This window comes from Amblyomma americanum, chromosome 7, assembly GCF_052857255.1.
Source record: "Amblyomma americanum isolate KBUSLIRL-KWMA chromosome 7, ASM5285725v1, whole genome shotgun sequence".
Classification (NCBI taxonomy): Eukaryota; Metazoa; Arthropoda; class Arachnida; order Ixodida; family Ixodidae; genus Amblyomma; species Amblyomma americanum.
The window spans coordinates 107,219,611-107,324,611 of NC_135503.1; the positions used below are offsets into that span (position 1 = coordinate 107,219,611).

The following is a 105,001-nucleotide window of genomic DNA, read 5'->3' on the forward strand; positions in this document are numbered from 1 at the left end:
CACTTAATGTGCCAGGTATGGAACCTAATTCATTCTAAAAGAAAACGATGACGTTTGCCTTGAAGGTGATGCCATAGACTGATATCGCTGGAATGCAAACAATTTTCGATTGCGCTTGGCTGAGCCACTGGTTCCAGACCTATCAGTGGCCTGGGATGAAAGACGTATGATAACCAAATCATTTATCCTGAATGAGGTTTCGCCCGGTGTCATATGCACAAGAGGAATTGTGCATACAACTTTCTTGAGGGGATTGCGTCAAATTAGCCCTCTCATGAAACACAAAGGCACACGAAATGCGAGGACGCCTCGAACGGGGAAACGTTAGGTACCTGAAATACACATGTGTATGCATGTGAACTAGTACTTTCCCTGATTTTTCAGGCTTTATATACAGCGTGTTTCAGCGAACACTTTGAAAAATTTCTAGAAATATGAAATATGAAATCGGAAGACTATGATTTCTGAAACAAACTGTCAGCCGAGGCGGATGTCAGTTAGTAAAAAAATAATCGTTTTAGAAACCTAATTAACTCACTATGAATGGTGGTTGCTGCCAGTTGGGAGTTCAAAGCCATGGACTTTGATGCCTGTCAGGTTTCAAAACGGAGGAAAAGATGTGCTCTGAAGCCGGGCAGCGCGAACAAATCCCACGTTCAAAGCTTCAAACTCCCCTGTGGCAGTAACCGGGAGACTGTCTAAATAACGAAGTTCGTTATTTAGTGAAATAAAGTTAATTATCCAGCTAAGGTTATTTGCATAATAAATGAGGTCATCCCCGACTATAAATAATTCCCGAAAATATTGTCACTATATTGTGGAAAATTTTGGAGAATTTTTGAAAGTGTTCGGTGCAACACCCGTTGTATGACCTCTTATACGCTATGGTGCAGACAATTTGAGCATCAACGATTTTTCCACTTCATCATAAACCTGTAAGAGAAATCGAGATGATTTCAACTGTGCTAATCAAGCTGCAGACATCTTTCGTTGGAAAAACTTTTAGTTCAGGCAGCAGTCACTGCCGTAGACGTTCTTCAAATCTTTCCTAAGATATCTGGAAGATTTGTTCTAGCAGTGGTCAGCTTTGTTCGCAATTTGTTTCCACCAGATCTTTCATCAACACAACCTTAAGAGCGCAGTAAAAACGTCGAAATGTGATAGTAAGGTAGTAAGAAGCCAGGAGACTTGAGATAATCATTTAACAAGCTTTAGCTAATTTCATTTACGAATGCGTAGCCGTTGTCAAGAGCCGTCAAACCACAGGGTTGACTATGAGGCGTGTACCTGGGCAGTTGCTACACACCCAAAGTTCCAAATCTTTGGACAGGGACAGATGAAGACTCTTGTTCTCACCCCTGCGAACTTTGCGGACCTCTGGGGTACCGCAGGTGCGCGATATAATACTTTACAAAGCAGGCCCTGTACGGATCGTTTGCAATGTTTTTACGAAATCTGCACAAATGTCGTCCAACAGTGTTTCAGGCAACTCCCAAACGTTGGCCCCTAACTTACGCATCGCTGTTCAGTGGTCCTCAGAGTACTTTAGACATTAGGATGCACTGCAAGACTGCACTAGTTTTCCAAGAAAGCTGATCTCCGACATTCTACTCATAAGCAGCCCGCCTGCAGCTCTGGGGAACACAAAAAGAGACTGCAAAAAAAGGAAGTACTAATGTATCTATCAGTCCAGAAAAAAGCGTACGTCTTTCCCGCCCATTCCCCGGACACCTTAAAAGCCACTGCGTCGTTCGTGCGAAGTAAATATATGGGCACAGCGCCCAATCATATCACTAACAGGTCAAGTCGGTACTTCCAGGACTTGCTCCGAAGACCCCATTGCGACAAATAACACGTTATGGAAATCGCAATGCGTAAGGCAAGGGCTTAAGCAGGAATTTAAGAAGCAAAGGCTCACCTTGTCTGCCGTTGCCTGTCGTGCAGTGCAGTCCTCAAGAGCTCACTGACGAAGTATATACCCATTGTCTCTACTGCGGCCAGGAATGCCTCTCTAGCCCACTACCATGTGACATTAAACGAAGATCTAACAGCACATTACATATGTCTAGCAAACTAGGATATTATCTGTTTACAGTGGGAGTTGCATGGCTGACTTCCATCTGACGACTACCTCTGAATTCTGTGTCCTCTCATAATCCAGTAAGTTCGCGGCATGCTGCGGAGCAAGATCAGGCAGCCACCATACTCATCGCACGATTTTTTCTCCTTTTCGTTTAATTTCCGAGAGTCTGCGCGAGCTCCAAGAGCAGTGCTCATTCGTGGGCCTTTGGTGTATAATATTAGCATGGCGTAAAATTTTGCTCAGGAAAAATAAAAAGAAGCACAAAACGCAGGTAGAATACGAATGAGCGTACGAAGAATAAAAGCAAAACTTTTAAAAATTTCATTGTCTTCACTGAGCCATCTTGATTTCAGTGCATCGAGCCGAAAGCTTCGATGCACTGAAGGTTCGCAACAACCGCTGTACATTATTGAAATACGACAGAAATTGTAGGCAGACTGATTTCGAGACTAATCCCATCTGTAGCTCACAAAAACCTCAATGCAACATCGGCAGCTTTGCTTCCTTCTCTGTGACACATCCTTATTCACGCCGTTTTAACCAATCCTAAGCTCACTCGTCTAGGGGGCGGCCTTAAATTGAAATCTGCCAAGTTTTGCCGCTTTTGTCGCACTGAACACCTGACTCCACCTGTTGGCATCGGGGTCAAAAAACACCCGAACGAACTGATGTAACCTTAATATTTACGTACCTTTATAAAACGATAAAATGAGGCGATCTCGACCCGCGGCAGACTGCGCGAAAGCATTGTGTCAGGATAGGCGCACCCGAGCCTGAAGACGTAGAGCGTCTCCTACTTGAGTTGCCAGCCCTAGTGGCGCATGAACATTGTGTGCCCGTGAAAGCTTACGTGACGGCATTATACACAGCTGACAAATAACTGAAAACGAATCCAAGCGTACTCTTGCATAAAGGAGTTTAGGGTCACATTCCTCACGTGTCTTTTGCGAAGAATGCGGTAGTGTCGCCTTTGTCGTATATAGTGCTTGCAGGGGTAGGTATATGCTGGAGCTAGTGAGTCAAATACTCTGTCACTACAGGGTCACGTGATCACCTTTCGACCACTAAGAATGAGGTCCTGCGATACTTACCATCATGTGATCCGTGCGGACATCAGAAGAGAGCTCGTTTGGGAAGATGAGGAAATGTCGTAAAACGATCGCCATAATTTCGCCCCGTGGGCTGCGGCACATTCGACCAGTACCTACGAGTTTTACCCTTTTTGCACGCCCGCAAGCACACTCCCTTGCGTTTTGCTCGTGATCACCGGATTAAATGGCACATGTTGCGTAGCGAGCATTCCACCTCCAATATGTGAGATATGGCCCAGCTCTAGCATCACTCTGGAGATGTTTTGACGGTGTACATTTGATCATAAGGCTACCTCAGTTCGTGTGCGTCTTTATACTCACTGGAGAGGTCTATGACAGACCGCGGGATGCTGCTCCCCAGGCGTAGTTTATATGCACGTCCTGGTTGTTCCCAATATTGGCCCATGAGGATGCCTGCACTAAACAACATCACCTCATTGTCTATCGTGATTGGCTAGATACGGCGCGGCTGCGAGCAAGTCACGAACCTACTGTCATGAGACCGGACATGCTCACGGTGAATTTCAGAGAGAGAGTTTTATTGAGGACCCTTGCCGTACCAATGGCTACTTGTCACAGGTGCACTTAATATTTCACTATTATATGTGTTACTTTATTGTCGCTAGAGTTGAGGCTCCAGCTCAGGCCAACAAAATTTTGGCAGGACTATAAAATCACCTGGCGAGTGAGAACGGTTCCTGGCTTGGACCCATTACTTCAGCAGTTGTGATAGCGCTGTTTAGGATGAAAAAAGCATCCGCCTATCAGGCATGGGTCTAACCCAAGAAATACTTGGAGACGATATAGTTCGTGCCAGCTGTGTGCTTGCCAATTCGCTACCAGTATATGAACACAGTCTGTGACGGAAATACGGAAATGTAACCGGCTCCCTTAATTTCTGGTAAAGGAGCTTGATGACGAGAATGAACGTTAATTAGTGTTTTTCTTGGCGTGGTCTTTAGACAATAAATACAAATATGTTTCGTTAACTACAGAAACTGAAAGCGTAATGCATGCCGCTTTCATCTGCTTGAACTGCTCCACTCACCGCACTTATGCCAGTCATTTTCGATGCTATGAAATTTGTTTCTAGCCTTTATCTCGTGCTTTTTTTTTTCCCGCAAGCAGGTACAAACGCAGTGAGCTGCTCGAAAGCGAATCTTGGTTTCTATCACGACGCGTTGCGTTTCAGAGGGAATAAATTCTGATTGAAGCGTCTGAGGAGGCTACAAAATTCTTCCTTGCTATTTGCTGTTCAAGAGCAGCCGCCAGATGTGTGTTGTCGAGCCTGCTCGGAGTCGACTAAGTTCTTATACATGGCAGTATTCCCGCAAGGAGAGAGAGAGTAGTGATAACTTTCGACGCCTTAAGTGTGTCACAAAGTCTGATCATTCCTTATTCCGGAAGGCTACGATTTAAAACTGGGTCGGAATACGCAAGTAAAACGGACAGGTTATTCTTAGAACTACTGGAAAAATATTTTTGGTTTGTATATATTTCACTTCCTGCGATCCACGGAACCAGCGTACCGTCACACGCGGACGCCTAGAATTCTGTTCCACTGTAATAAGCTTCCGCAAGCAGCGTATTGAGAAGTCAATATCGTCACTCGTTCTAGCAGTGCAGTGCCCGAACATGTCGGAACTGCTGTTGGCCCGTTGTACCCTTAATATTTAGCATCTTGCTCAATGTCCCGCAACCATCACTTCACCCCTGAAGCGCGTATCACGAAGTTAAGCAGAGTTCTCGCGTTTGTCAGACAAAGCAATCTATGTCCTTCTTTTGATTAACATACCCGTAAACAAACCACTCGTTTTCATCAGATAAAACATAATATGCCTTTTTTCTGTACAAAATATCAAAATATAGACCACCTGAGTCAGATTGGTGCTATAACCCGCAATGCCTTGAAAGGCTGAGTTTAGAATAAACATTTTAATTTACATGAAAAAAGGACTATTGCATAAAGCTTCCTGATTTATCATGAAAACGTAAAGAGATCGGCCGTCTGTGGTGTCACTCTTATCTACACGTGCAATTTCCGCGAGCACCTCTGAAGTCTTCTTTCTTTAAGGATATTGTCCTTTGAAGTCGTACCCCATTAGCATAAAATCAGTATTCGAATCAATAACAATGCTTGCAGACAGCAGCGACAGCAAGGCGTTGCGGCAATTTGAACAAGGAGCAGTATGAAATAACCCGCATGATGATATATTTAACCACATATACATGCACCAAAACAGAAGAACTGATACTTTTGAGCTGCGCTTTTTAAGTTTTCTTTTCAGTTGGGCAGCTACTACAGTTGAAATTCCCTACCCAAGCTAAGAGCTTATGTATAACGTGGTGCCAAGGCGACGACACCAGTAGTGAACGAGAATCTGTAGACGTAGGTGTTATAACTTACGTGTATGCATAAGGGAGAGTTTCCGAACCAGTGTTCCGTACAGCCCATCCACGAGAGAAAAATAAAAGGAACATCGCCGCACCGCCATTTATAGGTCGCGAGCAAAACACGTACACGGGCCGTATATGTTGATGTTACATGCTTCCCTTAGCCAGCAGGGTGGAACTAAACTGACGACTGCCATTCGTGCGGCAATGCGGCTAATCCCCTATTCCGAAAAAAAAAAGTATGGAGGTGGTGCGGGAATACGGCGGCGGTGCGAACTGCGCACGTCGGAAAAAAACTTCCTCTCACGCCAATAAATGCCCATTAAAAAAAATGAATGGCTCTCGAGCTGTTTCTCTCAATTCAAAAGAATTTTCCCTCCTCGGAGACGCAACACCACACACGTCTACAAATTCTCTTCTATTATCTATTCGTGATACTTTTGCGGGGAGTTCAATAACGGAGCTTCCCGTTCCGTATAACTGCGCTTTGACAAAGAGGAATAAATGTTGAAGGGCTGTGGTTGTGTAATAATATGGGCTCCTAAATTTTCCAGAAATGACATTCAGTCTGCATGAAAAGGCAGTCGCCGCGGTCAGCTGGGAAACACACTGTTGCAGAAAAAGTACAGAGACCATGAAAACAGCTTTAACGTTTTAACGTAGGGCATATTAACACTGAACCAACAAAGTGACTAGCATGAAAAGCGTAGAGTACCAAGATAAGCATCTGCCGTTAGCAAGCCGCTACTGCTTGCATGCCAGGTTTTAAGAAATAAAATTTCAAATCCACTTCTGTAGTCTTATTTACTTATCCCGCAGATAGTACGTTCTCGCGCTGGTCCAATGCGGCAGGCATTTTTGTCAATAGTTACCACATGCAAAAGCAAGGCCTTTAATGGGCGATCCGCATAACATGTGTAAAGCATTACGGGCCTACGGAACAGAACTTCTAAGACACATTGTTGTGCTCCTTGAATGCCCGGCATTTTGCTTCACTTCTGGCTCCCTGCGTAACGTCCCTGATAGTAAAATTCCCCTTAAGCCGTTTGCTTCCACGTTCGCGAAGTTACCTGAAAAGATGCGCCCATTGATGCACGCGTGGCAGACGACTCTACACGCACCCCCGTACTAAAGGAGGAATTTTTTTTTAAGTCTCATCGTAGCGGAAATGCTTATGCCCGCACCTGTCGCTATAGTTCAGCTCCCAGATGCAATCCCGAAAGCAGAGGAAAGGCTCAGCTCCAGCAAAACTTCACAACGAAATAGCTGTCTTAAGGCCTCTTGGACGCTCTCGGACAGCGCAGGAAGTTGTTCCTTATGAAGAATGTGCCAGGCACAGCCAAAAAAAAAGTAAAATAATTACAAGGGTGCTGTAGACATAGCACTTCACACTGAAGGCTATGCGTAGCAGCGTAAAAACGTTTTGTAGCGTCGTTAACCATATTCCTTGGGCTCTTTATCCTGCTGCAGAGAACACATCGTCCTCTGATTACAATTGAGTGGGTCTCGCTGCACGCAACTGAGAGGACGCCGGCGCCCGCGTAAAGCGGCGAACCCAGATATTGGAACCTCAGCGTGCCGATAGCCGCGGCGGCGGCGCTGCCGGTCTGGCGAGGGGCCGGCGGTAGACGCGTTAAAGGTGCGCGCGCGCCTCGCCGTAACCGTTACGACATGACGTCGGCGTGGTCACGTGGTCGCCTCGGGCCAACAAGAGGCTCCTGCGCCAACGGCGGCGGCGCGAAGCAGACGACGCGGCAGCGGCAGACGGCTAGCAGACGACGCCGGGTGAGCGCGACACCACTAACGATCGAAGGCTTCGAGCGCCGGTACAACACCTGCAGCAGCACTGCGTTTTGCTGCGCTCGACTTTTTTGGGTCCGCTCCGAGACGAGCCACTTTGTGCGGTACTCGTGCAGCGATTTCCGGGCCCGCCCTTCCTTTTCCCCCGCTGCTCGCCTTCGTCGGCGCAGGTGCGTTCGCGCCGTCGTCCAACCGGGCTTCGCGTCAGTGCTGCCCCCGGCCTCGTGGTCCGTGCAGTGCCGTAGGTCTGCTCTCCGAGTTCAGCTGCGCACGACTTCTGGCTCCACTTCTCTCAGCCGCCATGAACCCAGCGAAGATGTCCGCAGTTCTACTGCTGCTGGTTTGTGCTGTCTTGACGCGTCCAGGCCGTCTCGTCTTCGCCGCCCCCCAAGAAAACCCGGAAACAGCACCTGAAGCATCTCCGGTAACGAATGTGAGACGACGTTCCACTCTGTGACGCTGATTACTCTGCTGATCTCCTCCCTATTTTTTGGTTGCTAGCTCATAGTGTTCAAGTGTTATGTTATGAAAATCGTTATGTTTGGGGAACGAAAGTCGCTATTGCGGATCGAGAAGCAGTAATACCAAAACAAAGAATGAAATTAAAAAAAAAAGAATGGGCATGTGGTTAGCTAACACGACAGGGACTAGGCTTTCGCAAATCATTCTAACCGTGTTGAAAAGCTATTTGCTTTCACAATTTGTTCCGCTCGTGTACGTTCCGCAGTCGCCGCAACATTCTAGTCTCTTGGATTTAAATGTTTAGACAGAGTGACCTGTAAATGTCCCCTTGTCCAAGGAGAAGAACACATACGCCTACTGTCTCTCTAAACTATCCCCGACCTTATTCATCCCAGCCGGTGGTTACCAGCAGCGCGTTGTGATTATATGAAAAATAACGAAGCGATCAACCTCGGTAATTCACGCTGCGTGCGATGTTAGGCAAAGGCATAAACGAACAAGACACTGAGCACAAGTGTTTCGCGTTGCTTCAAATACTGAGTTTATTAGTCTTGCCCTGGACAAGCCCGCGCACCGTGGAGATAAAGCAGTCTCCACGCCGGCCAGTTTCGGCTTTCGAACTGGGAGCGTGTGACCTGATTTAGCGACCGGAGTGCGTCAACTTTGTGAATCGTTCGTCAGCGAGGGGCTGGAGATCGCGAAGTGAACGAAAGGCTACTAGGCCAAATTGTCCGCCAGAGTCCATTTTCTTTTAGCGCAAACTGTCGATATGTCGCAGACTTGCTCAAATTACTTTTTGCAAAAGCAAGGAGGACCTTCAGGCCATGCGGTGGTTCCATACATCAAGTTGCGTCAGACGCGGTCTGAGCCAGAAAAGACAAGAACAAGCAAACGCGCAATTCAAAGCTTGCACGGCAAGATCCGGATAGCTGCCCTCGTGGGCAGTAGCGGCGCGAGACATGAATAAATTAAGCAGAGTCTGGAACGCGCGCCTCTAGGAGCAGCTGCACACGGTCTGCGAAGAGAGCGAGATTAAACCTTCCTTCAAATGAAACATAATGAGCAATCAGGCGGCATTTGTAATTAAAAGTATATAGCGAACGCACCCAAATACGTAGGCACAAACAAAAAAAAGGAAAACTGAACATAAGTTCATCCCAGAAAACGTGTGCGCGTCACATAAAAACTGCTTACTTTCGTACCTATCTGTTATAACTTATTTCGTGCTCGCAGTCTGTTTATTTTGTAGTTCCGTACAGCGAAAGAGCGTGCCAGCGACAAGGTTTAAGTCGCTCTGCATGTAATAATTAAACACTGCCCTCAACACAATGTAGCAGTTGCTTTTGTTATTGGTGCAATCGGATTAAGGATACGTGGCTCCATTCATAGCTTGCCTGGGACATCAACGAACGCAAATTCCTGCAGTTCACTGACGCAATGTTCAAAATCTGTGTAGCACCAATGTTTCCGTGAGGCGACGGATTTCGTGGAGACACTTGCCACGCCCAGCAGACTGAGATCAGTATTTTCTGCGGAGAATTATTACACGTAGTCAGCGTCCGTGCGACTGAGGTTCTACGACAACGAGAGCAACTAAGTGTGCGAAGTTGTGTTCGACTGTTCACAGCATTGCAGCCACGAAGAAGATCATATGCCTGGGATTTGCCAGTATATATATCTTGCTCTTAGAAGTGTCGTCGGTGTGGCCTCACGGTTTCCAAGCCTTGTCAGTCTGACCCCTACAAGCTGCCACAAAATCCTTCAGCACTGCCGCCGGTGATGCTCGATCCGGCTTAAGGCCGCCGCACTTAGTGCGTTTTTCCTTGAAAGTGCGACAGAGCGACGGAAACAGAGAAAGTGTGACAGAGGGAGATCAAGAAAAATAGCGCAGCTTTCACCTCAGCACATCGCTAAGCTGTTAGGTAATCCCAGAGAACGGATACGCTCAGGTATACGAGGAGTTTTTCTTTTCAAGCAGAAGCTTTTTATACACGACTCTTTGCGGCAGGGAAACTCGTTCATACCGCACTACATCAAGTGCACATCTGAGCAAGAGGCGAGCAGGGACGTGACGGTTAGGGCAAGGAAAAAAAATTAGCACGTTACACGCAAGAGAACATGCGTACATTTAGACTATAGCACACCTGCCGCAAGTTTGTTTTGTTTTTTTCAACGCCAAGCGCAGTCTGGTTACTTTGTTACGTCTTATGCTCGCTCTGTATTCAAGGTGTCGAATGTGTCAGCAGACAGCGCGTGATCCTGAGGACTGTCTCGGTTGGTCTGTGGTTACGTGCAGACAAAAAATAGAATTAGAAATAGTGAAGCGTTTCTCAATGAAATTCCAGGTGTGCATGTAAGTTCTAGAGGACTTCTTTCAAGGCAGTATGCCTATGTCTCCCAAGTTCTAGTTGCTTCCATGCACTTCTGAGCTTTCCGTCGCCAGGACTAGTCAGCGAGATCGATACCGTACACTTTGGAGCGCTGTGGAACACAACGCTATAATTTTAGAATAGTGACGCCAGGATAGTAGACTCTCATAAAGAAAAATAGAAGGATGACATGGTTGCTGCGGGCGGGCAACAGAAGGGGCCACACCCTGTCGCTCTACTTGACTAAGTGCACTGCTACCTGCCTACATCGCATCGCTCACTACACGTGCTGTGTATGAGCCCAGACGCTGTGAAGGCACAATTAGGAAGGACCGATTGTTTGCGGAAAGCACTGTTTTGTTCGGCAGGCTGTATCGGACTTTCGGTCAACTCTAGAAACCTCAAAAACGCCGAAACTTGTTCTTTTTTTTTAAGTAAGCCACTTTACGCTCTTGGAACATCGTGACATTCTACCAGCTGTGATATCTACCAGTGTGATATCCGTGTTTTTACTCATACTCGTCATGTCTAAAGTCATCATCCTACGACGCTCATCCTGCGGCAAGGCTCACACAGTCAGCTTCCATGCGGCTGCTCCACGTTGAACGTTTCGTCTTAGCATATATCTTTGTGGTACAACTTCGGTGCTGACAGGGAACATATCGATCGCAAGTTAACAATGATCCAGGAGGAGCGAACGCAGGTGATGGTATCGCTATTCCAAAATAAATAATGCATCGTAGTTGCTAAAGCTAACCAGGCAGCGAGGCTTGTTCCTTTGCTGTGTAGCGAAGCACTTATGGCCTTGTCCTCACCTTTCGAGATCTTTTGGCCTTTAGAGATGCCGCAAAGGCTCCACTTTACAGCTGTGAATCAAACACCATTGTCTGCTTACTTTTAGCAAGGACTACATTCTTTACCATTTTTATCATAAGGGTAAAAATCTACTGCGTACGATAGGGAGTTGGTTTAGTTGGCAGTTCATTCTGGGTGATACAGCACGATAAAGGATGTTCTTTCTTCGCCATTCCTCTGTGTTCACGCTGTTCCACCCAATATACAATGAATGTGCTCTTCTAATCATGAAATGGCACTGTAAAATACTCAATTGCGCCTGCATCTCGAAGCGTAAATTAGTAGGCGATGAGTTGAAGTGCTGTTACTGAATCATGCATGTTACTCAGTGATGCGGCTGAAAGACGCCGGCTACTTATAAATCGGATAATAGAGCAGCAAGTTGGGCTTGTTGGTACTGGCTCATGAGTGGGTACATCGTTGCTGCGCTACAACAAAAACAGAGACTCAACACATAAATAACAGAACAAGCGCAGACTAGAGGTGGGCACTACGATTATGTCTGTTTGTATGCCTGACAAATGTTACCGTTTGCAGTGTGATGTTAACCATTTCTAAATTTCGGAAAAGGAGCACATAGCCAATGTTTAAAAGCAGTATTATAATAGAAATAACAGGCAGTTTATCAAGGGGAGTTGCTGCCTCAAACATATTTGCGCTTACGCGAGAGTTAGTGCAGCGTCTTTCTGCGTCAAACCAGGGAAAAAGCAATGGTACAAAGCTATGTTCATTAGCTGCATTAGCTACCTGCTCCTCTTTTTTTAAACTGACTCCTAAACCACCGAGTGCAGACAATGGGAATGCATAGCGTATCGAAACTTCCTTCGCGTTCTCGTTTACGAGGCCTTTGGAAGTCTCCTCCACGTCAAACGGGCACAAGCAGTAGTGATACGTGTTCGGCGCTTCTCCCAAATCTCGGCCATCGTTCTCGCGGCTGCCGCCGGGTGACCTTTGAGTAGCAGCTGCTGCTGTCTCGAAGCACCATGGGTGGGGCAGTCTACGCTGCGTCTGCATGCAATGCGAGCAAATCTTTCTCAGCACGCACGGTCTGTCACGATACGTACACCCCTCCTGGTAATCATGCGTGTACATAAACCAGGCGAAGGCCAGCCTGCCCTCAGTGTGGGTCCATTCGCGTACTCGCTGTGGCTTGTACTAGGTGTATCGTGTTACGAAACCGCATCAGACAAAAGACAGTGAAAGCGAAAGGGTTCACTACGCTCTACGCTTTCCGTGTACTATGCATTCACTGTACAAATAAAACAAACGCCAGTGGTGCGCATGATGTACTGCGTAATTTCGGCAACAGAAACTGCACTTTTCAAATTGCTAGAAACGTTGAAAGAATCATTGCCAACGCATTTCATCGCAGACGGTGTTTTGTTCGTCTTAGTTCGGCATTAAGAAGGACATTCATGCAAAATATTGACGTTTCCGTGCTTTATGCCGAATATGTTTCTCGTGCGCATCAAAGACTTGGCGCTGGCGGTTTCGACAAGAAATGCTCCGTTTTAGATTTTCCTCACACTTACTCGTTGAAGATTTTTTTTTAGTCCCATAAACGTCTGTCGTTGCAGACAGTAAGAACGGCTGCATAAATAAAGCGACACGGTTTCACACGTAGCGCCCAGAAGCTACAAGAAATTTCACAAATGCTTTAATGCAAAGCAGGTACTTTATTGAGTTCTAACATCTTAAGGGGAGACGCGGCTTTCACCAAAACTTTTTATTTCTTGATGTATTTGCATGAAGTTTCTAATCATATTAGTAATAATTTCCCGACTACACTCTTAAAATTCAACTTCAGAAAACTGTTTTGTAATACATATTTTTCCTCTGAAGGTTATTTAAGAAAATGTGGTAGAATGCTGGATCATCATTTATTGGGTTTTTTTCTGGCGCGCTGCAAGTCAAGACATTCTTTGATTTTTTTTTTCGCGAAGCACAAATTATGGCTTTGAATTTTTACGATTCACTGTCCGTTGGCATATCTAGAGTGAGAAGAAATTTAAAGGTCAAAAGTCTGAAGAACAAAGAAAGTCATGACCTGCGCTATGGTCCTAAGAGTGCAACAAAACAAAACTGTTGAAGTTGAAGTTTATTTCCTTTCCTACAAAGGAGGAGCCAGAACTAATAACTATGGCAACAGCTTAAGAAAAGGTCCCGGCTCCTTTAAATAAGTGACAGCGCAGGAGGAATACGACGGTTACATAGTACTACGTAACATAACAAAATAAGGACAACAATGGTTATGCAGCATTTCATAAATTTACATACAGTGATACGTATCTGTTTGATGGAAAAGCAATATATAAACAAAGTCAATTACAGTTCTCCCTCCTGAAAAATGTAAATAATTTAGCAATTTACAGGCTGCATGCGCACATCATGAAGTAATGAAAATAATATATTTTAGAGAAATAAATAGATAAAATATTCGTGAAGAAATCTCCTCCACAAGGTGAGGATCTAGGCAGAACATCGTAACGGAGTAAAACGCCCATTGCTCGAGCGTATCCCCCAATGCACAGCTGCCGCGGTTCAGGAAAGTACTTCCCGGCCGATTGCAGGGATGAAGCTTCGGGATAGAATATCAGAAACGAGGCGCATTAGTGGATGAAACAATTGTCTAAAACTTTTTCGGTCATTTTTTAGGATTTCAAAGCTGCGTTGCTCCTTAAGACATTAGTAAAGTACACGAAAGGCTCCTCTTTCAAAGCACAGTGCTTCACAAATACCGCGTTGCTCGCTTCTAAAAAAGCGAAATTAACACTTCAGTTGTACTGTCTTGCGACAACCTTACGGTAGATGTTCGTGGGTAAATATACGTGTCGCAACACAAGTGCCTGTCAAAACCGCTGCTATCGAATGCATACCACCTATTTAAAGAACAAGAACCACAACCTTAAAATTTCAGTCTCGTGGAAAAAATAGGCTGGGGTACGTCGCGGAGAAAAAAAAAGTTTTATTATCAAGTTACCATAGAAGGCCTTGCGTCACTAGGGCGTGGAAGTGACAATCACATCTTCATTACAAGCAACACCGTCACCCATCGCCAGAAAATATTTGCGAGGGGCAAATAGCGCCTGCTTGTGGAAATTTAGCTTGAGCTTCCAGCCTTGTATGCTCTATGGTGTCTAAGACATCCAGCCTTATACAATTATTATGATGTCTGAAACAGATATATTCACTGAAATCCTACACACATTTTTCATTCGTCTAATAATTGCTTCCTAAAAGCTCTAGTCCTAGCCCTTCATGCTTTCGACCAGCTGGTACCTATAAGTAAAAACGAGGCTGAACTAGAACCCAGCGGTCCCCCGTGATGTCGCTACAGATTAAGTGGTCGTAGCTTAATTCACCCCAACAAGCACCATACGATGACAATCCTGCGTTGTTCAGTGTTACATGTACAAATACTAATCGCTACACCAAATGACCACAGTACTGTAATGGTCGCAGCTTTTGTCGTGGGCAATGATCAGCAATGTCTCCTGCTACCTCCCATGGGTTCCATTTTTGAATACTTCCGCAATCTGTCTCATCGCATGAGCAATGTATACTTGCCACGTCTTCTACTTTTCCGTGCCCTTTGGCTGCACAGGCACATCAGCAAGAATTGAGCAAAACGGTGGCAAATGTCCAATATCCCCGTAGTATGTTGCAATGAGTAGCGAAGTTCCATCTGTTTTTTTTTGTGTGTGTGTGTGTGCTCTCATAGACGGATTGTTGCTCCCACGTACCATGCGTGATCGGCATAAATCGAAGCTTCTTTATCATCGGTTGTGCTTTCAAGCACCAAGGAGTGAGAGAAACCATGAGAAGGTTGCAACAGTTCCTTCTCATGGTTTCTAGCCAGATAAGCTACGCAGACTGTTACCTAGACTTGGTGCAATCGCTCAGTGTTTAAACAACTTCGTTGTCAAGTGTACGAGATGTCAAGATGTGAGGGCAATGGCGGTGAATCAGTAATTCTGCAATGTATCGCGTTGACGCAACCAGCACAGAAGCTGTCTCCAGCCTCCTTTGAAGGAAGGCCATTTTGTTGTGCTCAAGAATGGTCAGCGACGAGCGAATGCGAGGACACGCCTTTAAATAGATCGGCATGGAGTAGACGATACTCCAGAAACTCGCAAACAAAAACGCTTTAACATGATTCGCACTGTGTAGTGTTAGGATTTCATATAGAGGGCGCGACCAGCGTGTCTCATCTTTCATCAAGAACAACGATTGCCTGGTAATCGTTGGATCGAAGTACTGTTTGCACAAGTAAGTACGCTAATTAGGACGGCTGCAGCTATTCTTTAAACACAGTCTCAAACATCTGGATACGCGTCTCGTTTGTGGCATCTTGTTATAAACCTTAATTTCTCGAAGACCAAAGTGCCACTACGACATGGTTGTTATTGTGCTTCATTGCCCCAAGGCCACCGCAGACGGGTCCTTTGAGGCAGACGTTGGCGGTGCGCGTGCGTCGATCTCGTTACTTCTCGGTCGGCCGCACCGGGGCGTTCGATTATTGAGTTACGTGAAGAAGGATCGACCCCTTGCGCGCACGACGTTCCGCAAACAGAGCCGAGCCCCCTGCGACATTCTTCGTGCGTCATGTTTGATGGGCTCCCCACTGAGGCCACGCACGACTGGTGACGGTCACACTGTCTTCCCAATGCTTGACGAATGTTATTGCGCGGCGAGACGGCAGACGGCAGTGGGACACCTACGCGATCATGAAAGCGTCTGCGGTCGGGGCCGTAGGAGAATCAGCGATCGACAGACATCCAGGTTCCATAGAAGCCATGTGTGTTATTGACAGCTTTCATAGGCGTAGACTGTTCACTTTGAGAAAATTATTGAGAAGAAAATATTATTTTATTGGCAAACACTGAGAGGGGGCCATTTTTATCAGCGTTATTGACCGCTAATCAGGTACTCATAATAAGAGGGCCAATTCTGTCCAGTGACGCAGCCGTCGGTAACGGCCGGTCCCTTTCGAATACTAATACCTCCTGCTTCGCTATTACGTCATGACACACTTTGTCGATATGTACAAACTGCAGTGACGTGGTCTGGCAGACCTCTGTCCTGACGCCTCTCTGCCACTGCCATGGGTCAGCGATCAGGGACAAATCAATCCTTGACGTCAGCAGTCCTTGCTGAACGTAAGAGAAGCTCAACAGGCGCTCCATTGCGTTTCGGGTAAACTAGTTACGTCGTAAGTCACGAAATGCTTCATATTTGAGGTGAGTGCGAGCGACAGTAAGTAAAAGACATTCTGTGTTTTGCTCTCTGTTGGCATTTTGTGGGCGGAGTCTTAGCATGGACGCAGCTAAAAAGGTAGTTATGGGCTCGTAAGACGTTAACTATAGCTTCTTGACTGTTATTTTAGGGCATACTGTCGGGCACATCTGCCTTCAAGACGCTGAGCACAAGCACATCCCGTAGCTCCGTTATTAGCTAGTAGATGAAGATCGACTTCTGGACGTGGAAGTCTCGGTAACATGCCGTAATGTGTGATAGTCTAGGGAGCTTATATTTGGTAGTGATGGTACCAGTTTACCTAGATCACTTGTTGCATGTCCTGACGACAGTTGTCCCCGATAGTACATGCCCATGCGGTTAAGAACGTACAAACCGATTCGAAGTTTGTGCGTTCCTCTACATCGCAGAATTTAGTGAAGGCCAATTTTTCATGCCACAGACATTCGTTTGCCGGTCACTGTGTTCAGTGATTCAAGTAGCGACCTCAGGGCGGGTATTCTGCGCATTCTGCTCGAGGTGTTTGACAGTGGATTTGGTAGGAGGGCCAGCGCAAAAGACATAGAAGCTCTGAAACCAGTGTGTAGCTTTGAGCTGTGAGCTCAGGAGAAAAATAAGAGCAGCACTTGTCAAAGACCGATACTAGGAATGCCAGACGAAGAAAAAGAAGACATGACAATCTCGCTCTCTTTTAGGATAAATCTGTGACAGGGACAGTGGTGCCATGACCAAACCCTATGTCCACTGCGTGAGAACGCCCACTTCGATCAGCTACGCCCACGTAAATCGTGTTATCACATAGGGCATAGTCTTGTGAGAGTCACGTGAGTAATTTTTTCACTGGCCTACAAAAACGCGTGACTTTTCGTTTGCCATACACATCGATGACGTCGCTTTATACTGACGCATACGGCACTGGCGAATGCGTTTATCGCGGAGAAGATGCCTTTTGCACTTATCGCGATGAAATATCTCGTTACGGCTGTCAAGGAGGGTTGGGCTCACTGCATCAACATGATACATGCTTTAATATCATGCGCCCATATGTGAGTTGCTCATTGCTAGTGATAACGTGAGTATTCCGCGAGCTGCCTAACGGCGTTCTATGCAGACGCCATCGGTTTGAAGCAAATTTTTTAAGAGGCGCGCTTGTGCATTTATAGTTAATTGTTCGCTTCAACGTGCAAACATGGCGTGCTGGGTGTCTCAGACATCGCAGCTTAACTGAGGCTCCTGAGAAGCGTATTCCTGCCCACATGATTGATTTCCTGCGCCGTTCTGACTTCCAGTAAAGGACACTGGGATACAATAGCAGGAGCTACACTCGGACCCCGAGCTCCGCGCCGCTACGCAGTGGACACAGCTCAGGTGCTCAGCTGAAAGAGAAATGTCGAACAGCTGGAAAAGACACTTGGCGATTGTTAGAACGTGCCGTACTGCACTTATGAGTCACGACTCTACGCAGTTCGCTGCCGATGACTTCAACACCTGCTTTTAGCGCTATGCCACGGAATAGCGAGCAACTCAGGAACCTTAGCAACGAACTTACGCCATTTAAAACTGCTTATACTGTGGTTCCAGAAAAACCGTCTTGGAGGCCGTCTTTGGTGATGAATTACTGAAAATGTCTTGAAACTGAGGAAGTTCACAAAAGTCTTACTTATCGTGGTCGTCAAATCTTACTGCGTGGAACATGTGTAACGTATTCGTGAATTCCGCGTTAGATTCTACAAATGCTTCGGGCGCACTTCACTGCGTTGGAATACTGTGTCGTTATTTCACTCTAATGGTGGCGAATCGCTACGGCAATGATGATGATGAGTGAAGGAAGCCTCTTGTGTTGATGGCATGTGTGTCGCCCGCAGCACGAACAGAAGAACATATAATATAATCATAACATTGCCAATGAGCTGCATGAAATGACACAATCAATAACAACTGAAATGAGGCTGAACGTAAGGGAGAGACAGGTACAGTTTGGTTCCAGTGGAAGGACACATTTGTTTTTAGAGTTTGGCTAGAGAGAAATCTGAATCTTTGAAGCTTTATTGCGCATTGTGAAATAAACGAGAAGGAACGATTTTGTCTGTAATTGTGGCACATGAGCTGTTATTCCTCGTCACCGTCGTCAACAACGCCATCAATCAGGTAACGTCTGCTGTGGGACAGAGACCTCTTACGTTCATCCCGAGTTTTCTTGCTCTGGAGCAGCCGAAAATTTTCCAATCTGTTATTCCAAGCTGACACTTTGCCTACCTCCCCCCCAACCCCCCACCCCCGGCTTCGTTCCCCCGTTGACTTTGAATGCACTCGTGAGCTCTAACGGATTATCTAACGGCTATTTATTCTTCATAATGCATTTCCTGTGCGTGGTCATTCGGTTCTCTTACGTTATGATGTAATTAACTCAAGTATGTTCCCTTACTCGCGTTGCTAGTTTTCTATCTTTCAAAGTTGTCTATTACAGACTATACCACTTTTTAGATACCTGATGGCGGCGTTTAGAACCGCTAAAGAGTCCGTTTCTCAAAAAAAGCCACACCAGGAGCATAAGTTGAAACCCAGAACTTCTTCTAGTGAAAAGTTTGTTTCCCTGGGCTTCAAGCACAATTCCTAGGCCCTTCCATTTTGGACAGTGTCACTAACAGACCAGCCAAACTTAAACAATACCCTAATCGGTTTTTCCACCCTGGCAGGACAGGGTTACCTAACTGTCCTGTTCAAGAAACCCGGTGCGCACTAAGCATTTTAATCTTAGGCCATCATCTGTCACGAGTATGGATTGGCAGGTTTTGTATGTCTGCGCTCTGAACTATACTTCCGCCTGCTCTTTGCAGCAGAGTAACCAGAGCTATACGCCTGCTCTATTAGGAGCCACTCCTTTCATCCGTTTGCTCTCTCCGCGGTGAGTTATGTCCCTGAGTAGTCTCTCGTAACCAACGTGGCCTAGGCTCGCCGTGAGGCTACGATTGGACGCAGTCGTTGCTTCAAACGTGCCCGGAAATTAGTAGGGCAGACGGCCCATTTCCATTCGTAGCATGGAAATCATTCAGCAAGGCCGACTACTAATAACTTTGAGTCGATGCCGGCGACCTGTCTGCCTTCTCCTCTTGTTCCGGTGACAGAATGGCTTTCCTGTTTACGGTAGCCCATACCTGGGTGATTACCGGTGATGTTGCATGACTCATTACAAGCTAGCTGTTCTGCCTAGTTCATGCATTCCCGAGTGGATTGTTCCGGTCTGACTGTTCTCTAATACTACTGCACGTATTCGTGTATACTATACCTTTATAAACACGAATACGCCTATATGGGAATAAAGATGGAGTAAGCTGTCCTCCAGCTCACTCCCTTTTAGCATGCTCTCCAAGTCCCGGAGTAGATTTCGATCACTGCATAAACGTAACACTTGCGATTTGCAACGGAGGCATATTTCGACTTCAAAGCATAGTAACTGGATGCAGCTAGCAATGGGAGGAGGCTTTTAAACGCAGCATCTTCCTGACGTTAGCAAGTGGAAGAGTTCGAAATCTCGAGATAACAATCTTCGTGACTGCTAGAACTAGAGAGAACGGGCTTCCGTTGTGAGGCTCAAGTATTCCGTATTTTTAGTGATGAAAATATACCGCGGGGCTTGGGCAGCATTCCCTGCACCTAAAAAGAAGTGCGTTAGAGCTCAGTTTACGCCCTTTTTACTCCTATCTAGGCTAATTCGTATTTAGAGCGTAGTAGCGCTAATCATGCATACTTATTTTCGGGGTGTAGACGTGTACGCGAGCGCCTATCAGAAAGGGCAGTGCTAATCTGCCGTGCGCGCCGAGTGGAAGCCCGGTGAATCTGCTCGTTCAGAAGGAGCACCGGAACAATGGCCGCCGCGGCACTTAAGAACGTGGGGGCCGCAGCGCACAGATGTTTTTGCCGCCGCCGCTGTGCCCCGGTCGCATCTCTGCGAGCCGTGGGCGGGGCGGCAGAACAATGAGGGGCGCACCAAGATGCGCCGAGAAAAGAGCAGCTGCACTGCGTGAAGCCACGGCGGCGGCGGCGAACTGCTCTCTTTCGCGCCGCAGCGACCGCACCGGGATCTCGTAAACAGCGCCTCCAGGGTCAGCGCGCCGGGCCTTCGCCGCACTCCTTGTTCGGCATCTGCAGCCGGCGCCGGTGCGTCGGCCTTCTCGATCTGCAAATAACACCCGAGTGAAGCGAGGTGGATAAACAAGGGCAGGACGGCGAGACGGGATTCGCGGAATCGAGAGCGAAATGCGAAATTCTTTTCTGTCTTTTTTTTTCTTCTGTCCCTGTCTTTCTCTGCGCGTGTTCCGAACTGTCAAGAAGAACAGGTGGCTTCGAATCAGAATTGCAGGGATATTTAGAGCAACGCAGTAGCCCACCAACCGTCGGGCCAAAGCGTGATGATTCGTGTGCAGTGTCAGGTCCTCATTACCAGGAATTCGGGATAGCTCCCAGCCAGTGCCGCTAAGGCTAGCGGTCTATCACGTTCTGTTCTGCTATCACTCAGTCATTTTCTTTCTTTCTTATGTCACGGATGATGTCAACGCGTTAATTTTTAATGTTGAAAGCAATGCACCACGTGGTGGCAGCTAAGGGAACGAGAAGCTTTTGTCCCGAACTCCTGGTAATGTGAGACCCTGTACACGAAAGTACCACAAAATATCGCAGATTTGTCAGGATTGAAAAATAGCCAACTTTCAGAAAGAATAGATAAGTAAAGGGAGATTGAAAGGCTTACGGAGGACAGTAAATGGTTGTTCAGCCACCGAGTAGAAGCAAATTGTCAGAATAGTTTCAGTAAAGACAGGTAGGTATAGCTGCCACCGGCTCGACCTAACGGTGGAGCTGCTAATCATCCAACTTTCCAACATTTGCCTGTACGTGAACAAGACAGTCGTCTGTCTTTCTGGCACATCCCTGTTTATTTTAGTCGTTGATTGTTCTCAGGAGCTGATCCGTTGCGCCATTGGCCGGTTTCGTCGCACGTGACCAGAGAAGGAAGGAGCACTATAACTGTTGATTGTCCTATCGCCTTTTAAGAGGATGTAAATACGCAGCGCGGTGATGCATGATTGGCCAATGGACGGGAAAACTTTATTTCGTCAAAATCGCTTGCAGATGGTTCCGTGCTAGATGGCCATCAGTCCTCGACTGAAGATGACCTGGGCGGACCACCCACATGGACAGCCGGGTCCGAGCCGACCAACACGGTTTCCCACTTCTCAAGAGAAAGATTTTGCAGTAGCTCTTCCTTACATTGCTGCAGGATATGATCACATGTCGCCGGGTCCCTACACCACCTACACTCCGGCTTCACCTCTTGCGGATATATTTTGCTTAATATGTAAGGATTAAGGAAAGATCTCACCTGGAGTCTTCTTCAGACGCACTCCTGCGCCGTGACCAATGTCTTATTCGGCGGCGGGAAAACCGTTCTACTCAACTTGTAGTGATTTGTAATGTCATGGAAGGACACCAGCCCATCTCTCTTGAAACCGCCGCCCGGAACATCCGACCCACCTGCTCTGTTGGCGAAACCTCGACCTTTCAAGGATCACCAGCGTTGTATATGCTGCGCTGGCCTCTTCTACTTGTCTCTGAGAAAGCTAACAGTGTCGAGAGGTAAGCAGAGGTCTTTTCAGGGCCCTTTTGAGATCAATCAATAACGCTTGCCCAACAACGAACATTACCCACTGGGATCGAAGAAAGCGGTTGCCGCAGTAATTAGGCCCTGATTTTGTTCGTTTGGCTTAGAATGGGCGGAGAACGGTAAGCAGGTTTTGAAACCCTGAAGATGTTTGCTATAACAACACAGAGCATTTGCCTTCCCGGTAAACGTCGATGAAGGAGGAAGAGGAACAACTTTATTTTAATAAAACAAGAAAAGGTCCTCGAGCGCGGGCTCCTACTTGTCAAATAGTCCACTGGCCTGGGCTTCACGGAGAGCAATATCCAGGATGAAATCATAGGGCATGCAGTCGCCACTGGTGCCGCTGGCTTCAGTTACATGTTCTGGCGTGTCTTTACATCAGTGACTGCTACCAAGTCTTTGCTACCAATGATTGCCATGAGAAGCTAACTACAGTAAATGACAGTTTAGCTGAAGTTAATAACGACAAATAAACTCGAAATTGCGAGGAAAAAATAACCGACGGTCCGTTATGGCAATAGAGCGGCATCAAAGAAGTAGTGTGATGAGGCGGAGACTCGGGTGGGGTGAGGAAATTAAGAAATGCACTGCGATACGGCGGCGGCAACTGGCGTGGAACGGCGCTAATGAGAGACCAACGGGTGTGGCCTTTGGCCTACAGTAGACCTAACCGTGGCTGGCGATGACGTTGTCTTTGAGGATGGTGCTGACAATGTCTGGCAAATGTCTGCGTCCAGCGACACGGACTTAAAGCAGTGCTTCGTTGCACCTGGCTTACGGCAATGTGACCTTTACCCGTAGATCGTACCCTGGCATCCGGGTCAGATGCCACTAAACAGTGTCATATGCATGTGGCCGGGGGGCCTGCCACATGCTTGCGGCTTTACTCAACAAAAAAGGGGCCTATGCAGGCTATAGTCGGCAAAACGGTGTATTTTCGTAAATAGCTTTACGCAACTAGTCAAGGTATCCTCTGAGCTCGGCGCATGATAGCCTTGGATGCTTATGCGCCAGTAGACCAGACACAGCGCAACACAACACAACTCAAAATATACTCAGTCAGTTGTTGTGGAGCTTTAAAAGCGCCTTTTCTTGTAACTCATTTCACGACAATTTCGTCTCATACGTTAGTTGACAAGACGTGCTTTTAATCAAAAAGACGTCACGTAACACAGACAATACAAGGCGTGTGTGACTTTTCTCTGTCCTCGTTTCCTACAACTTCTAGCCGTGCACGCTCTTGCAAGATTGCCTACATCATCGTCAGGCTCAACTTCCTTGTTAGACACCCACCGCATGACGACTTCCGTCGTTAAAACGCCTGTAGCAGCTCAGCCTGAACGCAAGTAGCGAACACGCGTTGAAAGCGAAGATGCAGCGGCTGCGTGACAGAACACCCAGCCTCGTCATTTTTCCGCTGTCAGTTGCTGCTCGTTCCAGGTGACTCACTGCAAGCATTGTCCTGTCGGCACTGTTTAGTCGTGCTCGAAGTAAGAAAGCAGATTCACACGATACCTTGAAGGCGTCGCCGAAATCCCAGAAACGATGAAACCGGACATCCTGCAAAAGACTCCGAAACCACACTGCGGAAAATTGCACTGAAATATCAGACACGTGCTAAATTTAGCGCTTTCACAGTCATCAGATTGTCGCTTGCGCTGTGCAATCGCTGCATCATCTCATTGCTGTTCAGGCAAAATGATTTTTGCTTCATATGTAGCCCTACTTCTTGTGTCACGTGGAAAATAGTTCTCGAGCTTCATAAACGCGCCAGTGATCATGTGACGTGACGGCAGAAAGATTTGGTGTTTGAAATGCAGAATATCATCTTTAGGTTAGATCACAGAAACGAAATCCACCAGTAGAGTCTCTTCACCGTATACGAAAAGAAGCTGCGCACAGCACATTGAGAGTATTTCAGCGAAATATGGTCACAATGGCGGCCATTATTTTTTGTAGCTCGATCTTTAAACCACTCCCTTAGGAGAGTAAGCGAAACGTCCTATTATACTATAGGTTTGCTCAATGTTTTTTTTTTTTTGAGACTCCCGCAGCAACAACTGAAGGGCCAGTTCTGAAACTGGAGCGCATTTTCCTCCGCGCTGAGCTCCTGTGAGCGCGAACGCAAGAAAGCTGCACGTCTTCGTCTTATCTTGAATCACAGGTGGCTGCGGTCGTATGACACTGCGTACAGCTGGGAGGGAACCGCTGCATGAAAAGAAAACTAATCGACATTGCAGATGGAGCTGCCACGAGCACATGCGGCGCAGCCGTGCATGAGGAAGCGCATGCGCACTGGCTTCACTGCGTGCCAAGCACGTGATACTCGCTCTTCCCATTGTTCAGCCACAGTCGATGGCGCTTGTAGTGACCTAAGGGCACGGTTCTCCTCGGCACATTGCAGTAGAAAAAGCAGGTGACGCCAGCAAAGCACGGGACGAGCGTTCGAAGCTGCTCGACCGTCAAGATGGTACTTGTTTGGTTGGCGCTTCCACGGTTGCTGACGTCACAAGAATCAGCGAGTTACGAACCGTTCGTAGGCGAGGGATGCCTCGATCATTCGCCGCCATTATTTCTCTGGTGCCAGCCGTAGGTTCCTGCATGTCGTCAAGCAGTGCACAATAGATACTACAAGACGGCCTTCTAGCCTGAGCTTGCGGTTTCCGCTAACTTCTGGACTCTGTAGCCATATTCGCAACACTAGCGCTCTTCAGACGAAGAAACCAAACGACAGACAGCGATGAGGTTCTTGGAAATCACATAAAAACACTTGACGGAGAGCAAATAGCGAGACAGCCGAGTCAGCTGAGACTTCCAGCCAACGCTCCGGTGCGAACAGATGCAAATATCTCCCGTGATGTTATTAGTACACAGAGGTGGAATCGGCTTCCAAATAAAGACAAGCATTGACCCATGGGGCTGAGTCGCACTCAGAATGCGCGGTCAATATTCAGGACAAAAATGATCACAACAATGAGAATGCCCAGGTTAGGCGTGCTAGCCTTCTGAGACGAAGTGCCATGCTCAGCGCACGACAATTTGGGCGCGGAGCTTTTGCAAGAACCCAGAGTTGTGAGCTTGGGCCTGCGAGGTATATAGTGTTGTGCGCTGTTGCTCGCTACCGAATTTTTTAGTCCTCCGGATAATTACCTTTGCAGGAGATTACACAATCCTGAGCACGCATAAGATGGAGGCAGGGAGGCATTATATTTGTACATTAGAAATCTACAATAATCACTAAATGCGACAATATTTGAGCGCCGGCTGCTACTGGAGATTAGTTTGCATCAAAGGAAATTAGAGTAATTCACTCTCTGGGAATTGCTTCAAAAAGAGACCATCTTTGCGGCGCTCAGTTGCGGCTCATCACCTATAGAGATCCTTGGCCTACACAACGCACTAATCATGCAAGGTGGGGAGACGTGAACTTCACTTTGGGAGCCTTTTCATCATCATCATCATCATCATCATCATCGTCATCATCATCAGCCTTACTACACCCATTGCAGGGCAAAGGCCTCTCCCATGTGTCTCGAATTAACTCTTTCCTTAACCAGCTGCATCCACCCTTTGCCTGCAAACTTCTTAATCTCATCCGCCCGCCTAACCTTCTGCCGCCCCCTGCTACGCTTACTTTCTCTTGGAATCCACTCCGTTACCCTTAAGGACCAGCGGTTATCTTGCCTTCGCATTACATGCCCTGCCCATGCCCATTTCTTCCTCTTGATTTCGACTTGGATGTCATTAATCCGCGTTTGTTTCCTCACCCACTCTGCCCGCTTCCGGTCTCGTAACGTTACACCTATGATTTTCAAAGCCCGAAAGTACATACATTTTCGGGATATGCAGCCAAGGCAGCATGAAAATGCTGAGTTGAGTGGTTGTTCTCGAATCTCTCGTGACCGCGTGACTTCTCATAGAGCTGTTACTGTAAAAAAAAAAAAAGGATGGACACAGCTTTGATGAGGGCTAAGAGCGAATTACGGCACAACCCGGCGTGTGTTGACGTTGTGCGCGGGTGATTGAGGGCCGCGGGTGAGCGTGCCGTTATCCTCTCAAGGCTTTGAGGATAGCGGCGGTAAACATGCGCGGCAATCGAAGGGCTACCATGCAAAGACCTTCTCACCCTCCTCCTCCTCGTCCTCCTGCTGCTTCTCTCTCCCCCGCTCCTTTTCCTCTATTCGCCCACAGCAGCTGCCCATGTATAGCGTGACGCCGGTATATTCACGGCGGCCTCCCGTGGCCGCGCAAAAAGAAATCTGTTGTTGACATTCTGCGGTGCGCTGATAGCAACTCGTCTCAATAGCCTGCCTATATGGAGCAGCACGGTGCGTGCCCAGCGGTGTTATTGTTAGGCCAGCAGGGCCGGGTTATTGCTCTAACCTCTCCTACCACGGGGGCAAGGTGGCGTGCTCCAAAATGGCTGTGGTCGATTCTTCGGGCAGGAGTTTGTTGCTGAGTTTGAGGGAAGAGGTACAAGAGAGGAAATAAGCAATGAACCAGCTGTTTTTATGACGGCGGTTAAGGACCGGGTCAGCCGGAGTCAGGAGCGAATGCGGCACAACGAAAACACGGTTTATTTCTAGGTCGGCCCGCCGTTACTGATTACGCAAGACGTGACACGGCCTTTACGGCAGCATCTATCACTGGTTAAGGCTGTCAACTGAGAGCTGTTTACGTGGAAATCACCGAACGGTAGGGTGAAAGTTGTATCACCAAATAGTTAGTTATATATAAGAAGCCGGTCGAAACACATGTTAACTTAAGCCTTCCTGATGCCATCCACTTTCGTCCCCGACCCCTAGCCTAACGGTTTCGGCTCACCTTTGTAAAGCAATGTTGCCAGAGGAACGACGCCTCTGACTGATGCGGTTATGGCGTGTCGAAGCTATAGGCTCCCGTCGCAGCTGCAGCCATATATGTCTCAGCGACCCGCGAGAGAGGTCTTCCGGCTTGCCCGAAGAAGACTGTACTCTAAACGAAAATACGCCTATATGGGAGTAGTAAAAAGGAAGTAAGCGCCCATCCCTTTATAAAAGGGAGTGGGCTAGAGGACAGCTTACTCGTTACTCTTTTCTGTTTAGAGTGTAACCGGCGTCCGTATTTACACTCTGCGACCTGTCCCTCCATATTCAAGGCGCTATGCGAGATGAAGACGGCAACGGCACGCTATCGTTTCCGTCAATCGATCGAGCGGAGGCAGAAGCTCTGCGAGTCTGACAACAAGCAGCTGCTCGTCTTCTCACTTCCCTTCTCCTTGCGCACAGGCTCACTAAGTGAAGGCACAGAGGTGTGCGCTTTCACTCGAAAGTCGTTATACCGTCAGGTCTCCACGCAGTGGGCGGCCATTAGTGAGCGATCGTGCTAAGAGGAAGCCACCTTTTGGGAGAGGCTGTCGCCCACTTCACAGTGGCAACACCCTCTCTCCTCAATGGCGCGTGAAAGGCACACACGTATACACACACGCGCACAAGCAGCTAGAAGTGCTCATCGTGCAAGAGACGGCCCGGGAGCGGACACGCGCTCTGGCCCGCGGCTGTCCCAGCCGTGTGGCCCCGCGCGGCACGGCACCATTGATTCCCGCAGCGCCCTTGACGGGTCGCAGGGCTTGCTGACGACCTGACGCCGGTTGGCCCGATAGACCCGCAGATTCCGCGCAGCGCTGGGGAAAGCAGCGGCGAGAAGGGCCAGTCTGGCGCGGACGCTCCAATTCATTAAATAATAATGCCAGGGAATGAAAGCATGGGGTTCATATCGGCAAAGTCCGAGGCCATCTGCTGGATTGCCTCGTGCAAATTTGGCAAGCAGAGGCTACATCTCGAAGATTCTCGAAGGGAGACGGTACGGAAGCTGTCTCAAAAAAGAGCGCGAATAGAGGCGGTAAGCGCAATTGGTCAAGGGCCGAATTCTGCGTTCGAAAAATTTTCCGTTCGTCGCCGAGTAAACCTAAGCTGATCGCGCCCTTCAGCTTGTTGAGGATCATCGTTGGGCGACCGTACTGTGGAACGGTTCTTAGGCTCAACGTTCGCGTATTAGTGCCGAATGTATCAGATGTAGCGAAATCTTTTTACGCTGAACGGGAATTGAATGGCGCAGATAGTTTTTGAATTTTCAAACCTCGAGGGCAGGGAGTATGAAGAGGCGGCGCAGCGATATCACCCAGAGTCACGGACAAACATGGACAACTTGCCGCCCTGACTGTCAGTTTGTCGAGATAATTCAAGATTTTCTGTAATCATTCCTTGAAGCCCGAAGTTAGCGGAGGTGTGCTGGACCACTTGCACTTAGTGGAGATGGTCTAGAGGCGCTTGGACGAGGCTCAGGTCGCCAATATACTGCTTGATTGGTGTGAACAGTGGCGCTATGATCACGCAACAAAATAGAGTGACACGCTCTGTGGCAGGAAACCACTGTCGGAAGAGAAATAAATTCGTCTTTAAAAATCGGGCTGCTTCCGTATAGGGGATCTTATAGTTCTGAAGTGAAAAATGGCACATACCCACCCTGGGGAATTGCCGTTTCGTGTTATGAAATCTCCCAGATCTTGCGTTTTTTTTTTCTTTCAGAAATCAGGAGTTGTCGTTCGCATTCCGCCCTGTGTTTCTCCGTCATTTGTGTCTCTAGCCAGCGGCAGCCGGGACCATGCGGCAACTGGATGACGAGGTTCGATCACTTCCGCACTGTCCCGAATTGCTGCACCCGGTGCACGCAATTAGCGGCAGGGAGCGCCAGCGTCGGAACCGGCGGACGGCCCCCCGCACGTCACGCGCCGATGGCTGATTGAAAGCCGCCCCGGCGGGACGATCCAGCCCGGCAATAACGCTTCGAATGAGGGGCGGTCGCGGGGGAGGGCTGCAGGACGTGTCCCTTTTGCTTTCATTTCCCGCTCTCGCCTTGACTGCTGTCCACGGCGCGGTTCATTGCGCGCGCCGACGCGAGAGCAGAGGCTGCTGGGAGAGTATGCAGTACGGAAACCCCTGCTCTCCCCCTTTTTTCTCTCCCCCATTGACGGACGTTCGATACGCCGGGGCGCCGTTGCATTGTTTCTGCCTCTGCAGTAGCTTAGCCGATAGGAGCCTATAATTATGTTCAATTTCTCTTTTAAAGCGTCGCCGCTATTAATGGAATCGCTGCCGGCACGTGCAGTCGATTTCTTTTTTTTTTCTTCAATTAAGGCCGGACATTTGTGTTTTGTTGAGCTCCTTGGAGCGATGGGACTGCAGCATTGTTCATATGCAAATGCCTGCCTGTTTAAATGCTAACTAAGGAGACAGAGTTCTGTAAGCACGCCCAGTTCTTGTCCCACTTTAATGCTAGGTAGAGCTATTGACCCATCTTGTTTTCCACGCGGACTTCATTGTGTTAAAGTATTTTCGGGACCCTCACTGTGGGCAATCGACTTGGGAGAGGAAAGCGTGCATTGGACGGCAGAATAACTAGCAGTCAATTTTTGAGCATTGCAGCGGTACAAGCCACTGGCCTTCCTTGTTCTGCTGAAATACATGTTGTGTTCGACTAAGCAAAGAGGCTGCACTATATCCCTACAAAACGGGATACAGCTAATTAACTTTCTTACCTGTAAAAGGGTTACAATCGTATATAGGTCATGTGCTTTTAATGGAAACTTATTGTGCTCAAGGGTACTATTCCTGCCTGACACCGTATTATTCCATCCTTTGAAGTCCTTCCGAGTGGCAACTGTTGCTCATCATAAGTACGTACATAAGTGCGTCATCAAAGCACGCCAGCGGTGTTGTTCGCTTCACAACTACCCAAAGTGTGATCTGTGACACCTTGGAAAGCAGCGGATCTGCACCAGACTCCCAACGGTCGTTTTCCATACCCTTCAGGCCCATGTGGAGCAACGAAGGCTGTGTTTGTAGTCTGGAAACTGTTTCGAGCGAAGAAGGGCCCACAAGCTTAAGGTCTTATCCTTTTAGCCTTCAGGAGTAAGATAATAGCAGCGCCCGACCATCGAACTCAGCGAAATCAACTGGGCGCTGTACTAAAGGAACAGAAATGTGCAACGAATAGTTGGTCCGCCTCTTATTAAGTTCCACCTCTGAGACATGTGTTGGAGACCAGCTTGACTGTAAGTGACTGTAAGACTAGCTTGACCCTGTAGCGATGATTCAGAGAGGCATTGCAAAGATCTTTGTTATCCGCACAGTGCTTGCTGACGTCAGTGCGGAAACGAACAATGGGTTATCAAAAACACGAAAGAAAAACGTTTCATTCTGCTTGGTGACTAGGAAATCAATGTAACTAAAAAAAGAGTTTTACAAGAAGCGACAATCGAACCCACAACCGGTTCGGTACAAAATTAAACAAAGCTAGCGAAAACAGAGCTTTCAATCGACGCGCGACCAGCTGCAAGTTACAGCGAAAACTCTGAGGGCCGTGCTTTTCAAAGCTGCATTTCCAGCTCATCGGACAGTCATTCTAGCTCGCTTTGCCAAAGACATTGCACACAGATACACAGCATTTTGCTTGAATTTGTCGGGTGAGAACAATTAGCTAAACGGAAAAGTATTTTCTAGAACTTCCGGCTTGCATCAAGGTCTCATGCAAAATGATTCGCGCTGGGGCACACTTATTTCAAGGCTTTTAATCAGGGCCATAAGCAGCTATTATAGGACTATGAGAATAGTTATCACTTTTCAATGACAATTCGTTGCCGTTCTTGAGGGTCAAACACAACAGCGTTAAAATGTTTGAACATTTCTGGCGGCGTGCACCTGTTTGTGGCGAACGTAGCAACTGTCGTGATGCGATATAAGACGTGCATTGGACACAGAATGGGCGTCTGCACTTTTTTCACGATACAACTATACGACGAGTGAACAAACTCAAGACGTCCGGGAACCCTTGCCCAGAGGAGGTTGTTGCAGTTAACAATGGTGTCCCGGGTACAGCCCTTCAAAGTTGAGCGCACTCAGCGACACGACAACGTCTCGGATCACGCGTGGGACGTCTGACAAGCTTCTACAGAGCTTACACTACCTCTCCTCACCAAAGCGGTGACGGTTATTTAGTTATTTTATTTATTTTGCAATACTGCCGTTCTTCACCGAGAGCCTAGCAGACGGGCAAAAACAAGCATTTTCTCTTTCACGCATAAGTACACGTGCGAGTGGCACTAATAATGAAAAAGCAAACATCATTGAACAAAATGCAAATAGTAAATATAAGAATGTTATAAAAACAATGCATAATAAAATGAATAGAAGCACGGACCCATCGTAGACAAAACAAAACGGGAAATGTTATGCAAGAACGAATGTATTCAATTTCAATTCTACGTATTGTCCATGTCACATGAAAGAGATGCAGTCCTCTAGATCTGGCGATATAAAAGAGTTCTAGTTGTGCAACAAACTGGAATAATGTCTCTCTCTTTGTAATTCACGAGCTCAGATCATTCCATTCTCCGATTACCCACGAAGTCCTTATCGGAGCTCGACGTTGCTTGGAGTCCTTTAAAAACCCAGCTTTGATTAACATGCATGGTACCTTCGGCAATTATCTGAGAAGGAAGCCCATACTGTTACGTGAAGTTCAGCGTTTTGAATTACAATTTGTGCTGCAGCGAACACTTCACTAACTTGCATAACTTTATGCAGTCTTAACTTGTCCCCAGTAAAAGCATGCATCATATGCTTCGAGTCACTGCAAGAGCTGTGCTCCGGCCAGCGCGATGGCTTGTTCTGCTGAAACGCCGGATTTATCTTGTATTATAGCGACGGCCTTTATGCTCATAGATGGTCTTTGTATCTCCTCCGACCCTTCGTATTGAAGTTGCGATGACATGCGCCGTGCTTAAATGCACGCAACTTCTCATTTTCTAGCGTAGGCTGTTGCCCTAACCCAAGTCGGTGATCAGCATGCTATAGAGTCTCTCGAGGCTGCGTGGAAGTGTCTCGCTTTAGCGGGCTCAGGGACGGGCTGTGATTTTTCGTTCATGGGCTGCTGAAATGGCGTGGAAAATAACCACAGTTCCAGTGCAACTACACTGACCAGTTTGCTTGTTATGCCTTATTGACTGTGCATGACGGACTTGCATTTGCGCAATCTGCTCTACACTTGCTTCTTCATGTCGTTTATACGAGGAGTGTCATCGCATTTACTTACTATATGCGTCTTCCAAAACGAATATTTACATTGTGCGAAATAATATGAGCTCTTCTAACAATTTCGCCTTTCCAATTTGGTCACTTTCTCTGGCAACAGTTGCAGAAACTCACCTCTGTGCAATGCAGCTAGGAGTGCCTTGAGCCAGCGTGTGTGGGGCTGAGATTTCAAAGACCCACTTAAGACGCTGTCATTCCCAAATCGGCAGAGCTCGGCTTATTACCACTTCGGAACTCGTGCATACTGTAGAAAGATCATGTGCACTTTTCACAGACATTCTGAAAGCGTAAGCGATAGTTATACGGAAGCCCATCTCGCCCTTCACTTCAGTCGTTCTCATCGAATCTGCCTTCGAAAGAACCGTTTGCACGCGTCAAATCGCTTCCGTTAACGCATCTGTAAGAAGGTCGATTGAGTCGACACGGCGTTAGAGACGCTGAAAGCTTCCCTTGCGGCAGTCGCGAAGCCGGCGGAGTCCCAAGAGAAAAAGGTTATCATCGGTTCGAAAAAAAAAGCGACAGAAAAAAGGCGCGCCAACTGGTTCCGAGAAGAATCGGTGGTGCCCACGGCCAGAGAGCGTTCAGAGTGAAAGCGAGACGCCCCGACCAGGAGAGGAGGGTTAACCGGAGGACCGCGAAAGGACTCGGAAGACGAGTGCGGCAGAGAAGAGGAGCCTGTTTCGCATGCAAAGCGGCCCCGCGAAAATAGATCAGTTGGGCGGCCCGCACCGGGACGCCAGACACGCAGCCACCGCTGCTTCCCGGTCTGCCGCCGCGACGCGCAAGGTCGCCGGGCCACGCGCCTTGGCAGCTGGAGCGGCATACACCGCCGAGCCAGGAAGGGGGCCTCGTCGAACGGTTTCCGATACGCGATTACGAAAGCAATTTTATTGTAGAATGAGAATTTGCTGCCATGCCCACGCCAGCGCTGGGCTAGGCTAAATTTGAAAATTGGTTTTTGGGGAAAGGAAATCGCGCAGTATCTGTCTCAATATCTGCGGACACCTGAACCACACCGTAAGGGAAGGAATAAGGGAGGGATTGAAAGAAGAAAGGAAGAAAGAGGTACCGTAGTGGAGGTCGGAAATAATTTCGACCACTTAGGGATCTTTAACGTGCACTGACATCGCACAGCACACGGGCGCCTTAGCGTTTTTCCTCCATAAAAGCGCAGCCGCCGCTGTCGGGTTCGAACCCGGGAACTCCGGATAAGTAGTCGAGCGCCCTAACCACTGAGCAACCGCGGCGGGTAACTATTCAAGGTGTGTGCTTTATGATTTGATATAAATGCGTTCAACGGACTCTCCTTATTTTTGCAGGAGCTCTAGAGCAACCCGTGCATTCTATCGGGGCTATGTTCCTTACGTCTCCTACATTTTCCTCTTCTTCCAAGCTCTCCTGTATTGAAACGGACTACCTCTTCTCCTGCCGTGTAATGCATTGCGGGCTGTAAATCGTGTCCGTGTATATAAATGCACGATTATAAAGACATGCCCGCTTATTGTGGTTATCCAGATTCGCTAGGAGATGGACTGTTATCAAAGCAAAGTGTTCACGCACGAAAGTATGAGCGGAGAAATGAGCTCCGATTGGAAAGTTGAAATGCGCACGTGCACTGAATTGCCGCATAATAAGAACGCAGGACAACAAGAAGTTTTGGTCCTGCGTTTTCTCGATAAGTGAGCTTTTTTGCCAGTATGCTGATAAATTTGCAGAATGTTTTCTACTCTCGGCTTCTTTCTGAGTATTTCAGCGCCATGGAACCATGGAATTGAGCTCAAGCATGTGTTAGTGTCATTCTTTTATATTTGAACAGCGCAATAAAACAACGGAACACAGCGAAGAATGGACACCACAAGCGCTGTGGTGTCAGCGCTTGTCGTGTCCATTCTTCGTTGGTCCCGTTGTTTTATTGAGCTGTTCAAATATGAATCAATAGAGACTTTTAGTATAGCGTATGAGCGCTTGCGTACGCTATACTCAAGCATTTAGCGGGAGGTAACAGAGGAGGTCGCACGACCCCTTTTAGTTTATCGTATGCCAACCTGAACGCAACGATAGCGTAGGTTGCAGTGGCGCCATCTGGTGTTAAATTGTGAAAATATGTTGCGACAAAGTTTTTTCTATTTAGCCAAGGCATGGCCAAGGTTATCCAAGTCGCATCACGCAGATAGCCGGTTGCGTGGCCAAATGGTTTCCGAACATTTCCTTAAGAATCCAAATCAAGGCAATCCACAGTCGGTTCTGTCTTGTTAGGGTTAAGAGCTGCGGAATCGTTACACAGAATCGAAAATTGGGCAAGTTTATCCCTCTTTCTTTATGCTGTTGGCGAGGCGAGGCAAAGCGCATATCACGTGGGCCATTTAAAGCAATGAATATGCCTAAAAACCCAATAACATTGACAAATTCTCTCCGAAGCGGGGGACGTGGACGCCGCCATCTTGGCAACGCTATTTTCCCTAGCGTACGCAAGAGCACGCACGCTAAATTCGAGAAATAGCGTACGTAACGCGCACGTACGCTAAACCTCGGTTTGGAATAACGTTTGGCGCATGCGCAGTACGAAGCACGCTATTTTATAGCGTACGCTATGCCTTTGCGTATGTCTGCGTACGCTATACTAAAAGTCTCTAATACCAACTCGCCCAGTTCGCAGCCTTAGTGTCGTTCTACTGTGAAAAGAAATTTGCAGCTGGCCCATAAACTTTTGTTTGCAGCCGTGCGCCCTTTATCCCTTTTGTCAACTTCACAACAATCACTAACAGGCCTAGTTGTGTTGTTGTGTACCATCCATAAGGCGAAAAGAATGCTTTCGCAAGAATGCAGTTGTGTACCGACTGTAAGGTCTCGGAGACAGCGGTGTTGAGCGTAGCTTCCAACATCGATACAGAATGCTGAAAGGCCACAGAACACAGGAACAAAGTTCAGGCTGGGGTATGAACGCGATGTCTCAGAATATCCGGGGACCTTTCCAGTCCACCAGCCAGAGCTGCGGTGCTGTGTGTCGACAAAGCGAAGGGCTCTGGCGACACGCGCTGATTAGGTAAATATGAAAGCTATGGTTCAAAACACGCTGCTACCCTGCGTCATGCTTCTGTTCAGCGTTTCCGGCCATCTAATGGCATCCTCCAACGTAAACTGACAGTGCAAGCAATGGTTGAATGTGTCTCCGTCAATGTCATCATCATCATCACCAGCACTGCAGAGTACGAAAATACGCAATGCAACGCGCGGTAGAGACTGCGCAGTGTGGTGCTTGACCTCTGCACTGCCGTGCGAAGCGCAGTGCTGGAGTCTTTCTCAGGAACGCGACGCGTTGTTGAGTTCGTATCTGCAAACTGAAATGACAACTGCCGTTTCGCCGTGTGCCTGGTGTATAAGAAGGCGAAATACTTGTTTTCGATTAGGCAGCCAGTGGGCATGCGGTGATTTAGGTGGAAAAGTGGACTGGCAGCGAAGAATCAAAGGCCAGGGTAAAACAACCTAATGGTGGCGCTGCGATCGAAAACCCTTTAAAGCGGCCTCCAACACTGGCGGCGCGGCAGGGGTCACGCAGACCCCCGTGGGCTGCGCTGTCTATTCTAGTTAACTATACCAACACCATCGCTAAAATCATTCCACCCCCATTACCAGACACCTTAGCAAGAAGCAAGGGCCACCTCATCTCAGTTTATCTCCCGAACTCATCTGGCCACCTCAGTCCCTCTGCCGCCTCCGGCCACACTTTGCTTCCCTCGGAATAAGCTCTGTTTATCTAACGGGCCATCGGTTATCTCTTCTGCGCATCACGTATGCCCCGCCCAACTCAGTTTCCATCTCTTCGTTTAAGCTAGGAGTGTAATTAACCGGTGCTTGTTGTCTGTAAACCGACACTGCTCTCTCGTAATATCACAGCTATCATTTTTCTTAACGTAGCTCGTTGCTCTGTCCTCAATCTAATTTCAAGCCTTTCGTTAACCTCCCCGTTTTTGCCCCACAGACGAGCACTGCCGAGATAAAACTTATATCGTTTTATTATGAGAAATACCAGCATGTTAGGAGGTCATAGACCGTTAACACGCCGACTGTTTATCTTCTTTGCCCTTCTTGGACGTGTACGTTTCCTTCTACAAACGGTTCCATAAGCGTCAACGCGACCAGGTCAGAACGTGCAAGATCTCCGGCCAAGGAAAACGGCACGCGTCTCGCAGACAGGAAGACTCGGAGATCACTTCCTGCTCTCCGCCTCCTCCTCGTCCTCCTCCCCTGTTTTTGCGCGCCGATAAATATGCTGCCCGCGCAGCGCCGCGGAATCGTACCGCGAGGCGCCTTGAGCAGTTGCCTGGTGAAGCAAGGCTGAGGCGGCATATAGGAAGACGGCGCTGCCCCAAGAGGGCACAACGAGAACAGCAGGTTTGGAGTCCTCCGCTGGCATCGGCGAAAGTTGCGCGGCAGGCTCACGCGACGGCTGGCACGCCACCAGCAACCTGTTTCGTTTTCAGCCCAACTTGCGATCCGTGTGCGTTGCTTTTACTTCGCTACCTAGAGTGCTCTACATTTCGTTAGCACGTCCAACGTTTTCGGGCAAGACTTTTGAAGATTGAAAAATTCAAGGTGGTGGTCCATTCTTCAGATATGTAGCGAAATCATTCTGTTAGAGTGTTTCCGTCGCTCGCATCGAGCAGTTAAGGCTGCCATAGAAAAAAAATGGGGAACGCCTTTGACGATAGGAAAAACCCTAATAGCAACAAAATGAAATCCTGCCGACGGAAAATCTGCAGATATATGGATTGTTATGGTGAAATCCTACGATATGTAAAACAAATTGCGTTCATAAACTCTTCCTCGTTCAAAAATGCCTTTGTCCTGAATTTTTGGGTATCAACCTATATGTCAGTCCGAAAGGAGGTAGTCAAAAGGCACAGGGTTGGCCAAAAGTCCCCAGGCCGCAGTGTCTATCTACTTTCGAGCTTTGTATTGAGGTGTTCGCGACTTCTCCGGATCTCAAAACCTGTAGGGGGTGAGAAGTTCCTTCCCCGCCCTCAAGGACCTTGGTACTTTTGTGGGCCCCTTAAGTGCCCGGATGTAGCGATTGAAAGCAGACAGTTTGGCCTTCGTAGCCAGAAATTCTGGGCAAAGGCATTTTTGAACGGGGAACCATTTATGAAAGCAATTTTTTCATATAACTTAAGATTTGACTATAACAATCAACATATCTGCAGATCATATGACGGCAGTGTTGAATTTCTGTTTTCTTTTAACGTTTTTGCTATCGTCAACAGCAATCCCGAATGGTTTTCTATGGGAGTCTTAACTGTTCGATGCGACCGATGGAAACACTTTAAAAGAAAGATTTTTCTTCATATGAGAGGAATGGACCATTACCTTGAATGTTGTCGTGACTGCAGTCCAGAGAGCAGAAAAGCTGCGGAAATGATGTCTAAACAAAACTTTTTATTTGGGCTGACTTGCGCCCACAATGAACTGAATCACTCGGCGACGGCGTAGCAACAAGCGTGCTCGGCGGTCGTCGAACAGAATGCCCGCCGCTGTCGGCCGTGCTCAATTTAAAGCTGATAGCGAACTTTCGAGATCAAGCGTAGAAAGTTACGAGAACATTCTGGAACAACGTAGAATCGGCTCTGCCTGGATTCGATCAATCGAGATAAATCTTGTCGCGTCTTGGATCGCAAACAAAGAGATAAAGCGGTGTGGCGGCAGCTTTGAAGAATGAACAAACACTGCAAAGATTCGCAGCAGTATTACGGTAAAAGTATCTCAAATGTTCCAATATTCGAAATTGTTGCCCGAAATTGCAGTACATACAGACTTTTGGTCAGCCCTGTATTATTACAGGTTTTTTTGGTTACCCATTTTTTTGCACAAGCAATGGTTTATTAGGCCGCCTCTTGCGGCTGCGTACTCAGAATGCCCCACCGTTGCGTGCAATAGTTTGAGTTAGAGTGCCAAAATCACGACATCGCTGCCCCGGACCTGATTATGTGTTTGATGTCAAGAAGCCTTGTTTACGATGTGCCTGCGTCTCTTGATACATTCCGTCGAGTTCCCCAGTTGAAAAGCTGCGGCTCTAGCAACATACAGGTTTCTTTCGAGCCGTTCAGTGCAGTCACGGTCGGTCTCTGGTTTAGGCGTAGCTCTAATTGAGCACCCACGTTTGCTCTGCAATTAGGCGACGTCTACTGTGCCTTTCACGCGGCTTCCTTTGTACATTTCTGTTTGCAATATTTCCTCCACTGTACACAAATAAAAAGCAGTCGCTAACGATATGCGAACGAATTGATTTCTTCTCTGTACTTCATTTCTTTGTATTTCTTCGTCTTTTGCATTTTGGTTACACACGGTTTGTTCTTGGAAGGAGTAGACAATCCGTGAATCGTATTTTTCTGAAGATGTACGTGTATTTCGTTTGTACTTTCCTTTTTTTATTTTTGCTTTCAGTGATTTCACGCCGCTCTACTTTCTATGAGCGCCCATTGGCCAGCATCACTTTCTAGCTTCTGTACATTTTGGAAAAAAAACAACGCAGCCGCACTGGACCCCACATCTGCCTATGCATTCCAATTGCACCCGAGCTGTCAACATAAAGCCTCTCTTTGTTGACCCCCGCGCATTTCTGTACTGTATGAGCGTGGCAGGCGTGCTGACTCAAGGGCGAAGCATGTCGCACGCTAGCGCTATAAATGATAACAGCGCTTTTGTTTGTCACAAATGTAGAAATGTTCTGGATTGTTTAATACAATTCCATTCCGAGTAGCGCAACGTTTGCGTATCCTCCGTGCGGGTGCAGACAATGGGCCATGCTTTTCGTCACCGCCAGGTGCGCTCGAGACAGGTGGCGCTAAGTTTAGAGCCCTGTAGCAACGAGAGCAAGGTGCGCAGTTGTCAAAAACTCCGATTTCGATGCTACCTCGCTGGGGTGAACCAGAGCTCTTTGGTAATATCTGCTGCCAAACTTCCCGTATGGCCGATCTATTAAAATCCAGCGCGGTCTCGCTAGGCGGAAACTCGAAGGTTCGCCGACCGTCATGCCCCTTGAGGTGTTCAGGTGAACTATTCAGCGCTGCTCAGAATGTGAATACAGCCACGAAACACCGATTCCATAATGTACTGTCAATACGACAGCATTTGTAGCTTTTGATGCCTTTAGCGGTAGTGACGTCATTTCAAGTCTGATGAGGTCACTTCCCACCGGCCAATGGGAATGCTCCAGTCTGGTAACGTCGCTCCTCTCCAACCAATGGACGAATTTCATAACCGTTGACGCGTTTTGGCCCCAGGGGGTTTTAATGTTAATAATGTTGCAAGCCGTGAATGATAGCTGACCCCCGAGCTCATAAGAGGCGCCACCATCCGCTGGCCTCTGCTAAGTAACCACAGGGAATAGTGCTTTGAAGGGCAGTTTTGCAACTTGTTGGATCAGAGTACCCAGATTTCAACGCTAGCTTACGTCACTGAATGAGGAAGGCACTTGCAAATCAATCAATTGCTGTAGTGACAAAGAAGGTACTGATGAAGGAAAAAGCTAAAAACGTGGCGTTTCAAGGGGTAGGGGAGAAGTGGTGTGTTCGAAGGATTGCCAGGAATTGGAAGACAGTCATCTGTCCACTCATGTCTTTCCATTATAGTTTTGCTTTCGATACTGACTTTTCTTGCATAAAGAAAATGTCAGAATGTGCGTGACTGATACACTACACCATTTTTCATGACGCTACTGACTCAGTTTAGTGACCCAGTGAGCGTAAGATCAGTAAATCATTAAGATTCTAGAAAGCACAGACGTAATAACAGTCTGAACCAAATACTTTTCAACTCCTTTTTTATATCTGCAAGCAACAGCTGCTAATGAAAAAAACTGAAGCTTTCCACATAACGGAAGCGTTCTGTTACCCAGTGACGATATGGATAAATGATAAGAATCTTATTCCAGAGTCGTGAAGTTGTTTAAGTTAGCCACCTAGCTTTACTAGTGACCACAATGTGAAACAGACCAGGAAATGAAGGCAGAAGTATTTCCTGGCCTAGCCTTTAAGTTTAACAACAACAATAGACAAAACAAAATAATGAATAATATAAAACATCACTGAAGAGATGCAGTTAGTGAAAGCGCTCTTCCCGACGTATAGCGCATTGCTTCAGGAAAACTTGTTGGCAAGGCTTCAATTCTTTTACGTGCACATTGAAATTCACAGTGTGCCACATCATAGACAAAGGAAGAGAACCGGTTTTTTTTTTTCTTGCGCTGCTCGGCAAGTTCCAATGCCCAATGTATAAGCGGGATTTCCAAACCTCCAGCAAGATTTGGTCAAATGTTTAAAGAAAGCCCCCCAGGTGGAGTAGATTTGTAATAAGAGAGTAATTCCTCATTGGCATCCACCCAATCGCAGCCATACGTCTACAAAGGAAAGCTATAGAGATACAGAAATTTCGTACTTAAAGCGGCTGCGTTTTTATGGAGGAAAAACGCTAAGGCGCCCGTGTGCTGTGCGATGTCAGTGCACGTTAAAGATCCCCAGGGGGTCGAAATTATTCCGGAGCCCTCCACTACGGCGCCCCTTTCTTCCTTTCTTCTTTCAATCCCTCCTTTATCCCTTCCCTTACGGCGTGGTTCAGGTGTCCAACGATATATATGAGACAGATACTGCGCCATTTCGTCTCCCCCTAAACCAATTATTATTATTATTATTATTATTATTATTATTATTATTATTATTATTATTATTATTATTATTATTATTATTATTATTATTATTAAAGAAAATTCGTGTGAAAGCTGTACATCTTTCCTTTGAAACCGTATGGCTGGGCTTGGGTGGATGCCAATGAGGAGTTACTCCCTTATAACAAATCTACTCCACCTTGGGGGCTTTCCTTAAACATTTGACCAAATCTGTTCCATCGTCGAGTTATGGATCAATTCCACCTCGCACTACCACAAGCTTGCCCTCCCGGTTTGCTCAGTTGGTAGAGGGACTGCTCCGGTGAAGCGGTGGTGCGGGGTTCGAACCGCAGACCAGGACAAAATTTTCCTTAACTACGATGTGTCCGAGGAAGTTGTACAGCTTTCCATTGTAGCCGTATGGCTATGCTTGGGTGGATGTCAATGTATAATTACTTTCTTATTATTTCAGTAACAATGAACGTCCCGCGCCGCTTCCCATTACTTGTGAGGCGATTGCTGAATCAGTACGAGCAATTGTTCAGTATACAGCGGGTAACTATACTAGAAAGAAACATCACAGCACTACCTTCTAGCCTGCTGCTGTGGGAGGTATTAGCCACTAAAAGTTGTCCGACCGAGATTATGAGGCTTAGACATCAGTTGCAAGAATCCCCCAAAAGTTACTAGCTGTAAATAATTACCAGAAATTCAAGTCGACTTTCATTAAAACGTAAGCACCAGAGGTAGGAAGGAAGAAAATTTGTTAATAGGAAAGGCCGAGATTTAATCCTGTGCGTAATAATAATATATAATAATTGGTTTTGGGGAAGTGAAATGGCGCACTATCTGTCTCATATATTGTTGGACATCTGAACCGCGCCGTAAGGGAAGGGATAAAGGAGGGAGTGAAAGAAGGCACAAAGAGGTGCCGTAGTGGAGGGCTCCGGAATAATTTCGAGCGGGCAACCTCAGATTTTGTTTGTGCACTGATGCCTGCTTGAACCATCAGCGGCGGAGCGCTCATGAGAGTGTGGAAGGCCAGGCTTGACATTGTGGGACTTGTCCATGATTGCGTGAAGTGTCCTGTCCACGCAGCTCCGGCAGCGTCGCTGCAGACACGAGGGAACTCCTCGGATGCGGCGAAACTGCACCGTTCACGAATGGCGTACTTCATTTCTGTTCTGCACTGTTGCAAGGAAGTGTCAGTTGAAGTATACGTTTGCATTTTTAAACCCTTGCAAGGAAAAAACAATCTCCTGATTGATTTATATGAGGAATATGGTTCTGTAATTTCAAAAGGGTCAAAAGTTAACACAGAAGGGTCAATAGGGTCAATAGTTAACACAGAAGCAGAGAAAAAAGTGAACGGCTAGAGAGGGAAGGAATAGAGGGCCGTAGATATTGGCGTTGATATAGCGCAAGCAACCAGCATCATCTTCTGGTGATTTTGGTCTCTGTTTTTACCCAGTTAGACCCAGTCGTGGTTAAGAATTACAAATGTCCACTGCAGGTGCCCATGCGCTGCTCGCACTGGTCGGTTGGTACGTTGCCAAAGAACGTGCTAATGTCAGAAGTCAAAAGCGCCAAAAACCATACGAAACAGTGCATGCGCGGACAGAGATATTGTTTTATGGCCGCGTTTACATGAATGCGACAAAATGAGTCTTGAGTCGACTTTTTGAGAAAAAGAACAGGTTTTCAGAAAGAAAGGTGTGACTCGTCGTCTACTCTCGTCCTCGACTGTTTTACACTTTCCCTACAAAAAAAAAAAAAAGACTGGAGTCGTATTCTGTCGCATTCATATAAACGCGGCTCATGTTAGCGTCTACATCCTAGGTGTGTATACAGTTTGCCTTTTGGCTCTTTGCGTGAAAGACATGCGCAACCAACTAGCTCGGCAGCATGCGTTATCCCAACATCTGTTGCGCCTTCCCACATCATTGTCGTGGCTGTGTTGTTGTTCCGCTGCGGCGTCTTTTCGACCCGGTGTCGTTCGAGGCGTAATCTTTTTCTGCACCTGCGTCCCGAGTTTGTGCGGCGCATTTTCCCATCGATAACAAAGAGAAACGGATTCAATATTTGATTCTTCCTTCCTCCTCTCTTTCCTGTTGTGAACCACCGCATGCGCTCAAAAAGAAGCGCTGTGCAGCTCGGCGACCTTTGCGGCGAGGTAGAGCGCGGCAGCTGCGACGTTCTTGGCTTGCGGTTCCGGCTGCGATGTCTTGCATTGTCGCACGTATTGCGTCGCCGGCAGAGGGCGCCGGCTCACTACGAGTGCAACCTGGAAGTAATAACAAGAAAGGTTATGGGCCTGAGCGGCGATAAAACAGCACGAAACCGAGGAAGCACTTCAGATAGATAGGAAAAGGCATGCACTGCGGAAGGATGCGACGGAGGTGGTGCGTTTGCTCAGCAGTAATACCGGCTTTTACGGCGAGCTTTCTCCATTGCCCATGCATAGCTCTGTAGGCGTTTGCTTTTCCGTACAATAGCTCGTAATCAAAATCTTCCGCGTGCACACTACTGCTGGCCTCTGATAATGTGACCGAGAAGCCATATTCTGTGACGTTACTTTCCCAGAATCATTATATGTCCTTTTTGTCGCCGCTAAGAGCTGTCTAATGTACCGGAGGTTAGCTAAGAGTGCAGACGTCACAAGCGGCACTGAGCAATGTAGAAATGGGGAGAGAATGCTGGGCCATAAGTGCAGTGCAGCTGTAGTCACGAACTTCACACCGAAGATGGGAAAGAAGTCCGGTACCTTCTTATTTCCGCCCTTGCGTTCCTAGCACTGTAGCAAATAAGGGGGTAGGTGGTCCTGTGTTATTATTGTCTCAGTTCTGTGCAGGCTGAATTAGAATGGTATACTAGACCACAATGACTTCGGGCAAGACTTAAGCGATTATGTGGAACAATATAAATAATATAGCTGCGCTAATATTTCTTTATGTATACGAAATATGCGTTTCATAAATTGCTTACCTAAGTGAATATGAACTGGTGAGTGTATTAAATGAGGGGCAAATTTATTATCGCTCCTGTGATGATAGTTCGCAGAACCACAGAGCGGTAGAAAAATAGTTTGCTTGACATGTGACAGCAGACTTGTGCACGTTATCCGCACTTGACGATAAATACGAGTGTGAAGTAAGCGTACATATGCATACGATAAACATCTGTTTGCACGACTCAACGTCACTCCTACGCGGGCGCTAACGCCAGGGTAGTTTGCGGTCGCCGGCAGTGCATTGGCCCGGGGTTCGCTGTACACCGCCGCCCGCTGCTACAGTCTCGCACGGATCAATGACTCCAGTGGCGGCCGTATGTTCTCGAAAGAAGTTGCGGCGCGGCGTCGGAACCTTTATAACCGTATTGGGCCAGGAACCTAGCCGTGGAAAGAAGAAAACCATTGTGAACCATACAATAGCACTATGAAGACACAAATTAAAGCTGCATTATGGAGAAGACCATGCGGCAATGAACGGCAGAGGAGGCATTAAACCGGGCATTCGTGGCAGCGTTTCTTATTGCAGTTTTTCTTTTATTCGGTGCTACTGCTAAGTGCAATAGTAACGGTTCACACCAACTTGAACATGCACATACTGACATACTAATAACAGGAAACTAAAATAACGCATTTTGGCGAAGGATAACATTATTTGATAAAAGGAGAAAACACTGTACAGCTCTTTTACACAAAACATTATTGCGATAGCGTTAAAGGTTGCGTTCTGGCGGAAAACCCAGCGTCGACGCCGAGTTGAGTGGAAAATCTTGATTGGTCGAGGGGACAGTCACGTAGAAAATCAGTCTCGCTGAAAAGAAAAAAAGAACAGGGTCAAGCATAACCAAACTGCTGTTCTTTGAGTCGGGAGCCGGACAGGCTACCTCTGCCCCACTGCCCAGACGAAGACGAAGAAAAATCCTCTGGTTGAAATTCCCCTGAGTGGGCATGTGCCACTGTGTGAGGGTAGCAACAACAACAACGTTGGCAAGCACCCTGAGGCTTTCCCCTCGCTTGTTCGCTTTGTGATTTTCAAGAACCATCAGACCAACCTCCCTCTACCATCTGCACCACTAAGTAACTTTTGTTTAGTAGGGTAAAAGGAGGCCTTGTACGGGCATCTCACACCGCGAAGTAGGACACCACCGGAACACTTTGTTAATGAGGGTAACTAATTAGCGCCACCGTTTAATTAACATGGACGATTATGTGTGTCGGAACAGTGTGTGATGGCAACAAGCGCGTCGATGTCTGCGAAAGGGTGTGCCAGGCGACCCCCTAGCGAGCGTAGAAAATGCTATTGCGTCGTACTGCCAAAGTGAGCTTAAGAGTCCCTCAAGGAGAAAACACTGTAGAACTTGTTGACACAAAATATTCAATACTCTCGGGAAGCGAAGGTGGAAAGCTCAAAACTGCGCGCCTAGAATGATAAAAGAATAAAACTAATTGAAAAGGCCTCACACAATGAAACTTCACGAAAGAAGGGGCCTTTCAGTGCCAGCCACGTAGAAGACGCAGGAGGGGTGATTCGACCGTGATGTGTGTGCATACTAGATATAAGCTAAGTAGCAGCCTGTCTGAAATCACTGCGCATTGCCGCGATAACCGGCAAGTGTGTTTACTTTCTCAGAACGAGAGCAAAAAATTACTATGCTGTGCTACCTCATGAATTGCAGTCGTAATCAGTCATCACACACGCACAATAAGCTGAAAGCAAGAACAAAAAAGGTTTGTCCACGAACAAAAGGAAAATATCAGCGACCGTAAAGGCTAAAATGGAGAGACAGAGAAAGGCTCATCTGGACGCTGCTTATCTCGGCTTGCGACAATGACAAGTACAGCATGGTGATAACGGTGGTGAAAAGGCCGATAAGTGCGACGACAACACAGTGTTATTTGTAAAGGTGAAGGCTGGCAACATTGGAAACACCCAGAAGACGAGAATGGTGACTTCAATTTCCTGCTACTTCCTTTTTTCCTTCATCTTTTAATCCATTCGCCTCTTTCCTCCCGTGCGAGGTAGCAAACCGTTTAATCTTCCGTTTAACCTCCCTATTTTTCCTCCTCCTCCTTCCTCCTTCTCCTCCTCCAGAAGACGAGGACGCAATCGGAGAAGAGAAAGAGAAGAAAGAAAAGAAGAAGAAGAGGCAGAGTTTTAAATTTGTCGGGTGTTGCATAACAGTGACGAAACGGCAACCAATCCACAGCGAGAGAAACACATTCCACTGATCACTGAACGTCACCGAAGAGTGTTTAAGTTAAGTAAACTGCCTCAGCGTAAATGTTTTGCCGTCATATATTAGCATTACTGATTTACTCCCATGAAATTAGGAACATGTAATGGGCGGCGACGCAGTCACAAGTAGCAAATGCCGGAGAGGACTTCTCTGGTGTATACGAGCATGCGAGACAATCTTGATACGTTCACTGCGGAAGCGATTTTCGACACCCTAATCCTTGTGCGCTGTGGCCCACAGGTGGGTCGCCCCTAGATTTTGTTGGGTGCGGCGTGACCTACTATAGTGAGCCTGCGGCGAAGTCAACTTCTTGGAATCGACAAAAGATGGCGATAGAAAACGGGGGTGTTTTCCGCAGGTACATTTCAAAATCTGAGCTGTCACACGGCTTCATAGTGCCATTCAGTATTCGTGCTGCACAGCAATACACGATGTGACCCGTTAGTGGCCCACGATGCAGCGAACGTGTTAAGGTTCCCCGCTAACGTTGCTCTCGGCTCAATTCCATTCCTTGCGAAGAGACACAGCGCGAAAGGCACACGACACAGTGAGACCACGTCCGTGCCTCTCACTATGTCCCGTGTCTCCTGAGATGTACTTCTTCGATATGTTACACCAGCTAGCCCAGAGAGACCGCTTGGTGAATTTCACCCTTTACCACGCTAAGGATAAGAGGATAAGTTTTTATCAGGCCGATGAAAGTGTGATGCAATGACTACTGGCTTTTCTTCCGCTGTCGTGAATGGGGTAACTGTTCACGAACTTATGGAAGGAAAAAAAGTAGCAAAGACACAACGCGGTGATTGATCATCATCATCATCCTCATCATCATCATCAGCCTGACTACACCCACTGGAGGGCAAAGTCCTCTCCCATGTCTCTCCAATTAACCTTGTCCTTTGCCAGCTGCGCTCAACCTATGCCTGCGAACTTCTTAATCTCATACGCCCACCTAGCCTTCTGCCGCCCCCTGCTACGCTTGGCTTCTCTTGGAGATTGATTGTAAAACATTTTATTGATCGGAAAGAGCTTGGTGCTAAGAGGTCGCGTTAAGTGGTCGAGAGAAGATATCCCTAGACGACTTTGTCAGCCCACTCCACTACCTGAACTTGCGTTCTGGGGTCACAGCTAGCCAGCACGGCCTCCCACCACTCGAGAGAAGGATCGGTTACTAGGTCACCCGGTGTTGTCTCTATTTTACAATCCCATACTATGTGATCGTAGTTGGCCGCACTGTTTACGGTGGCACATGACTGACCGATAGACGTTTCAGCTTCCCGCGCTTTGGCAGACCTGTGGCTGTAGTTTCGAGCACGCTTGAGGAACCATAGAGAATAGAGAGACAAAAGCATTGAGACGCAGAAAGGAATCGCGCATGAAACGTGGGTGATTCATGGTCTCCTTAAAAGTGGCCACAAGATTCATTCTGGCCGACCTTCAGCCGGGCAGCAACCGGCGTCTGGAAATAGGCTGGTGTTGGCGGACGTCGTCTTTTATTTCTTTCGAAGCCACTTATGGCCGTCGGTGTGGAACTGCCCCTTATCGGCTGGTCACGGGAGGCTCGCTTCGCCAACAAAAGGCAACGCTTGCGGACGCAGCAGCATGGTGGAGACGAAAAGTGCTCGGCACCACCGAGGTTCTTCCAGGGCGTTTGCAGGCCGGGTCTTTGGGGTTAGCGACGGTCTTAGAGACTTACCCAGCTCCTCAATTTTTGCCTCCCCGTCGGTGGTCTAAGCAGCTTTCGAAGAAAAGCGTCCCGAAAATACCGACAAGGTTCATTTGATGTTTGGTTTCATTTCATCGACTTTTAAGGAAGTAATCATGACTTTATGTAGGGACCAGAATTTAAATTATAGCTGTTTTACCTTTGTTGTCCTCTCCATTTTCTCTTTTATTTTTCTTTTACTGAATTTGAAAAAAGCAGACTCTAGGTTATTAAGTAACTTAACCGCTTTTTACGGAGAAGGTTTGATCATTTTGTGGCCGCAGCGCCAGCCCCCATCCGGCTGAAACCGCATTTGTCAACAAGGTATAAGCAGCTTTGGCGAGGCGAGGTTTGTGCGTTGAATAGGCATCTAAAGTAGACCAGCCCTTCTATTCCGAATCGCAGTGGCATACAGGTTAGGTAAGCGAAGTCCCATCGTTTAGCCGAGGAAGCAGGGCTCTGTATCATCAAGTATTCACAAGCTCAACGATCGTGTGTGCCGAGAGAATTACGAATTCGACATTAAACAGACGATAGACGGATACGCATCAGGCGACTTATAACTACCTTGTTTCTGCTGCATGGACGCGCTCTGGATTTTGCTCAAAGCCCGCAGTGGTGAAAGTATGTGTTGAGCGCATTTTCGAGAAGACATTTTCTCACTCTTTGTCAAGATATGCAGCCGGCCAACCGGCATCACCGCATCATGGCTATGCACAGCGTTGCTATGCGGAAGCCGGTCGTCAGCAGTAAAACTCAATCAACTGCTTTAAAATGACGTAGTAAGGATATTGCGTGTTTTGAAAGAGTCAGCAATCGCAATTGTCAAGGACTCAACGGTTAATCGCTTCTCAGCACTATATCGCTCGCGTGCTGTCTCACCCACCTGAGTTCCCCTCGAAGCTTCCACTAGTGTCAACATATTACGCGAGTTAGACACTTTTTTAGTTCTTTCTTCCTACTAGGCTTAAGTTCTATTTTGCGCTCTTCCTAGCCGTTCATATGCTACGCTCCAGAGTGACGTGCCCAATAGGACACCATGTCAGCGTTCTCTTTAAAAATTTTGAAAATTGGAAAATTGTAAGATACTGTTATGGAAATATTAAAGGTAGTGGTCCATTCTTCTGATATGTAGAAAAATCTTTCTACTAAAGTGTTTCCAGCGATCGCATCGAACAGTCAACACTGCCATAGAAAACCAATGGGGAACGCTTTTCACGATAGGAAAAACGTGAATAGAAAAATAAAATGCAAGACTGCCGTCGGGTGATCTCCGGATATATTGATTGTTGTAGTGAAATCTTACACTATGTGAGAAAAACTGCGTTCATAAACGGTTTCCCGCTCAAAAATGCTTTTTGTCCAGAATTGTTGGGTATGTTTGTGATCAGCGTAACAAGACTGAAAGCGGAAGAGTTGCATGCGCTTGACTCGGAAATGTTAGCACGTGACGCTGTTTAGCAGACTTGGGCAAATACATAAGAGGGCGGAGAAATGAGCTGGCAAGGATGCTTGGGTACCCTGCAATTTTCGCACCATTTTGAGCGCTGTAGTTGAACCGTGCGCCGGCGGACAAACCCCTTTGATGTTGATGTTCATGGGGAGCAACAAGAGGCGCGCGCGTCCCCGGAAGTCAGCACGGGCAACTTCGTTCAGCTCGCTACAGCTGTGCGCCTGTCACGACCACGAACATCGCCGAAGCCAGCGCCTAAACATTACATGAACCCCTTCCCACGCCTTCTTTCCTCTTGCCCTAAACGGCCATTGTTGTCTCTTCCAGTGTCAAGAGCACGTCACTAGCGCGATCTCCCGCTACTTGCCGTGCAGGTCAATGCTCTGCCTATGCCGCCTCGCCAGGCGTCGGTGGCTGCGAGCGTAGCGTGGCTGGCTCCACAGCTGAGCGGCTGATCAGTACGCTGGCCAAGCGAGAAGTGAAAATGGCGCCGCGCTCTTATGCTCTTTCGGTTCTGAATGCCATTATTTCGAAAACAGTGCAAAATGTGAAGGGTGCACCTCACGATGTATCATAAGCCACTGGCTTTGTAGAGTGCACTGATTCACTCGAAGAAGAAAACCGCGAAGGCTGTATAGTTAGAAAATGCGCTTTAAAGTATTGGGATGATCTGTTAGCACGATTTGAAGACGTTCTTATTCAAGGTGGCTTTGCTAATGCTGGTAGTTCAGAGCAGTTACCTTTTCTGATAAGAGCGTATCACCGTTTCCTTATTTCTCATTGTCACACTGGCATGAAAATTTACTTACTTCGAGGCCGTGTGTTTGCTGCTAAGAGGGGGAAGGTGGTTTCTCGGTTCCGGAGTAAGTAAGATTTGGCCTATTTGAGAGGTTTTTATTTATTTTTATTTTGATGAGGTTTAACTTCCCAAAGCGACTCAGGCTATGAGGGACACTGCATTGGAGGGATCCGAATAATTTCAACCACCTGGCGTTCTTTAACGTGCACTGAGATCGCACAGTGCACGTTAATGCGACTGTCGCGGCCGGTATCGAATGCGCGTTTTTCGGATCAGCAGAAAAATACCATAACCATTAAGCCACCGTGGCGGCTATTTCAGATCGCGTATGATGGAAGAGTAGCAGAAAAATGGAATTTACATGTACTGCTCTTCAGAAACTTGTCTCAAAAAATATACGTGTATCTATAAATTGTTTACGTGCAGCCCACCTGAAGAGGAGACTACTTCTCTTACCCGCTGTACTGTTTATGCAAAAATTGCCCTTGCGGTGTACAGCTGGAGCATCGAGTGCATTAGTGCAGTCGATGCTCCAGCGGTACAGCGGTACACCGCACTATTCATGGAACTCCTTCGGTACATTATCCCTGCACTAGGAAACTTGAGGAAAACGAACATACGGCGTCCGCAGAGTGTTCAGGCTCAATCTCTGCAGACGTGCCTAGGACTGCCAAAATGCGCGTCTACAGCAGCAACAGTACTCATCGCCCAGGAGAATCCAGTGACTGCCTTTTTCACAATCGAAGCCTTGAGAGCGTATATCCGTCACCTCTCTTCGCTTCCCGCACACCATCTTGCTAGTCTTCCTGTTAACCGTCCGAGTATATCGTTTGCGAAAACTATTGATGCCCATCGTGACTTCCTACCAGCAAAATTACAGCAGCCTCTAGACCGCCTTCTTCATTATGGAGTCTGCACCAACCTCGCGTGCTTCTTTACATAGCCGGCATCAAAAAGAAGGCTGATTTATCGTCTGCAGCATTAAAACAAACCACTCCAGAACATTTGCATGAGAATCACGGACACCGAGTGCACGTATACACCGATGGCTCAGTGACCCCTTCCAGTTCCTCGGGCTCCGTGGTCATCCCCGTAAAGACCGTAGTTAAGAAAGTGAAAAAATCACACCGGACTTCATCGAATGGTGAAGAACTTACTGCTCTTCGTGTCGCCATTGAGCATATCAGTGAAGAAGCACCCCAGCAATGGTCTGTTTTAACTGATTCAAAGGCAGCCCTTCAATTCTCAGCCACTCGCCGCTGCGGTCGTCGGCAGTGAAGGCCTCCAAGGCACTGCTCCGCTTTTTGAGGACTTCTGGCCTGCACGATAGGCTGTGACTTTACTGAACGCTGTGACTTTGCATAATGACTTTAATTTCCTGCCACTGTCTTTTCTCCTTCATCTTTTTCTCCCCTCACCCCTTTCCCCCCGTGCGGGGTAGCAAACCGGCTATTCGTCTGGTTAACCTCCTTGCCTTTCCTCCTCCTCCTCCTCGCCCTTTCAAAATATGAGTATAAGCAACACTTTAAGCCTTCGACTGCTAGCTTCTCAAGCCACAACCTTGCCGCGAATCGCTTTCCTTTCTAATGGCGCGTTCACACTTGGACTTTCGGCGGCGAGAGCGAGCGGAATCCGCTGCCACGGCGAAGAAGAAGAAAGGGAATTTTAAAGAAAGAAAGGCGGAGAGGTCGGCCGGTGGTAACAGGGCCCTGGCCTGCTACTCCACACAGGGGAAAGAGAAGAGGAGGAAAAGGAAAGTGTGAATGAAGGCTGATGATGGCATAATACAATGAGTTTCACGGGTGATGTCTATGCACACGCACACACACACACACACAACACTGGCTGGCGCTCGCATCGCGGTTACTGGACACACATAAAACTCAAAACTGGCGTCTGCAACACAACACCGACACATGTCATTAACCATGTAGGTTGTGCACAGGCGGTCACAAACGAGTATCCAGGCCTGTTTCACACAAAAAGTTGAGCAGGGCTTTTGTCACACGCCACCAATCAGAACGTCTCGTCCTTGCGCCCAGAAGAGTTTCCTCAGAGAGAGGGCGAGAGTCCAGGTTTTTCGCGGTCGCCTCCAATGTTGTTCTTTCAGAAGTATACTTCGGGCACGCGCAAAGAAGGTGTCCAATAGTCTCTGGTGTGTTGCACTGTGCGCAATTTGGGTTACTTTCGATGCCGATCTTGTGAAGATAGTGTTTGGTGTAGGCAACGCCAAGCCGTAGCCGGTGGAGTAAAGTCCCATGACGTCGCACCACCACAGATGGGAAATGTAATCGTGAGCCAGCGTCAAGCTTACACACGCGGTCCTGTTGATGACTCGGATCATGCCAGTGCGACTGCATTGCCGCCTGCATTAAATGCGCCAACAAGGCTCCAATGTCTGATCTTGAAAAGGCTATCTCAATGAAAGCACCATCACTATGTGCCATCCGAGCCTCGGCGTCAGCACGCTCGTTTCCCGCTATGCCGCAATGGCTCGGTATACATTGAAACTTTATGATATGGCCGCGGTGGAAAGCCTCGGCTAACAAAAGCACAATCTGTTGAACCAGCTGCTCACATGCTCTTGGTTTTAGATAAGTTTGTACGACCTGTAATGCCGATCTCGAGTCGCAGAATATAGTCCATTGCTGCGCTGGCTGGTGACCAATATAAAGGACGGCTTCTCGTATGGCTGCCAATTCGGTTGCCGTAGAGGACGTTTTGTGCATGAGCCTGAAACGGTGACATGAGGCATTTCCTGGCACTATCACCGCTGCAGCTGAAGAAGTGGTCGTAACGGATCCGTCCACGAAAACATGCTGGGTGTTAGTATACATAGATGTAATGTATGACAGCGCCAGCTGTATCAGTCCGACTATAGGAATGTGCGTTTTCTTTGTTATCCCTGGGATTGTTGTCCGTATAGATGGTTTTGGTACTGCCCAAAGTGGCACCTCCGCAATCTGGTGTGGCGCGTAGTTCGAAGGCAGCGCATTGCGCTGCATCCAAAGGGCTCTGGAAAAGGCTGCATCTGGACGCACCGCACTAATGTTAGTCAGGGGGTGATGACGATGCCTGGTCAGATGCCGCAAATGCACACGAAGTGGCTCCTGTTGAAAATAAATTCGTGCTGGGCAGGCGCGGGCCTCATAAAATGTGCCCCATGTAGAAGTTTTACATGGCAAACCAAAGCATACTCTTAAAGCACGAGCCTGCGCGCTTTCAAGCACACGCAGGCCTGATAGTCTGACCCCCGAGAGAACGGGTGCACTGTATCTGAGAAGGCCGACTACCAGCGCCTGGTACACGTGTAGTAAAGATCGCTCAGAGGGACCCCAACATTTTCCTGCCATACACCGCACAATGCTTGCAAAGCTGTCGAGCTTTTTCTTGAGCACAGAAATGTGCTTCGTCCAGGACAGGTCCCGGTCAATCGTAACACCTAAGAATTTGTGATGTGTTACGTAGGGAACAATTTGCCCGTCGATTGTGACCGGATACCACGCCATTATCTTGCGCGTGAAAGCCAATGTTACGCTTTTAGTTGGCGAAAGTTCAAGCCCCTGACGGCGCAAGTACGCAGACGTAATGGACACCGAACGCTGCAATCTTGCTTGCACTTGGGGACGCGTGACACTTGATGTCCAGATGCAAATATCGTCTGCGTAGGCGGATATTGAAACAGTCTTCGGTAGTTGTTTGAAAAGGCCAATGAGCACGAGATTGAACAACGTTGGACTGAGCACTCCTCCCTGAGGAACACCACAAGCAACATGATGATCTGCTGTGTCACCTTCAAGAGTCTCCATGTAGACTGTCCGGTTTGTCAAATAGCTTGCAATCCAATTGTGTAGACGTCCGCCTATACCACATTCTTCGAGTGCAGTTAGTACTGCATCATGCTGAACATTATCGAATGCGCCCTTTATGTCGAGGAAAAGAGCAGCAGTCAACCTGTGACGGCGTTTTTCATGTTCTACCGTTGACACGAGATCAATTACACTGTCGATGGCAGACCGGCCTTTGCGGAAACCCGTCATTGTGGAAGGGTATAGCCCATGTTTTTCAAGGAACCATTCTAGACGGGTTAGCACCATACGCTCCATCGTCTTGCCAATACAACTTGCCAGAGCTACTGGTCTGTAGGATGTTAATGTGAGTGGCGATTTCCCTGGTTTGAGCAAGGCCACAATGCGGCTTCTTTTCCACTGCTGTGGTACAGTGGCAGAGGCCCAAGAGTGGTTGAACAATGTTAAGAGGGCTTCCATTACCTGTGGGCCTAGATGACGAAGCGCATTGTATGTTATTCCATCAGGTCCTGGGGATGAAGGATGCGTGCAAGCAGAAAGAGCTGCTTTCAGTTCTTGAATTGTGAAGGGGATGTACAGTCGATCGTCCGTCGTGGGGGGAGCACATCGATGCTGCCGAGGTAAAGAAGCGCTTCCGGCAATTCTCGAGCAGAAATCCTCCGCCACCTCTAGTTCTTGCCGTCTATCATGAAGTGCCAATGCACGGAAAGGGTGTTTCTGCTGGGGAAATGTCGGCAGTGCTCGAACAACGTGCCAGATTGTGGAGAGTGGTTTGCGGGGATCCAATCTGCTGCAAAATGACCGCCACCGTTGTTTGCCTAGGTTCTCCAAATAGCGCTGTATTTGCTTCTGGGCACGTCGAGAGGCCCGGAGATCCGAGACATCCTTTGTCCTCCGGTATTTTCTTTCTGCGCGCCGACGAATCGCCCGAAGCTGCGCGTAGATCACATCCACTGGTGCTGTGGAATTTGGCGCTGAGATATTGCGTGTTGCATCGTGCATGGCCGAAATAATACGCTGTTCCACATCTGTTGGATCAGCGAGTTTCCCACAGGTTTTTTCTAGAACAATGCGGAAAGCACTCCAGTCGGTGCAACGTATTTTGGCATTTGGAAGACGGTGAAACCACCGTAGCTGCACATACGTCGGTATGTGGTCACTTCCATAACTTTCAATATCAGCACACCACGTTGCGAGCGATGACAGGCGCCTGGATACAAATGCAAGGTCCAGGCAGCTGCTGTAGGTAGTCCCGCGTAGAAATGTCGGCGTGCCACCATTGAGCAAAACGAGACCTGCATTGTTCATGAACGTGGCGATATCCCGTCCTCGAACGTTCGTAACGGCGCTTCCCCAGCCGTGGTGATGCGCATTGAAATCTCCTACTATTATATGGGGTTCCGAAACGCTGTCAAGTAGCGATTGTAGTCGTAGGGCATCAAATCGACCCCTTGGTGGTATGTAGCCACCTATAATAGAGATTGTGCGCCCATTCAAAGTCACAGTGATTGCTACATACTCGTTGCTACTGCCCCCAGGAATTTGATGCCGAACGTAAGTGAGGTCACGACGGACGCATAGTAGTACCTTGCTCAAATGCCCAGCCGCTTCAGTGAGGAAACTTTCATAACCGGACAGTTGAAAAGGAGATGTGATATTAGGCTCACATATTACAAGCACCGGAAATCGGTATTTGAATATCCTCTGCCTGAGATCTGCTAGGCGGCCTCGCAGACCTCGAGCATTCCATTGTAATACTGCCGATCGAGAGATTCTCTCCTGCAGTGAGGGTGCTGACGACGGTAGAGCCAAAATTTTGACTGCTATTAAAGGGTGGCAAGCACCGGTTCAATAGCGTCTAAAATTTGGACAGCAGCCTTAGCAATTGGCGTGTCCACTCCAGCAATTATCAGCCGTAAGGTGCCTATCAGCTGTTTCAGCATCGCCCTGATTTGATCATCTGTTGTCGACACAGCCGGCGGACGCACAGGCGGACGTGTCACAGAGCTTACAGTACGCGATGGTAGAAGTGGCCACTCTGCGGGGTCCTCCTGGGGGGTTGTCAGTCTTGGCTCTTGCGGAGCTGGAGGCAGTGGCTTTTGCGCGGCAGAGCGGTCTCGGTCCTCCTGATGTGTTGACACTTCATTTACTGAGCTCAATTTCTTCTGCCGACTTCGTGTCCTCCTCCTGGAGCGACGTACTGCGATTGCTGCTTCTCGGTGAGTAGAATGGTCTCTCACCATTTTCTTCAAGATCTTCATCTCTGTTTTCACCTTCGGACATTCCCTAGATGTTGCCTCATGAGGACCTTTGCAGCTGGCACAAACTGGAGACTCAATCGTACATGTAGGCCCATCGTGCACGCCACCACAACGCGGACATGTTTTCGTGCTCGTACACGCAGCACTTACATGTCCAATCTTCTGGCATTTTCGGCACTGCACCGGTCGGGGCACATAAGGACGCACTGGGTGCCTCACAAAACCCACTTTCACATGCGATGGTAAAGTAGTACCCTCAAACACTAGTTTGACACACCGTGATTTGCCGAAACGATGGATGTCAGTTATGCGAACAGAACTTGATAGCAGTTGCACCAAGTCCATATTCTGGATCTCTATGTCCACGTCAGAAATCACACCAGCAGTAGTGTTAAGTCCATGAGCGAAGAACGAGCGGACTCGTATGTTGCCAAGGACAGACACGGTCTTCAACTTATCCAGGGTTGCCCGGCTAGAGACATCAACAGAGAGGATATTCCTTCTTGCGTTAATACGCACTTCTTTGACTTGGCCCGGAACCAGTCGTTCAAGAAGAAGAGTCAAAGTCTGCCTGTTGATGGAGTTGAGATTCTCTTCCTCAACAGGCATGTATGAAATTGTGTAAGTGAGAGATTGCTCACTTACATTGGCCACGGCGAAGATTCCGCCGAAATACCCAGCGGAAAGGCCGATCGGTCCAGGACCGAATTCTGCCGCCGGAAAAAAATCCGCCGAATCTCGTCAGCCAATAGGAAGGCGAGTACTCGCGGCGACAAACATGGCGGCGCCCTTCGATGCAGGACGCCTCGCTTCGGACTGAATTCCTCGCTGTTACTGCCTTTTTCAGCGCGTTCACTGGCCATAAAAGAGCCAGCAATCCTTCGCTTTGTCTTATCTCGCCCATAAGAAAACGTTAGAGCGATAAATTTGCTTTAATTTTTATTTCGGGTGACGATTCTTCCCCTTTTAGGCTTAAGAGGGGCGTCGGTTTGTTGACAACAACGATTCGTCTTCTAACCACCAGATGGCACCACTAGGCGTTTAAAAGGTGAGAATGTTATGGTGTCTTCGGCTGAGCCGCGCTGCCGCCGTGCCGGTGCTTAGGAAGTGACGTCAAATACCACACGAGTGGCACATCCACTTGCACCTCAGCCGAACGTGCAAAATATTCTCAGAGTGCCGTTGCTCTTTCTGCCCTCTGTTCACCGTGGCCTCTGAGACCTTCACAGATCTCAGAGGCCATTTTTACGAGCGGCCGACGCCAACGACTGCAGTCAGCAATTTGTACAGTTAGCGGCAACCTCTTCAGTAACAGCGCGCAGCACCGGCGTTCATGGGCAATGCGGGAACCACGACCATGCTCATGAAATACTGCGACTGTGCTTGTGCAAGTTTGTCAGACACACCACGGCGTTATGCTCACTGGTTTTGATGCATGCGCTTTAGAGCAGCTATAGTGACTTCCGAAAATATCTGCCGACGATTCTCAATCCAATCTCAGCTCCCCACATTGTCACTGTATTGATATATCTTTTAACCTATGCTCACGTTGGCAAAAAGTATGATGTCATAAAGTGCAGGCGTGCCAGATGAACCGCATTTGCCGTTTGCCGCACTAAAAATATTGACGAACCTTTAATTTTTTCAAACAGTCAAGGCACAGCGCTCGCCGGCCGGTGGCTGCATGATTGCAGCGCGAATGCATTGCAGCCGCTACAATATTCAACATTTCTTTAAAATATGCCCACTTGTGATGCTTCGCGTTTTTTCCTCTTCGTCGATGCTTCCTATCGGCCACTGTGTAGTGATATTGTCTGTGCCAACAGCATCGTCTGCCCGCGACGCCTGCTAACGCGAGCTGCACGACGGGATTGCACCGCGCTCCACCGTCGGTCTCCACGGTGGCGCGGTGGCGCGCACTCGTGTCGTGCTCGTCCCAGCCGAACGTAAAACACTGCACGAGTGGCATCCAGCCGAACGTGGGGCACCGCACGAGTGCGTGGAAAACTCCACCAGTGCCGTCAGCCGATGACACCATTAGAAATGGCGTAACGTCCGACAAAATAGCTGCATTTAGCGTACGCAAGCGTGCATACGGTTTTGGTATGTAGACAGCATCGATTAACCTCTTGCCACGTCTGTGTACGCCGTGAGCAGACGACACACAGACGATCAGCGACGACGCGGTGGCCGGGAAGTGTGAACGAGACAGCATTTCGGCGGCCGCGGATTCCGCTCCCTCTCGCCGCCGAATGTCCAAGTGTGAACGCGCCATAATGCGTCAGACACGCTTTTTACGCTGGTCCGCTACCCGAGTTACACTTTAAATATGCCACATAATCAAACAATGGTCTTTCCTAGTGATATGAGTGGCACGTCGATGTGAAAAATAGTTATTTTTCTGCGCAATCACATATATACACGCTAAGGTGGACTGGGTAACTTAAGGGTTACTTTTTGCAAAGATTTCTTCACTAAACCACTTCTTGCGATAAAATTCCGGGACTCCAATACACAGACAAGTTTAAGTCGTCACCAAATAATCTGGACTAGCAACCAAGCAGCCTGATAAGCCGACACATTTCTCGTCGCATTCAGGGATAAATCATGAAGAAATGGCAAAAAAAGAAGTTACTTTATTCATTTTCTCGTGGCTGCTCGTACCAGCTGCAACGTTAATTCTGCAAGCGCGTAATTAAAAAAAGCCAGCAAACGTTGCATGACAGGCATAAAGAACGCTTTATAGATATAAAAAAAATCTAGCTTTCGGGAAAACGCAAACCGCCAGCCTAAGCTAAATCCGTGGCTACAGCGCGACCAACGGGACAATGAAGGAAACACGCACGGACACAACACAACGCTGTTTTGTTCCCCTGCGTGTTTCCTTCTTGTATATCTCCTTCGTCGCTCTGTAGTCATGGAATATCGTCACCAACTCGCCCCACAACGTGCCTTGTTGAGCTAAGTCGTTCTGACGTAACTGGTACGCCTACACTTCTGTTATTATTCTGTGCTTTCAAGCATGCTATGTTCCGCCAAATGCCTGGTATTTTTTCTCCACAGTGGAGATGCGGGAATTCGACAATTTCTGCTACTGCGTTTTGCATTCATTTTATTTTGCGGCTGCCACAACGAGGAGCTGGGGAATATAATTCTGTCATCGAAGTGTAAAGGTATTGAAACGCCGTTCATCAAACACGCAAGGAACAGTTTCAAGGTGGCTGGAATAAGACATCCACTGAAGTAGCCCCACCAGTTTTCCCCAGAAAATTGCTGTAATGGTTTAACATCCCTGTGTGACATCCCTGAGTTTCATCACAATCCTGTTTCGCTCTCGCTTGCTTTCTTCAGACAGATTACGAACTCCGCAATAAGTAGGAGGCCGAGGTATGATTGCTGTGTACAGGCAATGTCACTCTGGCGTTTCCTGGCGCTCGTGTCACTGTGGCATCAGAAGCCGCGCTACCTTTATTTTTCGCAGTACACCTCAGCGGGTCGCAGAGAAAGTGCCATCAACCACTATGTGAAATCCTCCCATAAAATTTACATTCTAATACAAGAGCTGCCTGTGGTGGTGGTGGTGGTGGTGTAAACGTACAGGCAAGATCAGCCTTACAGAGAGCGGTCGGCAATTGCTCCGCCTGAGTCACTCTTCACTTCGGCGTTGTGATTTACTGTTTCGTTAGTGCTCACTTCCCAGCCATTATAAATGCCTTTTTATATATATAAGCGCGCGCTATCCTATTTTTTCGACATGTTTTGTTTTCATGGGGCCAATTATTTGTTTAAGTCTATAGACAGCATGCCTTTTTAAGCGCCTATGTAATCTTGCGTGCCAGAGATGCGCCCGTGCCGTGAAGAATGTTGCATAAACGATTACTCTAGATTGGTTCAGTCTGTATAAACATTTGTCAAGGTGCATCTAAACCTCGGCATTTCGGTGTTTTTGTATTTTCCTCCCATGGATATGGATATGCGGCCTCCGTGGCCGGTAATCGAACGCATGATCTCGCGTTGACAGGAGAGCCGGACAGCTGCTCATGAGAGTTATGGAATTGCACTCTCCTACGCATGAAGCACAGTCGCCACGCCTAACCCACACGTATTACATCTAAGAGATCGGAAAAGCTCAATCGCATTCATCGATACACATCTCCATGCATCGCTGACCAGGAACGCGCCATATGTCAGTGTATTCAGAATTTAGTATCCGGCGTCACGAAAACATGGTGCGCTCTCTGCAGGCCCAAGGAGCGGTCATTGCACGTTACCGAACGGTGAGGCTAAGAAGGGGCCTCGAAGAAGAGACTGGCACATGCGTTAATTATTGCCCTTTGTTAGCCGCCCGTTAGCTCTTCGTTAATAACGCCTGTCAACCAACGCCAGCATTGTTGATGCCTTGCGACCCTAAGTATCGCATAGTAAACACTTTTGTAAGTGCTGCAGGACGCGAATAAACTTTTATTTGTTAATGTCATATTTCAGAATGTTATCTCCGGATTAACTATGGTGAGAGTGTTGGCCGGGAAGTGCTCTTCGCATCGGATGAAGACAGAATTGGCGCACGTGAGAGGAACGGGCAGTGCCTTTCTTGAGAACCTTGACAGCGTGGTCAGAACACTCCAAACACGTAAAACGATTATCACACTGTACTTCAAAAACGAGTGGAGAGGAGTCGGAGCAAATAGGCTAAACGCTACGGACTCTCCAGCAGCTGCTTACTCTTAGGAATTGTTGTTGGAGTAAAATTTTGTGTTCAGTGCTGCTTGTGCTCACGAGGACAAACAGAATTGAAAAATGATTGCCATGCACAACTTCTTGCGGGATTGTATCTTTATTTATATATTTAAAACGGCACAGATCTGTGAACACCTGGTCATTTGTATCACCGGAATTTTAAAAATGCACGTAGCAGCAATGGAAACGTTATCACCATAACCGGCACTGGCTATTCGCTGCTCGATTTGCTGTAGCCCATGCCTCTGTACCATAGGCCCGCGATATTTGGGGAGTATATTTACTCGTTTAGGTGGCGCGTTACTGACTGGATGCACTGCTTATCAGGAGCACGGAAACTCTCAAAAAGGGAACAATATATGATTCATCCATATTTATTACTCTAAGAAAAATGCTGCAACTGCTTAAATTCTATGCGCTTGGCTGAAACCCCAGGCACAGAATCGCGCCAGCCAAACTTTTCAGGCCAGCGGCTGGGATATTATGAGTGTACCATAAGCTTACATCGAAACGCAGTTACTGCAGAAATGTTGTGTCGGTCATGGTTAGCGCTCAAATGTTATCATGTTCATGTTTACAATTTTGCGCAACCGGGCGGGGGGGTCTTAAAAGCGTGCCTCTTAAGCTTTAACCTCGCCTTGACCAGTCGTGGCCAGTTGTTGAGGTAAGCACGATTCGGAGAATGATAGTTTTCTCCGTCACCGCATTTGCTAAATTCTCTACTGTGTCAAGTTCTTTGGACACCATGGTGATACAAGATTGAGTGCCTGGCGGTGGCTCTGCAGGTTATGGTATTCGGCTGCTGATTACATTCTCCGGACTACAAGCTATCGGCTGTTGTGTTTCAATGAAATCTAAATGAAAAAACACGCACGAGGTTTGGATGGCCATTGAAAAGTCGCGGGTAGTCGAAATAAAGTAGCCGTGCACCATCACCTCGTGTATAACCCAAAACATGAAGAGGACAAAGGAAGAGACAAAGAAAGGTCTTCCCTTTGTCCTCATTTGCCTTTGCAGGTGGTTGCGCAACACGAAGGAATGGATTCGTACCAGCTAGGCAGATTCGAATGCGTCCCTTCCTCTGCTGCGTGCTTGAGAGTCCGAGTGCAGCCCTGACACTTTAAAAATATTCTTTATTCTGCTTGCCTTCTGGCCTGCCATGCACATATTGTTGGCTCATGGTTCTAGGCTGGCTTATCAACCTTGCTGAAATGTTTGGAACAAATATGAGCCGAAGGGCAGCCATATCTGATGCAGGAGAGAACGCACGGCGGAGAGAAAGGGCATTTTTCTTTTTTAGGCGGCTGAAAGTACTCGTGCAACCGCGCAAGCAACGAAACCTTCATCACTGTTGAGTGGTAGGCAGTGCATGTGAATTCGGTCGATAACTATGTAGGCTTGGAATTAAATCCCTGAAAGGAGTCATTCCTAAAAATTGCTCCTACGACGTACAAATCAAGACTTCCAGAGAGAAGCGACGCGTTATAAACCGTGGTATTTGTATTTTACATGAATCGCTCTCAGGTGCTTAGTCACCATACTGAGCTTGTGTTTGAACAAAGGGAGACCAAAAGAGTGAACGGAGCGAAGAGAAGCGAACGGCAAGAAATAACGGTCACGGAAAGAATGACGTCAGGTCTCTGCAAGCTGACGCACATGCAAGAACAGAAACAAGCTTGAGCCGTTCCTGTTGGTGCTTGTTTAGTGCGGTTAAATGTAGTAGAACGTCATGTCGCGTGCAAACAGCACAGGAGCTGAACAGAAGGGAATAAGGTAGCATGCCACACGCGAGGACCTCGGCGGCCACTCTTAAATGGCACGCCACGCGTTGCGTAATGGCTCGATCAGGGCGAGGACCCGGTGGCATTGCACTGCAGCTTTCGACACCCGTTCTGTCAGTGTCATTCGCATCGACCCTCTGAAGCGGGGCTGGCTGCGGAACGAGACCTTTTCGTCCGTCCACGTGTTGCGGTTCCGGCAAGGAAAGTTTGCGGCCATCATTCACTCTTTGACGCAAGGTCCACGTATACTACGTTTATCAGTGTACGCGCAGTGAACCCTATAAGAGTGGCACACATGTTCGCAGGGCACGTGGCACTCTCAGTGTCACCCGGACTCCATGCTGCCTTTCGCCACTTTCTTTTGAAGCTGCTTTTTATTCTGTACTCGATAAAATACTCACACACCGTAATAACGAAAGGATACTAAAGTAGCCGGCTTCGTGTGGTGGCGTAAACCTATTGATTATTCATATTAATGTTCCTCCTTCCCCTCTCTCTTCCTCTTTCTATTCTCTTCCTCTTTCTATTCTCTTGCCCCTTACTTTTGTAATGATGAAAGTGTCTCCCTGAACATAGCATTCATCAAAAACAATACCCAATATCTATATCTATGCCATAGCCGAAATCTTTCCTTAAAGATATCAGTTACGCAGACTATAGAGACATGCAGGCTCGCGACACAGAATTCTGGTCGTATTGGGCAGCTGCACATTGAGACATTTGGCGAGTTTTGATCGCTCGCCAACCTAAAGCCTACCGTGACAGGCTTACAACAAGCTGCATTATTGGCAATTGTGAATACAGTATAAAATGGCCTAATAAAGTTCAAGTGTTGCTTTCATAATCAGGCAGCTGACGATACTGTGCCATACCGGCATGCTTAAGGCTTCGAACTCCTTTAATATAGGAAGCCCCAGTAGAATTTGACATTAAGTATTTTTCATTAAAAGGAGCGAAGTTCGCTGCAACATTGCGGAAGTTGCGGTCCTTTTCCTCAAACGACCCTCCGTTATGCTGGGAGGTGTAGTGTTATCCCAGTGAAGTGCACTCCCATTAAAAACCTGTGCATTCTTCCGAAGCTGTATTCTCCTTCATCAACTACACTTCTTCTAAATCGTGGTTTTATTCCAAGCGCGCTGATCGATAACCTCGCCTTCTACCTACGCAGGTATTTACTAAGTGTCGGCTTAAAAAGAAGATTTGGATGTCACTTATCATTATCCATGTTTTTTTACTGCACGTTTGAGAAATGGCGTTTCAAATTGTGCTGCACCCGAACGCAACTGCCAATTGTCCGCAAGTGCTACTGCTACCGGTGCTGGCACTCTTCCACAGAAAGAGCATGCAATGTTTGAGCATGACGGAAAGGCCCTGGCTACGAATGTTGACACTTTGAATACGTGGCGCGTTCAAAAGACTCGACCTTTTCATGTCACGAAAAATTCGATTGCAGAGCGCAGTAGTGCGCGTTCATATTTGCTGAGCGAGGTGCAATCGATCGGCTCTGATATGCGTAGCTGCGTAAGTGGTGCAAGTGCAGTTCTCTGCTGCCAGTCAGTGTGACTCTCGAGTGACATTTACTCTTTAAAATTGGCTGCGAGGCTTCAGTACGTTGTAAAATTGCGGCCAGATATTTGTCGTTTTCTGTCACCTAACGTTTATATATCATTAAATATTAGTGGGCGTAATCCTGAGAAACGGGTGCTTAAAGTTGCACCTATAAAACATCACAAAATAATCGAGTGCGGCTTGACAGCCTTGAAGCGCCTTTCGCCTGCTAGAGTTGTCACATTTTCATGGCTTTTGTCGCGCTTCATTCAGTTTTCAATTAAGGGTCCAAGAAAACCGAACCCAGCAGATTTAGATAAAGAGCCATGAAATTTCAAAACCGTTTCGGGCATTTATTTAGGTTTACCTAAGACGCCGAAGCAGCAACAACTATCCGAAGTGGTTAATTGTGGCGGTACACTCTAAAGCAAAGCGTAAAAAGAGAGTAAACTCTCCTTTCACTCTCTTTTCATTTTGGTATTTGTCATCTGATATCGCAGTTGTTTTTCCGAGAACTTCACTTGTCGGAGGAGCCCTCAGTGCATCAAAACTGGTGAACAAATCATTCAACCTTTTGTGTTGTGAATCAGTCTTTTGGACGCGGCTATATACGAGTGCGAAAAAGTCTCCAAATGTCGCGATCCTTTTCACCCACAAAGTGTGCCTGAGTCGAATAACCTTCGTGATTTTCTACTCAAGCTGATTTCTGCTCAAAATCACTACTTTTAACAAAGTTCTTGTACTGTCCCTACTGCAGCTGCTCATTTCGGCCACTAGAACAAAATAACGAGGGAAATTATGCTCTTCGTTACAATGACATGGACACAGTATAAAAAGACATAGCACAGTACATTTCAAAAGCAGGTCAGTGGGCACCGGCCATATTACGCCCTGGGCTGTGGTCGTAGTATAGGAAAGAGTGGAGGGCTAAGCTTCCGCACTTTCTCCCCACAGCCCCGAAAACTCGTTATACCGAGGGTCGTGAGAAGGTCTTAGGGCTATGCTTTTCTTCTAATTCAAAAGCAACTGGTTCTCTCTTTGTTATTGGTCCATACAAGAGAAAAGACAAAGTGCGGTTCTGTATGTATTCTTTCTAAGCCTTTCGCTTTGCATGACTAATGTTCAACGAACAGGGCATGGTGGTGAACCGCACACAGCATTAGGAAGGCTGGCGCAGTATATATGTGCAATGCTGACTCCTGAAAGGAGGACGTGAACGCGTGCAGCAGTATATTCGGCTGCTTGGACGGAAACAGAAAACGAATCACGAAGGGCCAATTTTACATCTCTAAGTTCGCACCAGGAAAAGTCCCCACGCAGTGCGCCAGTAATCGCGTCTTTATTACGTCTGAATGTGCAGCACCAAAGTATGCAACAGTATGGTATGCAAGTAAGTATACAGCAGCAGTACCTCACCGGCACTCACCTGTGGGGCATAAATGGGGAGGATAACGAAAAGGGTTCGTAGCGATCCATGGAAAGAAAAATGATAGGTGTAACGTTAAGAGACCGGAAGCGGGCAGAGTGGGTGAGGGAACAAACGCGGGTTCATCACATCCTAGTCGAAATCAAGGGGAATAAATGGGCTTGTGCAGGGCACGTACTGCGAATGCAAGGTAACCACTGGTCATTAAGGGTAACGGAGTTGATTCCAAGAGGAGGCAAGGGTAGCAGGGTGCGGCAGAAGGTTAGGTGGGCGAATGAGATTAAAAAGTTTGCGGGGATGCGGCAGCCGCAGCTGGCACAGGGCAAGGTTGGCTCGGGAGCCATGGGAGAGGCTTTTGTCCTGCAGTGGGCGCAGTCAAGCTGATAATGATGATGATGATGATACAGCACATGACTTCATCTTGAAAGACGCAACTTTGTATATAATCTGAGAGTGGTGGTTCCACCAGCTGTTATAGTTCTGCGCTGAAGGCTAACTTTGAACCTCGTTCCAGCTAAGAATTTGCACATGCCATGTTTTAGAGCTTTCATTCCACGGGCTCAAATCATGTGAGCTCGTGGCATGAAAGCTGATGGCAAGACCGCTACCGCGCTCGTGGCGCCGGGGGGCCGCATGTGGGTGTACAAGTTCGCGCGTTTGGGCGCAGTAGGCGTGTATGGAAACTTCGTGGAAATTGCAGCTGAGCGGTGTTTGTCTGAAGCTGAGCACAGCACGAGGCTGAAGTGATGATGCATGGGCTTGTGTTTCCTTTGTTCAGTTTTTTGTGTTCCACTTATTCCAGAAGTGCAAAAGAGAGAAATAGAGGATTGCCGAGTTTTATAGCAACGATGTGCAAGCATGTGATGAAGTAGCGGCGGCGTCTCCGTGCTAAAAAGCGCTAACCTGACACAGTAAAAACCCGTCTATGTGCGTATTCAAGTTTCTGCTGAGTACACAAAAGGATGCATATACCGGTGCCTGTGCTGACGTGCCGACCGCAGCAGAAGTTTCGACGGCGGGCGTGTTTACGGCGACCGAGATACTTGCCAGCCTGCGTCTCGTATTCATAGTAGGCAATCACTCGGCGGAGGTCGCAGCGCGTAGAAGTCATCCGTGCTCGCTGAACGCGGATGTGTACACCCATTCGCGCATGCCTATCTTATCGCGGAGCGTAGCTGCCGTTCTTATCAGGCAACAGCTCCTTTACGACGCTGTTCCAGGTGTCGGCGCTTCGGCAATGCGACAGCGAAGCACTTGCGTCCAAATTTTTGGCGCCTCCCTCGTCAGTGTGTTCGGATTTGGTGGCCCTGAAATACCTGCCGCAAGCAAATGGCCACTCCCTCGAGCAGCGCAAATGGCCAGGCTGCCCGGTCTTGTCTTTTGGCCGACATTCTTGAGCACGGTTAAGGTTTGCATATCTTGCTGTATATCTTGCAGTGGAATGCAGTGGTGGGCAGGAAGGCGCTATGCTGTGCACCGCCAAACAGCGAAAAGACAAACGCCACACAGGCTACGCACAACGCGACCGGTGTAAGCCATGCTGAGAGAAGCGAGTAGCAGCAGCGGCGCAGTATCGGCAGTGTCCCGCCCGTGCCCCAGACATGTCCTCGCACATCGGAAATCAATGAGTGAAGCTAACACCGGGAATGCGAGATGGTGGGGGCACACGTCTCGTGTAAAGGGTGTAGAGGGTAAGGGGGAATAGGGTCTGGTGCTGCGTCAATAAGCGGAGCTCCAGTAAAAAAACCAGTGAAAGGAGCGCGATGTGGAAAGAAGCGTATAGCTTTACCGGGTGGCCATTTATGGGAGGCCACGTGACCGCACTTCTGCACAGAATTGTCGAGCGGTGTCGATCGAGGTGCGGCGGCGGCAGTGATTTGCTCGGACTTGGACCGGATCGTCCCGACAGTTGCGACACGTCGGGTGGCGCCGCCCTGCCAACTTTGGAGGGCTATACAGGGGACGATCGAATTATCATTGCCTCGAGTGAATAATTGGACGTGCGAGCGGAGGAATAACGAATAACTGAGCTGATAAGCGGTGGTCTGTCGCGGTAAACATAACATGGGAAACTGAAATACCTTATCCTGGGGCGGCAGACAATAAAATTACTGCTGAGTGAGAAAAGGAAATGTGGCTTTATGGACTTGGGTAGGAATGATTACGACTGCGTTAGCTACAGCCCTGTCCTGCACTGTGGTGACGTAATTGTGCTGCTGGTGGGCAGTATGATGCTGAAGCTAAGGAGTTAGTTTACCGCTAGGACGCAGATTGTAGAAGGACCTTTCGGTTCCCAGCCGTCCGAACCAAGCGTAGAGCTAATTTGGGTCGCCTGGTGGTCTCAATCAAGCGCGCCAGCAGAACACACAGAGGACGAGGCACTGCTGACTGACAACCGCATATGTTATTGTCAGTAACAACACGCAGTGTATGTGCCACAAAATTGGCTTTTTGAGGAAAGGAAATGGCGCAGTAATTGTCTCACATATCTCGGTGTACACCGGAACCACGCTGCATGGGAAGGGAGGGAGGTGGAAGTGAAAGAAGAAAGAGTAAGAGTTGCCGCAGTGGAGGTCTCCGGAATAATTTCGACCACCTGGGGATGTTTAACGTGCACTAACATCCACAGCCCACGGGCCTCTAGAGTTTCGCCTCCATCGAAATACCACCGCCGCGGCAATGGTGACCAAAAATGAATACTAAGAAACAAAGAAGTGACATCCAGTTGTCAGGAGATATTTGATATGAATTTTCAGGCAGCGTAACCGGTCAATGGCTGACAAAAAACAATTTGTGTATTACAAAAACAAGGTGAAACCACATGCGCAGACGCGGTACAGTTATTTCGCTTCACTCCGGAAAAGAGCGCAAAGTCTATGAGCGAATGTGAAATACAGTCTGAAGGTCATTAAGGGTTTTCAAGCATTGCTTATTGGAATACGGTGATGTCTTATAGCATTAACGTTTACTGGGATCAAGCTGGTGACAACTGTGCAGCTAGCATGGCGCTTGGAAACACGCCCACTGGTCTTAAACCACATCGGTGAAAGGGACTACAGCTGCATGCCTTCCGGGTGAGATGCGCTTCTCATAATACCATTTGATTTCACTGCTCCTTTCCCCTGCGTGAGCCGCCTTGAAAGTAAACAAGCAGAAAAAATGTTATGGCAGGCTCAACGAAATAGACGAGCAATACTCGTGTTCTCGTGTATTACACGTACTGGATGCCGCCTGCATCACAGCTTACACAAGACGAGATTTTTTTGTGCCAGTTACAGTAAGCGCTCTTCGTAGGAACATCTCCACGAGCCGAGACTGGCGACCGGAATACACCTTATCACCTTCTCCAGCTCGCTTTGATGCCAAAATCCACGTGTCAGTATCTTACATTGCGTGCTACGGTCTGCTACTATGGCGACATTGCTGGCAGAGTGATTCACTCGACATGCACGTTTCGGGCGAAGCCGAGATAGCGCAAGTGCTGTTCCTCGCGAGGCTGTAAAGCCGTGACTCGGCCCATCTTTCAGTTCACGTGTACAGCGGTGGCCGCCAAGCTTTCGCGGAAAACAGGGGAGCGATGCATGTTTACGTTGGACGCGAGTCGTGCAAACACGTGCCGCGCCTAGTCCCCCCTCTTTGCACCAACCGCGAAGCGTCCATGACCGGTCACGACTGGCTGGGCCTAGCCATTTATGGTTCGCAGACTGCATGGAACAGGTACTGGAGGAACGGGACTAACGAAAGAGGCAGGGGGGAAGGAGACAGGTCAGTTTTCTAGCGAAGGCAAGGGGGTTGAAGAAGGGCGAATAGGACGAGGGGAGAGTGGTCGACCTCGCGGGCACTGATTCCGAGTAGACACAGGGTTCGCAGCCACGCTTGGCGTACCAAGCGCGTCCGGACGGCTCGCGCATGTCGAGCGCCCAGCCGCGGCGCGGATGGCCGCGGATCTGTTTGGATGCCTCGCCGGTCGCGATACGGGGTTGTGGCCGCGGTGCAACACGGGGCCCTTCTCCACTGGGCTCGCCGAAATCGGGTCGCGGCGTCCCCATGGCGACGGGCCTTTTTGCCGTGGCGAACGCTCGACCGGCCCGAGTCGTTCGCTGGGGCCTATCGGCCATCTCCCGCTTGCTTCAATGGCCGATAGGCCAGGTGACAGCAGCAGGAGGGCAGAAGGGTAGATTGTTGGGCTAGTTGGTTACACGTTATTAAAAAGTGGGCAGAAGGGTAGATTGTTGGGCTAGTTGGTTACACGTTATTAAAAAGTATCAGAGTAGAAACCCAAGACGGATAGCGAGGAGCACAACACGAGGGCAAGCTGCTGTCAAAGGAACCCTGAAAGCGTATGCTTTTTGAGGGCAGCCAGAACAGACCGTACCCAGAGGCTGCCATAAGATCGGCAGGCACATTAATCGCTCCCAGTTAAAATTTCCTTGGTCCTCACTTATAATCAAGGCCAGTATAAAGATGTACAATGCAAAAATTACAACTGCGGCAGTCCTCCTCTGTGTGCATTCTTTTTTTTTCGAAAGCCTGTCCTTTACTGCCAGAAGGCCGTTCGAAATAAATATGCGTATGCGTCTTTTCGAAATTCTATCAAAATTCAACCATCCAATCTGGATGGAGGCGATATTCTTGAAGCCCGTATGCTGTGCGATGTGAGTGCACGTTAAACAACCTCAAGTGGTCGAAATTTCCGGAGCCCTTCAATATGGCGTCCCTCATAGACTGAGTTGCTTCGGGACTAGAAACCCGCATAGACTATATACCATACGCGTCTTTGCGGATTCATTTCTGCAACTATCGGGGCACGTGGTGCAAAAAGCATAGAAATCATCTGCGAGGGAACAAGTTGTCTAATGATCATAAGCGCGTCCCGGGACGCGAAAGAGAATGCGCCCTATAGAAATATTTGTTATTTGTGGGTTAAACACGTCGTCACCGCCAATACGAGGCCAAGTCAAGCAGTGCCTCTGCATTTTCATGCATTTTTAAAACTTACTGTGCCCTGAATCACGGCGTTTTGTCCGTCCTTAACATTCTTTCAACTGTTTGCCATATCCTTAGCGGCTTCTAACCATCGCTTCTGCCATTTCATTAAGATTTACCTGTCTCCATCGGCTGGTTTCCAATACTTTCCAAGCATGACAGAAAGAGGCAATAATAATTGGTTTTGTGGGAAAAGGAAATGGCACAGTATCTGTCTCATACATCGTTGGACACCTGAACCGCGCCGTAAGGGAAGGGATAAAGTAGGGAGTGAAAGAGGAAAGGAAGAGAGAGGTGCCGCTGTGGAGGGCTCCGGAATAATTTCGACCACCTGGAGATCTTTAATGTGCACTGACATCGCACAGCACACGGGCGCCTTAGCGTTTTTCCTCCATAAGAACGCAGCCGCCGCGGTTGGGTTCGAACCCGGGAACTCTGGATCAGTAGCCGAGCGCCCTAACCACTGAGCCACCGCGGCGGATACAGAAAGAGATAGAAGCATGTTTTCGAGCGCTAGCACGGTGAAGGCGATGGCTTCACTTCTTCCTGAAAATTATCAGCCAGGCTTGCTGTTTTGCCTTGTTCCCGATGCCTGATACTATTTCGCGCGCATCGTTGCCATTGTAGTGCACTAAAATGGCAGTACCGCAGTGGACTACGTGCGTAGAGTATCATTACCTCCATCACGCGCCTCCACAAGGCTTTGTAGCGAGTATCGAATGAGTATCCCCTCTCTGGTGTCGGCTGCCAGATACAGAGAATGCCTCTCGTATTGCAACTACGGGTTCCTGCAGCCAGCTCAAGCCTGCTGGGTTTACTGAATGAAGGCCGGTCGATAACGCAGAGTATGTTCAGTGTGTTCTTGCGTATATTAATCGGTACAAAAACAAATATTAAAGGACGTTGACTCAGTTTAATGCTATTATTTCTTCAATAAAAATTGTTTCTGGGCTAGTTGGTGACACATACTTGAATAAAAAGGTAGCGCGAAAAGGACGACCACAGAAGGAAGACACCACCAACACGAACACTAAGTGTTTGTGGTGTCTTCCTTCTGTGGTCGCCCTTTTTGGGGTACCTCTTTTTATTCAAGTATCATGTCTTGCTTCCCGCGCGTTCATTCACTTTTAATTTCGCAAGCGAGTGACGAATCATACGTGAAGTACGTCTGCGATCGTGGGTATCTCAAGACGTCACAGGTGTCGTACTAAACGGCGACGTACGCGCCAAAAGAAAACAGGAAGCAGTTGATGGTGAACAAAATGGACATATTCATGCTGTGATTGACACACCAAGCACCGTAGAGAGAGAAATGTTATCAAGATCTAGACATCTCAAGGCTTAAATATCTTTCTTTTCTGCATTTCAGCTTTAAGTCAGTCAGAACGCAGCAGGAAGAAATGATTTAATTTTTTTAAGCCGTAGAGATATTGTCAAATGAGGATACTGGTTGCTTTGAAGCGTAATTTGCTTCTTTTGCTACTGTGCAAAGGTTTGCCTTCCGATATTTCACCACCTGCCGCACTGCACAGTTGTTTTTTTTCACGTCCCCAGACCTCATGGGAACATTATAACAAGGCCCACAGCTACGCGGTTTTGATCTTTCCAGTGATGTCGCAAAACGTTTCCGCGACTAAAAAAAGCAAAAAAAGAAAGCATAAAACAACAAAACGTCCACGTTTAGCCAGCCAGCCATGAAAGGGCCACGTCGCGTCAAAGCAAGGGCTTCACGCGTGCATTGAGTCTGGAGAGAAAGCGATAAATAGCAGAAACGAAATCAGACCGGGAACCGACGAAAAATCTGAGCGGCACATTAACATTTGCGGACATTAAGTCAAAGCGCACTCTGTTTTCAGCGCTTTATTATATGTTTTGCTTGCACAATTACCTGGCCCCCCTTGCCTCCCAGTATTCTTTCAACGCGCTGATGGTGTCCTGAAGTTGGTGTACCGGTTCGAAATAAAAAAAAAAGAAGCGGTAACACAGCTAAAATGAGCGGGAAAACCCCTCTGCTTAATTTAATTTTCTCTACTGGGCAAATACATGTCCTTGTGCATTGTTGTCCATTGCGCATAACCAGTTTTGAGAATCCTTTGATAACAATTAATTACTTAATGAAGTTTTGTTTGTGAAAACCATTGTGCACGGACCATGAGGCATAGAATAGCGGACGGATGCGGAATACTTTAGGCGCCCTGGGGTTCTTTCATTCAAAAAACCTCGATTTATCAAGGTTTGTGCCAAAATCTCGGTGCATGCACGTTTTGGCATTTAACCCCTACAGAAATACAGCAGCCGCAACTGGATTGGCATCAGAAACCTCGTGCTGACGAGCAGAATCCCATATTCACTGCACCACATCGCGGTTTTGTTGGAATTGCATTCTGCACAATCATTTTATCGGCTCGTTTATGGCTTATAATGTACCTTGACAAAGATAAAGAAGGAACCTATCGCTTTTCCCATCCCATATCCGATGCAGCAGATAACAACTACATCGCGTTCACTACTCTGGGGACAAAAAAGTCGCCGAATTTTTAGTAGCTCGAAATAGCACGAATACTGTCGTTTCCTGTCAAATACTGCTGAAACAGATGGAATGGGCAAGAATATCTGAAATAGCGCTTGGTCTTCTCCCTTCGTATGGAGAACTTGCGTTGAAGTTTGCGGTGCCGATTGCAGCGCCATAACACTGCCTAGCGAGAAGAGCAAGCAGTTTTGGGTAATACTATTAGTACTTTTCCGCGCCACCTTCAGGCGCTTATTGGCGTGAGCCTACGCGCTCTGTCGAAGGCGTACGTGCCGTGCGTCAGCTATCTGGGCTACGCCGATAGAAGCTAGGCAATGAATGCTGTCAGCCAAATGCGGGCATCTAATCGCGCAGAATGTGTTCTCGCGTTTGCAGCGGCCCAAGTGGCTGACATAAGCAGTTTTGAGTCACCGAATGGAACAATTGCAGTGCCACCTAGGCAGCCCATGTTCCCCATTGCGAGGATTGTGATGGCTCTGAAGCACGAAAAAACGCAGCCTTCCAGACAGCTAGCTGGGAACGCAAAACGTTTATTTCAGAGATTATGGCAGTGCCTCCTCTCCTCTCCCCACTCCCGTACCTTTTGGCGTGGTGCGCACTAACTTTGAGAATGCAAGATGCGTGCATGTTTCGCTACGTACGTCTTGCAAGGAAGTGACGCATCAAACATTGTAGTGAAATATTTGTTTAAAGTCAAATGCCTGTGGCTTCATTCCAAAGCGCTGGCACTTAATTTTCTCCGATTGCTGTTGTTAATATTTTCCCCACTGCGCTAATAATCTCGAGAGCCAGCCAGTGTTGATCACTCGTCGTCGTGCCCTGTGGGCAAGCGGGTGAAGCTTTTGGACTTTTTTGTTGCAAGAATTCAAATATTATTCATGGTCCAGTCATATAAATATCGTATTTTTTAAGTACTTATTCGGCGCAATGAAAGCTTGACATGCCGGGGCCTGACTTTTTATGGATTTACTAAACTCTCACGTTGGCTCTGCCCAGGTACTCATTATGTTTGACAATTTTGACAATTTCTTTTAGCGATATCGTTCCTTATTCATGCACATTATTAATAAATTTCTTGTTTGTTTTTATAATTCAGCTGTGATGCACTGCTTCCTATTTTCTTTTTCTTGCAATTTCACCTCACTTCTTGTGCGCTAAAAGATCCACGACAGTTCAGCACTTTAGGACCTCTTCCTGTAATATTTTTATGGCGGTTGCGCTTCAAATGTCTCATAAATAATAAATATGAACTTGTAATCGCACATAAGAAAAGGAAAAACTGACACAGATCAAATAAAAGGGGACATGCCCCACGTTCATAAGACGTCGCTAGGTAACAAAAACGGCAGGAGCAGATATGTAGGCTTGTGCGCCCGTGGACCATGAGTCACACTGGCGGGAACTTTAACATGGATAATTCTAAAATGTCCAGCTTACTTAAAGCAGTCTTACCTGCCAGGCTTTGCATGTCGAAGCGAATGCGGACACAGGGAAGAAATAGTTGTTTATTTATTTTTATTTCATGTATTCATGAGTAGCCTACATGAAGGATGAGAGAAAAGCTACATATCAGTAGCTTGACAAGGGTCTCATACCATTGCAACGAGAGGAGCAGTGGCAGATAGCGAAGTTATTTGCGGACATCGCGATAGTAAAAGAAGTGAAACAGAAAAAGTGAGAAAGGAAAAATTTTACGACATGTGATACTCCAAGCAAATAATAAAATTTTCAGCATAGCGATCAGTACAAAAACAGTACAGGTGGAAGTAAATTATACATAAATCTTTGCAAGAAGCAGAAGTCATCTGAGCATTCTCTGAAAGCACGGCAATCACAACTACAGAAAACATCAACCAGAACAAATGTGACAGAATATAAAAACGAAGCGGCAAAAATTAAGGACCAGATTACACGCGTAACTCTGCAAGAACCTTTGCAGACCGAAAGTAGTTTACATGGAAGAAAACATTAACCACGGTTTTATATAAACATAACACAAAGATAAAACACCACATAAACAGCTATTTTGGTTCCGTAAATTCGTAAGGCGTTCTACAATGAAATCTCTTGCATCAGACACGTAAAACAGTATAGGAATGAGATAGCATAGTCTGTTTTCCGTAATTTGTCTTGCTGAAATGTACTATAGAGGCTGTCGTTTCATTTCATTTCATTTTTATTTCCTTTTTTAATTGTTTTTTTTTGGTGGAAAGGAAATGGTGCAGTATCTGTCTCATATATCCAGATACTGCGCCATTTCCTTTAAAGACCTCTTCCGGGAGTATTACAAGGGACAGCTGTAGCCGGAGACAGCAACGAAGGCAACGAAGGGAAAGTTACAAGGGCGGAGCGCCACTAACTGTCTCATCACGCCAAATTGTTTGCCGCACGACGCTGTACATGGCCACCTGGCGCGTTGCTCTCTTCGCGGTAACTTTATTCAGCCGCTAATGTAGTTGGCGCCATCTATATGGAATCTTCCTGTAACAAGAGTTGCCCCGGGAACTTTAAACTGCCAACATAGAAAGTTGGCAGTCGTGTTAGAAACATGCCTTAAATAACGAACATTGACTATATACAATGCTTTATGAGAAAATTAATAACTGCAAGCGGGGGCTACATTCAGCTGGGTAGGAAGAGAGGGTGAGGTTCGGCTACGTAGCAGTCTCTCCATTGCCCGAAAAACTAAGCGCGGAGTGTAATGTCAGTCATGGCAATCAAGTATGAGTATATCGCCCGAAAAGACCTTTGTCCTGTAATGACCTGAACTGAAATGAGCGTAGCACAGGGCTCACACCATTCATATATCTAGGTCAAAAAGTAGACTGCATTGCAAAACATGATTCTGTGCTTAAACGAGTAACTTCAAATCTGCACAGGCGGAAAACACTGCGCCCTCGGCACCGACGGCGATGGTGGAAGTGTCGGTTTCCGCCGACACGACGAGCACGGCTGCGCAGACAACTTCCACCACTGCATCGGAAACCTCCTCGAGCACGACTACCCAGGCCCCGACGACGGCCTCCAAGGCGACCGAAGCGTCAACGGCAGCGACGCCCGCGAGCCAGCCAACCGGCCCCGGTGCCATGGATCAAGTGCAAGACCATACGGCAAACATCACCAGCACCCCTACGCCAACCAGCAGCACCTCTATGCCAACCTCCAGCACACCTAACCCAACCACTCCCGCACCGGCAACCACCACCCGCAAGTCCAACGTGAGTGCTCCTACCTTGCCGGAAGCCTTGGGCGTTGCACGCCTAGGTGAACGCGTCGAAAGCTACATTAGATGCATATGGAGAAGCGATTATGCCGCCATGAGTAAACTGTTACGTGCGTTCTACACGCATACACTTGCGACTCTGGATTTAATATAGTTACTGCTCAGCTTTAGGGGAGATCAATGCCTGGAGGTGCTTCCATAAGCGACTACGGACGTAGCGGTCCCAGACTTACTAACAGTCTTGCCTCTGCTTGCCTTCGTACCGCGTGCTCATGGCCTAGTCATATCCAACAATTTCGGACAAAAATTTTCAATAGAAAATTTGTCAGATACTTTTAAGAAAATATTGAAGTTAATGGTCAATTCTGATATGTAGCAAAATCTTTCTTTTAAATTGTTCCCATCGATCGCATCAAACAGTTGAGACTCCCACGGAAAACCAATGGGGAACGCTTTTGACGGTAGCAAAAACGTTAATAGAAAAATATTCAAGACTGCCATCGGGTGATCTGCGGATATATTGATTGCAATAGTGAAATGGTGTATTATATGAAAAAACAGCGTTCATAGAAGGCTTCCTGCTCAAAAGTGTTTTTGGGTGTGTGATGAACTGTTTTTGTATTAGGCGCGTATTGTGGCGAGAGCATCCCGGTCGTGAAACTAACGCGAAAAAAGAGCGGAAGGACGTGGCCCATGCTGCCTAACAAGAGGCCCACTTTTCCCAGAAGTTTTATTGTCGTTGAACTCGCAAGCTGCCTTCCTTGTAAAGTTGAAGACACTGGAAGAACCTCCCTATCGTATAGAAATTTCAACAGTGGCGACACTCCTCATGATGAGGACGCACTGCCCGCTCGTAGTAACCGCTGTGGTAGCAGGCACTACGCGGCCGGCAGGTAGCACCTAAATATTGAAAGAAGGCGACGCATCGCTCTTTAATACCACTGCACAATATCTGACCAGCTAAAAAAGACCATCAATCCAGTGATGTCACACATCTACGTAAGGTCTCTTTGCACCCCGGTGCTCGAGGTTATCGATCAAGTCACCGTAAGGCACAATATGCTGCAGTGTAAGCGCTAAATACCAGTGGGAGGTATGGCGCCAATATTAAAGGCAAGAGCGATTTCAGGCAGATTTAACTCCCCCGGCGCTTTATTCTGTGCACATATAGCGCTACCCACTTTGCAGAGGCTGTGAAGTCGTGTGATGAGCATAACACATATCGAAGAACACTCGTTGGTTGCCCCCAAATACTGGACGCGATATCCAAGTCCGCAATATGTTCGTTGATAACTCTCGCCAGTTAGAATATTACCTTTAAGGATGACCCTGGGAACATAGGATAGGACTCTCTTGCAAAGCGTAGTCGGGGATTACAGCAGGAGTGGTGGGGCGATGCTAAGTGTGTAATGTTTTTGCACAGAGTGGGGACGAAAGTCCTCGAAGGTTTTGTGCATGTTGGCCTTGTCATCCTGTTCGTAGCGAGAAGACGGAGGCCCGAGATAAGCTACAGAGGTTTATAATAATGTAATATAGCTGTCATTCTGCAGTTTGCAGGGCGCGTCAGGTGTGTCCGCAAGAGTGGCCAGGTTTTCGTTGCAGTCCTGACCAGTCTAGAGGCGTTGGATGGAAGCTGTCCAATTGCACTCTGCCCTGGTTCTTTATGCAGTGCACAGGATTTAGAATGTAATTCTTACTGTCTAAAGGCATTTGGAACGCTGCAGTCATACCGCACATCTCAGCTAATTTTGCAGCCATCTTTTTTTATAAAAACACTGCATATCATTTTGATGAGTGGCCCTATTTTTATGTTGGATGGAGTCTGACCTTTTCTCATGAGCTTGCTTCCTTGGACTCGTTTTTCTAGCTTATTCTCGTCCCTTTTTCTATTTCACGCCAGGACGCCAGCCTGGGTGCTACTCTGTCGATGGCAACGCTGGTCCTCGGGCTCTGCATCGCCTACCTGTAGTTCAAGGGAGAGAAGAGGCGCTTGGCCGGTTAGTGTGTTCGCTTGCCGCAATGCTTTTTTAATGTGAGAAGAAAGAGATCCTCTTGAAATATACCATTTTCATATGTATTCTCTGCTTTCTAGTAAAAAAAAATTCGCAGAAATCATGAATGAAAAAAAGAAGGCAGCGACAGGCAAATGAAATCCAAACTTATTTTTAACAGTAAACGGTTACATGTAGTTCTGGTAATACTAGTGATGGAAGCCAAAATGCACGCCAAGTTGTGTGCAGCGATCACTTGCAGTAATAGGAAACCTAAATATTAGTGCTCGTACGATCTAAAGACGACTATTTTGTTGTTAGAAGGGCTCATGTGTGATTCGTTAAAATGGGGCCAGCTTTTGCCTTGACTGAAACGCTTAAACATTATATTTTATGACTGAGCCTTTGAAGTATTTAGGCAGAAAAGGAGAAGTGCATGCAAAGAGGATTTGCTTACATTTATAATCATTTACACTTTTAGACTCATATATTTTTTAGTCTTTTGCTAGTGATTTGTCACTTAGGTTATACATGCATGAGACTTGATAATAAGGTTGCCTCATAAGACGCAAATAACGCGAACATGGGGCGCTGGCTCCACCCACCACACGTGGAATTGAAATTTAGTCGGCGTCTGATGGAAGCACAGAAAAATATTGGCAGGTGTTCATAGATATGGAGCTTCCTGACGCTTCGTTCTTTTGACAATAATATGTTTGGACAGGTTGAAAAGAAAGCAGCAGTTCAAGGAATCCTGTTATAAAGGAAATGATAAAGAAGAATACAAAACCAAAAAAACATAGGATGTTATTTTCCTCCAAGGACACAACCACAGTTCAGAAACACACTCCAAGCTGCGGAGGAAGTGTTCAAAGGGGTACTCACCACTTGCTCGGCCAGACTTCATGAATCCAAAGAATGGCGCATACAATGTTGTAGCTGCTGTAGCTTGCGTAAGTAAACTATGTCAAAGTGCAGAGAAATAAATCTGACTATGGCAAAGCATCATGCTTTAAGTATTAGGAATCTAAGGTGCAGCACACACTCGTTAAAAATGAGAATGACCAGAAAAAAATATTTCCTTTCATACGCAGAGGTCTTTCCACTACTTCCCTATAGTGTTGCTTTGACACGGAAAGGTTAATAACTGATTAACAAATTCTTTAATCCCTCTAAGTTTGCTCAAAGCAGAGGCGTCACAATTTTTCACGAGGACTCTGCAATAATAAAAAATTAATTTGCAAGAATCTTCGCTGAATTTCCTTAACAAAATACGGCAAGTGCAGAACAGTACTCACCTTTCAGCATGCTCGGAAAACCAACAAGCGGTAAGACCTCGTAGAAAACGAGCTATCTTTAAGTCTTTTAAAAGCATGGTAGTTAAGAGCCAAAATAATTCGTTTCGATAAGCTGGTAAGCACTTTCTTTTTCCTTTCCAGTTGCTGCTGGCGGTGGTGTCCGACCCATGTCATCGACTCAAACCTGGTTCAAAGATGCCCGACCAACCAGTCGCAAGAGCCGAGCCCTTCACGAATTCCGCCCAGTTCTACGGGCGACACAACACGCTGCACTGGGAAAACAACGGGACCAAACAACAGACGCGCACGTGTATAAGTGGGCGCATCAGCAAACGGTGCTACATGGCGCGAGATGCTTGCCACCATTTGTACGCGCCCGCGCTATTTCACGGGGTGGTAGGGGTGTACACACCTCCTGGGTCAAGCCAGACGCAACAGTGGCGCACGACGGTCGAGCATGGGCGTTCGTGACCGTTGTGTAGTTCACATTTTCTTTAAGCGGGGGCGCAAGAAGTTAGTTTCATTTCTTTCGCGCCAGCTTTCGTTTGCTCGTGTGCTGCAGCTTTCGAGAGAGAAAAAAAAATGCATTGAAATTGCGTTTGCTCAATGGCGTGGAGATAGATACCTTCGTCACTTTTATGCAGCATAGTGCAGCTGCAGCACTTACCTCAGTTTTTTTTTTTTTTCACGCGGGCAACAAGAGTGACACCAATACTAAGAATTCTCTTCTCACAGTAATTCCCTTTCGTAAATAAATAACTTCGCACAAACGCTACTTGCCTCGGCGATAGGAGCCAGGTTGCAGCAAGAGCTCAGCGGCGCCAAAACTGTCCTAGGTACTACGCCATCACTGCGGCGCCACTGCATGCAGTTGCTCTCTGTTTAGACTGGTATCACTGTCACTGCTGTCGAGTCCGTCCAACGATTGCGCTGCATGAGCACAGCGTCGAAGACCTATGCAACCAAGTCACGACAAGGAACATGCCGTCCCCTTCCGCTTGTCGGGCTGAAACGCACCCCGTGAATTCAAGGGGCCTGCGCTCTCAGTCCATGACCGCACTGGACGCGGTGAAACTTAATTAGAGCCGAAACAAAATTAGGTCCCATGTGATATTCTACTTTCAGTGCAGGCACTTACAAATGCCGGCTCTTATGCACTCATGTACTGCTCTGTCCAGGATTCCTGTGTCGGTTTACCTGCGACCAGTGCCTTTTCCAGGCTGTGTACCAGGGCCCCTAAGGTATCGCATAGCTCACTGTAAGCGCATTACAGGCGCAGTGAGCTTTAAGAGAACTTCCACCGTCCACCTCATGGCTTGACGGTGCTTGGCTCACTTAGGCGCGGCACGCATCAAGAGAGAGCCGGCGGATGAGCTACCTTAAAATTCTTCTTAACGCATTCCCTGCAAGTCCTCCCTGCATGAATCCAGTTCTCGCGACGATAATATCAAACACATCGCTCCGAAATGAGCGCTTTTCCCTGTTTTCTAGGCTTGAAGCAGCAACTACGAAAGGTATCCTAAGCATTCTTTAGCTGGAGTCTACTCACTTAATGTTTAAAGTATGTAATTATGAATCTTGAAGTGATTGTGTGCAGCGACAGTGCAAATATTTACTTACTGTGGAACTGAAACCGATCATACTTCAACGATCTAAAATACAATATGTTCGGTCTGAAAGCTAACAAGAACACTACCTTTCCACTCCCGCAAACGGTATGCGATTGTCCTTTCGCTGGTACCCTTGTTAAAGTTCTATGGTCATTCTTACCTAACTGATTACTAAAGTTTTAAGGGTATGCATTTCTGACTGACTCGAAAAACTTTTCCCGCACACCTCTTATTGAAATCAGGAAACAGGTGCAATCACTTTGTTTTTAAAGCAAAGACCCGTCATATCTTATCGGCGAATTTAATGCTCACTGAAAGTGACCCGATGTACCGGCCGTTCCCCTTGACATTTCATTTTAGCATTGTTAAAACAAATGTGAAAAACGAAAGGTTTGGATAGGGGGCGGCTAGTGTGATCTGTCGAACATAACGACTCCTGTATAACTGCATCGGAACCGTGCGTGTCCTTTCTACATCGGTGCAGCAGAAGGCTTGGTTGCTTAGGTCGGCACTCTTGTACATTTTGCGTCGCGGTAAATCCTTACACAGCTCTGCCATATATATATATATACAAACAGCGCGATGTGCCCGTAGGTGTGTTAAATTTTGTTTTTGTTTTTATTTTCCTAGTCAAATGTATACACCTGATGCTGCAGGCACGTTTGACCTTTTCGGTTGTGGTTTCTTACTGAGTGTGCGTCTTTCGTGTCAGCTGGGTTTGTTGTCGTTGTTGCTTTGCTGACATATCACTGTGGAAAAGAAGCAAGTTGAATGGTAGCGGTGTCGATTTTTCACTGTGCAATTTAGGTGTAAAATGCATGCACGATTTATGTGTAATTCGGTGCCTTTTTCGGCTCTGGTGGTGCAGAATGTCGCAGCGAACTAGTGGAAATGGTAGGAACTTAGGATTCCAAGCGCCCTTGGAAGATATTCTCGATAGTGCGAAACGAACATTGTCGTTCACACGTTCCGTTCCATCACGATCGTGATTACACCCAAGTGCAGTTTGAACATTACATGCTTGAGAAATAGTAATAGCCTGTAGAAGTTGTTGTTTCAGAGACTAAACGCAGCGGTGCTGTTATATATGTTTCATACCTTTTTTTTCTCTGTTAGTCGAATGAAATCAATCAGCATCACAAGTTTACAGGTAGGCTTCTGACATGTTTGTTTTTCTGAGCGCTAGCAGGTAATACTTCTCACCTTTTCTTTCATAAACAGCCAATGGTCAACGCTACGAGATACAATAAAGCCAGTAATTTGTGTCATCGTGTTAGATTAAGACGAAACTCGCTTATGCTTGATTACTTGGCCTTTCTAGATTGCTTGCACGATCCTTTTACACTTTAAACTATGAGGCGTCAACAGCGCCAAGTGGCGAGTAGCTGTATTGTCGGCCTACTATTTTTGAATGGTTGGTGTGTGCTTATTTCACGTTTTTTTCCTTTTGTGTGCATGTGTATAGTGAAATCTTCCAGAAGATTTGACAATTTATTTTCTGCTTCGGGACCACGTAACCGCTGTGCCGTGTATACCCTGTGTGCTGTCTTCAAATGAACTTCCACACTGCACCTCCCTATCAGCAGCAGTGGCTCTTGGGGGCTGCTGTGGGAACTTTTTTGACAATTGCTGTCGATTGTTGAGCAAATAAAGTGACTTTACTTGATTTTACCTGTCGCACAAATCTGGGCATGACAAGGTTCTTTTCGTCGAATGTCTCAAAATGCATCTATGCGATTGTCATCGCGTATATAATTATTGCGATCGTCGTAGTTACCAGCCCTAAGGAAGTCCACGACGGTACCACACGGTGATCTCAACCTCGCTTGCTCTGTGCCAACGGTGCATACCATGCGCCCGGTAGAACTCACCACTCTGTCAATGCTGTGCGGTTACCAAGTGCGTGTCGGTTCTCTTTGCGTCCCCTCATCTACTCAGCAGACTGTCCCATCACGAGTTTACTTCTGAATGTGAATTCCAGCCAGAATACCGCAATTGGTCCTTGATTCCCCTCTTGCCCCAACTCTCGCTGTGTTCAATTTCACTTCAAGCCTTTTCGCTGGTCTCAAACTTTACGCCAAATAGGTATCAACGTTATACAGTGATCCTGCATTTCCCCGATCCCCCGGAGATATGTGCCAGCTGACGTTCATCACTTCATGAGTGTCAGCAAAATTTTCTCTAACCCGTTTTGGTCCTTGCCTAAATTTCTCTGGCAAGATCTCACTTCCCGCAAAGGGCTTGTTCTTCGCTATTAGTGCTATATCTTATTTCAGTTTTCTGCGCATATATTCTAAAGTTTACCATTACACGTTGCCTATTCTCGTCTTCAGTACAGCATCTTATGCGATTCCTTACGAAAGATAGGTAAAAAGTAGTCATGAACAGATAAAATAAAACTGAAACAGAAGTAAACAATGACTTGACGAACCGCGTTTACAACAAGGCAGAAACGACAGGTAAGAAGAGCTCCAGGGGCTGTATTATAAAACTTTACATTGTCCATTTGTTCCTTTCGTCCTCTGTCATTGGCTACTGAGATAACTCGCGGCTTTTAAGCGTCTGTGGGAATCAAACCGAACATTGGGAGGTTGACGACCGGACCTCACCATTGGCTGCGATATGCAGCCAAAGGTGAATTCCGGTCGTCAGCCACCCAATGGTCGGGTCGCTCCTCACAGACACTTCCAAGCCCCGAGTATATCTCAGTCACAAATGGGGACAAAATAGACAAATCTAAAATCGAAATGTTATGGAATATGGCCCAGGAGTCCCTGTGGCACCATGCAAGAACGTGGGCAGCGAAGGTTGGCCATGGTATTTGTTCTTACAGGTCAAGTTCCTGATGCGACACTGTACAGTCGTAGCCATAAAAAAAGGAAGCATGCTTTGGCGTTCTAAGTGTTCCCTCGCAATGCACAGGAAATAAAAAGGCTTGCTGCATTGAAAGACAAGCGCACAAGAGGCATTTGCTTCCGTAAATATCATCATAGTCATCAGCCTGACCACGCCCACTGCCGGGCAAAGGCCTCTCCCATAACCCTCCTATTAACCCTGTCCCTTGCCAGTTGCGCCCATCGTGTGCCCGCAAACTTCTCTATCTCAAGTCCTTGGCGTCTCCTTTCTTATGGTTTAAGATAATGTTAGTGTTCTTCCAAGCTTCTGGTGGGTAAAGCAAAACAGGAGCTTGTTCGCAGAAGCGTCCGTGTTACTGTCGGCCCGGTAGCACTTTGAACTCTCCGAACCACCACAGCCATTGCTTCGAGATACCAGCCTGACGCATCTTCCCACAGTGTCTGACGAACCTGATCAAGCGGACTAGTGCTCTACAGTGAGCAACAGCGTCGCACTGGGTTTTCGCATAGTTCTTGGTATTCGGATTGCGTGCACACTAACCTCAGTGCACCATTGTGGGCTCCTCGGAACACTGAGGATCTGCGTTGCAAGGTCTGGAAGTCAAAAAGATCGTGGTACAACCTTGAAAACAGACAAAAAGGTAGTCGACTTGCACCACAGACGTGAAAAATACCCCAAAAATTGTCTACATGCAAAAAAACCTTCACCACAAGAAAAAACTACCGTTAGTAAATCTTTGCAGAATGCAGCAATTTAAAGTACAAGAGAGTGTTGCTGAAGAAATAGCATGAGTGGCTAGAAGCGCACAAATGCACAAAAAATTGCTGATAAAGGTGGAAATTCAGCTAACCAAGTTTATTTCCTCCCTCCATGAAGCAAACCATTTCTAAAAAAAAAGTTACAGGACAAGGTAGCGCTGAGAGAGAATACATGCTCGCATATGTGTGCAGACATTTCTGTCCAGGACGGAAAGGTTTGAACTCCAGCAGCAAATTCCATAGACACCAAGTCACACTGGTTCTGAGGAAAACGTTTTTGTCTTTTTAATGCATAGTGTAAAAGCTGCGACGACCGTGAATTGCACATCGTTATATGTATTAGGCTTACAGTGCTTTTGTAAGTGTGCGACAAAATCACGTGCGAAGGCAGACACGCTCCTCCGATTGACGGGCGAGCCGAATCGTTAGGTGATGTATGCAGACTTGCTCTCAAAACACTGGGCGTTTGTCATATCGCCGTCACGTCACGGAAGCGGTGTCTAAGTGATGCTCCGCACAGAAGTCTCGGATCGGTTTTGGAGTTGGCGTGTGCTCGCGCACATCGCGCACATCTCTCAACCACAGGAAACGCGCTACTTAGTTTGGAAAACCTCGAAATGTGAAAAGGAGTTAAATACTCACTTCCAGGAGATTTACCATTTCTCTGATAACTAGGCATGTGATCTAGCCATGTGATCCAGATTGCATGCAGAAAAAAAGGTTAGTACTGCGCGAATGATAGGGTAACCTTTTTTCTGCAATGAACCAACTAGCCCGCAAGAACGTTCTACTTCAGATTACACGGCTTGGAGTCAGCTCAAGCCATGCACGCATAAAGCTCTGCACTTCCTTTTTTTTCCTTCAAATCTTGGTGTAATTCAAATTGCGCCACGTCCTGCTGTTGGACAATTCACTGCACATCTTCGAAACTCAAGTTCGGCCCCAGGACACACTTATATCTGGAACTGTTAACGATTCCTTCATTCGGTCTACTTGATAAGCTTGAAATCTACGGTATTCGAGGGCACTGTGGAAGCCTTATAAAATCGTATCTTGATAATCGCTATCAATACGTTGAAATAAACAAAAGCCGCTCAAATTTGAAACATATCACCAGCGGCGTTCCTCAGTGTAGTATTCTTGGCCCGTTCCTGTTTATTGTATATATAAATGACTTAGTAAATATCTATAAAGATGCGAAATACGTAATGTACGTAATACGTACAACAGTGGCCCTGAGAATAAAGCTAACACTGCTCTGAAAATTTTCATTTATGGTCAAAACAAAACTGTCTACAAATCAATATAAACAAAACAAAAGCAATAATCTTTAGGCCCAAATCTAAGCAAATAATCAGTTCCGTCAACCTTGTCTATTACGATGTAAACATAGAAATTGTAGATAGTTTTAAAATACTTGGAGTTATTTTCACACAGAATATGCTTTGAGACATGCACATAGAATCGATATTGGGCAAATTATCTCGTGTAGTTGGCATGATGGTGCGGCTGAGACCACTATTACCTTACAGAATCAAGGTTCTTGTTTATAACACGCTATTTTTCTCTACACTTTATTACTGTCTGCTCGTGTGGGGTACCACATCACGTACGAATCTAGAAAAGATACATATACTTCAGAAAAAGTTTTTGCGAGTACTATTTAACATGCCTTACAATGCCCACACATCAGACTTATTTCCGAAAGCAAATATAATACCCGTGTTTAAGCTTTATCATTACAAGTTAAGTCAAGCTTTCAAACGGGAGGTAAAAGAGAATTTACAGTTCCTTCATGAGTTATCTAATCTCACCAGGAACACACATTCTTACATCACAAGGTGTACGGAACAGTGGAAGGTAGTCACTCCGCGTGCCAATTATTCTACACAAAAGATATCATACACACTACCAACACTTTCAAATTTGTTTCTGAAATCAAGTCTTGATATTTATTATAACTGATGTACGAGCTTTACGTCAACACTTTGTCACTCAATCTATCTTAAATAATTGAAGAGCGTTTTCAGGCAATTTGTGTTTTTGCGTTTATTTTTTGTGCAAATTTCACACGTGGTCAATTGCTATGTATATCTCCTGCTCAATCGCTGTTTGCCTTGTAAAGGAGGCTGCGGGCTCTAATCAAGTCGCTTGCCTCTAAAGCGACTTTTACTCGCAGTCTCCTCCATCACTGATAGAAATAAAGAAGTTATTATTATTATTATTATTATTATTATTATTATTATTATTATTATTATTATTATTATTATTATTATTATTATTATTATTATTATGCCACACAAGGAGCTGCTATCCTGAGTTCGCTGTGAATTCAAATCTGGGCGCTACACGCAACTCCGACAGGTGCTGGCTTCTTTCTGACACGTTTAAACCGCCGGCTCTGTCGCACAACGTAGTCAGGAGATTCGTGTAACCCGCAATGCGGGAGCCAGGTAAGTATAATGTCTTGTTATACTTCCTGCTGAACATAGGAGTTTTTTTTTAAGTTAAATTTATTGCCCCAGGGCATCAATGATGGGTGAAGGTGTGATGAATGATCTAAATTAATGAAAAAAGGTTAGCGGATTTGATGAAGTCCAGTAAAGAACGATGGTACGGTCCCTGCGTCCAGGCAATGTATGAAGAAGGGTTGCTTGGTGAAAGACCTGCTACCATCAGGTGCCGGATCCTTGTAGGCTTGAAATTCGCGAAACTGACAATGCACCTGCGGGGTTCATTTGGTCACACTTCTCCTTTCTTTCTATTCGCTTCAACAGCCTCTTTTTCTTCTTTCGTTGCCCTTTGGCCTTCCCTAAACATACAGTAGCAGGATACTATTACTAAAGCATTGGGTGACTTAGTCTGACCTAAAATTAATCTGTCTTTAATGCACCTAGTTTCTTTGCAGAAGCCTGGTTATTAAGCGTGCAAACATTAATCATTATGAAGTCTGCGATATACGGCGTCTCCTTCCACGCTCCGCTGTGAGAAGCGGCGCTCTGACAATTCGAAGTGCTTCGCCAGAACATTAATTGAGCCCAATTCATAATAAATTTCTTAAGAAACTTTTCAACGAAGAAGGAATGCAGTGGTTAAGAGATCACTTCATTTCTTTGCTGTAATTGGCATTTTTATCTGGACGTGCACCTTTTGCGGCCTTAAGAAAGAAAAGAAGAAGAGGAGGAATGGATACCGCGCCACGTAAGGAGACGCTTTGATTTCTTGGCCCGCTTGCTCGTGATAAAATGGGTAAGCTGCTCTTAGTCGGACCTCGATGTGGGCTCGCTATACAGCACGCGTTCACAGATTTCTGAAGGGCAATTGATGCTACTACTGCACGCAAGTGACTAAGACGCTCTCGCGGAAAATTAGCTGCCCGAGTATGACCTTGACTGCGGTTTCCGTAGCAGGCCAAGCTCTCCATGTGAGATCCTGCAAAGAGAGTATCAAGGGGTGAGAGGAGTAATTAGGCCACCAGGTATAACTCACGCCATCTGAGCTTTGTGGCACTTATGGGGCTCATTAGCAAATGGAAGCCAAAACTGCAGATGACTTTGCATTTATACAGTTCAGGCAATGGTTCCTCTTGCATTACTGTGCGTGGGTGAAGATAAACGAAGCCGAAGATTTATGCAGTAGGCTGACAAGCAAGGTAAGTTGGTGCAGATGTAGAGTCCAATCAAGTGTAGTGCGCCAACGGACGCGGACAAGAAGGCAGAAGCAGTCCACTTCCGTCCTCTTCTTGTCCGCGTCCTTTAACGCAGTACAGTTCTTACGACGAAGCATTGCACGAAGTATTGCTCTCATGCCCATCTATAGCCTACGCTCGCGTACTGTGCATCATTTACAGAATGCACGCTTGTGTCTCTTGTGACGTGCAGCATTAGAGCTGATGATGTTGCCCTGTCTATAGTTGGATACAACTATAGATTGGAGTGGCAGAGGCTGCTGATAGTAAGCAATCCAACCAATGCCGTCGACCGATTTTCATGGCGCCACGATTAATCTGATTAAGCCATGGTTATTCCCCATTCATCTGCCACCCCCTGCAATTTTACGCTAGCCAGCCTAAGAGAATCGGTGACAGGGAGAATCATTCGACGCCACTGGTTGGAGGAGCTTCTTTTAGGAACATCTGTCGCTTCGATCTTCAATTGTATCTAAATATAGACTAGCGTTGGTCTAGACATCGTATTTTTCGCCCAGTCAGGCTTCCAACACAGAATACTTTCCGGCAAACTTTGCTGTGTTTCGTTCAAAGAAATGCGTCTTCGTTCCGCTCAGCTGCTTTAAGCAGGGACGGACTAATATCAAATTGCATATGTATTTACCATCTTGTGAATGCTCACTGCTGTGCTGTTTTTACGAGCTGCATGCGCATTGTGAAACGAAGAGAGTGAAACCCGGAACCACGTTGCTCACACATATTTAGGTAATATCAAGACTATAAGCTGCAGCAACGGAACTGAAATATGTGCATGATAAACAATCATGTCTTACGTATGATCAAGATTCAGTGATGTATGATTCAGTGACGTCATGGACCGTCTCATCTGCTGCAACCAGAAGCGATGGATCCATGTTTTTAATTTTGTAATTTCTTTCAGGCGCTTCCCAGAGAGCGTTGTAAGTACTCAAATATTATTTACAGACAGTTTACTAAGAATGTTCGCGAATCATTCCGTGAGGCGAAATGATCAGACAAAATTCTAAAGCTTGAACTAAGCACTGAGCTGCGTTTCTTTTTGCTCAGAAAATCTTAAGGATACTGCTACCTGTGACTTGTTTAAGAAACACTCAAGCATTCTGTTGTGACACCAACTCTCGTTGCTGGAGAAACTTCCACTGTGGCGAAAGCCATTGATGACAGCAACTTGTCAGCCAGTATTTCTGCACAGTGGTATGAACCTGGTCGGCTTTTTATTGTCTTGTGTCCTTTACACCTGGGTACCTCACTCAGATAGATTACTGGAAGTACCGCGGTGGCGAACTCGTTGCTGATGTCACATCGATGTCATATGCAAAGATTTGAACGGAGCATATAAGTGCGCGTAGAATTTTAAGCACTGACAGCATACACGCGCACTTGGAGGTTGTATAGACTGCGCCTGACGTGTGGCTTAGTTAGGTAGCAGTGATGACGTAGCGGTATAGCATGCGGTGTTCGGATTCCTAAGCCGTGCAATTCTCACCGAATAAAAAAAATCTACATGTCGATGAAATTGCATAGTCAGCCTGGGGTGCGGCTTGATATCGGTGAGCAGAACCGACAACGCACTCCCTCATCAGAACAGGATTTCGCCACCCTGGTGTAGTACTTGGCCACAACCACCAGTTAGCCTTCGGCCACAACCACCAGTTAGCCCTCGGCTCGGTTAGCGGATGTGGAGCAACTGACCTAGGCGGCGGGTGTGGTTAGAGCTGCCACAGCAGCTCCGAGCAGTACTGCTGCTCTATTTTCCTTTGTCCAAGAGGACAAGGGCGCATAAAAGCAGATGACCACTCGTTTGTTAATCTGATATTTTCTTAGCCTATCCATACCCTCGGTACTACGGTGTCATGGCTCACAATCTGTTACGGACCGCGAAGTCTTCTACACATTGTTATGCAGTATGAAATCTTAATTTGAGCCTACTGAGCTGAGTTTGGTGAGGGTGTCATGCCGACGCAGTTGACGTAATATCTCGTTGCCAACAGTCATCACTAAGCAGCGGTTCCTGCCAGAAATGTCGAGCACTTAGAAAGAAACCGTAAGATTGCGCGGTCATCATCGACCACTGAAAGGCAGCGGCCTCTCCCATAGCCTTCCAGTGATCTCTGTCCTCGGCCAGTTGCAGCCACCTTACTCCCCCCGCCCTCCCCCACTTCTATTAATCTCATCCGCCACCTAACTTTGTTCCACCACCTGCTACGCCTGCCTTCTCTTGGAATCTTTTCCATTAATTACCTTTAGGGCCCATCGATTATCTTGCCTTCGCATCAGATGCCCTACCAATGCCCATTTCGCAGGCACCCAGGGACTTCTTTCATTTAGTGGGGGCAAGAGTTCCAGCCTCTTTTGTTATTTACGAAGCGCCGAAGTGCGGGGTAGGGGAAGTGGCAAGACTTCAAGTTTGTTTTGTTATTTATTTATTGACTGTTTTTCTTTAACTATTTATTCAATTGTTCTTTTCTCTGTGTTCTGAATTCTTAGTTTGGACTGTATAAAGGAGTATTTGTTTCATGCATACAGAACTTAAAATTAAATAACTGAAACGTGAACAACAGAACACAAAAATGTTAGGTTCTGCAGTAGGCATAAAGGCCGGGTTGATTAAAACTTCCACGCTAAGGTCTTTGCGTCGTCCTAGTGAAAATTAGGTGCAATACTACTGCTCCTCTTCCTGCCAAAATATTCTCGTTTTCCTGTTATCGTTTTCATTGTCTTGTTTGCGTTTCATTTGGCGCTGACAACACATACACGCGAAAAGCTATCGAGCGGGTTAATGAAGCTTCAACATAGACTGTTTCAATTCTGCTAATCACGCACATGAACAGGGGTCAGTTAGTCAACGAATTCTGTTGGGATGTGATTAGGTTACTCAAACGAAAAGCTTTAAGACTGGCTACAGAACAAACTAGCTCAGCCACACCGTCCATTACATAGAATCCTAGAATCAGAGTTGCTCAGAAATCTGATCTTAGCGCAAGCAGTTGGAGACTAGGGGCCCGGGCCGCTGCCCCCTGTTCGGGGGGGGGGGGGGGGCACCCCTTTGTCCCCTCCCCTTTTCGGAGCCCCTGACATTTCGTCATCTTGATTTCAACTAGTACATCATTACTCGCGTTGGTTCTCTGATCCATTCTGCTCTCTTTCTTTCTCTTAACGAGCCGCTGCGGTGGCTCAGTGGTTATGGTGCTCGGCAGCCGACCCGAAAGACGAGAGTTCGATGTCGGCCGCGGCGGTGGAATTTCGATGAAGGCGAAGTGTACTGGCGGCCCGTGTACTGTGCGATGTCAGTGCACGTTAAAGAACCCCAGGCGGTCGAAATTATCCGGAGCCCTCCAGTTTGGCGTCACTCATAGCCTTTGTCGCTATGGGACGTTAAACCTAATAAAAACATAAAACCAAACTTCCTCTTAACGATACTTCTATCATTAATGGTGGCGCGGCGTAAATGGGGCAGTGCCCAATTCAGAAGAACAGAAAAAGCTAGCCGTTTTCATGCCAGCTTACAAGATAAGTTTTTCGTCAAGCGCAAACCTCACAGAAGCTGTCTGCCTGCATCCGCTGAAGTCGCATTTCCAGGTGTCCAAACTAGGGACTATTTATCATTGCCATCCACCTTAGCGAAGCGGTTGAACGCAATGCATTGAGCGGTCACGATGAATGCGGAGGTGAAGAAAGGTTTACCCTGGCTAAGGGCTCGAACCAGGGACACCATCTACACCTTGGCAGCTATTCTGCCAATTAAGCTAACAAGGGCGCCTCGCTGTTGATTTGGTCGCCATCTCAAAGTGGAAGCCAGACTGTAGCTCAATGGGTTTTGAAGGATTGCATTGAATCGATTTTTTACAATAGACGCCTATATACAGGAGCAATTCCCCCAAAGTCGTTGAATTAATCGAGGAATTCCCGCGTACCTCTGAAGAGCTCCTACGGCGTTCGATCTCTGCATGTTCGAAGGAACGACGATGAAGCCGATCGCGAGGCGCAGCACGCGGTCCTGTCGACCATCATCGTCACGATGCCACTGCTCGTCATGCTCGCGGTCGGCGTCTGGCTCTACTTCACTCTGCCCAGCTCCGGTGAGTTCAGGTGGCTACCGCTCGCTATCGTCCTCCGCGCTGTCGTACACAACGCTCAACAAGGCTCTGGCAGTTAAAGAAGGGAGGAGACACTTGAGCTTACCTTAAGAGTGTTACGCCATAGCGTTCCTCGGTGGTGTAGAGGTGGCGCACCCGGTTCCCGATCCAATGGAACAGAGATTCGATTCCAGCATTTGACTAAACGAGTTCCCTTTAAGACGAAACTGCTTTACTCTTTTGTCTCGACCTTCTCGATCAATTAAGGCTTTCCTCTCGGAACGCCAACTACGGTCGGGTTTCCACCTAACGGGACCCTTAGCGCTATGACCCTAAATGCGATTGGGGGCATCCTTTTCAGATACCACCACTACTCTGCCACCTTACCTGGACACTAAAACAAGCACATCGACGAGTAAGTGCTCTCCAGGCAGCGATCATTACACCTCTTGTCATGTGAGAAAATGATGCGTGCGCTGTCCACTGCACATGATCTTCGATAGTTGTAATGCCAAGCAAGAGTTTTTTTATTATTATTTTCGACGCTCGTCCTATCAGGAAAAGGTAAAGGGGTGTGGAGGTGGACTTGTTCTCATCGTAGTTTATGAAGGTCACATGAAAGGGCCTCTTGTATTCTGCGAATTTTTCTGAAACATAATTGATGACATAAATTCAAAAATTGTCGTCGAGTGGTGCCTCTCGAAGCCTGCTCGTTGGTTGCCCTGTTAAACTTTGGCTTGGCGCTGCTTGTATTATCGAGTGCTTAATTAAAAAGCGTACACACAACAGTCAGTCAAGTAATGGTTTCACATTTTTTTCAGGCCTTTTACATTGCCTTTCTACTAAATTTGTATGATGTTAACGCACCACCATGTTCCTGGTTCCTGTGATGTCGTAGGAAGGTCGAAAACGGTTCAAGCACTACCTCCGCCGCCTTTATGATCTCTATAGAAAATTTATCACACGCAGCTTTTGTTCTCTTCCTGATTGTAAGGCTTCCCTTACTTGAATCAGAATTGTAATTTCTGTACCTACGACTCTAGTGTTTTTAGAGGTAGCTCTCCCACTGGTTTGGATGATGCGCAGTTTAGTGAAAAAAAATTATTCTGTGTTAAATGTCTTGTGTCCTGTGCGAAAAAAATTCAAACGCTTTTATACCGTTTTGGTTCTCTTTTTTCTCTTTGTACCTAGTTACATATTTGCCGTTAAGATTCTTTCCATGTTTTTGTGCTCCCTCATTCGTCTGGCTCTTATGATCTTAATAATTTAAATGGCGGTTATAGCTCCTGTTCAGAGGATCGTTTTAGTAGTTTTGCTTGTTTTATATTAACCTTCGGGGTGAAGACTCTTTATTTACGCTTTTCTTAGTGAAATACTTTCTTTTCTTCGCTCGATTTCCAGGACTTTCCTAACTATCTTACCTCCCATATCCTTAAGCACAAAACAATTGTTCTAGAAGATGAACGTATATTATCACCATTTCAGCATGGCTTCCGCCAAGGGCTTTCCACGGTAACTCAATTAATAGAACTAATACATAATTTATCGCAAAAAATAGATAGCCGAAAACAAACCGACCTAATACTACTTGATTTTTCGAAGGAATTTGATCAGGTTACGCATAACAAACTAATTAATAAGCTTGAGACGACACTAGGTCAACGGCCTAGAGTTAACTGGATTAGAAATTATTTATCAGATCGAACACAGTTTGTAGAAATTAGCCTACAAACTTCCCACATAGTCCAAGTTGTATCCGGTGTTCCCCAGGGCAGTGTCTTGGCCCCCATCCTCTTTTTAATCATCAATGATTTAGCCGCTAATGCTAATGTCAACATACGACTTTTTGCAGACGATTGCATCATTTATAAGGAAATCAACACAGTTGATGACCGTCAAACCCTTAACAATGCGCTTAAATCTATAACAAAATGGTGCATGGACTGGCAGATGACCCTTAACGCTACTAAATCAGCTTGTATGACAATAACAAGGAAGAAGCATAAATCAAATTTTCCATACACCATAAATAACATACCACTCACTACAGTCATGGAACATAAATATCTCGGTCTACTAATAACTGATGACCTCCGGTGGAACGCCCACGTGGACATGATTACATCAACAGCTCTAAAACGACTCTTTTTTATTGGACGACGTCTGCGACTAGCCCCTGCCCAAACTAAACTATTTGCGTACAACACTTTGGTTAGATCTGTCTTAGAATATGGTAACGTCGTTTGGTTCCCTCATACTAATCAAAATATTGCCAAGCTCGAAGCAGTTCTATGACAAGCTGTCAGATTTATGTTTAACAAATACCAAACAACTGACTCACCAACAGAAATAATGAAACGTGATGGGATACAAACACTCCAAATACGTAGCAAACTCGCGCGACACAAGATGATGTATCAACTAATTCACCAGCAATTAATTCTTGACGTTACTAAATATATTTCCTTTTCTAAGCAAGATCAACGCGTCACAAACATTCTGATACACTTAACGAGTACCCTTTCCATACTGACTGCTTCAAATACTCATTTTTTTCCTTTGCAACTCGTGAATGGAAAAGTCTAAACCCTTCAATAACTAGCAGCTCATCGTTAGGAAAGTTCAGCGCTGCTATCGAGAGCTCGGTACTTAATTATCAAATATTTTTTGTGTGTGTTTTCTGTGTTGCTAATATTGCTTCCTATTCTGTGTGCCTTTTTAATGTTAACTTTGTTCAGGTATACACAGACTACCAGTATTGTTTTCGGAACTATTGCGATGTAACTTCTGTCATGATGCCTATTGTGAGAATAATTTGCCTTGTTTCGATATGGTTATGATACAGTTCGTTGTATTTTTATTCTGCGTTGTTGTATTTTTGGTTGTATTTCCATAGTTAATTCCAGTGCCTTTGCTTTACCCTTACTATTAGTTGTCTATTTTATGATCTTCACCAAAACGATGTATTTTTTAACTGTTGTTACTAACCCTTTTTTGCTCTCCTGCAACAATCCCAAATGGGATTAGCAGTATGTATAAATAAATAAATAAATAAATAAATAAATAAATAAATAAATAAATAAATAAATAAATAAATAAATAAATAAATAAATAAATAAATAAATAAATAAATAAATAAAATTAAACACACTGATTTCTGAGCCGTCCGCTATGTCGATATTATGCTCCATCTCGGCAACAGAAAAATGTTCCCGAAGAAGATCCTCAATTTCTGAACATTTCCTCGTACTGCTAAATCACTAACCTGCTTCACCTTATCCATTTCTCGTCCTGAGTTTAAATCTAGGCTAATTTTTTGGTGAATGCATTTTTCCCTTACATAGCACCTCCAGACCTTTTATGACGCTGCAATAGGTTCTCAGCGGGAAGCCGATGTAATATTTTCTCTGAAATCTGGCCTTTTTGAGTCCGCTTGATGTTTTCGCTTGTGCAGAAGAGGGTATTCGGGCTTTTGCAGGTAGTTTATTTCCACCAATCCTTTTCGGAGATTCCTGGATACTGCGCTGCAGTTTCCCATTTTAGCTGCGAAATTATTTTCAGCTCTGGCATTTAAGACAAATAATGAAGTAGTGTACTTCGTTTTTAATTTCTTCAAATACACACTGAGCTTTTCAGAACCGTCCGACGATTTCGCCATCGTCCAACCGGGCAATTATCCGGGCAATTTTCTTTTTAACTGCCGTTTCTACTCTTTGCGCCGCCATAGTGGCTGCACGTTGCCCCAAGTCCGCTACTGTCTTGAATATTCACCTTTCTCCAATAAAGCGTCGGAGTGCCAGAAACACAGCGCGACGCGCATTGTATAGCTGAGCGACAACGCTTTGCACGAACGGTGCCTCTTGTGCACATGCATGAACAAAAGTTTATCCTGTAGTTAACTTCCATACTCTAAACCGTATACAGCGTTGTCACATAGTGCATATGTGCGACTTAAAACGTGGAGAAAAGAGTTTGAAAGATATTGCTAAGCAAATACCGGTCCACCTCAGCACTTAGGCTATTTTATCGCACTCTTTCTCCGCAATCTCTTATGGCCTCTACAAAGTCCTACGCTAAGAATTTTAGTGAGTGACAAACATTGTGAAGTGAAGACCGCCTATAATTGCTAGAAAACTTTTGAGCCGCAATAGAAGAAGGAGGTAGCTGCCTTTTATGTGATAGTAGACTCTAATAACGTGCAATAAATCTAATTCATAGTTGAAAATTACTCAGTGCCAGTCGTGGTGTGCTGTAACATGGTACCAGAAAAACATGGGGATGAAAATAGCAACCAATTTTATACGACAAAGCTCCCTTCTTGATCCACTTTAAAACTACGTGCCTTCGTTCCAGTCGACACGAACATCCCTGGTAGGTAAATATTCACAGAAAAATAAAATCGAGGACCGCTACGTTCCCAGATTCACCATTGGTAACGCGTGCAGAGTTTCTTAAGCACCGACTCTTAGGGCGCTTCCGAGGCGTACGCGCTGCGCACCTGCGCGAACCTCAGTATGCTGGAACTGGTCTGCGCATGCGCAGCGCACAGATCTTTGCGTGACAGATATTAATTGAGCCCGCGCTCACGCATACGCGCAATCGCCGGGAGCGGCGACCGCTTTACAATAAGCGAAGGACAGGCCTGCTCCCCCCGACTGTAATTCTTCACGGCATGAAGTTCTTGCAATCAGCGCGAGAGGGGTAGCGAGCGAGCAGCATTAAAGTCCTTCAAAACACCATGCCACATGGAGATGTATGCCGCTCTTTACAAAACTTGGCGTGGGGTGGCTATGGGCATACAGGCGTGCGCGCATACGCCTTGAAGGTCCGTGAAGTCACCGCTTTATGCGTCAGCAACGCAACGTTAGGTTGCATAAACTCAGTGTGCATTGAAAAATACTTGCTGAATGTTGAAGCTATTGATTCAAGGCTTGAAGCTATACTCAACAAGTCGTCATTGCATGGAGACCTGGAGGCCTACGATGGATGGATGGATGGAAGGTAGGAGCGTCCCCTTTGAAACGGGGCAGAGGTAGTTGCCACCATGCTCAGTTTTTCCTTTATTTTTGTTTAATTATGCTATAAGTTATTAATATAATTCGCCATTTTCATTAAAATACGTCTTCCTTAAAACTTATGTCACCTCTGCTTTTGAGCCACCAATCCTCCAATCGCTTTTTGCTAATTTCCACCTGCAGATTTATTTACGTGACTATTGTTATCTCTGAACCCCAAGGCCTCACGCGCTGCACGCACAGCGCCACCTCGTGCCAGGCTTCGAAAAGGGGCATGCATCTCCACGTGCCTGGTGCTGGCTCGCTGCCTCTATCGGGCCCACTCGCTTGATTAGAGAATTTCACGCCGTAAACAAAAAGCAGCTCGTACTCGCCCCGGAAGTTGCGGGAGCCGCCTGGTCTTCTGATTGTTGTAAACCGGCATGCCGTTTGCAGCCCAAATGACGATGTCTGGAAGGTAGAGATATAGACGTCAAGCTCGCGCCTGTTCGCGTCTCGTGCCGCGCGCTTGCGCAAACATTCTCCGGTATACTAGCGAGCGCATAGACGCGCACGTCTCGGCATGCAGTGTCCTTGTAGTCGAAGCTTAAAAGAACACTAGGAGGAATTGAAGTTGGCCTGTATGAATAGCGTACCTTATTCTAATCACAGAGAGGCCACTCTCACCGAAAACAGAGCTTTGATAAGCTGCAAAAGACCACAGAACGAAATACAGGTGTCGCCCTCTCCGGCCGATTTCGCAAGTAAAATGCGTGCGTCGACACCGATTTTTTTGTGCGGATCACAGAGGCTACGCTACGCCGCCATTCACTTCAAAATGGTGGCAACCTGTCCTTTTCGGTAACGACATCACGACTTCGAATCGCCTGGCGAGAATATTTTGAAATTTAATTTTCCCAGCATGAAATGAGTATTTTGCTGCCGAACAAACATCAGCATACCCAGAAAGAGCCACGGAATCACTTTTCTCAAGAACAATCATTGCATGGAGTTTCCCGCCGTGTCCCTTTAAGAGCCATGAAAAGGGGTATGCGACAACACGGACCTTGTGTTTAGACGTGTCGAACAATTAATTTTATGCATGAAGTGTTCTTGATGGGCTGTAACACTGCTCGCTTCCTTTCCAGTCGACGCGAGCGTCACTGGTAAGTAAATATGCTCTACAAAAAAATAAACGTAGGCAGCGGTAGTTTTCACGCGTCCATTCATTCATTCACCCACTTTAACGCGTGCAGAATTTCTCGTACGTCAACAACGCAACTTTAGGTATACATAAACTCCGTGTGCATTGCAAAATAGTTGATGCCGTTGATTCATTGAGTGGAAACTGTCAATTGGGAAGAATGAAGATATGCATGGACGAGCGCGGAAGACACAGCGCTGTGAAGCCATAGGACAGCGGTCATCCTTGTATACCTTCCTTCGTCCCAGTCTCGATTCGCGCTCCTTCTACTCAGCGGATTATCAACTCGTCCAAGCTTCGGTTATAGCCTGTTTATTTAAGGCAAACAGCTATGCTAGACTACGGCCAGATGGGTTGCTCATCAGGGAGGTTCACAAGAGAAGCAAACATTCAACTGGGATTTATTGGAGGAACAAGCAATTCTACATATTTTGCCAGCACAGCACAGAATGATCTAAAAAAACAATATAGGACAGTGATCACGTCACCGTGATTTAGAGGAAGCGCACTTCATTTTTATAAAGTCTCACTGACGTCTCACTGGCATAGTCTCTTGCTTTCTTCCTCATAAAATATGTTTCGAGAAGTTCTCTTGAGTTTTCGTCGTTGCACCTGCGCATAATCGTAACTGATTTTAGCAGAGGCTTGCATTTGCGTGCATAGCAAAACGACGATAGGTAGCACTGCTCCTGGTCCAGATCTGGCCTCTCATGCTCACGAATACGAACACTGATACAGTGGCCGGTTTTATAGGGAGTACACTTTGCCACATGTCACCGTAATCTGCCCAAACTTGGCAGTCTACGTAGGGCTTCGTGTGTTTTAGGCCGCAGCCAAGTTGGTCTTTAGGTAATATCTCTTCAAATGCCTGCGCACAAAGGACCCAGCTTACAAGGCGCCAGGATTACTAGCATAACACCGTATATCTGTGCTATTTTTTTTCTGATTATGTGCAGTCCAGTGGGCATAGGGAGTTACTGCTGGCGTGTTAGTTTTCTTAGCTACTGCAGTGTTTACCTAATGAGGCGCCTTTAGCTCAGGAACTGCCTGCACAACCCCACCAGGAAAACTAGCCTCCTTGAACATTGAGATAAGAAAACAGAAGCTGTCCTGCGTGGCATGTGGACAAGAGCATCCTCGGTTCTCTCTTTAGTAACCGTTGGTTTAGAGTGAGCGAAATCACAGGACTCTCTTGTATGGGGCAGAAATACCAACAGACATAAACGTGACAGAAGGTTAGCGTAAGGTATAAAAATTGCAAATTGTTATTCAAAGGGAGTTCAAGAATGATGCCTAAAGCATCACTTCCGAGGTAATTGAAAATTTAATCAATGGCATCATCACACAAAATGTCCGGTACCAGGAACAGTGTCACCTATACTGCCACATTGCTTGTCACAGAAATGCAAGCTTCTGCTTAAACAAGCTAAGTTTTTGCACTGGCGCAATGACGAGAATGTAAGGGAACTTCTCGAAGTATTTTCTATCAGGAGGAAAGCAACAGACTGTGTCAGTTGCACGTCAGTCAGACTTAATAAAAATGAAGTGCGTTTCCTCGAAGGCACGGTGATGTGCTCATCTCCTATATATTTTTTTTTACATTCATCTGCGTCTGCATTGGAAAAAGAGAAAGTAAAATTACCTGCTCCTCCAATAAACCTCAGCAGAAAGCGTGCGCTCGTCCTAGCCTTGCCTCTCTTGTGAACGCCCTTACGAGCAATCCATCTGGCTGTACTCGATTTGAACCAACTTGCCCAACAAGGCATCTTGTTGAGCTATGCTTGAGCCATCAAGCGGAGAACGTGAAAACAGGGATCATGTGGTCCACTGTGTGGAGCAATCAATATTATGCTATCAAGTGGGCTTCTTGACGCACCATAATACTGTTCACCTTCTTTCCAGTAGACACGAGCGTCACTGGTAAGTAAATAGGCAAAACATTTACTTACCCAGGAGGTTCACGGAAACCTCAAGGCACAGTTGATTGCTATTTTAGTCCCTATTTTCTTCCAATGAGTTGTTCAACAAATGGGAAAAAATTTAAGCACAGCCTCTGAGTTGCCATGTTCCCCTCTTCACGGCTCTAATTCAGGACAACCGTGTGCCTTATAAGCAGGTTCAACTTTCCGGAAGTATTTTTCGTTTTGTAAGGCATCATCATAAAAAAAAGGTCTCATATCTGTCCTTTAACAGCTGCTGTTTCATTATCCGTTCAAACTTCTTAATCTCATCCGCCCACCTTATAACATTCTGCCGTAAATACTACAACCGTCTTCAAAAATAATGGCCATTATGTTTTCCATTGGTTCTTTCCTTCATCACACTTCACAACACATGCTAAACTTTTCGAGCACCTGAGATAGTATTCGATTCGTTTATAATATCTTTGAATATGCACTATTTCATTGCTTCAGCCAACCGAATAGGAGGAAATTAGGAGGGTAATAGGAGGATATTTAGTTCGATATTCGAAAGTTTCAAATATTCGCACACCTCTCCAATGAAGCTTTTTCATTCAGTGATCAACCTTCACTTGTCAGTTAGCGCTTGTTCCGTTTTTCTTCCCTCGTCCTGTGTTTCCGCGCTAAGCCTCTCTGCCAAAATGTAATGCATCACCATCATCATCAACAGCCTGACTACGCCCACTGCAGGACAAAGGCCTCTCTCATATCTTAGCGTTAACAGCTGCAGCCACCATATCCGCGTAAACTTCTTAATCTCATCCGCCCATCTAACTTTCTGCCATCCACTGCTACATTTGCCTTCTCTTGGAATCCACTCCGTTACCTTTAACGACCATCGGCTATCTTGCCTTCGCATTATACATGCCCTGCCGAACCAACTGTTCTATTTTTCCTAAGTCATTGATTATGCTTTGCAATTCATCTCCTGAGTGGCATAGCAAGGAAATGTCACCAGCTAATTGCAGATTACTCAGCTACTCTCCATTGACTCTTTTCTCCTACTGTTCCTAATCCGGGTATCTGAATACCTGCTGTAAACAGGCGGTGAATAGAATGGACGAGTAGGAGAGAACGAGTGTCTCTGTCTTACACCGTTTGATATTGCAATTTTATAGCTGACTCGATGGAAGACTATGGCTACCATGCAGCCATATAGGAATCTTCTAGTATTTTTACATAACGCTCATCTACATCCTGATTCCATAATGCCTGCATAACTGCTGAGGTTTCCACTGAGTCTAATGTTTTCTCGTAGTCTATGAAGGCTGTATATAGGGGTTGGTTATATTCCGCGCATTTCTCTATGGCCTGATTGATAATGTGAATATGTTCTATTCTCGAGCAGCTTTTGAGCAATCCTGCGTGGTCATTTGGTCCATTAAAGTCTAAGGTAGTCCTGACTCGTATTAGTGATTACCTTAGTAAATATGCTGCCACAGTGGTTCAGTGGTCATGGTCCTCGTATGCTGACCCGAATGACATGGGTTCGATCCCGGCCGCGGCGGTAGCAGTTCGATGGGGGCAAAATGCTAGAGACCAGTTTACTGTGTGATGTCAGTGCAGATTAAAGAACCTCATGTGGTCCAAATTCTCCGGAGCCCTCCAATACAGCGTTCCTCCTTGCCTAAATAGCTTTAGAACGTTAAGCGTCCTAATAAACCAAGCCAAAACTTAGTAAATACTGTGTAGGCAATGGGCAGTGAACTGATCAGTCTGTAATTTTTCAAGTCCTTGAAGTCCCTTTATTTATGGATTAAGATAATTTTAGAGTTTCGTTAAAATTGTAGCCATTCTGAAGCTGCCAACTATTTCCAGTTTTTTTTCTTTCTGGTAGAGTCATAGCAAACGAGAGGCGGGGTTTTCGACACACATGAGTAAGTGCTTCTATAGTGACCAGCCAGCAGGCCGTTCACTAGCCAATCAAGATGAATAAACAACCAACAAAGTGCTAACAGCCTGCTGGTCAGAACCAGCCTTAACAGCGATAAGCTCTGTGCATCTTCTCCGAGATGCTTGAGTTAATTCCGGCGCTCCAAGTGCTCTATTATACTTTTCAAAAGTAGACCATGTTGCCTGGGGACTCTTGGCCAACCCTTTATATTTCTTTCTCTGGGCCCGAAATATACTTTTGCGCACCCACACATCTGCGTGGCTGGGCCGCAAAGGGTCAAGTTATTGTGCACCTGGGTGCGCATAGTTTGCCTACACTCACTGGAAATTTTCATGGGTTTGAAACTTTTTCCGGCGCTCTCTTTTTCAGATTCTCCTATGTCAGATACAGCTGAATCAGCTGGATCAGACTCTACAACCGCGTCAGAAACTCCACCGTGACCTAACCACTTATGGTCTACGAGTAGCACAACGGAGCCCTCTAGCTCGTTTGGTACGTGGCGTTGTATCGGCTCTGATCCACTGATCAAGATAGAAGAACCTTGCGCCTAGCCATATCTCAGGAAATAATAGAGTAAAGATGGAGGAATGCCAGCTTGCGTACCCACCGCCGGTTGCAAGCAAGCGCAAATATCTGCCGCACTCGGCTTATATATTTTAAAATGGATGACTACATCCGCCTTTGTCGTGCTTAGTAACTGTCAGTGCCATCTCAAGAGTGCGTGCGCATCAGTATGTTAATCAGCAGAATATGGAGTCAGACAACAGTTGCGGAAACTCTGTTTTTAAGAACCTAAGAAGTGCGGTACCCCCCGTCTTCTGTCGTTCTCGCGTTCATCCCCATCTATAGAGCGCATATTTCAGACCTTGGCAAAAGAAAAAAAAAAACTTATTCGAGATTTGCTCCAGCGCCAGTGAACTATGGATAGCTTCCTGTAATAATAGCAATACTTTTTTATTCTAATCAGTCCAAAATATACAGATTCTGGTTTGCCTAAGCCGTATGGTGGCTTGTGTGCGAACGCCCGTAAGCAGCAGCAGTATTTACGCAGAGGAAACAATAAATGACTTCCATTGTGTTCGAGTTGTGCACATTACACCACTGCAAGCAAAATTCATCAGGAAAATAGCAAACATCCTTCAGCCTACTATTCGACAGTGATCAACATGCAGAATGGCCGCTCCGGGCTGTCTTTTAGGATTTGAGGACAATGTTCCGTTAGGTAGCCCGTTGTAAATCGCTGGAATATAGCATGAACATATTGCTTTTCCATGGATGCTTGGTAAAATGCAGCGACAAGTCTGTCTTAAAGGGACACTGAGGACAGCTCCATCCAATTTATGTTCTTTAGTAAAAAGCGATTTTCTGGCTCTTTGAGGCTATGTTGTTGGTCCGGCAGCAAATGACGCATTTATCGGTGGCAAATTTCTATTCGAAAGTTTTCTCGCCAGCTGATTTAAACTCGACGTCATTAACGAAATGGACGAGTTGCCACCGTCTACAAGTTAATGGCAGTGCAGCGTAGCCTCTGAGATCCGCGTTGAGGTGTCGACGTATGCATTTTATTTTCGAAACCGGCTTGTGATGTTGGCACTCGTCTTTTTGTTTCTTTGTTTTTTCTCGCTATTAAAAGTTTCATTTTCTGTGGGAATGGTCTCTGTGATGTCTGTCCTAAAACCACACTATGTCCTAAAGTCACAGGCTAACTACTACTTGTCTTCATTGTCCCTTTAATATCGCTTATTGCATTAACGATGCTAGGTAGCTTAAGGTTCATGGGGTTAGTGTTCGATCCGAGTTTGAACACTAATTACATCAGCGCGTTTTGTGGCCCCTTCATGGGTTACTTGAAGGCACTTCGATTCAATGACTGTGCAGTGTTCAGGGAGTTTACTAACCTGAATGTCAACATGCCACACTGTGAGACGTGTGGTTCCTTGCATGAACAAACAGTCGCTATATTAGGTTACCGTGCGCGAAGAGCTTGCAGTTTGCATATTTAAGGAAATTTCGGAGATGCTGGGGAAAACTACGCGAACGCCTTACATCACCTGTTGTATAGAACTGTTTTTCATTAAGACATGCAGCGCACTCGTAACCACGGCACTAGAAGGCATCCTCCGCGGTGGCTCAGTGGCAAGATGCGCTCATGCTTAATACGAGACCGCGGTTATGAATGAGAGGAAATGTAGAAGCACACGTGTGCTGTGCGATGTCAGTGCACGTTAAAGAACCCCAGCTGGTCGAAATTAGTCCACAGCCCTCCATTACGGCGTATTTCATACCCCAGGTGCGCCTTACCAAAGTGCCACCCCGCGATGTGTTTTAGTGCATTGAGATACGCCGATACAATGAAAGTAACGTGCAGAAAATGAATTAGTTTAAAAATTCGTGCT

At 46.7% G+C, this 105,001-nt stretch overlaps 1 protein-coding gene and 1 long non-coding RNA gene across 2 annotated transcripts; both read left to right on the forward strand.

Moving 5' to 3' along the window:
• Positions 1–7,066: 7,066 nt before the first annotated feature.
• LOC144099458 (uncharacterized) lies at positions 7,067–82,822 on the forward strand. The gene is made up of 4 exons (XM_077632768.1): positions 7,067–7,801; positions 75,914–76,252; positions 78,158–78,254; positions 79,688–82,822. Exons 1-3 carry the CDS (start codon positions 7,670–7,672, stop codon positions 78,224–78,226), a joined length of 540 nt encoding a protein of 179 aa, XP_077488894.1. The 5' UTR covers positions 7,067–7,669; the 3' UTR covers positions 78,227–78,254; positions 79,688–82,822.
• Positions 82,823–87,964: 5,142 nt separating this feature from the next.
• On the forward strand, positions 87,965–101,870 carry LOC144097990 (uncharacterized). The gene is made up of 7 exons (XR_013307121.1): positions 87,965–88,019; positions 89,378–89,396; positions 92,434–92,555; positions 92,914–92,967; positions 98,695–98,712; positions 100,653–100,670; positions 101,830–101,870. It is a non-coding gene; the product is annotated as an uncharacterized LOC144097990 (long non-coding RNA).
• Positions 101,871–105,001: the final 3,131 nt, after the last annotated feature.

Bases quoted from the DNA above. Each gene is read 5' to 3' on its own strand.
- LOC144099458 (XM_077632768.1), top strand. From the start codon at position 7,670: ATGAACCCAGCGAAGATGTCCGCAGTTCTACTGCTGCTGGTTTGTGCT. The intron at 7,802-75,913 runs GTGAGACGACGT...AAATCTGCACAG, and splicing joins AAGCATCTCCGGTAACGAAT to GCGGAAAACACTGCGCCCTC. The intron at 76,253-78,157 runs GTGAGTGCTCCT...ATTTCACGCCAG, and splicing joins CCACCACCCGCAAGTCCAAC to GACGCCAGCCTGGGTGCTAC.